Source organism: Bos grunniens, chromosome 23, assembly GCF_055505025.1.
Source record: "Bos grunniens cultivar Pamir isolate PY7600 chromosome 23, Bosgru_T2T1.0, whole genome shotgun sequence".
Classification (NCBI taxonomy): domain Eukaryota; kingdom Metazoa; phylum Chordata; class Mammalia; order Artiodactyla; family Bovidae; genus Bos; species Bos grunniens.
The window spans coordinates 22,296,780-22,440,958 of NC_141187.1; the positions used below are offsets into that span (position 1 = coordinate 22,296,780).

Consider the following 144,179-nt stretch of genomic DNA (forward strand, 5'->3'; position numbering starts at 1 on the left):
ATTTCAACATAAAATTTTTCATTCAAACACACTGATATTTTTAGCAATATTTTAGTAAATATCCAATTTTTAGCAAGGAGTCTAAATGGTGAGAAAAATCTTATGGTGATATTCTCTTATATTGAGGTGAGTTTTCTCCTTTCAAAATTGTGTTTGCATTTTTTGGCTTGTTTGATTTTTCAATATCCAAATTGTTTTTGAGTAGAGACCAAAGCAGACTTACGTCATGCTAAAATTTCAAACTATACTTAACTGAGTAATGATGTGTATGTGTATACAATTAATATATTAATATATTATATTAATATTATGTACATTTTTTCATTTTATCAGATGGAAAATACATCTGAGTTTTGAGAGAATCTGGTAGAGAGTATTAATTTTGATTTTAGAATATTAATTTGTCTAATAATTAGACACTTATCAAGTCTTGGAGAGACCAATGGTTAGTGGCAGAGAGTGTGGATGGAGCCAGAACTCCTGTGTTTGTACCCTGGCTCCACCACATACTATCTACTATGACCTTCAGCCAATTAGTAAAATTCTGTCTCAGTGTTCTGATCGATAACAAAATTCATATATTGATATGATGGGTTATTGTGAGGATCAGGTAAATCTATACCTGTAAATGTTATTATTGAGACATATCAAGTGTTGGATACATATTAGTTACTATTAAATCTCTACTGTCAGTTTTCCTGACTGCTTGAACATACAATCTTGCCTGCAGAAGTGTCTCATATACATAGTTTAGTTCAGTTCAGTTCAGTTCAGTTGCTTAGTCGTGTCCGACTCTTTGCGACCCCATGAACCACAGCATGCCAGGCCTGCCTGTCCATCACCAACTCCTGGAGTTTACCCAAACTCATGTCCATTGAGTCGGTGATGCCATCCAACCATCTCATCCTCTGTCATCCCCTTTTACTCCCACCGTCAATCTTTCCCAGCATCAGGGTCTTTTCAAATGAGTTAGCTCTTTGCACCAGGTGGCCAAAATATTGGAGCTTAAGCTTCAATATCAGTCCTTCCAAAGAACACCCAGGACTGATTTCCCTTAGGATGGACTGGTTGGATCTCCTTGCAGTCCAAGGGACTCTCAAGAGTCTTCTCCAACACCACAGTTCAAAAGCATCAATTCTTGTGAGCTCAGCTTTCTTTATAGTCCAACTCTCACATCCATACATGACTACTGGAGAAACCATAGCCTTGACTAGACATATACATACAGGATTTTAAAATAATTAAATTTCAAGGAGCTTGGTTGCCTACATATACTCTCATGCACCAATCCCCAGCATTCTTTACTGTCCTATAGTAGTCTATTCCACCCATCTGTGTAAACATAGGAGGAGGAAATGGCAATACACTGCAGTATTCTTGCCTGGGAAACCCCACAGACAGCCTGGTGGGCTACAGTCTATAGGGTCACAAAGAATTGCACACAACTCAGTGACTGAACAATAACTATGGTGTAAATACATCAGTATTAGCAAGTTGTCCCCTGAGGAATTTAGGTTCAGAACCTTTTGATAAAGAGGTATATGTATCTGTTAACTGTCTTCACAGGCTTTAAATGAGATGCTTTCTATGTTTGTCATCATCAAGTCACTGGATCTGTTTTGACTAGTAGAGATGAATTGTGTTTTCTGTCAATCTGGTCTAATGAAACTTGAACCCAGAGCATGTCAAAGACTGATATTTTTTTAACTGTAAGCTCAACGATCTTCACTCGCATGTGTGCATGCGCACACACACACATACACATACACACACACACACACACACGAGACAGACAAACAGATAGGAATCTATATGGGAAGTATGAAAAGGAAGCACAAAATAAAATGGTAAATGTAAACTTCCAAATACATAAAATTATATTAAAAGAACTCAAGGGACTAAGTCCTTCAGCTGAAAGACAAAAATCATTAAACAGGAAAAATCTCCACAACCAACTATATGCAACTTACAAGACACATACAGAAAATCTAAGAAAACAGAAGGTTGATACTTAAATAATGGAAAAATACAAATTTTCAAAGTATAAATAAAATATTCTGATGAAGCTATATTAATACAAGAAAACAGACTTTAAAGTGAAAGTTTTTAGATATAGAAAGTTAGTTTGCATTGATAAAGCATTTAGTTTACATTGATAAAGTATTTAGTTTACCAAGAAGAGATAATAATACATATCTGTATGTATGTTATAACACAGGTTGTGAAACTATAAAGAAAAGGAAAGAGCTGATTATCTTAAAAGTCAGGATAATGATTACAGAATCGCAGGGCAGATGACATGATTAGAAGGAGGCTTCTGGAATGATGGTAATGTTCCCTGTTTTAATCTGAGCAGTATTCAAACATGTGTTAACATATAACTACTAGTGAAAATAGTATACATTCAGGTTGCATTCCTTTTTGCACATATGGAAATTGTTCAGTTATTGAATTAAGATAAGCAGGCCACATAATAGTATGTATAAAAGTCATCTCATTTTGTTTAATACATTGACATATTTATCTATCTCTAGGCTACCCACTCCAGTATTCTTGAGCTTCTCTTGTGGCTCATTTGGTAAAGAATCCACCTAAAATACTGGAGACTTGGGTTCAAAAGATCCCCTGGAGAAGGAAAAGGCTACCCACTCCTTTTTGCACATATGGAAATTTTCAGATACTGACTTAGGATAAATAGGCTGCATAATAGTGTATATAAAAGTCATCTCATTTCATTTTATACACTGATGTATTTATCTATGTCCGGATATAGTTAAAAGATATACATGAAATTTTTATCAACAATTATCTCTGGATGACAGTTTTAGACTTTCTTTGCCTTTCTGTATTTTCCTAAAAATGTATTGTTTTTGTAATAATGGAAACAAACCAATTAAAAAAAACCTTTCTACCCAGGAATAGGGAAAACAGGGTTTCTAGCAATAAGAGAGGTTGGTATAGGATGTGTATCAACCTCAAAACTGGAAAATGAACAGCTTTGTGGAAAGTGAGACACAGATAGGCCATGGGACAGAAATACTTGGAAAGCAGCAGTGCTGAAAAGGACTTCGGAGTGAGTGTGGACAGCAAATTAGGTAGAAGCTTGCAGTAAAATGTGCCAAGAATGAGTGCCGATGCTATTTTAAGCTGCAAAAGCACAGGCCCCATGGCACAAAACAAGGACACGGAGCCTCTTTTTATATATATTTTGGAAAATCTGACTGTAAGGCAACAATTTTATATCAAACTACTTTTAGCTTAAACTAGGTACAAGGAAGAAAAATAGCCACCATGACCTAAAAATGACTATGGTGATACAGAATTCTCCAACAAGTTCATTTGTTATTCTTGCTTTGTAGAGGGCATAACCTCTGTTAATGACAGCCTGAAATTTTACCAAGGGTGATGGTAAAAACATGTATGTTTAATTTATTTCTGCAGAATCTTTCTCAAAAGAGATATATCATAATAGCCATAAAAGAAACAAAAACATAGGAAGCTTACACGCCCTCAAGACTGCAGCTCACTGGAGAAAGCAAAGTATAGGAATTATAAAGTAGGAGAAAGGAGTCCTCACACAAGACTCACCTTTAAAAGGAGATACAGTGCCCAGTGTCCAAGGGATATTGGGAACTTGAGAGGTCCAAAATGGCAGGCAGAACATGATGGGAGGTATCCAGATGTCAGCTGGAAATCAAACTCAGGTAGGCAAGGCAGACTGCTTCTTAGGTAGGTCTACTGATGGCCAGGAGTTAGAATGGTAGAGAGTAATCGTCAGTGCCCTTAAAGAAGGTTGCTTGGCAAGAATTAAGCAGAGAATTAAGGCCGGCAGATGGACTTGAGTGCAGGATATCAGATCCAACAAGGTACTGGGATGCTGTATATCTTGCAAGGGACTAAAAGGCTTGGCAGGACATGTAGAAATCTCTCTGATGGTATAAATAAGAAGGCCTCAATTGAAAGACTACTTACAGAGATACTGGCAAGGTCAGTGGAAAAAGCAAAAACAAAAACAAAGTATGTTGAGCTAACAAGAGACTATCAAGGTCAGGAAGCTGTTACCACTTTTAAATCTAAAGGAATAAAGGAAGGAAACAGTATTTCCAGGGTCCCGTAAGAGCTACAGATACAGAGGAATGGCTGTCTGTCAAAGACTGCAGCTGTTGCCAGAGAAACAGTGCCAATGCAGACAGGGAGGGAGCTGGGAAGAAAGACCTTGACCTCTTTCTCCTTCTGTCCTACTGTCTCCTGGTGATGCCTCTTATTGGCCAAGCCAGAGAATAACAGAGCCTAGATGACACAGTTCATAGGAATCAGCCTTCCAGAACAGAGACCCGGGAAGAGAAGGGCAGAGAAGAAAATCCGTTGATGATGATGATAAGTGCAAACAAAATTATAGGCACAAGTCTTTTCAAAGAATCCAAGGTGAAGACCAGTTAGGCATAGTGGACCAGTATGGCAGAGCAGTCCAAAGATAGCTTACAAATACTTCCTGTATTGTGCTGCTGTGCTGTGCTCAGACATGTCTGACTTTTTGTGACCCCCAAGGACTGTAGCCCACCAGACTCCTTTTTTCACGGGATTCTCCAGGCAAGAATACTGGAGCGGGTTTCCATTTCTTCCTCCAGGGGATCTTCCTAACCCAGGGATTGAATCTGCATCTCTTGTGTCCCCCGCACTGGCAGACAGATTCTCTACCCGTGCGCCACTTGCAAAGTCCTTTGTCTTGTGCTGGACCCACTATTAGTTGCTAAGGATAAAAAGCAGTAAATTGATTCTTTCTAATGAAAGCTGTGCAACCTAACATGAAGGCGATGATAGGCATGTAAACAAGGATAAGCAAAAAAGGAAATCAGTTATTTGGAGGTTTGGAAATCATTAAAAATTCCCATAGAGCGAGAGATACTTAAGCTACGAAAATCAGAACAAAGCAGAGAAAGAAGAGAATCTCTAGGAAAAGGAACTCAGGAGACAAGAAGCAGCCTTGTATATGTGGGCATACAGCAGTTTTGTCTTGGTCTGAGCAAAGAATGTGAAGGAAATTGGAATTAGAAGCTGCAAAAAGATGAAGCCCATGGGTCTCGTTTGGCAGACAAGTCCCCCTTGGCCAGACTCCTATAGACACACAGCAGTGCTAAGCTGAGTGAGTAGATGGGGTGTTGGTAACCATGTTTGGAGAGGTTGGGGAAATACAGGGACTCACCTAACCTGCTACTCCTTTACAGTTCTCATCTTTCAGGGTAAGGTGAAGAAGAATGAACAGAATGGGCAAAGGGATAAACAGACTGAAATAAACAGCACAACTGAAAAGAAATAGTAAAAATAAAATTAAAAAAATATACAAAAATAAATAAATAAAACCAAAAAGAAAGTTCACAGGGGGAACAGAAAGGAGGAGCTTCAAACACTTGGAAATCATAGAAAGATGGTCCTTCTCCGAGGATTAAACTCATTTCATCAATAATCAAAGGAGAAAGAATGTCTCCTACTCCCAACAGAACCACTATTTACTTACTTCATTTACTATCATAGTCAGCAATATTGAGTCATCTTAGAGAGAAAGCTTATCAATGGTGGTGGCCAACATAGAATGGTAAGGTCTAGCAATGTGAGTTCTGTATACACAGAACTTCCCAGGGGAGAATGACATTGAATCCGGGAGGGACAGGTGGGCATTTTGGCAGTATTCCTTGTGGGGAACAAGAAAATTCATTAGACATCACTGAGTTTAAATTTATGCTCATCATATAGCCTTCTGAGCAATAGTTGGTCTTTTTAATACATTTTGAGAAAGGGAAGCCTTGCCAGTGTAAATCACTTTTTGAAAAGGTTATCAGAGCAGAGATTCTGGCTAACATATTACCCTTGTCAGCTTAGTTAATGGGATTCTTTCCCTGAGAATCTAGTTTTGCCACTGTGTTTTTATAATGCAGTGTCTTGACCCATAAGACAGCCATTCTAACCCTAGAATACAGTAAAATTGCAATTAATTCTATCTTTTGGAGTCTCGTGGCAGTCTTACTCAGTTCTGGCAACCATACAACCTCAATGCCTCCACCCTTGTAGATTTTCTGCATCTTAAAAATAGCTTGACTCATCTGCAAGAGAGAAAGGTAAGGTGTTCAGTTTTTCTTAGAGGTTTCTTAGAGGTTAAAAAAAAAAAAAAAACAACTTAGAGGTTAAGTTTTTCTAGAGGTTTCCACCTCTAGAAACACTTCAGCAAAAAGACTACAAGCTGTCTGTGGATACAACAGGTGATCAAAGTACAGCCACCCAGACTATAAAATATACTTAATTCATCTCAAGTTTAGTTTCTACCTTCCCTTTTATTATGAAGGAGGCACTATAGGAAGGTAAAGGATGGGCAGTTGTCAAACTATTTTTTAATTCATAAGAATTTTCCCTCAAACTAAATCTCTATGGAGAGTTGAAATGTAGAAATATCAGAGTAAAGTGTACATTTGGAAGCAGGAAGAAGTAGCCAGGAGTTGTGCCGGCTTCTTTCCCAGGTCCATTGCAACATCAGCACGTCCTGGGGAGCCCCTGGCGCTGAGTTTGAGAACTGCAAATAGAGTCAAGGAAGCAGATAGGGAAAATCAAATAATAAAAGTTCTCATCTTGGCTCCACACCAGGTTTGAGAATAGGTCTCACGACTTTATTTCCTCATTTAATGGAAACAACTGCCCCACTTTCCTCTGGGCCAATAAGGAAGCCATTTTCATGATCACGTGGTCAGAGGGATACTTTGAAGGTGCATTCACACCTGCTCAGTCCCTCAGTCATGTCTGACCTTATGACTTATGGACTGTAGCCTGCCAAGATCCTCTGTCCATTCCATGAGATTTTCCAGGCAAGAATACTAGAGTGGATTGTTATTTCCTTCTCCAGGTGATCTTCCCAAGCCAAGGATCGGACCTGTGTCACCTGCATTAGCAGATGGATTCTTTACGGCTGAGCTACCAGGGAAGCCCAAGTGGTACTTTAGGAGGCAGGAAATGGGAGGTTGGGCTGAAAAGAGGATTCTTTACAGATTCTTTACCACTGCACCATACGGGATGCAGCAAACAAAAGAGAAAACATTTAGACTATATACTCATGTTTGGAAATACAGTCTCCTCACCACACAATCATTTCACAGGCTTTGTTTAAAAGCCATGGTTCTAAAATTTTCCAAAGAACATGTACAATTTCAAACAGCTTTTCATCTATTTCTAAAAAATCATCTTTATCTCTGTTGTGAGCTAGTGAAATTACAAGTCATTTCTTCAATAAATAACTATTGAGCACTTCTTAGTTACAAAACTAACCAATAGTTATTTATTGAAGAAATGACTTGTAGGAAGAAAGCTGAGCGCCAAAAAATTGATGCTTTTGAACTGTGGTGTTGGAGAAGACTCTTGAGAGTCCCTTGGACTGCAAGGAGATTCAACCAGTCCATTCTAAAGGAGGTCAGTCCTGGGTGTTCATTGGAAGGACTGATGCTAAAGCTGAAACTCCAATACTGTGGCCACCTCATGTGAAGAGCTGACTCACTGGAAAAGACTCTGATGCTGGGAGGGATTGGGGGCAGGAGGAGAAGGAGACGACAGAGGATGAGATGGCTGGATGGCATCACCGACTTGATGGACATGAGTCTGAGTAATCTCCGGGAGTTGGTGATGGACAGGGAGGCCTGGTGTGCTGCAATTCATGGGGTGGCAAAGAGTCGGACACGACTGAGTGACTGAACTGAACTGAAGGGCACATAGTGATATCCATAATCCAAGGCTTGAATGATAGTTTTTTTGTCTTGATCTGGATGAAGGCATCACTCTCTCATTACAGAGGAAACCAACCACGATGACGCACAGATACTTGATGCATACATAAATCACTATGTTCCAGAAAGACAAATGAAAATCAGTGTACTAGGATTCCTCAATTCTCAGAAACCTAAGGCTGGCCTCTAGGATCTTCACATCAATGCAAGATTTATCTCATTTTTCTCCACTAATTTTCCTTTCTGTTCAATATTGGAGTATGAAAAGTGCTGATGTGAAAATGAACTGAATCTCGGAAGCAAGCCTCCAGTTTGTAAATGATTTTTATCTGGATGAGACTTTGTTTTTCCTCAGAAAAGCAATGGCATGGGCTTAGCTCATTTTCACCCTTCACGTTTCAAGGGTTTGAATTGCAGTGTTTACCTTGAGGCAGCACTGCAGAAAATCCCAATCTCATTGGCAACTGCAGCTCTCCTGCATCAGGAAAATATTTTTTCTTTGAACATTCTGATATGACAGTCAACTCCAATCAATGAGGATAGTTAAAGTTGCTTGTGATAGATGTGTATTTGAGAAAGGCTTAGATGTCCTGACTAGAGAAGTGGTATGAGTTGACAGAGGAAGAGTTCTACCATATCCTGGATAAACTGATGCTCTTTCCTTTTCCTGTCTGCTTAAATATTGAAGCCTGATTCATTATCTGACTTAAGAAGTAAAAAGATAAGGGCACAACATATTAGAAAGCATGAGGCTTATTTACAAACTTTTCCATTTAAAAAAACTAAACTAGCATGTTTGCTACCCTTGAGATAAACACAATCACCAAAATGGGACCATATTCTCTTTACTATGGGTAAAATTGTTACATAACAGTATTCTTCCTCATCCCTAAACTCCAGCTACCACTGGAAGAAGCTCATTAGCAGTAAAAAGTGCAATAGATGGAGGCGGATTCCAAAGAACATAAGAATCTTAAGGAGTCGGGATGTAATTATTAGCAATGTTGGACAGTGCTATACAATACAAAGTACATATTCAATGCTATCTCAAATGCTTGGCATAAAATCCAGCTTTCTACTTGTTATGCCAAGATCTGTTCCCTTCCCACCTCCTTCAAAATATCTACAAATACCAGGTATTTGGATAACATCTTAACTTATTAAAAACTTTTGTCCCAGGAGGTCCATTTACAGCTACAGAAAGAACAGAGATCAATATAAAGAAATGAAAACTAAGGAAATAACAACAAAAAAAATAGGGGCATTAAGATAAACCACCAAAGTTAAGGTTTCTCTTGCAAAAGCCACCAATAAGTGAGCATTTGTAAAAGGCATCTATGGGCACTTTGAGTGGACACTTGAAAAGATGCCAAAGAGATCCACTTTCAACCCCCAACAAGCCAAAAATCTAGATGAGAATACATATAGCCTAAATATCAAATGAATGATTCATTGATTAAAGAGTAAAGGTGGAAAAGACGTCAAGCACCAATGGGTCCAACTCCCTCATCTCATGAAAGAGAAAACATGGCCCCAGAAGGAGTCACCTGAACTGAGAGACACTTGACTGGACCCCAGGTCTTTTGACTCCAAGCTTCTAAACATAGAAACAGTTTCACATCATTGGCCAACCTTTTCCCAAAAGGGATGATTATTTATCACCAAGAGCAGGATGGCTGCAACAGACATGGCTAAAAAGGAGCTCCAATGAGAGAGCTTCTAGCAATGCGGTTATTGTGGGAAGGCCTTTGATGAGTTTAATGATCCTGAGTAAATTAGGTCCTGGGGCAAAATCAGCTTATTGAGAAACACTTCAAAAACCATAATACAATTGTTAAAAAAAACTTTAGCCAACCATCAAACCTTAGAGTGCTCATTATGTATTAAACATTGTACTGGTTCAAATTGAGGAAAATAAAAGTGCCCAAGAAGTAACGCATTATGTCCCTGGCAATACCTTCTGCTTCCCATATTCAGATCTTATCTCCAGAAGAATCAAGAACAGCTACCTGTACTTTTGATGAGTTTTCCCAATTGCCTCCTCATTAATAAATCCTTACCTATCACCATGTAGGCTTAAGACATTAGTCCAAAGAAGTATTTAGACAGTGTTTTCTCCAAAAATTTTGACTGTGACCCAAATTAGGAAATACATTTTATATAATATCTAGTATACATAGGTATACTAAACTATAGCAGAAATATGATGCAATAATACACTATTATGTGCACCATCTTTTGATCTTTCCCATACCTTTCTACTCTCTTTTTTCTCATAAGTTAAATATAAATGTGGATCATGATATGTTATATTAGTTTAATGACTCTAATAGATCAGGACTTCTCAGGTGGCACAGTGGTAAACAATCTGCCTGCCAGTGCAAGAGCTGCAGGAGATGGGGGTTCAATCCCTGGGTTGGGAAGAGCCCCTGGAGGAGGAAATGGCAGCCCACGAAAGTACTCTTGCCTAGAAAATTCCATGTACAGACAGCCTAATGGGCTACAGTCCATGGAGTCACAAAGAGTCCAATAGGACTGAGCGACTGAGCATGCTCGCAATAGATCATAACCCATTTGAGAAATGCTAAGAGATCATCCATTCATTAATTCCCCATATATTTACTGAGGGCCTACCCAAGACCAGCACTATTTGAAGTATTTGGAAAACAGGAGTGAAGGGAACAAATGGAAATTTACATCCTTTGGGAGCTTACATTCTATTGCAGGGAGAACAAGTTAAAATATAAAATATACTGTATGTTAGATAATGATGAACTTTAAGGAGAAAATTGAAGCAGAAGGGGAGATAGGAAGCACTGTAGAGGCACTTGTGGTTTTGAATAGCACGGCCAGGAAAGTTCCCACTAGAAAGTGACATTTGTATAAAGACCTGCAGGAGGTAAGGAAAAATCTAAGGAAGAGCCTTCCACGGGTAGAGGAGAGAGAGACAGGCTGGACCTGAGGTCAGACGGGTAGCAGATGCTGGATTTGTTGAGCCTTGGAGATCCCGGAATACCCAAGTCTGTTAAGTTTGGACCTTTGAATATCTAATGTCTTTAATCTAACATTTGTCTTCCAATCCCAAATGATCAAATCATAGCCATTTTCATTAAGTAATCATCTCATCTCAAAAACTTTGTAGCAAGCAGCTCTAGAATCCACCTCTCTCTCACTCACATCATGACTGTGCGGCGACTGCATTTTCCAAAGATGGCCACACCTGTAGCTCCCACGCCACACTCTCTTCTGCAATGTAACTTTGCCACTCTCTCAATTCTCTGCCACTGTCTCAATGAGTGGAGTTCCAGTGCCCTCCTCTGGGATCTGGACTAGTACTCAGGCAGTAGAATAGGACTGGTATGATGCTATGTGACTCCTATGTCTAGGCCAGCCCTAGGACTTTTGTCTCAGTCTCGTGCAATACTTTTACTTGGAGCCCTGAACTACCATATAAGAAGTCTGACTACCCTGGGAACACCTTGCTGGAGAGGTCACATTTGGATGCTATGTTCAACAATCCCAACCGAGATTCTCCTTCAGAATTCCCGGACTTGTTACCAGCCCTGTGAGCAAAGAAGCCGTATTGAAAACTGTTGTTCTAGCCTCAGCTATTCCAGATCTCAAATACTCAAATTACTTTCAGCTAAGGCTCTAGATATTTTAGAGGTGGGAGGAGCTCATCTCATTGAGCCGTTTCCAAATTACTGACCCACTGACTCCATGAGCGTAATATAATGGTGGTTGTTTTATACTGCCCAGTTTTATGGTGTTCACATGTGTTCATGCTAAGTTGCTTCAGTCATGTCTGGACTCATTGTGACCCTATGGGCTATAGCCTGCCAGGCTCCTCTGTCCATGGGGATTCTCCAGGCAAGAATACTGGGGTGGGTAGCCATGCCCTCCTCCAGGGTATCTTCCCAACCCAGGGATCAAACCTGTCTCTTATGTCTCCTCATTGGCAGGCAGGTTCTTTACCTCTAGTGTCACCTGGGAAGTCCCTTTGTGGTGTTTACTATATAGCAATAGATAACCAGAACAGACTCCAACCTAAGGTAGTTCTCTGACCCCACAAAGAATCATACTAATTTCATGCTACCAGTGTTTTGCCATGATGCTGAGGCAGAGTAAATCCTCATTACCTTTATTGTTTGGCTTGGTTTATGTGGAAGAGACATTTGATGCTCATAAAATAATCTATTTGCTCTCCTACATTTTCTCTCCTCCCTTGCAGTCAGCTCATGGCCATATGACTAGTTCTGGACCAACAGAATGTGATGAGAAGTAATCAAATCACTTCAGTGACATGGTAGTTCTAAATAGGTGTGATTTCTCTAATTATTCTCTCTTGTGTATTCTCTCTCGTGCTGGAGCACAAACTCTGAGAAGTGAAGATGTTGACTTCCTTGAATCTCTGTTGGAAAAGAGTTCCCAAAGAGAGCTTCTTGACCCCCACCAAACTGTGATATGAGCAAGAAATTGATCTTTGTTCTGTCAAGCTAAGTGGATTCAACACATTTTTTGTTATTGCAACATGGTCTAGCTGACCTAACTATTACAATTTTCATGATCTGTCATTATAGTCATTCTTTTGCATACACTATAAACTCTCTGTTTTTGTTTTTTTTTTTTTTCTGGGAGTTTCTATCCCATTAAATTCAACTCAATGCCTACTCAACTCCTCTCAAAAGCAGCTATATATGGTTGGAGGAGGGTACCGACTCAGCAACCTCTCTGATTTCTTTTTTTTAATTCATGCACAGTAATTTCAAGGGGGCCCTTGTGCTTCCTAGCTTGTTCCCCTAAATTTTCTTCTTTAATTCATTCTCCAGTTTTCTGAGGTGACACTTCAAAATGCCTTTACTTTCCTCACATTAATGCCTCCTTCCCCAAATTTATTCTCAGCTGATGACTTGCTTCCTCTTTTACTGACAAAGTTGAAGCCACAGAAGAGAATTTCCACCCCCGCATGTACCAACCTGTCTGGATCTGTCCATATATTTTACCTTCCCTTTTCTTAACTGTAGATGAGCCGTCTACAGTTAAGCTAACTACAGTTAAGTTAACTACAGATGAGCCTACAGTATAGGCTCTTATATAAAGTCAACAACTCTAGTTGTGCTCTGAATCTCATCCTATCTCTTCTGCTCAATGACTTGCTTCTGCAATCTCTTCTTCTCTCTGCTTTACTATAAAGCTGTTTCTACTGCAGGTCAACAGCACACAATCATTATTTCCCTTTAGGGAAAAATCCCTTGGAAGAATTAGCTTTACTCACTGTCTTCACTTTCTTTCTTCCCAGCTCTGCTGAATCTCTTTAAATTACACTGAGCTCTCCTCTAAAGCAACTCTTGTCGAAGTCACCGATGACCTTTAAGTTCCTAAATCAAATGACCGGTTCTCACTAGACACAATTTCATAACAGCTATTGGAACAGTTGATCTCTTGCTCCTTCATGAAACATCTTCTTGACTTGGCCGCTAGGAGTCTATTCTCTCTTGATTCTGTTTGTATCTCACTTGATCTGATCCTCACTAAAAAGTCTGATCCTTTTTAGTGTTCTTTTCTGAATCATCTTCATTTGCCCAATCTGCAAGCATTGGAAGACTCCCGGGCTTGATTCTTATACTTCTTTTATTTTTCATTAATATTTATCCTTCCAGTTGATCTTATCAGATTCAATGGCTTTTGTTATTAGCTATTTCATGATGAATCCAAAATTTTTATTTTCAGCTCCAGCTGAATAGATTTTACTTCTGAACCTGATCTGTATATTGTCTTATATAGGCAACTCCACATTTTCCTACTTGGATACTTAATAGGCATCTAACTTAGCAGATAGAAAGCTAAACTCTTGTATTGTCCCCCACAATGTATTCCTCCCACGATCCCCCAATGACAGGAAATGACAGCCGCTTTCACTTAGTTATTCAGTCCTCAAAGCTTGGGGTCATCTGTGACTCCTCTTTCTCTTACATACCATATCCAGTCCTTCAGCAAGTCCTGTCAATTCTATTTGCCAGTTTCTATCCTGAGTCTAATCCCTTTTTACCACTGTCACTGCTCCCAGGCTATTTCAAGCCACCATTATCGCCCATGAAGACTTAGCAATAACCTCTTACCTATGTATGAGGTATAACCCATAACCATTCTTGCTCCACTGAGACTCATTTCCATAAAGTGTAAGTCAGATCACACTCTCATCTCAAAATGCTTCAGATAGCTTAGCATCTTAAGTATTAAGTTCTCAGTGCCCTATATGACATAGCTCTATGCAACCTGGCATAAAACTCAGACAGGTACCCACTCTGCTCCAGCCACATGCCCTTTCATGCTTTTCCTTAACTTCACCAAGGAAGGTCTATTTCAAAGCCTTTGCATGGATAGTTTTCTTTGTTAGAGACATTCTTTTCTCAGTATATGGCTCCTACTTCATTTTATTTAGCTTTCTGTTTCAATTTCACTTGTTTAAAAAGGCTTTTCTCTGCCCACCTATGCTCTTTATCCCTTATCCTGTTTTATGACTATACTTTATGTTACTTATCGATAATATAGCAGTATATATTTGTTTATTGCCCCACATCTTTCCTTAGCAGCCCTAGAATGTAGGATCCATTTAGGTGACAACTTGATCAGATCTGTTCAATACCTTTTACTCTAGGACATGATAGGTGCTCAACAAATATTTGAATAAATTAATAGCTAAATGAATATGGAGCTCGGTTTTGGATAATGAATGAGAAAGTCTTCTATCTGAAAACCCTGGGTTCACCTGAAAAAAAAAAATCACAAGTCATCTGCACATGTCCAGTAGAATCAAACTGACTAAAGTTAAGACTCCTGGCATATAAAACAAACTCAGGATGGACAGCAAAAATAATAGTGAACCAAGGCTCTTAATGTCTCTGGCAGCGATCCACAGAAGATCAGCAAGAGATACAGCAGGAGCCAGCTTGGCGTCTGTGTGTGATATTAGCCCATATTTCTCCTTCCAGAAAGAGGAAACCCATCCACATAAAGCAAATGAGGTGAAAAAAAAGCTGACAATGAGTTATAAATTAAATTAGTGGCATTCTCATTGGTTTATGCTTGTGCAGAGAAAGGACATTAGGCTGGAGCCAAAAGGGGTCATTTTAGGCATTTTTAAAGAAATTAATTCTGGATTTCTCTCTCTGAAATCTTTTCTAGAAAGAATACACATGCCTATTTTTAACTTCTTTCTAAGCCTATATCTTAAATGTACAACTTGACAAACATACCTGTACTTACAGGGCACACGTGTGTGCTAAGCCGCTTCAGTTGAGTCTGACTCTTTACAGCCCAATGGACTGTAGCCCCCCCAGGCTCTACTGCCCATGGGATTCTCCAGGCAAGAATACTGGAGTGGGCTGCCATGCCTTCCTCAAGGGGATCTTTCCCACCCAGGGATGGAACCTGCATCTCTTATGTCTCCTGCATTGGCAGGCAGGTTCTTTATCACTAGCACCACCTGGGAAGCCCTACTAATACGGACACCAGGGCAAAATATGAAAATTGGTACAGGCTTAAAAAATACAGGATTCAGAAGTATTGTATACACGCTTCTGAAATGACACTGGGGACATTAAGTGGATGGATAGTCAGGAAAAAGGACACGAAGATGAAGTATAAAAGGAAGACAGGCAGTCAAAAATAAAATGGTTGAAGAGTAGAACACCTCAGTGACATACTCAGCTTTAGGGATAAGTTCTAATGAGGATGAATGGCTTGAATCCTGGAGCATAAAGGAGAGAATATTCCCTACCTTAAAGAAATCCATGAAGGAACACAGAAATAGAGGCTTATAAAAAGAGTTGGGCCTCTTTCCCTTATATTCAACTGACATTGCACTGTGCAGTTTTGACACCATGTCAACTAATTCATCAAAGGACTACTTTTAAACAATGCTATGTGTACCACCAGGAGGTATATATCTGCCAGACTCAGCTTATGGATGCTTGACATTACACACATCTCACCACGGTCACCGAGATGTGCTTTGTGGATCTGAGGCTCTGCATGCGAGGCTGTGATTTTTCTATTCTAAAGTTCCCCGTCCATCTCTCTCTCTCTCTTTCACACACACACACACACATGCATGTCAACAAAGCAGAATGGAGATAAGAAGTCTGGGGATAATACATACCTTCAAGGTTTTTGCAAAAGAATGACAAAATTCTAACTTCAATTGAGAAATGAAATGAATAATATTATAAGATCTTCAACATTTATGACTGAACAGTCCAAATCCTTCATTTCATAGATGAAGAACTGGGACAAAGGGACTATACATAACTTGCCTAACAAAACATACAAAGTTAGTGGAAAAGCTGGGATGGAAAGCCAGATGTCTGAGCTCTGTGGCATGTCCTTTTCATTTCACTAGATCTCCATCTTGGTATCTTTACTATTAATATTAGAATCATTTTACAAGCAAAACAAAGCACAACAAAACCAACACTCCCTTGATGGAGTAAATATCTTCAATGATAAGTATATGTTTACAGGTCTATTGGTGCCATGTTTTCAGAAGATAGCAGAAAATTTCCTTTAAGAATATTTTAAGAACTTGAACTGTAGAAATACTGAAGAGTAACCATTCACTGGGCTTCTGGAGTCTGTACAAATCCAGTCCAGGACTGATTTGTGGTTATAAAGATGACTGAGAGAGAAGAAAATATGAAAGGTGTGGGTTTTAGGTTTTGAACATTTTCCTCACTGTGGCTTTCAGTGTTCTTTAGTCTTTCTTTAAGGAATGAAAACGTCACTCTGATTTTGTATCTGAGCGGAGGATACAACTCAGCACCACCAAAGACAATTTTTCTCTATATTTGTATAAACTATGTAATTGCATACTTTATAGAATTTTCCTAATAAGTCTTTCCACTACCTAATTATATTGCTACCAGTTTTAGAAAAAGCCTTCTCAGCTCTAAGGTGTCTAATTTGTCCATCTTGAATGATCCATGTTTCATCGGTGAATCACGCTGCGTGATTTATAAGAATCCTGTATTTAGTTAAAACACTGAGCTCCCAAACATAACAAGTATAAATGGTTCTAATCTAGACCTATCCTTGTCACTAGTGGAAAAAAATTCATATATTCCTTCAGGAAATAGAGAAATTCTTTTTGTTAACAAGATGAACATGCATTTAAAGATGATACACAGAATGCAAGAAAGACTTTCAATTTCTTGAAGCCAGGGACTGTTTCCTATTCATCACTGAATACACTGCACTTAACACCCCTTGTTAAGAACTAACACAATAAATCTTACTGAGTGTCTACTCTGTACTAATACCTTTAGGATATTCTATTATGTTCAGAAAACAATTCTTTGACTTATTTTTTATCCTCATTACTTTATTCAATCATTAGCCTCATTTTTAAACTGATAATCAAAGCTTTATTATTATTATAATTATCATTGTTATTATTATTTAGTTTTAAGTAGGAATTCTATTGTACCATGGTGGTCAAATTGGTACTGACTTTTTGTTTATCCTTTTCTTTCTTTTTTTTTTTTTTTTACCCTTTTCTTATATAAGAGGAAACTGAGAAGGGGATGAGCTAACACGACCACAGTGAAGATGTGTTTCTAGATAAATCCACTTTGCAGGGCTGTTTTCAAAAATGTTTGCTTCAGTCAACATGAAAAGAGTCCAGATCACCTTGAAGACTTTAACCACATGCCTATATCTTTGTTACTTAATAGTGAAACTATAATTTATGGCTGATATTAAGCCAGGGAGTGCAAAGCAATTATTTTATAGCTGAAAACTCTCCTGTGAATATCAGTTCACCATCTAGAGACCATTTTCACAGCTTATCCTTTGCTTTATGTAGGGAATTGTATCACAAGGGACAGAACTCTTCAGCAGTACCACAATATCACCATTATCATCTCTATTCTGATAAGCTCCATCAATCTTGTTAATGAAACGTCACTCACTTTTCTTCCCAGACTTGATATTCTCTGCAAGAAACACACACACACACACATTCCACTTTCTACACTGTTAATGTTGTCTGGGGAAAACACATAAGAAGGAATAAACTTGACTGAAGATACTCATGAATTGTTTTCACCGAGATATCAAAAAATTAGAGGACTTCCCACCAAGTGGGCTTCCCAAATGGTGCAAGTGGTAAATAATCTGCCTGCCAAAGCAGGAGACTTAAGAGACATGGGTTTGATCCCTGGATTGGGAAGATCCCCTAGAGGAGGGCATGTCAACACACTCCAGTATTCTGGCCTGGAGAATCCCATGGGCAATCCCGGACTCCCGGCAGGCTACAGGCCATAGCATCATAAAGGGTCAGACACAGCTGAAGCAACTTAGCATAACACACACATCTTTAAGTGGTTGCAGGAAAATTTTAAGTAGAGGTGGGCAAATGGAGTATATTTTTGCAAAAGATTTGAAATGAATTAATAGACAAAACTTCATGAAGAAGTTCTTTGAGATTAGAACTTTTCAGTGGCTCTCAGAATTTTCATCCCATGATATCCACTCTTGACCACCATTAATCTGAGGATTCAAGACAAGTATGAACCATAAAGTTTTTTGTGAAGCAGATTTTGGATCTCTTTAAATTTGTACCCCATGATCTTCATCCTATGATCTTTGAGGAAGTTGAGTAGAGAATTCCAGTAGTGTGTACTTAAAAAAAACAAACACTGAACAGCATGAAAGTCCCTGGTATAAATGGGAAGATGGCTTGGTCAGCCTACAGATGACTGAAAAAGGACTAAGGGAAAACAGACACCACCCTGAGTAAAATTTCACATCATCACACAGATACACCGATGCAAAATTAAAACAGATTTCCACCTGAGAATTCAAGAAATGTTCTGCCTTGCCCCACACCGGTAAGAAGCCGATTACCGCAAGGATGGATAGTTACCCATGGCGAAGAACGGGATTCCCAGCAGGGTGGAATTATACTTTCCGTCGGTGATGAAGAAGATTCCAGCTGCAGTAATGATGGAGATGCACACGGTGAGCACCCCCAGGAGGCCCAGGAAGGGCTTGCCACGCAAACAGTCCTTCATGGAGCTGGAGAGGGTGGCTGTGGTCAGGATCAGCATGAGGCTCACTAAGACCTTGCTCCTGGCCAGGATGCTGGACTTATGAAAGTCTCTCCAGAGGCTAAAGGATGCTAATGAGTAGAGCTGGAGGTCCTGGTGCTCCTCCTGGAGCTTCCGCATAAGTTTACAGAACTCATTCTCCCACTTCTCCCCTATGAGGTCTTGAGTGGCAGAGCCATAGGTCTGGAGGTAGTAGGTGATTTGAATGGCTCTGGCTGACTTGACCCGCTGGTCCTTGCTGTTTGGCACTTCCACTACCCCGCCCAGCTGGTGTCCAATAAAACTGTTCCTCCCATCCTTGAAAACAGAAAAAGGGGAGACTGAAGTTACTAGGGGGATGCAAATTCCAGAGAACAGATTCTTACTCTAAGTGAAGGGGCACAAAAGGCAGAAGTAGGCTCTAGCAGTTGAGGAACTGATGTGGGTGGAGTAGCATGTGATGAGTTTATATTCAACCTTTTGGAGCTCCATGAGATACCATGCAAGATGACTGGGATTAGAAAGGATGCAAAGAGTATCATGAAGTTATACAAGACTTGCTGCATGCATAGGAAAATGTACATACAGATTATGTTGATCTCATCCATAACCTCATTCTTACCATTTCCTTTTGGACTAATCAATAGTAACTCCTTTATGCATGATCAAGTTTAAGTATTCAGTTTTGGCCAAAAGTGAAGCATGGCATGAAGTTAACAATCTTTAAAAAATTACAATAATAATGTATTTTTAAAATATATGCTAAACTTTCTAAGGCTAACACACATACCTACATTAATACACACACCTACATTAACACACACACATACACTAACACACCCAAGCATTACAAACATCCCTCCTTGTTTATATTTTGGGAGTACAGCTGTGTATTGCAGAACAAGTAGAAAAAAATACTGCTTTTTAACAAATAATTTAATAGTATTGAAATGTTTACTAAATATAATGTGAGCACTTGTTCACTCATTAAAACCTAATCCACCAGTTGTAGGTTGACCAGAAAACACAGTGGACAGACCTTCCAAATGAGATGGATAAGACTTCAGGTGGGGTTGTCAAAAGTCATTTCAATTTCAGGATTTCACATGAAGTAGAGTGGACAAAATCAAAAGAGTGAAGTGAAAGTCACTCAGTTGTGTCCGACCTATACAGTCCATGGAATTCTTTAGGCCAGAATACTGGAGTGAGTAGCCTTTCCTTTCTCCAGGGCATCTTCCCAACCCAAGGATTAAACCCAGGTCTCCCACATTGCAGGTAGATTCTTTACTAGCTGAGACACAAGGGAAGCCCACCAGGATATTCAAAAGGTGGACACTGAGTTGCTTAACCAGATTCACAGCAGTTAATTCTCAACCAGTGTGCTGTACATTCAGAAAGAAATCCCAGACAGCCATCATCAAATCTTAATTAATTTTGCCACAACTGTCATGTACTTTAATGGCTGTGGTTGTTAGATGGAATATCGAACCCAGTGGCAGGTTGCAGGATGGATTCTGGTTCTGAAAATGTACATCAGGTCCTGGAGGAGACAGGTACAAAGGTGAATTTATGTCGTGAATAGATTGTGCACTTGCTACATCAGGCAAGACATTTATCTTGTGAAGATATAAAGGTGGAGAGTCAGAACAGGGAACAGAAAGGTAGTAGATAAGGGCCACAAATCCAACTCTGGTTACCACTACTATTTTCACAGGGTGCTGTGTACTCAAGGGACGTTATTGTGGACTTGCTAGATTAGATACTTATATCTGAAGTATTTGTTTTTATACCAAAGCCGCCCTAGAACTTGAGAATGTGTTGAAACACAAAAATCTTGAGAAATTTACAGAAAGTACAAATATTATGCAGGTCAAGAAGCAACAGTTAGAACCTGACATGGAACAATGGACTGGTTCAAAACTGGGAAAAAGCACATCAAGCCTGTATATTGTCACCCTGCTTATTTATCTTATATGCAGAGTACATCATGCAAAATGCTGGGCTGGATGGAATCAAGATTGCTGAGAGAAATATCAATAACCTCAGATATGCAGATGACACCACCCTAATAGCAGAAAGTGAAGAGGAACTAAAGAGCCTCTTGATGAAGGTGAAAGAGGAGAGTGAAAAAATTAGCTTAAAACTCAACATTCAAAAAACTAAGATCATGGCATTCGGTCCCATCACTTCAAGGGAAATAGATGGAGAAACAATGGAAACAGTGACAGACTTTATTTAAGTGGGCTCCAAAATTACTGTGGATGGTGGCTGTAGCCACGAAATTAAAAGACACTTGCTCCTTGGAAGAAAAGCCATGACAAACCTAGACAGCATATTAAAAAGCAGAGACATCACTTTGCCAACAGTCAAAGCTATAGTTTTTCCAGTAGCCATATAATGATGTGAGAGTTGGACCATAAAGAAGGCTGAATGCCAGAGAATTGATACCTTTGAACTGTGGTCCTGGATAAGACTCTTGAGATTCCCTTGGACTGCAAAGAGATCAAATCAATCAATTCTAAAGGAAATCAACCCTGAATATTCATTAGAAGGACTGATGCTGAAGTTCCAATATTTTGGCCATGTGATACGAAGAGCCAATTCATTGGAAAAGACCCTGATGATGGGAAAGACTGAGGGCAGGAGGAGAAGACAGCAACAGAAGATGAGATGGTTGGATGACATCATGGACTCCATGGACATGAATTTGGGCAAACTCCAGGAGACAGTGAAGGATGGGGAAGCCTGGTGTGCTGCAGTCCATGGGGCTGCAAAGAGTTGGACACAACTGAGACAAAACAACAATAACAAATTTTATTAGTAAGGATCATCAAGAATTACAAGAAAAATTTAATAGTCACTCCATATACCCATTTCCTCCCAACATGTTAAATAAGAACAGTCTATGTCTGTCTCTATTTCTGCTTTGCAAATAAGATCACCTATACCATTTTTCTAGATTCCACATATATATACTAATATACAATATTTGTTTTTCTTAGTCTGACTTACTTCACCCTAATATATGGATACCAAGGGGGATGGGTATAGAAGGAATTGAGAGATTTGGATTGACATATATACACTATTGATAGTATATATAAAATAGATAACTAGTGAAAGAACACTGTATAGCACAGGGAACTTTACTTAAAGAACAGCAGTCACCTGAATGGGAAGGAAGTTCAAAATGAAGTGGATATATGTATATGTATATGTATGGCTGATTCATTTTGCTGTACAGTAGAAACTAACACAACATTGTAAAGCAACTACACTCCAATAAAAATTAATAAAAAACAATTTTTCTATTTAACTAAACCTAACTCTAAATGCAGAGAAGGCAATGGCACCCCACTCCAGTACTCTTGCCAGGAAAACCCCATGGATGGAGGAGCCTGGTAGACTGCGGTCCATGGGGTCGCTAAAAGTCGGACACGACTGAGCAATTTCACTCTCACTTCTCACTTTCATGCATTGGAGAAGGAAATGGCAACCTACTCCAGTGTTCTTGCCTGGAGAACCCCAGGGACAGGGGAGCCTGGTGGGCTGCCGTCTCTGGGGTTGCACAGAGTCGGACACGACTGAAGTGACTTAGCAGCAGCAGCAGCAACTCTAAATGCGTGCTGCAATTCATGGGGTCGTAAAGAGTCAGACACGACTGAGCGACTAAACTGAACTGAACTCTAAATGAACAATATATTTCTAAATAAGAGTTGTGAGAATATTTCCCCTTCATTTGGCATTATTTCCCACTCTCTATGGCATCTCTGCAATTTCCCCATCTTTTTTCGTTTAAAAAGCCAAACTGAAATTCTGGCTGTAGGTTCCCAATGCTCTGTCTTTAGTAAACTCTCTGGAGTCCCCCAGTGAGCTGCAGGCAGAAAGGTGGGAAATTCTGCCCTAGCACTGACAGGTTTTCAAGGATGGCTTTTGTTCTTTTAGTACAGGTCAATTTGCTCCTCTTTTGGGCTTATTTTTGCTTTAAGCTTGGTATATGTTTTAGCTCCGCCCTTGTCTCCACTTCTTTGAAATCCCATCTGCGATGTTGACTTGTGCTTCAAATTATTTGAAAAAAAAAAAAGTATTTTAAAGGCTTTATTTATTCACTTAAGAAAGTGCAGTTCTGTCTTTACTCATTTCTGTCATCAAAAAGATTTCTGAGGGATTGTTAGCAGCAGAACAAAGATTTATGTCTCCCTCAGGCCTTGTTTGGAGATTATTCTGGATCAAAGAGGGTGCTGATAATGTGTCTGGGCAAAAGTCGAAATTTTGAAGAAGGCAAAATACAGATTTTTAAATAGCTGGTCTATACTGGGTTTGGCTAGCTGTTCACTGCTTCTTTTAAAATTGTCTAATATCCATTTTTTACAAAAATGACTTCATAAAAGATATGCTTTCATCTTATTATATGTAAATGAATGTAACAAATTGAATGCATTTCTCTCTTTTAACCGGCTCTACTTCACACACTAGGATAAAATAAACAGTCTTTGCACATCCTTGAATCGAAAGCTCTATTGACTGAACATCTTGTACAAACCATTGGCCCAATCAAATCTACTCAATACAGTCCAGAAATACACTTCTGCACATTATTTGTAAGAGATAATTCTACTCTTTTGTGGTAGAAGAGTCAATTCATTTCCCAACACATGAGTGCTTCTATGTAGGAGAAACAAAGAATGAATACAATAATTATCCTCTGGGCAGAACTTCCCTGAGTTTGTAAGGAGTTAGGTTGGATTCATGGACCTGGGCTGTAGTGTGCATCTCCTAATAACTGGATAAGAAATCCTTAGCTGGTTCATTTCCCCTTCTAAGTTTCAGTTTTCTCTTCTATAAAAAGAGTGATATAAGTAAAAATGTTTACATAATACTGAAGAAGTTTTTCAGCTCTATCATGAATTGAACCAATATCATTAAGTGAAAGTGAAAGTAGTGAGCATTAGTCGCTCAGTCGTGTCTGACTCTTTGCGACCCCATAGACAGTAGCTTGCCAGGCTCCTCTGTCCATGGAAATTTCCAGGCTAGAATACTGGGGTGGGTTGCCATGTCCTTCTCCAGGGGATCTTTCTGACCCAAAAATAGAACCTGGGTCTCCTGAATTGCAGGCAGATTCTTTATTTAGGTCTTTAACCCGCATCCTTGGGTCCACTTCTGCTCTCTCTCAAAGTATACTTTACATGGAAGCCAGAGCCTGCTTGGACAGTTCTAAATAAGCTCACATCATTTATGCACCTAAAACCTTCTACTGGCTTTCACTTGCACTAGGAATAAAATAAGAGCCCCTTGCTAGGTCTGCTAGGCACTGCATGGCTTGCTGCTGGCCAAGCCCTCAGGCCTCTTCTCCTGAACTCCACTCCAGCTATCCTGGTCTTTCTTTCTACTCTGAAACACACCAAGTTAATTTTCACCTCATGGCCTGTGCACTACCCACCCCTCTGCCGGGTGCTTCTGTTCTATGGCCGAGGCTTCTTCCTCACAGAGGGCTTAGCTTCAAAGGGACCCTTTGAACCACGTAATCTAAACTAGACCCCTTCTTCCCAGCACTTAGTCCTGTTAGCTTGGCCCAAAAGTTCATTCAGATTTTTCCATAGGATGTAAATGTTTTGTTTTCTCCCTACTATTTCTACCTGAAATCATCTTATTTAATGATTTAGTTGCTCCTCTTCCATTTCCTTCATTAGAATGTGTGCTTGTTGAGAGCTGGCACCATCCTGTTCGCTGGTAATCTCCCTGAGCCTAGAACAAAGCCTGATATATAATAAACACTCCGTAATATTTGACTCAGTGATTCATGCTGAGTGTATTTAACTAATCACAAATTATTTTTTAGAGCCTGCTTCCCTAAGAACAGGGAAAGTAAAAGATAGTATAAGTGTCTGAGATTAGTAGGCAGTCAGATGTAGAGAGGTATAGTATATATAGAGGTTAGAAGTTGGTAGAGAAGAAAACAAACTTTATCCTTTTTTCAATCTCTTTTATCTAGTGTGACCTTAGTCCAAAATATGTTTCCTCTTATATTTTTCACTGCACAAGCAAGCATGTGCCATAAGCTAGTGAACAGACAGGGGACTTGGGGAGTACCTGGAAAAGGCATTTATGTACATCATGGGGCTGGATCATGGATCATGCACGTCATGGAACAGCAAATGATGTTTAAGGAACCGAGGTAAGTGATGGGATTTGAGACTAGACAAGAAAGCAGGCCCTCTTCTGTAAGGACCGTGAAAGCTTTATTAAAGGAGTTGGACTTACTGTCTTGTAATAGGAAACTACCGGTGAATTCTAAGCAGGGGATGACATGATTTACTTTCTGGAGTGCTCTCTCACTGTACTGTGGGAAATGATTTAGGGAGTTGGGGTGACTCTAAACGTAGGAGGTCAGTTAGGAACTCCCTGCAGTATTTCAGTTTCTCGATGCAGCATGAAAAACAAAATGTCTCTGGTAGGTGAATAGTTCCAAAGTGAATCAATAGAATTACAGGTCACGACGCTGTCTCACAGCCAGGAAGCTCATCACATGACCACATTAACTCTCCAGGAGCAGTAATGCCAGGAAAAAAAAATCTTCCATTCTTCGGGTCTTATTTTGTTTATGGCTACCACTTTGTAGCTTTTAAAATTACTCCCACCCAATCCACACCTCTGCAGTAGGAAATGAAATCAAACTCTTTAGAGACAAGATCAAAGAATAAATTCTCAAAGAAATACAAGAGGAAAGAGATGTTAATGTTTTAAACTGTTGTGCAGAGAAACAAATTATTCAATGATGCTTTGAAATTATAGGGGACTAAGTTTCATATCTGCTCAGAATATGTGTTAGGTTGATATTAAGATATTTTCTGTACAACATAATTTGGCAGCATAGCTCCTGTCTAGAACAATTGTACTTTTGATCTCATAGATTTTCAATACAGTAGACACTGAAAGGATACTGGAAATTTTTAGATGGTCAGTAGTCTTTAATTGCTGAAAAGAAAAACGACTATGTACGGTACAGATAGTGTACCATATAGTGACGTTTCTAAAAGAATGATACATTTTGTTGTTCTTGTTGTTTGTTTAAATAAGATTTTTTTCTTATATTTATTTCTTAACATATCTCTGTTTTATTCTCAATACTGATTACACACACAAAGTAGGATTAAACAAAATCTTCAGTTATCTTGAATTTCTTCTCTAGAGCCTTATGTTTAGTAGAAACAAGCAAATAATGACAAAGCAAGTTCCCACAAGGTACTTGGACTTTTTTTTTCTAAAGCCATTTTCAGAAGGAAGACTTTAAAGTGTTAAAATGCCCTAATAAAGAATAAATTAAACTTCTTATGTGACCTTGCTAAGCTTGACATTACTAAGTGGTGTAAATTTTTAATTTTTTTTCAAAGAAGAAGGTTAAAAAAAGTAAGGTTTTGGTGTTGAAATAAAACAAGAGCTTTAGCCAATGAGAATGTAAAGTAAGTTTAACAAAACATTCTAGCTTATTAATTTTTAACACAGGTGGCAGACTCAGTTTCCAGATGCAAGCACTTTATTTGCATTCTCCTAGGTAACTCTCCGGCCTCTCTCAGAGGAAGTGCTATTCTGGAGTAGCCTCAGGTCACCCCTGGGACACAGGGACCTAGCAAGAGGAAGAAAAGTAGGGTGACACAGCTAAGAGGCTGAGCCAGTCATCTGATTCTTATTTTTAACGCCAACGCTCATGTTCTTAACACACCTGCACATATGTTTGAATGATCTGTGAATATACCTGAATGAAAGGAAATACAAGGTGGCAGTTCGATACACAGATTCAAGAGGCCACTGTTGGACTTAGAGCTCCAAGGTCATCACCATCAAGCTGTGGAAGTCTCCTGAGCACGTCAGCTTTATTACTGGCTAAAATAAGATTTATAAGGGCTTCTCTCATAGCTCAGTTGGTAAAGAATCCGCCTGCAATGCAGGAGATCCCGGTTCCATTCCTGGGTCGGGAAGATCCGCTGGAGAAGGGATAGGCTATGCACTCCAGTATTCTTCAGCTTCCCTTGTGGCTCAGCTGGTAAAGAATCCACCTGAAATGCAGGAGACCTGGGTTCGATCCTTGGGTTGGGAAGATCCCCTGGAGAAGGGAAAGGCTACCCACTCCCGTATTCTGGCCTGGAGAATTCCATGGACTGTATAGTCCATGGGGTCGCAGAGTCAGACACGACTGAGCGACTTTCATTATCAAGATTTATAAGGTATTGTGAGGATCAGGTGTGTTAATATACATAAAACACTTAGAGTAGTGGTCAAAGGAGCCTGGTGGACTGCAGTCCATGGGGTCGCTGAGGGTCGGACACGACTGAGCGACTTCACTTTCACTTTTCACTTTCATGCATTGGATAAGGAAACGGCAACCAACTCCAGTGTTTTTGCCTGGAGAATCCCAGGGATGGGGGAGCCTGGTGGGCTGCCATCTATGGGGTCGCACAGAGTCGGACAGGACTGAAGCGACTTAGCAGCAGCAGCAGCAGCAGCAGCAGCAGTGGTCAGAAAATGTTGGAAATTGTTAACATGGCATCAATTAAATATTTGAGTGGGGCTGTTTATTTAGCCATCTAGCATTATTTCACATTTCCCAGTAAATGTCTGTGATGTGATAGAAAGAATACAGGGTCCAGGGTCCAGACAGGTTGTGAATTCCAAGTCTGGTGCTCTATAGGAGGGTGACAGAGGACAAAATGCTTGCCTTGTCTGAATGCCAACTATTCATCTCCAAAATAAAAGATTTGACTTATATTATCTCTAAAGATTTCACTAGCTCTGTATTTAATGATTCATCTGTGGTCGAGTTATCAGACACTACAAAGCAGGCTAGAGAAATCTGCCCTAAGGAAAAAAATAAATAAGAAGAAAGGAGAAACGCAAGATGACCCATGTTCATTTCCATAGAAACAAGAAGCGTTTTATCTTCTCTTAAATCTGAACCAAGTAGTTTTTTCTCCTCTTTGAGGAATTTCCAGAGAGAATTTTTCTCAAATGGTAAAAAATCAAGACTTTGCCCCATTTTACCTAGATGGAAATCATCTCTAAGTAGCTCAGATGAATTCATTTATTTCTTAGATAGTAAAATTCATGTTTTCTTCAGATCTCTATTTCATGAGTATCCTCCCCACTTAATCACATAGTAAAATAAATACATTTAATTTCTCCTCAACTCAAATGAAATCTTTGCACAAACGTGTAAGTAACATGTGGAAGTAGAGTTAATATCTACATTAAGTGTGAAGCATGTAACAATGACTTTTTTATTTCTCTTTAAGTCATTAGTGACCCTATCCCCTACATTTCCTTTAAAATGACTCATTTAAATTTCATTTTACATTAGTCTTTCACAAAGTGAAATGACCACTCAGGGCAAGTATCCACTATTCAAAGAGATTTAGTGCTGACACTGGTCTACATAAAAGAAGCTGGCTGTAATTCACGCCAGTGTTAGAGGAATGCAGAAAGCTCCCTTCCAGAGAAGGATTGAAAGTCTGCTGTGATAGGCTTTCTTTGGGGCTAAGACTAGTTTCGGAGAAGGCAATGGCACCCCACTCCAGTACTCTTGCCTGGAAAATCCCATGGATGGAGGAGCCTGGTAGGCTGCAGTCCATGGGGTCGCTGGGGGTCGGACACGACTGAGCGACTTCACTTTCCTTTTTCACTTTCATGCATTGGAGAAGGAAATGGCAACCCACTCCAGTGTTTTTGCCTGGAGAATCCCAGGGATGGGGGAGCCTGGTGGGCTGCCGTCTATGGGGTCGCACAGAGTCGGACACGAATGAAGTGACTTAGCAGCAGCAGCAGCAGCAGCAAGACTCTAGTTTACAATCATGTGCTATGTAAGAAGTCTTCCCGGGTGGCTCAGTGGTAAAGGATCTGCCTGCAATGCAGGAGCCGAAGGAGACATAGGTTCAATCCCTGGGTCAGGAAGACTCCCTGGAGGAGGGCATGGCAACCCATTCCAGTATTCTTTCCTGGAAAATCCCCATGGACAGAGGAGCCTGGTGGATAATAGTCCACAGGATCACAAAGAGTCTAACACGACTAAAGCAACTTAGCACACATGCATGCACGCTTTGTAAGGAGTGTGATGTTAGCGCCTGTGAGTGGAACAGTAGATCAGACTAACAAACTACTGAGGCAAACCTCAGTGTAGAGCCCAGGACATTCTCCCATAAAGGGGAAAGTTAGGGAAGATCAAAGGTGTAGGTACTCCAGGCAGTGGCGTGGTAAACTTATGGGGTACCAAGGACATGACAGAGGTGGAAACAGGTAAGAAGGGAAGTCATTCTTTCATTCCAGAAATATTCAGTGAGGACCGGCTCTATGAGAGCCAGCTATTGAGGACAGAATCGTGAACAGATACAATTTTTATCCTCAAACAGCTTGTGGTTTTGCGGTGCAGTGGGAGATGGAGGAAGATAAGTAAGCAGGCAGGCATTTTATATATTATGATACTAGTTAACACAAGGTGTTAAGGTACCACTAGATGGAATCACTAGCCTATCGAGGACTAAGAAGATGTCCAAAGAAAGTGGCCTCTTAGCTGAGACCTGAAACACGATAACAGTTCCCCAAGTGAAGATGGGGGATTTGGTTGGTGGACATGGGGAGGTGTGGTCTTCTAGGCAGAGGGACCAGCACGTGCAAAGGCCTAGAGACAAGCGTAAGACACTGCATTACTGGCACTTTGGTAATGACTGGGATATACAGTGGGGGGCAAGAAAGGGTGATGCAGAGATGTGTGCAGGTAGTGAGGATGGAGAGTTGCTGATTCGAAAGTTCTCTTTAAGTGCAATGTGAAAAATGAACTTCATGCATGGCCTTAAGGAAGGAGATGGACACTAGAGAAGGTCCATGGGATCATTTTTTTGTTTTTTGCCTTCCTCACAGCTCTATCAAATCCAAGACTTATATAACTGATTAAATGAGCATCAAAAAAAGACTTTTCAGATTTTATGGCATGCACATTGTCTGAAAGTAAATTTTCCCCACACCCAGGTCCTTTTCCCAAAGAACAACTCATTTTGGAGTGCTGAAGGATTCTTGGAGGAAAGCTTACTTTCTAGAGGTGAAGGGGTTGCTGAAAGGGATCTACTTATTTTAATGATTTCCATAAATCTAATGAATTAAAACAAGACATGTTTTGAGTGCTTAGGAAGGCGTGTGTAGAAAGCAAAACAAGGACAAATAAATGGAATATGAAGTCTCTTCCTTGGAAGAGTTTATATTGTTGTTATGAAAACAAAGCCCATTAGATGGTAACAAAATAAAACTGCATACAGCACTAGAACTCAGGAGACATCCATTGAAGAATCAAGGTAACTGCTGAGGGCTGCAAAATGATACACATAGAGCATGAACTCAACCATGTAAAACTAGATATGCACATATCAATATTCAAAGGAAACTATCAAAATTTTAACATTGGCTCTTATCTGGTATAAAATTATAGGTCATGTCTACCTCCTTGGCTAATTATGCTATTTTATATTATCCTTTTAAAAAACCTATTGACTCACCCACAAAAAGAATAAAAATAAGCATGTGAAGGGAACTGAATAAAGGGTAGATGGGAGTGAGAGGGAGAAACTAAGATTTCAAATTTCACTCTAACAGGGAGTGGGAGAGGAGGAAGGCCAAGAATCAAGAGTTCTTTAGTCCCAGATTCAAGCTCGAAACTTGAATTCAAGCTCCAGGCTTCTAAGGAAACAAATTATGGTGGTTCATTCATTCTCATGAAGGACTGTGGTTCTGGCCACTGAGACGGAAGGAATGATGGTATTTGACTGAGAGTAACAGCAGATTCCTGGCTTCTAAGGGTGGAGTACAGCACTAACATTCACTTAACTCTCAAGGTGATCTGACCTTGCCCTTGGCTAAAGGATGTTTTTAGAGAAAAGACCATGAGGACCTTGGTAGTTCAATATAGTTTTCCTCGTATTGAACTTGAATTCAGAAATGGTCCTTATGAGGTTCTCTTTAATTTTTGTCTTTGTATCTTTCCTTCCCATGCGTTTTTCTTTAATCTGAAAACGAAGCCAAATCATTTGACTAATCAAATTAAAAATTTTTTTGAGGATTTGATATACATAAAACATAAAGCTAAGCAAAAGCTGATTTCTTTTTCTTAAATTATCCAGATAATTCTAATGATTATCAGATTGATTAAAACTTCCAGGAGACAGGCCATTTAATTTAGGTAGTTTGAAAACAATGCTGCCAGTTATGTGCCCCATTTTTCTAATTTCTATTTTTCTTTGCTTTCCAAGATTGTATAAAATTTTCATTGAAAAGCCTTCTTCCAATAATTAATATGCATTTTTTCATTGTTGTTTATCACTCCAATTAGATTTCCAAATTCAGTGAAGATAGGAAATGAAGGTAGGACCTTTTTCCAGCTAAAGGAAATTAATTTGAGGCACATATCTCAACGAAATGTAGAGAAATTGACCTACTAAAAAAGAAGAAACCGGTGGTGCAGCCTTTATTTGCAACTGTGGGTGAGGTTACCCGTGTCTTAATCCTTTAATAAAATGAAGGTGCATCTTTGTTTCTCTACTGAAGATGAATCAGATTTTTTTTTTAAGTATTATGTTTTAGTAGGAGGATAATTGTTTTCCAGTGTGTGTTAGTTTCTGCTGTACAACAACATGAATCAGCTGTAGGTATGCATATATTCCCTTCCTCTTGAGCCTCCCTTCCCTCCCCGCCATCCGACCCCTCTAGGTCATCACAGAGCTGTGTTGTACAGCAGCTTCCCACTAGCTATCCATTTTATATATGGTAGTATACATATTAGAGAAGTAAATGGCAACCCACTCCACTATTCCTGCCTGGGGAGTCCCAAGGACAGAGGAGACGGGCAGGCTAAAGTCTATGGGGTCGAAAAGGAGTTGGACATGACTTAGCAACTAGACAACTAGACCTGTATACAGGTCACTGCTACTCTCAATTCCTCCCTCCCTCTCTTTCCCACACTGCATCCACAAGTCCATTCTCTACATCTGCATCTCTATTCCTGCCCTGCAAATAGGTTCATCAGCACCATTTTTCTAGATTCCCTATATATGCGTTAATATACGATATTTGTTTTTCTCTTTTTGACTTATCCTGAAGATGAATCAGACCTTAATACAGCATCTCATGGTCTTGTATCAACATCCTCCATCCTCTTCCTTGACCCCACCTCCTTTCTCCCTACCCCTCCTGTCTCTCTTTCTCCAGCATGCTCTCTATTTTTTCATTCTTGGTTCCTTCCGCTCTGACCTTTCCCCTTCCTTTTCCTCCTCTTCCCCCTCCCATCTCTGTCCTTCCTTTATTTGAAAGACAAGTACCACAAAGCCACAGCGAGGGGTAATTACTGAACTATGTCAGTAAAATGCCAGATAAAGAATACAACGCTTGCTTAAGTCCATTCTATCTTCCCTAAATTACCTTTTCTTTTTAATCTCTGAAAAGACAGACATGCTTTGGAAGTATTGTGCGTGATATACATTCTAATGAGATCCATGCAATTGCTCTTTACCACTACCAACCTATTCAGTCTCAAAGATATTAAAATAATTGAAAGCCTTTTGATAAACCCAAGAAAGTAGGTATTCTCCTAGCTCACAGCTCAATGAGGGAGCTAAATATTACTTCTAGGAGATGGCTGCCATGACTCACTTTGCAACTATGTTAGCATTTTCCAAGTTGATGGGACATATTTTAGTCAAATATATGGGCTAATTTAGCTCTATATTCCTGGATGTTTAACAGAGGAGCCTCTGGCTGTCTTGGGAGGTACACTTTTAAAAATTAATTAAAACTTTTGGGATTTGCCTGGACTGTCCAGTGGTTAAGTCTCCATTCTTCCAATCCAGGAGGTGAGGGTTTGATCCCTGGTCGGGAAATAAGATCCCACACGCTGTGTGGCATAGCCACAAGATAAAAATAACAAATAATAAAAATAAATAAAAATAAAAATTAATTAAACTTTGAAAGCACTTGAATGAAAAATTAACCCAAAAGTAAAGTGCATGCTTTTTTTGCTCTATAACTTAACTTCCAGGAAAAGATTATCCAAAAATCTTTAAAGATTTATAAAATAAATTTCTGCTTTAATTTTTCTGGTGGTTTGTTGCCTTTCTGGTTGTTTCTGTTTAAGGCTAATATTAAAGTTTGTTGGTATTTCATTTATAAATGCTTCTCTGATGTAGGAAAAAAGTGATTCATAAAGTTGAGTGTGTTAAGCAAGGGAATAAGTCAGAAGCACTTAAGTTATGTCTAATGACTGCAGACTTTAGTTTTAGTAAGGCAGATAAAACTTAGTAATTTATTATTTAAACAAGGAGGGGCTTCCCTGGTGGCTCAGATAGTAAAATGTCTGCTTGCAATGCTGGAGATCTGGGTTCGATTCCTGGGTCAGGAAGATCCCCTGGAGAAGGAAATGGCAATCCACTCCAGCACTCTTGCCTGGAAAATCCCATGGACAGAGGAGCCTGATAGGCTACAGTCCATGGGGTTGCAAAGAGTTGGACACAACTGAGCGACTTCACTTATTTAAACAAGATCAATTCATGGAACACTTACAGGTGTGTGTTTTTAGTCCTATGCCTATGTGAGGCTTTTTAATTAATAATATTCACAAACTAGAGTCCTTAATTTGATTGCACATCCCTTATGGCCTGGATCACATGGTAACCTGAGTAAGTTAGGTGGTAGAAAGTTATGATGGGTAAATAACAATGTGTAATGCTAGAAGGTATGACAATTGATTTACTTAGATTTTTAGGCAACAGGGAAAAATATGAAGACTAGTCTCATGGTAATGAAAGTAATCATCACTGTAAATTTACTATTCAAAATTGGCCAATTTTAAGTGGGTCAACCAACACTCCAGCCTTTGGGAGCTTGATTGCCTTCACTACATAAACATGATCGCTGCTTCTATGCTATGCTATGCTAAGTCACTTCAGTCGTGTCCGACTCTGTGCAACCCCATAGACGGCAGCCCACCAGGCTCCCCGGTCCCTGGGATTCTCTAGGCAAGAACACTGGAGTGGGTTGCCATTTCCTTCTCCAATGCATGAAAGTGAAAAGTGAAAGTGAAGTCGCTCAGGCGTGGCCGACTCTTCTCGACCCCATGGACTGCAGCCCACCAGGCTCCTCCATCCATGGGATTTTCCATAAATATCCCTCTTCATTGCGTCAGTTCTTGTGTCACCTAGCCCTATTTCATGGAGTCTGGAGACAGGGCTTCTAATCAAAATTGCAGTCCTCTTTTAGGTTGGTTTCAATTTGCTTCTGGATTTTTCAAAACAGGGCCAAATTTCAGCAGCCCAATTTCTCATAATCTGACAATCAACATTTTTTTTTCTTTAATAAATCACTACCTTCCTTTTCAAACTATAAAACTTTGGCAGAGAGAATTTCTTCCAAAGCTTAGTAGAAAATGGACTTAGTAGAAAAAGAACAGGTTCCCTCCTGTTCTTCAGAGGAAAGACTTACAGCACATACTATAGGTCATGGCTGCCTGGTTGCCATGACGGTGATGGTGAAGCAAAAACCACTTCAGCATCAAGGGCCACAGGGCTGGAAAGAGCAGCTTGACTTTAAAGTTTAAAAACTTGGGTTTGAGTGCTGATTTAGCCACTTACAACCTCTGTGACTTTTAGAAAGTTACTTAGGTTCTTTGAGTCTCTTTCTTCAGTTATGAAATAGGACTGCCTAGCTCATAAGCTTTATTATGAGAAATGTTTTATGATATTGAAAGAGGGATGGCACCCTATGTTATTTCTGCAAGGGCTCTATCAACAGTTGTTATCTAATTACAAAATGATGGTTGAGAGATTCTGTGATTTTAAAATGAATTAAAAACAGACCATGACCCTTGATACCAAGGACATTCCATCCACCCCCAGCCTACACTACAAATACAGGAAGTTTCCAGGGTTCCCTAAGTAGGGTATATTTAGCTAAAAGGAGCAACAAAAAGATCCTGTCCTGGTGTTCCAATCCTGGGTGTCTACTCGCCATATGTCTGAGAGCTTGCTCCAAGTTCAGAAGACAAAATGTACCTAGTATTTTTGGGGCAAATCTAGAGGAGTTGGCTCAAATTTTCTTTTTTTTAATATATGCCAAATGATCACCTGGACATAGGATTTTTCTAATCCAGAAAACAATCTATTGTCAAAGCAAACTTTCGGGGCAACTGAGCTTGTGAAGTTTACGCTCCTTCGCTGTGGGGCTCCCAGCACTCACCGGGTTCAGACACTGAGTCCGGCCCAGGCATCGCACTGCCATGTGCTTTTATTTTAGGCAGCAAACAGGTGGACTTCAGGATGTGACACACTCCACGGTGAAAAGAGGGCCTGCTGCAGCTCTGTGGCTTTCTTTGCAGCCAAGACTACGATGGAAATAAGAGTCAAACTCCAGATTCCACAATACAGACGGCCCCCACTGCCAGTCCCTGTAACTAAAAGCATCCGGTGAAATCATGCAGGAGCCTCACATAACTTCCCTATTTTACCACCTGTCTTTACATTTCACATATAAAATGGCAGCAGACAAAAGACAGATGAAGTGACCCTACACTCACATGGCTTCATTTTGTGTTTTCTGACGTGCTATCTGAGCACCCTACTGGATTATTCCAAGGGATATAATTTCATCCAAATATTTGATGAAACTTTGATTTTAATGTATTTGTTTCAGTACCAGTTCTAATGCTTGCTATAGATATTCAGTGTTCTCTCCAATATTCTATCACCTGTCACAGGCATCACTGATGTTCTAAGGACGCCAAGAACAGTGTCTAATGCAGTGTCAATAAAAATTCCATGTTATTCATCTTCCCCATTGATCACAGATATCTTCATTCAAATGAGTCCATTACATCTAAGTAAAGAGAAGGAAAAAAATTGCCTACTGAGAAGTGCAAATACAAAAAGCAGACACAGACATGGCTTTCAACTAAGCACATTCGACAAAGAACTAGCCTTTTTTTTTAAGTATCTGCTACAAATGAAGCTGTTTTACAGACACAAAAATATAAAAGGCTGGTTCATTCTCCTTAAGACTATTCACAGTCATTTTCCTTTACTGCAACAGACATTAATTCCCTGTAATTTTTCAAGTGGTGAGAGAATTCACGGTGAATATTTCAGGCCTCCTTATAAAAAAGGTGAGAGGCTCTCTTTTTTACAGAGCTTATGTAAAGAAGTCTAACATCTTTCATTTACATGGAAGTACTTTGTGGAAGCAGAGTTAACTTGGAAAGTGGGTGTCTGACTTGGCTGAAAAGATCAGGGCTACTTGAAGCCACTGCAATCAGTTACAGAAGCAGGTATTTAGGGGAGACTTTTCAAACACACATTGTTGTCAATGCGCTATTAAAAACACTGGTCATAACACACACACGAAAACAACACTCCTGAGAACTGGGGCTGGCAGCTGTCTGCACCACATTGGAGCTCTTTACAAGGAAATCTTGAGTGAGGTTCTAAAGCAATAAAATGGCACTCAGGGCTAAGCTACCCAGTTTGGAATAATAAAGGACCCCTGCCTGGAAGGACAATGAGGGTCACTAACCCTCCAATAGCAGCTTGAGCAATGATGTTTGTTACTGCTCACCTAGGATGGAAAAGGATGATCCCACCCCAAGACAGACATCAAAAGGGGCTTGAAAGTGAAAGTGAAAGTTGCTCAGTCATGTCCGACTCTTTGCAACCCCATGGACTATACAATCCATGGAATTCTCCAGGTCAGAATACTGGAGTGGATGGCCTTTCCCTTTTGTAGGGGATCTTCCCAACCCAGGGATCGAACCCAGGTCTCCCGCCCTATGGGCAGACTCTTTACCATCTGAGTCACTGGGAAGAAATGCCATTGAAAAATCTTTAAAACTAGAAGTGACCTGGTGAGATGTATATGTTGGAAGTTCCCTCTGGTAGCAATTTGAGAGATGATCTGAAATGCCTGTGCATATTTATTTATGTTGGTATGTGTGTGTCAGGATTTTATTTTTCCAATTTGGATTCCTTCTATTTCTTTTTCTTGTTTTTTAAAAATTTTTTTTTTTTTTTTAATTGGAGGATAGTTGCTTTACAATGCTGTGTTAGTTTGTGCTGTACAGCAAAGTGAATCAGCGGTACATATACATATATTCCCTCTTTTTTGGATTCCCTTCCCATTTAGGTCACCACAGAGCACTGAACAGAGTTCCCTGTGCTACACAGTAGGTTCTTGTTAGTCATGAAAATAAAAACAAAAATAAACAAGTGGGACCTAATTAAACTGATGTCAGGATTTTAGGAAAATATTGACAGGGCAGCAGTAGATGAGCAAATTCCAGTAGAAATCCAGGTGAGCGAGAATGAATCCCTGAATGGACCAGATGGCAACAGAGAGGAGAGCTAATAAAGGGGTATTTAAGAAGCACATGAATAGAACTTGGTGCCTGACTGAAGGTGAGAAATGGAAGCGGGGAGAGGGAGGTGGTGATTCCACAGTGGTGGCTTAGCAACCCTGTAGACAACAGTGGTCCTACCCTCGCTGAAGATCACGTTTAGGTGGGATGAGGGGAATGGGGTTTGAGCTTTATTAGGCACCTGAAAAAACATCAAGGTGGAGATTTTAGAAATGCGTAAAGTTATGGGTAGAGTGTTTAAGACAGGCTAGAGATGAACACTTGGAAAATTATTGTGCAGCTAACAGACTGCAGGAAGACAAGGAAGATGGTGAGTCCACAGGAATGAGAAAAATAAGGTCAGGAAATTTCATTAAGAGGCACAACTATGCAGAAAACTGGCAACATTTCTTGTAGAGTCTATATTGATGAAACATGTCACAATCCCTGATGGGAAAATATGTATTAAACAAAGAAGGAATTATAATGGCTGGCAACCCATTTGCTGACATTTATGTATCCCAGAATAAATTTTTATAGGATGTACGCTTAAAGTACACTCAAATATTTCAATTCATTGAAATGAAAGTGGTACAGATCCAAAAAATAGTCTTCAGTTGGAATACTTTTTTAGTGCTTTCATAGGAGATTCCCACCAGTCAACTGAGGTTGCATCCTGTTCAATCTTTTGAGATGAAGGATTTGCCTTTTAATGAGAACTTCGCATTCATTATTACAATGTACCCTCTGTCCTTGACTTGGTTATTCTCCACAAAAGCAGGAACTGCTTTGGACCATATGCTTAGCATATAGCAATGACAGATTCAGAAAGTTTTTAAAAAGCAGAGTTAAAAGAAAATAAGTATGAAAAATACCACCCTCCCCTCTGCTGTACACAATACAAAGAAAATTCTTAGAGGTGACCTCATGAATTTCCAGTTTCACAGTCAGGCATCTGTGAAGACTGAACAGGTCAGAAATAGACTCAAGTTAGGTTAGATCATTGAATATGCTAAGAGTTATTTGTAAAAGAGTTTTGATCACTCAGGGCCACATGAGTCAGCATGAAAATAGCAGTGTGTGAGTATGCAAAGGGGAGAGGGGTCCAAAATTCTAATTTAATTTGCCATAGCAACACCTTCAAGAGAGAGACATTAGTTTAAATAGTAAGGAAATAACAAAAATGAGCTCCTATTTATGAAGCAATAGCATATTTACAATAAGAATAACTTTAGCAACTTGCTACATGTGCTGCTTATAACTAAATAATAAAATGGACAAATTTTCAAGTTGAATCAATATGACCAGTAAGGCCACAATATTTCTTAGGAAACCTCAGAACTGTCTGAGCTAACATCTGTAAGAAAACTTTTCTTTATCCGTGGTAAATAAAAAGTTAGAACTGATATAAAACATTTTAAGAAATTTAAATTGGAAGAAAGCGCTTTCCTCTGAAGTCTTATGATATGTTCTGGGCTGCTCCTGTGGCATTTACAATCATTATATGGTATTTTCATTATGTTAGTTCTTCCCCTTTTTAAACTGGAAGTTTCCTAGAGGCAGAATACATCTTATGTTTTGTGTAATTGCCTACAACAGAGTAACTCCTCAAAAATCTGTTACTCAACCAAGAGTGATGTGTGCTTTATCAGCTAAAAGCTCTTCTTTGTGAATTGTGTGGAGACTTGTAACACTAGATCACAACAGAGGAGAAGGACAGGACGTTACAGTTGCAGGCAGAAGGATGGGGTCCAGGTGAGTCTTGGCTTTCTCTTTATGTCAGAATGGTTGCTGGGCTGGTACCAAGAAGGTTTCCGCCTTCTCGCAAATATCTTTCCCATTAATATCCAAGCCTTGCCTTCACCTATTCCCTGGGTGCCAAATCCTAACCACCAGGTGCTATAGGTGTGTGTTATAGAACAAAGGGGGTGGAGGCAACATTTCCCAGAAGATCAACCTTAAGAATGTTAATTCCCAAGGGAAATGGTTACCTTGGATACTGCTGCTTTCTCAGGTCAGCCCAGAGTACCAGTCTGTTACCTCGGAAGGCACAGAGCAAGGGCCTGAAAGAAGGACCAATTCAATAAATAGGCTTTAAAGAATCAAACAGGCAGCACTTCTTGAGGACTTGTGGGCCCTGAAGGACACCGTAGGAAACCCTGGGCTACCAGATCCTGGAGAAGAAAAGGCAACTTGAGCATATTGTACCCTTTTAACAAAAATTCACTGTGGGATTTTTTTTGTGTGACTGATGCAATAGTCCTTTTTATTTTACTAAAAATGAAAACAAAAACAAAGAAAGCCCGCAGGTGCATACAACCTAAAATGGTCGGTTTTAAGCAGACAGGTTTAGATCAGAATGATGGCACATTTGGATAAGGAGAGCTAAGGGAAGTCGTGATTAGGTGACTGGGTATGGTTGCCAGGGTAGACCCTGAGAGGTGAGGTTTCTGGCCAAAGGTCTCACTAAAAGGGACTAGAATTAAGAATTATAGATAAAGATTAGAAGTTAATTGTACTGCATTCTCTAAGTTTCTTTCGAAAAACAGTAAAGATTGCCCGATGACCTTTTGGGTTACATGTAGAACAAAGCCGAGGGTGGCACAGTATTCAGAACCATTTATGACTTCAGAGAATTTTGTATTATTCATATTTGAATAGAGGCTTGAAATTTTAAAGCATCCTGGGCTTCCCTGGTGGTTCAGATGGTAAAGAATCTGCCTGCAATTCAGGTGATCCAGTTTCAATCCCTGGGTTGGGAAGATCGCCTGGAGAAGAGAATGGCTACCCACTCCAGTATTCTCGCCTGGAAAATTCCATGGACAGAGGAGCCTGGCAGGATATAGTCCAACGGGGTCACAGAGCCAGAAAGGACAGAAAGACTAACACAAAAGGTGTAACAGGCAGAGTGCTGGGGTGGGAGAAAGGGTGTCTTCAGACCTGTTTTCTGTTCATTTGCTGCTTTCTCTCGTCTAAGTCTTGGCATCCTGCGCACTTTTCCAAATCTGTCGGCAAGTCTATCTCTCAAGACCTGATTACTGCAGGCACCCTCTCTTATCAGAATAAACTCCCTTTGCAATCAATGAACATTTTGCTTTTCACTCGTTCATCTTCTCACTCCCCAAACAATGAGAAGAATATAAAATGTTCTGAAGAACTGAGCAATAATAAAATGCTGGTTAAAGCCATCTGGGCAGTGAGCTACCTTATCAGGGACAGTGAAGTACCTTCCAGAATAGTTGCTGTGCACATTTTACACTTACCACCCCTACCCAAAGAAGACTTATTTCTCAAAGAATGGGACCCTTGCATCATTATACACTACTGTCCTACATACCATGTATCAAAGGCAAAATGTAACTGCTTTTTTCTTACTTTTCTTCTTTAAATCTTTTTTTTTTTTTTTGGTTATTCTCTTTGTGCTAGATAATGACCTCTTCATTTTGCAGAGAAATATGTGATATTAAAATATGCTTTTTCCTAATACATATAATATTCCATTGAAACACTTAGAAGATGGCAATGCATGAACCCACACTGAGACTTTATAATAACAAAGTATGAAGATGGGTCTCTGTGAATTAGGAAAATCAATCTTTCACAAGATTCTAGTATTTCACTTGAGTACCGTGATTTTCTAAATGTGTTTCCCTGGACCAGGGAGCATCAGCATCACCTGGGAACTTGATAGAAATACAAATTCTATAAAATTCTATTTCTATGAATCAAAACCTTAGGAGTATGGCCCAGTTTTATGTTTTGTTTTGTTTTTTAATTTTTATAGCAGGATATTTGATTTACAATGTTTTGTTAGTTCCTGCTGTACAGCAAAATGAATTGGTTATACATATACACATATCCACCTTGTTTTAAGGTTCTTTTCCCATTTAGGTCTTTTTCTGAGTCATGTTTACTTTAATAAGCCCCTGCATGCATGGATGCTCAGTTGCTTCAGCTGTGTCTGCCTCTTTGCAACACCATGGACCATAGCCTGCCAGGTCCCTCTGCCCATGGAATTCTCCAGGCAAGAATATTGGAATGGGTAGCCATTCCCTTCTCCAGGGGATCTTCCCATTAGCATGATGGGTGATGATGAGTCAAATTTCATATCAGAAACATGGTGAGAAGTTTAGGTTTTTTGCGGGGAGGGGCTCTTAAGAACTTAAGAATGTATGTATTAGCAGAGAGATGGTTTAAAGAAGGCAACAAGACAAAAAAAATTAAAGAGAAAGTTTATGCTAGTAAGACAGATTGAGGCTTCTGGGCAGCCAGGAGAAAAAGTGAAAACACTAAAGTGAGGAGGTAGGAAAGTACTTAATGATGGTGTGTTATACTGAAGAAACACATAGTATACAAACTCTAGAAACAAAGGTCCTTTCATCATACTGGAAGTATACACAGATCTGTGTCTTTTTTTCTTTCTTCTTTTTAAAAAATCTCATTCTGACCAAGTATGCTTAATCAGGCATACACTGTGAATTTCAGAAAGAATTTCAAAGGTTTAAGGAAAAGCTGACATAATCTATGTCATGCAGCTCCAAAACAGAAAAAGAAAGCTCAGAAATTGGAAAAGTCTTTAAAATACCACTTAGACGGTGTTAATAGAAGAAAATGCACTGAGGAAGGAAAAGGGAAGAAACCTACAGAGAATGAGATGGCACACAATGTTCTCCAATGACGTTCCCTTTTAAAAGGAGAAGTCCAAATCATGAAAAGGAGGAAGCAATTTAAAAGAACATCATGGATCTATAAGAATAATTTTCCGAAGGCTAAATTTAAAATAAGCAACCAAAATGCTAAAAGTAAGAAAAGAGCTTTTTTTCGTTTGTCGCTGTCAGTGTTTGACTTGTTTTGTTTTTCTTTGGACGGAGCAGTTCAGAGAATAAATAGGCCCACGGCTTTGCGCTCCTAATGTATCTCTTGGTGGTTAACAAAGAAGAAAAGAAACTGAACGCTAAAACTACGACTTGGTTTTTGTCTTCTGTTTCTATGAGAATGAAGGAGTGGGAAGAATATGGGGAAAAAGGAATTTAAGCTAAGGAATGGGTAGAAGATGCTGAAAACATTGCTGAACAGTGCTTTTAAAGGATCTGTCTCCTGACCTGGGTTAATTACCACCCACTGTTCCAAGAGAACAGGAGCGGTCAACAGTGATGTTGAGGCAATCATGGGGAACGATGTGGGATCAGGAGCCTGGGGATGAGCAAATGTAATCTGGGTTTAAAAAAGGAAAGACATTTCTCACCTGCTTCTATAAGGATTGATGTTGATTTGAAACCTAATATTCCAGGTAGTAGTGGGTAAACAATTTTAAGATAAGAGATAGGGTTAATGAAATGTTGGTTTGAGTTTTGCTTTTAAAGCAAAAACAATCACAGACAGATACGTGAAGAATTACAGAGGACCTTGTGCACTGGTCTCTACCAAGGCAGCATTTGAAAACATCTCTTCTGGACAGTGACCAGATTCTCACTTACTCTGCTGGTTGTCATGTAAACGTGAACGTTAGTGACAGGACCACTTTGGAGAACTCTCAGCATCATCAAGCCAAACTGGAGATTCAGAGACTCCAGGACTCTGGGATTCCTCTCTCAGCTAGGTAGCCTGGATCAGCTTTGCACGTAGGTACTGTGGTCATGCATGATGTGAGAGTTGGACTGTGAAGAAGGCTGAGCGCCGAAGAATTGATGCTTTTGAACTGCAGTGTTGGAGAAGACTCTTGAGAGTCCCTTGGACTGCAAAGAGATCCAACCAGTCCATTCTGAAGGAGATCAGCCCTGGGATTACTTTGGAAGGAATGATGCTAAAGTTGAAACTCCAGTACTTTGGCCACCTCATGCGAAGAGTTGACTCATTGGAAAAGACTCTGATGCTGGGAGGGATTGGGGGCAGGAGGAAAAGGGGACGACAGAGGATGAGATGGCTGGATGGCATCACTGACTCGATGGATGTGAGTCTGGGTGAACTCTGGGAGTTGGTGCTGGACAGGGAGGCCTGGAGTGCTGCGATTCATGGGGTTGCAAAGAGTCGGACACAACTGAGCAACTGAACTGAACTGAACTGAACTAGGAGATCTGTACACAAGTGTTCATGTTGGTATTGTCCGTAACAGCTCCAAAGAGCAAACAACACAAATGTTCATCAACATTAGAATAACTTGTGAAATCAGTGGTCAATGAAATACTACAACAGCAATGAAAATAAACCAATGAGAGCTAAACAAATCAACATGGATAACTGATACAAATACAAGCTTGAATAAAATTAGCAAGGGCTTCCCTGGTGCCTCAGTGGTAAAGAACCCATCTGCCAAAGCAGGAGATGTAGGTTTGATCCCTGGGTCAGGAACATCCCCTAGAGAAGGAAATGGCAAACTACTCCAGTATTCTTGCCTGGGAAATCCCATGGACAGGGAGACTGGTGGGCTACAGTCCATGGGATTGCAAAATGTCAGACATAACTATACAAAAACAACAGAATTAGCAAGAACACATGCCGTAGAATTCCATTTATATAATGCTCAAAAAAGATGAAACATAATTATTATTTAAGCATGTATACTTAAATGAAAAAACTGTAAAAGAAAACAAGGAAAGAAGTAATCACAAAAACCATACTTTTAGTGTGGCATCACCATCGAGTCGGTGATGCCATCCAATCTCTGTCATCCCCTTCTCCTCCTGCTTTCAATCTTTCCCAGCATCAGGGTCTTTTCTAGTAAGTATTCATCCTAACTTTTTCTCTGTAACCCACGGAGTGGAAAGACTAGCCACCATGGTCCAGATGCGATTTCCTCCCTCCCTCAGGGCACATATACTGTGAATAAGTCAGGTTTTGTCTCAGGGTGATCAAAAAGAAAGGAAAAACTATCAAGTGTGACTTGCATTCTAGTTTTCATAAGTGATTATAATGATTAGTTGTAAATTTCAGGGTCAATAGGATCATTGTGAATGAAGTGGCATTAGTGGTAAAGAATCCGCCTGCCAGTGCAAGAGACTTAAGAGATGCGGGTTTGATCCCTGGGTCGGGAAGATCCCCCGGAGAAGGAAATGGCAACCCCTACAGTATTCTTGTCTGGAAAATCCCCATGGACAGAGGAGGCTGGCAGGCTACAGGCCATGGGGTTGCAAAGAGTCAAACACGACTGAAGCGACTTAGCATGCATGCAGGATGGTTCTAAATTATGAACGATGAGTGTTCTATAGCATGGAGACTTTACAACATGGAAAACAGTGGGTGTAGAGTAAGGAAGAAAAATAAGTAAAACCTATCTATCAAGTTTGTACTGCATGCTGGATACATTGGTAGGTGCTTTCTTATGCTTTAATTCTCTCTACAAGTCATTAAATGAGTATTATTCTTCTTCACATTTTATAGGGTGAAGTCATGTGGCTTATCCATAGCAGCACATCTCATGATAGGTGGAGTAAAAATGAAAATCACTTAATTTGCAAGGCAGTGTCCTTTTTTGGCCCATCATACTGCCTCCCTGTAGCTTCTAGAAAGGAGCAAAATCTCATTCTAGTAAAGCATAAATGAGAGAACCATGCACATTGGGCTTCCCTGATGGCTTAGATGATAAAGAATCTGCCCACAATGCAGGAGACCTGGCTTTGATCCTTGGGTCAGGAAGATACTCTGGAGAAGGGAATGACAACCCACTCCAGTATTCTTGCCTGGAGAATCCCATTGACAGAGGAGCCTGGTAGGCTACAGTCTATAGGGTCGCAAGGAGTCGGACACAACTGAGTGACTAATACTTTGACTTCACCATGCACATTAGGTTATTCAGAAACATCTAAGAAATTGTTATCTTTGATATATATTAAAAACTCCTGGTGATGACTGTGGCAGGTATTCATTCTGATTCTCAAGTTTTAACTAAAATCCAGAAATAAACTCATTAGATATAAACTATCAGTTTTTTTTTTTTTTAATTTCAGTGAGATGAGCTTTGTTTAAAAACTGTTTCCAAGGTAACTTAGCAATGACAAGTTCAATTTAGTGAGTAAACTAATTTATATCACAGAGAGGAGAGAAAGCTGTTCTTTAACCAGTTGAAAATTTCACTGGATTCTCAATTTTCATAATAAAGTATCAACCCTGATACCACTTCCTCTGGTTTCTAAAAGCATTCACCCTTCCATACTTAGGAATATAGGCCATCAGCTCTGAAGTTCCCTATCAAAGCATGCAATTTGGAACACTTTGAAATTCAACTCTTACCAAATGTTTAGTAACACTTGACTGCCTACATGTTGCCCACCAACCCTGCTGAACTTGCTAAAATCTCTCCTTGGTATCAATTAGAATTTGAGGGCTCTGCACACCTAGCTGTAGCAGAGTTTCCATCATTAAAATGTTTCAATGCTACGCTTTCCATTTTTAACACAGGTTACTGATGGCAACAGCTACATAGAATTTCCCTCTGTGCTTGCCCAAATGTCACTGGGATTATTGTCCAGGATATCAGTTCTTTAAGATTCAGTGATGGGAAAACTGACAGAATTATAGTCTTCCTGTTGAGAGGGTCATACCGTTTTTAGCTGTATCCGGAAGCATCTAGAAAACCATCCAAATTTGAAGTTGAAACTCAGTAACCATTTGGCCACAATTGCTAGCAGATGTGTAGTAACATTTTCATTTTTGTCTTTCTTCAGTTTTCATTATCTTTTTAAAAGTCACCTGAAATTATTTGTGAATATTTATGTAACTAGTAAAAGGTTTCAAAATGTTTAGATTGCTGGAAGAAAGGGCAACACACTATAAAATTCCTTTTGATTGGTACAGTTTAAGACACGCACAGAAACATATTGACAAATTGATTAGAATCTTGGTGCTCAAGGTCATAGCTATTGGAACAAAACAGACAGTCTCTTAAAGTTTACAACCTGTGTGGATATTAACCCATGGTATGTCAGGTATAAGCACTTTCTTTTCTTCTCATTGATTAACTCCAAGAAAAGAGGGGGGAAAAGTCACTCTTTAATGTTTTTGCTTCCTATCATCACCCATATTGAGCAATTTTTAACTCGAATATAGGTCCACAAACAGGTGCTTCCCATAAGGGAGTAAGAATGGCTCCTATCAGGCAATGTGCAAAAAGGCCAACATTTAAGCCTGAAGTCAGAAGTCCTGTATGTGAGTTCATTCTTTCTTGGCTATGTGACCTTGGAGAAATCACTTCCTTCCAGGAACCTTAGTTATTTGGTCTTTAAATGAGGATGCTAATGCAATACACTTCAGTACAATAGAAATACAAACTCCAACCTATGTCCAGGCCAGAGGAGCCCCTGTTCCTTATAAAACAAGTTCTTCACAGAGGCGGAAAAGTGTGGTAGAAATATGAGCTTAGTATTCTGGACAGAGAGATGGAAACTGATGAAAACAGCTGCTCCTTCCAACCAAGTCACTGACCCAACCTTGTTTTTTCCTGGATGCCATTGGCTGGAAGCACTTTCGGGCAACTTCCACAGGCTGCTGCAGTGCAGTTTCTTCCTTCTTATTTTCTGCCCTGCAGCTCTATTCTGCAGTTTCTAGGTCTTGCCTTAGTCAAAGCACTTAGGCAGATACCTGATGCTGTGGAAACTTAATAAATACTACATCAATCAATAAAAGGATTAATCAGAAACAACTTCCAACAAAATCCAGCACTACAAAGAGTTGCCTGTATTTTCTCGTTTGCTTAATTTTAACCCAAGGAATAGTAGCCAAAAAGAAAGACTGCCAAATTGCTGCCTACTCTGATTTCTGATGAATATCTGTAGTCTTAGGTCTTAGCTAATGTATCAAACAAATTTGTAGAGTTTCTACTGTGTCCCAAACAGAGGAACAACATTAGTGACTAAGTTGAAAATGTGAGGGAACAAATATTAGAATTCAGACAAATTAGTTCCAAACACATGTACATTTTTAAAAAGGGCTGGAGGTGCAAGCAAACCCACATTTTAAAAATTACTCATCACCAGGGAGGCACAAACATTAGATAAATATGCACAAGCACTATTTATCTTTAAATTTTCTTTCATTTCAATAAGTTCAGTTCAGTTCAGTCGCTCAGTCGTGTCCGACTCTTTGCGACCCCATGAATTGCAGCACGCCAGGTCTCCCTGTCCATCACCAGCTCCCGGAGTTCACTCACTCACGTCCATCGAGTCAGTGATGCCATCCAGCCATCTCATCCTCTGTCGTCCCCTTTTCCTCCTGCCCCCAATCCCTCCCAGCATCATAGTCTTTTCCAATGAGTCAACTCTCCGCATGAGGTGGCCAAAGTACTGGAGTTTCAGCTTCAGCATCATTCCCTCCAAAGAAATCCCAGGGCTGATCTCCTTCAGAATGGACTGGTTGGATCTCCTTGCAGTCCGAGGGACTCTCAAGAGTCTTCTCCAACATCACAGTTCAAAAGCATCCATTCTTCTCAGCCTTCTTCACAGTCCAACTCTCACATCCATACATGACTACAGGAAAAACCACAGCCTTGACTAGACGAAATTTGCATGTTAATCCCAAACCTTCCCAGAGTGTTTTTTCCACAATTACAATTTCCTGATCCAAAGTCTTCTTTTAGTATCTATAACAGTATTGCAGTCCACAGAGTCACAAAGAGTCAGACATGACTTAGTGACTAAACAACAACAACATTAAAAATGTCCAGAAGCCAATCTGAGGCATACACCTCATAGGATGCATCCCCTATCAAAGGATTTAATTATTCTTTTCATGCTAAGAGGCAGCATTTTCTGTTGCCCCAAATTAAAAGACTCTGACTTGAAATGTCTAGATTTTATTTTCTCACTTTTTCATCTGAGTCTCAAAGTTCTGCCTCAAGCTCATTTGTACTTTCTGTATACTTCTTCAGTTTTAGTTTAAGCCACTGGAGTGATAACTTATATCACAGTTATATAAGTGAATATTTTTTAATACGTGAGTTTGCTGGCACCTCCAGTCGTACAGCAACTTATATTTGCTATAAAGCATGCTTTATATATGGCATGGCATGGATATAATCTTAAACTCAAAATGTTATCACACCTTAAATTCAAAGGAGTCCAATGCTTGCTATTCTCCCTTTGTATGTCTCTAAGAAATGCCACCAAAAATAGTTGCCAAGCTCATAACAATATTCAAAAATTAAAAATGTGCTTCCAGATGCCAAGTATTTGTAAAGTAAGGCTGTCTGCCTCTTTGAGAGTATGAGGCTTATCAGATGCACTGTAACAGCCACAGGAAACTGTTGTGGATATAAGGATGAGATGCTATTTAACTTGCAGGCAGAAACAGAGAGTGTTCAGGCTTAGACCCCAATCTAAAATCTAAAGCAGAATTGTCTTCAACGAGGATCCCCTTGTGGCTCAAGCAGTACAGAATTTGCCTGCAATGCGGGAAACCCTGGTTCAATCTCTGGGTTAGGAAAATCCCCTGGAGAAGGAAATGGCCATCCACTCCAGTATTCTTGTCTAGAGAATTACACGGACAGAGGAGCCTGGTGGGCTACAGTCCATGGGGATGCAAAGAGTTGGACACCACTGAGCGACTACACTTTCACTTTCACGTGAGAATTAGAATGGCAAAAACTCAGGGATCTGCCGGGAAGGAGAGAAAAAAAGGAATAAAATGGGAAACCTCATTCTTCCCCATTGAAACTTTAGGCAGGGTCCAGCATAAGTCTTATTTTATCAGGCCTTTTTCAAGGGGAGCTTAATGCTCTTTCATGTATTTTCATTAATATTTTAATTTTTGCACTTGCCTCATGAGACATTTTCATGAAGGGAACAATTTTGAACATGCAAAGGGGAAATATGACATTTTATTTTCCCTGCTTGCAGAAAGGTTTAATATACCATGAAGATATTCTCGTCACTGGAACTAGATTCTTCTCAGCCATCCTTTAAGTGTCCACTAATTCTCTTTAAACTGAACGCAAGTTTATAATACAGACCTGCAGTACATTTGTCTAATTTTCTTTTTTTTTTTTCATTTGTCTAATTTTCTTTGAGACTCCTAGTCTAAGTGCAGTTCTAGACACTGCATTCTGCACACTGGAAGAAAACAAATTTGTAAACCAGATTTGAGGTGGGGGCCTCTGATACTCAGCTCAAGAAGATATTATTAATCATTTTGAAAAAATAGCTTAAAAAGTCTAAACTAGGAATTGGCAAACTACAGCCCACCAACCAAATCCAGACCTTGCCAGTTTCTGTAAGTAAAGTTTAACTGGTACAAAGTCATCCTCGTTTCTTTATGCATTTTCTGGAATTTTACAGAAAAGCTTGCTGACACCTGGAACAAACTTTAGAGCATGCAAAACAGATATCTGTATGTTTCAGTTTTATTTATCCCCATGGTTCATTGTGCTTAGAATCTCTTTTTTGCTGAAATGAGTGACATGTATTTTGAAAATGAAGGCACAGATAAATGTTTAGGTTTAAATTAACAAATACTTTTGACACGCATTCCAAATGACACCGTCCTCAAAATCTTGTCAAACAGCATCTTACAAACTGAAACGCCATTGGGCTTTTATGCAACAGCACCATAAGATTTGGAGGCTGCAATGTTAAACAACATTTGCAAACAGAATTTATATGTTGATATTTCCATATCAAACCTTCAAAAGACTATGCAATTCCACACATTACAGAATCTGTTCCATTCCTTATTAAAAATATAACTGCTGCTTCTTTCTCTGACCTTTTACCACAGCCCTTCCATCTCTGCCAGGATGGTTTATTACACGTTGTCAACCCTGCGTGTCATTCCTGCATCCATCACAGGAGAAGAGGAAGATCCTAGAGATTCCACCCCTCTGGCTTCAGTCAGCACCGCACCCAAATCATCCAGGGAAGACAGCTACACATCGTATTTCTAAAAATACATTTTGGGGGGTGATAAATTTTACTAACAATCTCTAGAATATTTTATTATGGTTTAATTCTATTTTCTTTAACTCAGCAGAGATGAGGAACAGAATAATTCCTTGAACTCACTTAAAAATGTTTGTATTGTCATATTTCTAAAATTGCAGGGTTTGATTATTCCACCAGTACCTCCACTTTCTTGGTGGTTTAGCAGTAAAGAATCGCTTACAATGCAGGATACCTGGGTTCACTCCCTTGGTCAGGAAGGTCCCTTGGAGAAGGAAATGGCAACTCACTCCAGTATTCCTGCCTAGAGAAGCCCATGGACAGAGGAGCTTGGCAGGCTACAGTGTATGGAATTATAAGAGTCAGACACGACTTAGTGACTAACCCACACCTCCACTCAGAAAGGATGGTTCATTTTCATTCTTCTTGTACCTGAGACGCCAAGAGACCCTTGGTGTCCCTCCTCTAGAGACGTCTCCAGTATAGCTGTTTTGCATTTTAAAAATGTGTTGCTTCAATTTAGAGCATAAACACTGACATTTACTCATTGCTTATTTTGCTATAGATACTGAAAAGTGTTTATTTCAGTCCTTCCAGTGACTATAGGATCATTCCTATCATTACCCCATTTTGAACTGAAGAAGCCAAGGTTTAGAAAGAGAATGTCTTTAGTTCAATTGTTGTTGTCAATATCACACTGCTAGTAAATGTGGCACAAAATCAGGATGGAATCCTAGATTTGTCTGATTCCACAGACACGGCTTTTGTCCACTAAGTTCTGCAACCTGGAGGACAGGGTTTGTGTTTTTAAGTCCTCTTGCTTTTCCAGGGTCCAGCACAAACTCTGATACTGAAGAGAATCTCATTCAAATGTACACTGAATGAAAGGAGAGCTAAACCAACTCTAAACAAAGTGTGAAATGTTTACATAAAAATCTTCGCTGTATCTCTAGCAGTGGTCATGTCTTGGTTTAGCTGTGACCAAGCAAGCCTGGCTACTTCACAATTTGTTTGAATGTCAGGAAGTGGCTCAGACAGTAAAGAATCTGCCTGCAATGCAGGAGACCTAGGTTCAATCCCTGGGTTGGGAAGATCCCCTGGAGAAGGCAATGGCAACCCACTCCACTATTCTTGCCTGGAGAACTCCATGGACAGAGGAGCCTGGAGGGCTACAGTCCACGGGGTCCCGAAGAGTCACACACAGCTGAACAACTAACACTTTCTTCAGGTCTGAACCAGACATTCAGAGAAAACAAAAAATTAGAGAGTAAATACACTTATAAATTAAACAGTACAAGGGAACAAATAAAGACAAGTTACTTGGGAGGACAAAATCAGAAAATAAAACTTGCCATCTCTTGAACTAGTTTAATTTTCAAACGTCTCATTATTAAGGCCTTTTCATAACCATTCTTTTGGGTCATTAATTAATTGATAAAGGGTGGCAGAGGATGAGATGGTTAGATAACATCACCAACTCAATGGACATGAGTTTGAGCAAACTCCGGGAGATAGTGAAGGACAGGGAAGTCTGGTGTGCTGCAGTCCATGGGGTCACAAAGAGTTGGACACAACTTAGCAATTGAACAACAAAACCCATGTTAAAATCTGTTTCTCTCACTCCTTCCTATTGGAGTTGTTCCTTACAGAAATAAAAGAATTCAAGATGCAAGTAGTTCTGTTGGGAAAGCCCATTCCTACAAAGTGTTTTGAGTGAACAATCTAATCTCCTTTGAATGGAGATTTTAAAGTGTCAGTTTTATTCCCAGTACCATGATTTCAATTTCAATTAATCAAATATACATTTAATTTATAGGTTTATAAATTATATGTATAGGCTTATTCTTTCATATCGTTTAATATTAGTCATAAACTAGCATTTCAACTGTGTTAACTCTATTATATTTAGGGATCCTTAAACTTCTTCAGCAACTTCTATTTTCCTTCCACTGTATGCTTCCAAGTTTACTGATATTATATTAGAACAGCTTTTTCAATTGTGCCTTCTTAAAAGTCTTTATTTAAATATGCAATATAACATCTGACTTATGATACAAGTTGTCAATTTTCAAATGCAATAAAATACACATAAAATGAGGTTTCCCCCAGAAAATATCTTTGAAACATAATAAAACAAAGGCTTATTTGAAATAAATGCTCCTTTCTAGGGTATATGAAAGCAAGCTGAGTTATTGAGAAGCTAGAGGAGCTCAGGTTACACTCTTAACTTCTGAAGAGAACATCATGAAGGAAAAAAGTAGATGTTCCTATATGTCCCCTGGCATCACGGCCATAAACTTAACATTTGAGATGTCCTGGATTCAAACTGTCAGAGCCTGAATACTGGGTTGGTTGGCCCAGGGCCCAATCACCAGGATAATTTTTTTCCTCTCTGCTTCTTATACAACGAAGAAAGACTTTAATAAATGAACCCAAAATGCGATTGTATTTGCTAGAACTCTCTCTTGCTTTAATGACTACAATGACTTTTTCAAAAGAACATAGCTGCTACGAATCACACCTGGCCAATTTCCAGTTGGGAAATTCAATTTTTTGTCTAGCTATGTACTCTGTGAAATGCCCCTGGATAAAGAACTAAATGATCAGTATAAATCTGTGTTGCCTTGATAATCACAACAGTTGGAGGCAAACTTCCTCTATTACCTTTGTCTAATGTACTCTTAGACCCTAACCAACGGAAAAAATGGAAGTTTGGTAGTTTTGATATTTTTATCACGTGGGATCAACCACACAAGCATCCTGGATTAAAATGAAGGTTTCTGTATTTTCTATTGTTGTTTAGTAGCTAAGTTGTGTCTGACTCTTTTGCAACCCTATGGACTGTTTGTAGTCCATCAGGCTCCTCTGTCCATGGGATTCTCCCGGCAAGAATACTGGAATGGGTTGCCATTTCCTTCTCCAGGAGATCTTTCCGAACCAGGGGATGAACTCAGCTCTCCTGCATTACAGGTGGATTCTTTACCACTGAAACATCAGGGAAGCCCTTCTGCAATCCTGGGGCATGATAAATTCTCATTTGCGTCCCACAGTCAAGAATCTTGGTTGAATTGAGCACACAGGTGCAGTAACACCTGGAGACCCTGTCATATATGAAGAAGAACCTTGTCTCATTAAGACGTTAAAAACAGCATTGTGGTTAGAATGTTACTTCTTTCAGGGCACATAAATAAAAGTTCTAAGGTTACTAGTTAGCTGAAAAGCATTAATGAACTGTTCTGGAACACTATTTGAGGAGCTGTGCATTTTGGAAGATTTAACACAGCTTCAAAGAAATAATATGAAAATCCCAGAATGAGCTCAGGTACTAGGGGCAATTTTGACTGAAATAAATAGCCAACTGTGAGAATAGAACCATTAATGAGAAATAGTTATCATTAGGCAATTGTTCAAAAGTCACCTATTTTCTAGCAAGTGCTTCCCCATTCCATTATTAGTTTCTGATTTCTGGGGAAAATATATTTTAGAAAGGTCAAAGTATTTCACTGGAAAAATGAACTATATGTGTGAATGACACAGGCATGACAACGTATAAAATGTGGAAAGGCTGATTTTGCTTAACGGAGCCTCATAAAATTCTCCCAGGGAAACCTATCTTCCCCATGTTACCAAAATGGGGAAAAATCAAGTTAGCAAATCGCATCCTCTCTCCGGCTTCCCCTAAAGCCGTGGAGGATGGCTTCTGTGATTTAGGAGGCCTTTTCCCTCCTTGGTGCCAAGGACTAGCTTTTGCAATATTACCTTGAGGATTTAGCATCTCACCACGGCTGTTTCTGACTCTCCAAAAATGAGGAAGATGAATTATTTAACATCCAGGAAGCACCAGCTGTGTTTGCTCCTAAATGCTGAGCTTCTCCCACCAATGGAATTTACAATTGAAATAGGTTTCTAATCTAAAATGGACTACAATTTTGACAAGCGAACAAGCCTGAAGAGCTTCTCCTCCTCTGAGAGGAGATATTGGCGAGCACGTCTTCGTGGATTTCACTAGGCATCCTAGACATTCTCTGGAGATGAAAGCCTGACGCCCTGCCAAGTGGGCTGAGCACCCCTGACATGCAAGGCACATGCTCCCAGGCTACTGAAGAAGAGGATTTACAACATGCAATATGAGGGCTTCAGGTTAAATAAAGACTATTTTCCTGATGGTCTGTGTTACAGAAGGTGGGAAGAATTCTAAGAGGACTCTTTCCTTCCATGTTCAAAGAATTAGAGTACTGGTTCTCAGTGGGGAGCAATTTTGCACCCTTTGGGTGCTTACTATCTGGAGACACTGTTTTTGTTTGTCGCAACTTGGGAGAGAAAGCCAATACTACCACAGTCTACAGAATAAAGAGCAGGGATGCCCCTAAACACCATATGATACACAGAAAATGAAAAAAGGGTTAGTGGCTCTGTCGTGTTCAACTCTTTGCAACCCCATGGCCTGAAGACCGCTAGGCTCCTCTATCCATGGGATTTCCCAGGCAAGAATACTGCAGTGGGTTGCCTTTTCCTTCTCCAGGGGATCTTCCCGACTCATGGATCAAACCCAAGTCTCCTGCATTGCAGGCAGATTTTTTTTTTAACATCTGGGTCACCAGAGAAGCCTATGATGTACAGAACTGCCGCACAACTAAGAATCATCACACTCAATGTCAAGAGTACCTAGAAATCTTACACAGTTTTTCAGTTCTCATAAATTTGGGATACTCAGGGAGTCCTATAATTCACTGTTTCAAAAGGGCTTTCTATAAGTCTAATTAGTGTACCAGGGCCAGTTTGAGGAAAGAAAATAATTCTCATTTGTTTAATGCAAAAAAAAAAAAAAAAAAATGCTGACTTACCACCCAGTGGGCACACTCTACAGACTTGCTCTTCTTTTGTCTCAAGTGTTATCCCTATACTTCTTCAGCTGTCTCTAACTTTTGCTTTTGGAACTAGCTCAAATCCTACTTTATCCTTAAAGCTTAGGAAAAGATAAAGGTGATCACTCTTCCGAATTCCTTTCTATAGCAAGCAGTGTCTGCATTCTCATGGGCACTTACTGCCTTATATTCAATGTATACATGTGACATGTTAATGAAGTTGTAAATTTCCTGCTAGTAGGGACAGAAGACTGCTTCAGAAACACAGTCAACTCTGACTTTGCGCATAGTAAGAACTCTATCAATGTTTATTTGTCATGTCTTCAAATATTATGGGTACCCTCAGCATAGTGGTTACTAAATAAAATTTAGAAGAACTTTAGCCGCCAGTTTCCTCCAGTCTAAATTTGGGACAGGAAGAGGTCATTTAAAAATTACATCAAATATGTTTCTACTTACAATGGTTCCTATTCCACAAAACTGGGATGTGGGCTTTGATTTCTGGTCTTTTAAAACACTGGGAATCAGCATGACTTATTAGAAAAAGAAGAACTATTTAGGGTCAATTTAAGTTGTTAATAGAAAAAGGAATAATGAATCGCCATAATAAAGAGAGAGAGTTTTATAACAGAAAAATGTCATGATATTAGGTTTATTAGGACTTTAGAGAGCTATTCCAAGAAAGTGACAGAAATTCGATCAATTAAGTGAGGTGCACATAAATTGAACTTAATAAAACTGCCTAAATTGCTTTGGAAAAGAAATGCTATGGGGAATATACTTTTATTAGTTTTGGGTGAGGATGAATTGTGAGTCCTTTTCCACTTTTAATCTTGAGTTTCCCATGAAAACTTTCAGGAATAACGTTAGAAATATTATGTGCAGCCAAACTAGAGATTGAGAGACCTATATGATCAGTGGTCAACCGTGTGGTCAGTGGTTATAGGAGTAAGAGTGGCTGGCACTGCAACAAGGATGCAGGCTTCTTGTCGTCTGAATAAATTTTGACAAGTTACTTAACCATCTGTGCCTCAGTTTCTTCCTTGTGAAGAGATAAAAAATAATATAAGGTAGCACCTCACTCGACTGCTGGTGAGAACCAAATGAATTCCTGCCTGTTATCTGGAAAGGTAGCAGCTCCACATAACAGAGTCCTGGCTCTTTCACATTGTATGTTAGAACTGCTCCCATGGACCTTCATCACGAACGCCATGGTCCATCCTTGGCTCCAAAAAACTCAAAGAAAGAGAGTTGCCAACTTTCAGTCGTACTATGTGTGAATTCAACAAACAACAACAAAATCTCAGAGAAGTAGTAATTACTAAGATAAGTAGAGCAAAATAAGTGTGGCTTTAGGACAGTTAGACAATTACGTCTCGATTTTCTATCCATAAAGATTGAATTCACTGGGTGATTTTTTAATGCTCCACTTCACTTTGTTAGTACAAAAAATCTTATGAAAAAAGAAGGCACATTTTCATTTTATGTTTCTCAACACAGAGACTTCAAGTCCTAGAATTTGAATATAAACATTAACTCTCCGAAGCATACATCTAACATCCTTTCGATCAGCAAAGACGTGAGATACATTTTGTTGATTTTATTTACCCATCCTGTTCCAGAGAGATTTAACTCATTTGTTTAGTGGAAACAAAATTGCTGATTTACCATCCAAGCAGGCATTAAGTCAGAGATGTTTATTAAATCAGACATTATCCCTCCGGCCCCAAAGTAAGAATTAACCTATTCTTTGCCCTTATTAAAAATGCTCAATGTTTTATCAGTGGTTTTACGATTTTGTTAAGGTAACTGTGGGATTATTTAGCCAGCAAAATGATGCATCTATGTAAGTACAAGGCGTCTTTAATAAATCGTGAAACAACCTTCTTGTACTTGCATAGATCCTTTATTTTTGCTGGTTAAATAATCGCACAATTACCTTACCAGTTACTATCACTTGGGAAGAAAGACCTGAGGATAGGAGGACTTGGGGGGATCATGGAAAGTTCCAGTATCCCACAATCTTCTGGCCAGATCTTGTGGATGGTGAACAACCCTCATGTTTTTCATTTTGATATTTCTTGGTCTGTACCCATAAAAATTTTCTGCTTTGTATTCACTTTTTAAGTCTACCGCATTATTGGGATTTTATGCTGACTTCATAACCTTCAGAGTAACCGATCACAGCAAAACATTTCCCTGCTGACAGAAAGCAGCTCTCCCCTGACCTTAGTTTTAATGAATACATTTCAAAAAATAAAACATTTATTACCAATTGAAATAAGCATTCCTGAAAGACCTCTCCCACCAGGAAAGAGTATTTGTTTTTATTATAGAGCCCTGGAGGATTCTGAATCTAATGCAACACCAGTTCTGGACTTTTCTGTGCTCTGAATCATTTTGAACTAACCTTTAAGATTCAAGTTACCATGCTCTACTGCTACTTTCCCACTTGGCCCTCTTCCTCACTAGTCTGTAGGTTTCTAGGAAAGAGGGTCTGTAACTTTTCTCTATAACTCCAACACCTAGCCCAGTGTCTGAAACAGTATAAGCATAGCATACATTTCTATTGAGAAAAGCTATTCACTGGGGTAAGACAAATACGGAGAGATTGTTTGGATCAGGAAAGATAATTTGTATATCTTTTGAACACAACATTGGTGTTCAAAACTCAGGATACATCAATTTCCCAAAACTTAAAAGTTTGCTAAAAACAAAAAGGCTGTGTAGTAGCAAATGAGGTCTATGCATAACAGAGTATTCAGTTAAACAGAAGTCCAAGAGAAAGTACTGGTCATTTCCAAGGTCATAGGATGATTAAAAAATGATAGCAAAGACCAGTTTTCTTTTTTACTGAAGGAAGAACAAATAGAAATACCTGTTTTAAATAGATATGAGGAGTAATTTTCTTCTGAAGAGATAGTGAGTAGTTTATTGAAGCAATTTATATATAACAGGGCTTTCTGAAACATGTAGGTTAGATAACCTTCCCAGATATCTTTCAATGAAGCCTTGTAAAAATATGTGCACACAAAACAAGGATTAGGTCAAACTCCCTTAAGGCATGTCACAGTAACTATTTGTGAAAAAGTAAGAAAAAGTAAAAAAATACTTTATTCTAGAACAGTAAATAAAAGAAAGGTCAATTCCTTATTTTATTATATATGTTTCTGCAAAATATAAGTATGGATTCAACTCTGTAAAATACTTTTACAGATATTAAGATAAAATATTTAATAAATGAATAAAATAAAATATTTAATAGAAAGTGACCATGGGACACCAAATGTTTGGCTTTCCTTTTGCAATGTATAATTTCCAGTTACTGGTGGCCAGTGTTGCATACCCACATCATTCATATTGATGTAGAAAACATCCTTTCACCTCACTGTACCAGGTGATTTATAATTGCCATTTAAAAATAATAAGAGAGGGAGTATAAGATTTGTGAACCCACTGGGATGCCAATGGAAAGCTTTCTACTGACCCAGGAAGGGCACTTAGATTTTTATGGCTCCTCTGTAGTTTGAACTACTTTAAATATTCATTGCACTTTAATGAACATACTTTTTCTGTAATTAGACATCGTGTTAATATTGTTTTATATGAATGGACTTGCCACACTGATCTGGGGGCGCCAAGATCCGTTTATGAAGGAGTTAGAAGTCTCAGGCTTGCTAAAACTAGAGTTAGCCTTCCCAGAACTCATTCATCTAGAAAAGGATAATAGTATTTTCACAGATGAAAAGATAGAAGGTGTGGGATTTGGTTGAAGATTAAGTAAATTTCAACTAAGTTAAGACTGGGAGTATTTTGAAATTCTTTAATATGATACTCTCCAAGCTTGAGCATGCTCAGTCACTTCAGTTGTGTCTATTTGCCACCCCATGGACTGGAGCCTGCTGGGTCCCTCAGTCCATGGGATTCTCCAAGCAAGAGTACTGGAGTTGGTTGCCGGGCCCTCCTCTAGAGGATCTTCCTGACCCAGGGATCAAACCTGCATCTCTGATCTCCTACATGTAGTTTCTTTACTACTAGCGCCACCTGGGAAGCTCTTTAAAGCTTAATATGGCACAATTAAAAAGCCAAATAGTTAATTCACTTGATCCTTCATTTATTCAATACATATTTCTTTATTTCCTGCTGCTGCTGCTAAGTCACTTCAGTCGTGTCTGACTCTGTGCGACCCCATAGACGGCAGCCCACCAGGCTCCCCTGTCCCTGAGATTCTCCAGGCAAGAACACTGCAGTGGGTTGCCATTTCCTTCTCCAACGCATCAAAGTGAAAAGTGAAAGTGAAGTTGCTCAGTCGTGTCTGACTCCTAGCGACCCCATGGACTGCAGCCTACGAGGCTCCTCCATCCATGGGATTTTCCAGGCAAGAGGACTGGAGTGGGTGCCATTACCTTCCTACTACATGCTTATTACAAAAATAGGCTAACAATGAATAGTATTAATTAACTGGTTACAAAGTAGCAAACACTGTCTCAGGATATGAAGGAATTTAGGTCATCCTAATGGGCTACAGTCCATGGGGACACAAATAGTCCGATACGACTGAGTGACTAAAACACACACACACACAATGGAAATCAAGGAGCTAATAACAGCTTCGTAAGAATTGAAAGCCTATACTTGAAATAGACTTATTTGAGCTATCAAGATTCATTTCCTTTGGCTCTATCACCATAATAATAAATATTTACAGGTTTTCTTATTAATCTCCTGGAAGAAGTATATTAAGAAAGGATGCCTTCTAAAGTGTCAAGGGATATATTTTCCCAATGATTGGCAATCCTGGACATCTTTGGAGCAGAGCAAAATGATTAAGACATCATATTTCTGGCCAATCAATACCGGATTAGGGAATTACAAGACAGAATGAAGTTGTTTACTTTAGCTACAGAGCTCTTGTGGAGGCAGCTTACGTGCCAAGGAAATGGTACTGTGATTGATTGTGTCAAGGCAAATGCTCTCTTTTTTGAGACCCAGATTAAGACTTGAAGTGGAGGGTCAAAGGAAGCGGTATCATTCCCTTATCTTTTCATCCTATGAATCTGTAAAGGAGGTGAGTAGGACAGGGGGATCTTTTTCTGGTCTAAGGTCTCTCAGTGTTTCTCAACCTGGTTATCCACTAGAATCATACAAAGAGCTTAAGAAAACACCAATTCTCAGGCCCCTTCTCCAGAGATTCTGATGCAGTTGGTCTGAGGAAGGGACCCAGACATCATTTAATAGGAAAGTTCCTGAAATGTTCCTTTTGAGAATCATTGAGCTATACCAAATGAAAAGCACTAAAAATCACTTTGTAATAGGACAAGCCACATGGTACTCTTATGAGCTTACTCTTGGCTGTGGTCCTTAACAAAGCAATTTACAGCATTTTGTAGTTGGTCTATAAATAAATCAGGTCCTTCTAATTTCTATCCAAGGTTTTCCTTGGGACACCTGCTCCCCTGGAACTTGTTGACCTAAATTTGTATCGTGCTTGCATAAGTGCATATACTTATGAAAGCTACATTTTAAATCACATAAGAAAATGTTCTTTTTCTCCAGCTTCTGTTGACAAGCCAGAATATTTTGCTTTCTTCCTTTTGTCTGCTAAGGAATGTGGAAATCCAAAAACAGTCCTAGTCTACTCTCAAGATAACAGTAAATGAACAATTAAGTAAATTATGCTACAATCACTTGCCAGGTTTTTGAGCTACAAAAAAATATTATGTAAATTTTTATGGAAAAATTTAACAGTCTCAAGAAAGACATGAACTCTGTATAGCATCTATGTACTTCACAGTCAAAGACTGGAAATCAATTGTTTATAAAATTGGTCAATAGGATTGTGAGTGAGTTTTCACTTGGTGTTTTTATGATGTTGATTTAGATTAAAAAGTTACAATTTATTAAGAAATCACTAAGTGTCTGAAAATTTCAAAATATGGAGAGTAGATACTAAAAACACTTTTAGTGTCATGTAAAAAATATTAATAATACTTTTTTACATAGAAAAACTGGGACAAAAACACTAAATAACACATCTAAGGTCATACAGTAATAAATGATAGAATTAGATTCACACATAGATCTATTTCCTTTTTACTACCCTCTTCATCATTATTTAATAATTTCAAAGGGGGGGCTCAATCAATTAGAGCCTCCCCCATCTCAATCCATTAAAAACTATGACCCATCTCAATTTAAAAAAAAAATTGCTGTTTTAAGCTAAATGGGTCACACTGTCAACGCTTATAACTTTAACATCATCAATAACTTAAGGATGCAGAGCTGAGGGCAAAAAGGGAAGTAAAAATCTTATGTCAATTTAGTTACCAACTACCAAAATATTTTTTCTGTCAAGAAGATGAGTAGGATAACATCAGTTTATAAACAACATTTTGAGATAAATTAACTAAAAATGTAAGTGAACATTGTTTAGCAAGAGACATGCTGATGTGATTAGTTGATAAAAGATGTCTTAAGTTTCATAGCCTAGAAAGGATCTAAGTCCTTAAAAATAATCCCCAAGGGCACAATGGTTGAAAAGAATGTAATGATAATAAAGTCAAGCAGCGAGTACCAGTTTTGTGTGCTATTCCCTTAGAGAGGCATGCTTGATCTACAAAGAGGGGTCATTAAGCTAGTGCAGCCACTGAGCTCCTCACGCCCCCCAGGGAGCCAAGCAGGGTGTTTGTCTCCAGGGGCACTTACTGGGGCCCCACTGACCCTAACCTCACGCTCCGTTGTTCAGGCTCTGCCTTGCCCACCCAGGAGTCTGTTCTAGAGAAATCATCCCCCAAACTGCATTGTGCAAGAAGACCTGGAACCTGGGAAGGGAGAAATGACATGCTAGACTTTTTGTCCCTTTCTTTTACAATATTGCTTCTGATTTATGTTTTGGCCTTTTGGTCAGGAGGCATATGGGGTCTTAGTTTCCCGACCAGGGTGTCGAACCGGAGCCTCTGCATCACCAGGAAAATCCTTCCCATTTCTTTCTAAGCAAGAAATGTGAAATGAAAAAAAAAAGAATATATGGACATATATACATATATATACATATGTATATGGAGAAGGAAATGGCAATCCACTCCAATATTCTTGCCTGGAAAATCCCATGGATGGAGGAGCCTGGTAGGCTACAGTCCATGGGGTCACAAAGAGTCGGACACGACTGACAGACTTCACTTTCACTATACATATGTAATTATATAAGTTTACCAAAAAAAATGTTGATTAAAATATACAACAGAATGGTGATTTCTTGCTTTATAAATAAAAGATGACTTGCAGATAAATTACAAACAGAAAGTTTATCAGTGCAGGGATGGGGGACTCATTACCTATTTTTAAATTGTTTTTGAGAGTAATTTTAGCAGTTTTGTTCAAATGATCCTTTTTTAAAGACTTATTTTTCTGAGTGGAACATATGTCACAAGAGAGGATAACAACAGCCCAATAAAAACATATCTGGTTATTAAAACAAGCTTGATAATCTTAAAAGAAAAATAAGAAGGGTTCTAAGTAGCCCATGTGCTTAGTGCTGGTGCACAGACGTTTAAGAGCATGCTTCATCTTTGATTTTAATGCCACATTTCATACACAGAAAGGGTAACCGATCCTGTCTAGGGGTTTAGCTTTGGCTTGCTAATATTCTCACTGAACAAATTTTCACTAACCTGCTGCATCATCTATTTTCTTTCTTCCTCCCTCCCTTCCTTTCTGACATAGGACTTCTGCTCTTCACTTTTTTAACCAATTCCCTTAGTTTTAAGAAATCAGTTTCACTCTTTACCATCACATGAATAGAAACGATAAAATCTCTTTACATTTTATGACCTTCAGTATTTCTGCTTAGGAAGTGTGAAAGTGTTAGTGTCTCAGTCACATCTGACTCTTGGCGACCCCGTGGACCGTGGTCTGCCAGGCTCCTCTGTCTGGACCGTGGTCTGCCAGGCTCCTCTGTCCACGGGATTCTCCAAGCAAGAAAACTGGAGTGAGTAGCCATTCCCTTCTCCAGGGGATCTTCCTGATCCAGGAATCGAACCTGGGTCTCAAGCATCGCAGGAAGATTCTTTACCATCTAAGCCACTAAGAAAGTTGAATTTCTGCTTATGATACTCTCAGTCCTACATTTAGCATGGGTAGCTAAATAAATATCCCTCTCTCCAATCGAATGATTCTCAAAATTGAGTAATTGAGGGACCCTTTTAAAAAAGAAGCAAACAAAAGTCTTCTGAAACTATTCTGTGGACCGAAATTATTTTATGTATCATAAATTAATGTTTTCAATATAGATATGGTTCTGGCAAATGTGGGCAGTTTTCTTTTTTAAATTTTTAAAAATTGAGATGGAAGTGACATATCACACTGTATTAGTTTTAAGTATACAATATAATGATTTGATATGTTTGAATATTGCATTAGTTAACATCCCTCTTTTAGTAACCTTCAAATATACAATACAGCATTGTTAACTATAGTCACTGTACTGCACACTGTATCCCCAAGACTTATTTATCTTATAACGTAGTTTCTTTAATTATAGTTCCATTTATGTATAAATATTTTCATCTTCTCATAGATAAAATATAAAACAAAAGACGTCTTCTAAATGGAATATTTATTTAGTGCAGTTTTGAATGGGTTTCTTTCATTTATCCATTCAGTTTTCATTTCACTAGCAAATGAAGACTTGGAACTATTAAAATGACCAGTGTAAGTTATGTTTCCTCAGGACAGAATACACATATGAAGTCATATGAAAAGGAACTTAAATTTCATCTGCTTGCATCCCTACTTGAATAAGACAGAAACTCTGGCCCCTGAAAACTTTGACCCATTCTGGGAGTCTTTAGAATATCTTTGTGCTGTGCTAAGTCGCTTCAGTCGTGTCCAGTTCTGTGCCACCCCATGGACTGTAGCCTATCGGGTCTCTCTGCCCATAGGATTCTCTAGGCAAGAATACTGGAGAGGATTGCAATGCCCTTCTCCACGGGATCTTCCCAACTCAGGCACCGAGCCTTCGTCTCTTACACCTCCAGCACGGGCAGGCAGATTCTTTACCACTAGCACCACCTGGGAAGCCCCTAATATCTTTATTATTTCCCAAATTGGCTTTCACGCTCTGCTCTCTGGCCCCCTGGCTGATGGTGACTCCTGTGCATTACAACCGGGGCTAGTCCCCTGGCATTCTGAAGTCTGTGCGTGGGTCTTCAGATGTGACTCTGTGAGTTCCCACTGTGCTACGCTGCCAGATAAAATACAGGACGCCTAGTTAAATCTGAATTTCAGATAAGTGAAGAATGCAATATTTAGAACATACTTATACTAAAAACGTAAATTTTTGTTTATCCCAAATTCAAATTTAACTGGACGTTCTGTATTTTTATTTGCTAAATCTGGTAACCCTTCCAGGTGCTCAAGCTGCCTCCCTGCAGGCTCTCCTGAGCTGAAGTCACACGTGTACCATGTACAAGTGGAGAAAGACTCTCCCTATTCTTGTGGCCCCTTGTTTCCTAAGCCCCAAACAATCTTGCTTGTGGCTCATGCATCTCAGGACTACTCAGAGAGGCAATTCTCAATGACGTTACCAGTAGCTATCTCTCTTTAAGGTTTAGGCACAGCCATAGAAGGCAATGGCACCCCACTCCAGCACTTCTGCCTGAAAAATCCCATGGACGGAGGAGCCTGGTAGGCTGCAGTCCATGGGGTCACTAGAGTCAGACACGACTGAGCGACTTCACGTTCACTTTTCACTTTCCACTTTCATGCATTGGAGATGGAAATGGCAACCCACTCCAGTGTTCTTGCCTGGAGAATCCCAGGGACGGGGAGCCTTGCTGGGCTGCCGTCTATGGGGTCGCACAGAGTCGGACACGACTGAAGTGACTTAGCAGTAGCAGCAGTATAGAAGGGGAAGGGGATGACAGAGGATGAGATGGTTGGATAACTCGATGGACATGAGTTTGAGCAAGATTCAATAGACAGGGCGGCCTGGCGTGCTGCAGTCCATGGGGTCGTAAAGAGTCGGATATGAATGAGCAACTGAACTGAACTGATAGAAGGGAAGGCTGGCTGGGATGGGCTTTTTTTCCTGTTTGCTTTCAACTTCCCCACATACCAGCTGGCTCCACGTAGGCAAATCAATGTATGTAGTGAAAGCTACCAGCTCTACATCAGGCACATACAGTTTAACAAAGACTTCTTAGAAGTCTACAATACAAGTTAGAGTGTGATTAAGGAAATTGCCATCAAAGTACCTCTTAAAGTGTATAAAAGTGGGTTCTACCTTTGGAGGCACTTTGGAGAAGTTCCATGGAAAAAGCAACTTTTAAGAGATGTGAATTTGACAGTGTGAAAGAAATTCCAAGCAAAAGGAACATTATGAATGAAGGTAAGAAAACAGGAAAATTCAGGGTGGGTTTTCTTTGGTTTGGTTGCTGCATAAGATGTACTGCAACCTGAAACTTCAAGTAAAGTTAGAGGCCTGGCTAAGCAAAGTTCTCAATGGCTATGGTCAGGAGTTTGCCATTTCTTCTCTAGGCAATGAGAAACTTTTGCAGGATTTGGTTAGAGGAAAATATATCAAGAGATGTATAACCCTATTACACAGGTTAGGTTCCAGGTGAGAGAAATCATGTGATAGAGACTAGATTATTACCTAGATAAAACAGATACAAGGTAATGAAAACCCAAGGGAGAGACAGTGAGAAAGAAAAGGAAAATAAATTTGAAAAGGAGAACTTAGTCTTCAACCTTGCTAATCCATTATAATCAACAGAGGAGATTTAAAAAATTTCAGTGTCCATGTCACCTCTTTACTGAGAACCTCTGGAGATGAGATCCACATATCAGCATCATTAAAGCTCCCCTCATGATGCCTACATTCAGCCAAGACTGAACATCTCTTCTGCACAAGAGAAGTTCTCATATTTCAGCAGGAATCAGAAGCACCTAGAGGGCTTGTGGGACCCAATCCTCAGTTTCAGCAGATCTGGTCCAAGAATGCACATTTCTAACAAGCTTTCAGGTGATCAGGATACTACTGATCTAAGGGCCATCTTGGCCTAGAATGAATCAGCTCCTACTGTTCATGTCTCTGCTGGGTGGGAGTCTAGGGAAGGGAAGAGTTAATCATAGTGACTGAGCCCGAGTAAACGACAGAATAGAGATGCCATTCAAGGAGTTATAGACGTGGAAGAGAACTGATGTTTGGCTTGAATGAGAATATTGAGAACACACCAGGAAAAAGACTGTTCCGTGGGAATAATTATAACTGTGGAAGTAGCAAGGGGAGTCAGCCAGTAAGAAGCAAAGAGACATCAGAGATGTAAGAGGAGAACTGAATGTCACAGAAACCCAGAGGGGATAAAGGGGTCAAGGCTAGCTGTGCTGAAAGTGACAAGAATATACAACTTCTGAGATATTTCCAGACCCAGTGGACACTGAAACCAAGGTCTCAGTTTCCTTATTTGTTCATTACTGTCCTTAGCAAAGACATGTCACATTCAGAATGAAGGCAGCTCAAGTTCTTTGGAGCAAAAATCAGAGGAATCTATGCCTGTCATACTCTACTTACTAAGGAAATAGCAATGACTATAATAGGATAGAAACAACTTCAGTTTTGAGGACTGAAACAAAAAAATATTCATCTAATCAAGAGATCACTATAGAGAATGGACTGGTGCTTGTCAAGGGGGAGGGAAGTGGGAGAAGGTTGGAATGGGAGTTTGGGATTAGCACATGCAAAATGCTATATACAGAATGGATAAACAAGGTTCTATTGTATAGCATGGGAAACTATATTTAATATCCTGTAATAGAGCATAATGGAAAAAAATATGAAAGAGAATATATATATTATTACTGAGTCACTTTGCTGTACAGTAGCAAATAACACATTGCAATTCATCTATACTTCAATAAAAGATAAATTAAAAAAAAGAGTTCACAAGAAAAATCAATTAACCAATTCTGAATAAGGGCAGAATATCAGTGCTCGAAGAGCTAAGCTGAGAGTGTTTGTTAAGAATTTGCAACAAATAAGGTACTGTTCTAAGTGCTTTATACTCTTCTTGCTCAGTGTGGTCCAAGGACCAGAGGCCTCAGCTTGCTAGAAATGTAGAATTTCACTCCATCCCAGACTTATTAAATCAGAATCCACATTTTTGTCAAGATCTCCAGATGACAATCAGAATTTGAGAAGCCCTTCTTTAATTAGCCAACTGAATGATAAGAAGTCGGGGTTATGATGATAGAACTGAGTTACAGAGAAGTTAAAACATCTGAACAAAGTCATAGAGCTAATGGGACAGAGTAAAGATGTAAACTGGACTATCAAGCTTCACAGATCTTGATCTAAACTGTGTGACAGCAACTCTTAAGAAATTCTCAACACAGCCCTTAGCACCTCCACCATGACAGCGTTTTACTTCCACCCACAGTGGCTTTCATTCAATGTACCTAAGGTACTAGATGCTTCACCATCTAACCTCGACATCAGCTCACAGTTCCTTGCTCAAGAAAGTTGAGCAAGAGCCCACGACTTGGTATCCTCCTTTCACTGTTGGTGTGTGTCCTTAGTCCTTGGTGACCCCGTGGACTGTAGCCCGCCAAGCTCCTCTGTCCATGAAATTTTCCCTCTCACAGCACCAGGCAATTTTCCTCTGTGATAATCTGTAATGATACATTTATCTGATTTTTGTCTTTTGTATTAGACTCAAGCTCCTGGAGGGTCATGCATCACATCTCTTTTTGTTCTTTACTCAAGTCTCCAGCACCCAACACAGGGCGTGGCACAGAGCAGACACAATCTGTTACATTAGTTGAATGGCTTTATTTAAATTTTTTTTACTGAAGGATAACTGCTTTACAGAATTTTGGTGTTTTCTGTCAAACCGCAGTATGAATCAGCCATAGGTATACCTATAGTTGAATGGCTTTGAGTCTAAGGTGCACCTCACCTACTTTAGCATGATCCACGGTGACAATCAGAACTGAACATTCTCTTCCTCCACATAGGCGGAGGTGAGGTGAGAGAACAGACCTGAATGTTCAAAGGGCAGAGAGAACTTTGAGGCTGATTATGATCCACAGTGACAATGTACCGAGTGCTCAATGTCCAGGCAAGCCTCCATCTACCCTGAACACCTGGAACTGCTTTAAGACCCTCCTGAAGCTGTAAGAACCCTTTAAACAGGTTTCTGTTTTCCAGAAGCCGAGTCATCCTCTGCCTTTAGCCTTTGAGACAGCAGAGGGAAGTAAGCGTGGCCCAGATGAAGCCTCTTCTTGTAGAAGGGGATTTCTGAAGGGAAAACATCGGCTGTTCCAACGCAAAGCCTGTAACTAAACAGACTCATTCATTTTAAGTGCTGCTCATCAGGTACCTTTCAGAGGCCCTGAATTTCCCTGAATTACAGAGAATGAGCCTTGATTTCAATGAATGGCTTTGCCATAATAATCCTGTCTGAGAAAGGCATGGATTGCAAAGCCACTTCAAAAATCTACTCCACTCTAATTTTGTGTTTCACTTTCCCCAAATACCCTTGTGCCTATGTATAGTTCCTATACCTTGTGTTCCCATATAATATTAACATGATTAGGCTAACGAGGGCTTAATGCTGCTACTGTTGTAAACTAATCGCAAAGAGGCTTGAGAAAATCGCTGCTGATTTTTTTTCTTAAAGATACGGTTAGATTTAATTTCAACGTTTTTGGAAAATATTGACCGACAGTAATAGGCTTTAAGCTCAACCAGGTGACGGGCCCAACCACAGAGGATAAGGGTGAGCCTTTCTGTGTGGACTAGCTGCTTGATAATTCTCTGGGCATTTCTCTAATGTCTTTATCACATGTCTACATAAGATGGTGCAGGCTCAATTACTCAATTTTCTTAGGGTGTGTTTGGTCTAAGTCAACACACGTGACTTCAAACTCAACCTGTGAATAGGGAACACTAATGTGAACCTTGCATCTGAGACTTGAGTTTCCCAAAGTCTCAGGGGCCTGTGAGTCACTTGGGGAGCTGGTTAAAACACAGGTTTTGGTCAGTAGGTCTGTGGTAAGACCTGGGATATTTCCATTCCCAGTGAGTTTCCCCAGGGATGCTGATACCACTGGTCAATACAGAACACTTTGAGGAAAAAGGTTTTAGAAACAAAAAGAAATTAATTCTGTAGCTTACAATACAGCTTGGCACGCTTTTAAATAAGAAGCATTGCCATAATGTTTCTGGGTGCCAGGGCTGTGATAGCTGTCTCCCTGTCCCCCAGCAGCCTAGCAGAAACAATCCAGAGATAGGAGTCGCTTCTGTGACCTCTCCATGCGGAAGGGGCTTGACCTGTTTGTTGAACTAAGTTAGGGAAGAAACAGGCCTGCTGTTTAATCTAGAGCTGTGTCATAAAAATCCAGAATCTTGGAATTTCCAAATGTCTCCTTTAAAAATGCTGATATTGAGCATGTGAAGAAATGTCTGGATGTATCTGGAATAGGTATGCACATCTGCTGATCAATCAACTCTAAAACTGAGATAAAACCAATGTGTTCCAATCATGTCCAACAGACATTTCTCCAGGCAAGAATACTGGAGTGGGTAGCCATTCCCTTCCCCAGGGGATCTTCCCAACTCAGGGATAGAACCCCAGTCTCCTGCATTGCAGGTGGATACTTTACCATCTGAGCCACCAGGGAAGCCCTATCATGCTGTGAGGGCTAATGGGTTAAAATGAAAATATTCTCCTAACACAATATATTCTGAAAAGCACAACACCATAGCTTGTTTCAGTTATAATAGCATTAAAGTAGAAAAAGATTCAGGACAAAGCTATTAAATTTAAGTATTGCTTAAAGCAATACTTAAGAGCAGTGACAGCAAAGGAATGTTTGTTTTTTCTTTGTTTAGGGGGCAGACATGGCTCTAGGCCCTCCTACACTTCCATCTTGCTCCGTGTGTCCACTCCAAGCCCTTGGTGGTTCTGAACCACTGGATCAGCTCAGCTGAGGGTAAGAAAATTAGAAGGGAGAAAGTCATTTCTCTGCTCTCTAAAAAATTCTACCTTAATGCTTGTATTCCAAAACTATGGAAAGAAGCATGAATAAGTACTTATGAAATTTACCTAATGTAGTTTAAAGTAGGTCTTTGTTGAAGCCAACCAGAATCTGTGTCCCAATACCAGGCAAGATTTTTGCCCACCTGGTTGCTCAGAAAAGTTTAATGCCTGAACTGATCCTGATACAGTGGCTTGGAAATATATGTACAACTATTTAGTTAGGAAACTATGATTATTGCTTAACAGCATTGTTCAAATCTAACTAATCAAGACATCTACTTCACTCCAGAGAAGAAATATTCTAGAAAAATCTCCAGATCTACTGCGATGATATTTATCTATGGCATGGTGGAATGTCACAGAGAAATCCCAGAGCTTGAGGCACAGATTGGTGACGAGACTTGTCCAATGTCACATAACTGGTCTTTACAGAACTAGGGTCAGAACTCAGGTCTCCTGAATATGTCTCAATTTAGTCTGCATTGTATTATCCCATCATATCTCATCAATTCTATTTCCTGATGCCAATTTTAAACAGAAGGACTCAAGCCTGCCTGGCACATAAGACCCTGGCTTGGAACTCGGTCACCTAACAGGCTTTCCACTCTCAGTGGATCATTAGTTTGTTCTGAGTTGATGTGAAATAATATGAAAGGTGAAATCACATGTTGGTAAGGAATCTGTTAAATTGTTTGTGGCAAATCCATGTACAATATGGATGGTAGACAGATACTACCTGCTCAGTCGTGTCCGACTATTTGCGATCCCATGGACTGTAGCCCGCCAGGCTCCTCTGTCCATGGACTTGTCCAGGTAAGAATCCTGAGTGCGTTGCCATTTCCTCCTTCAGGGGATCTTCCAGACCTGGGGATCAAACCCTGCATCTTTTGCATTGGCAGGTAGATTCTTTACCACTGCAGCACCTGGGTCAACATCGGAGTTTACCCAGACTGGAAGTATTACTCCTTTGTGGGTTAGTGAGGGAAGAGAAGCTTCACTGCACCTTCATCTGGGCTGGTCTCTCCAGTAAGCAAGGGGACTGGTATGAGAGAGCAGTGGTCACAGTGTGGATTTGAGATGGCTTGGGAGTTATAACCCTAGTTCTTCCTTAGTACAAGGGGTTGCTATCTCAGAGAAAGATGCAGGATATGCAAGGACCCAATACAGTATTCATAGTTAAAAATATCAACTTCAGTGTCAGACAGACCTGGATTTAAAGCCCAGCTCCAACATGCACTAACATGGGGTCCTCTTAAAATTTACTTAATCTCCTGGTCTTTAGGTTTAGGTTCCCAACTCATAAAATGGGAATTAAAATATTCTTCCTGATTCATAAGCTTGCAAAAATGACATGCTGTGTATGAAATACCATGTCAGTTAAGACACAAACTATGTACTCAATAAGGTAGTGATTTTTTTTTTTTTCATTATTAAGAGAGAGAATTAGGAATGCAAACTTAAATCTAAGAGAAGATCCTGACATAGCTAGTTTTTAAGGTTTTAGAATGAATTAGGGAAAGGAGTCTATGGAATAACTTTTCTTGGAAATCTTTAAAAGTAATGCTTGTTTTTTACTTTTCATGTTGGCTTTAACTGCCCTTCCATTAAGATTGGCATTGCACTAAATAATTAATGGCAACAACAGCTTCCAAATTAGGAAGATGTACTCAAAATGTGCCCAGAGAAACACTCTTTTAAGAAGCAGGAAAATCTATCTTTGTTCCTCTTCTTAAATGTGGTACCTTGGAAAATATATACTTCACTTAAACATCTGTTCAGAGGTATGTATTAATGGAATTTAATGGGGAGGACAGGCTACAGGGGATTGTTTCACTTCTTTCTTACCATTTGTCATGGACCACATTTCTCTGCTTCTTCATTACTTGGCCTTTTTCAGTGGCAAAATTAAAGAAACAGGGACATATGGAAGTTGGTACTTTCTTAGAACTAGCCAGATGGAAAAGTGAGGTCATCATGGCCTACCTAAGAAGTAAGGAAATATTACCTGTAACCACCTGAGCCCCTGGAATTATAATGACAATATGTTTTGGAGTCCAGAGCAGTCCTTGCTTAAGGATTTTGAGTGCCTGTCTCATTTTAATCAGGAGACTGGTTCCAACACTATGTGTTTAATTTCAAAATTCAGCCTGGCTACACTATATCAATTTATACAATATGTATGCTTAAATAAGTGGGAAAAAATGGCCCCTGAATTAGTAGGGTCAAAAAATTTATAGAAATCTGGAGCGTGTAGAGAATATCTTTAAAGTAAAAGCACATCATAGAAGTTTGAAGGTTGATAATAGCTTTGTGATGTTACAGTATAAATGAACACATTAGTCAATGGACTAATCAATGATGTAAATATTGCCTGCATAGAACTGTACAGGTTGGGTTTGGGGGATGTGAATAGTACAGAAGGAATGTAAGACTTGAGCTTTGTGCCCGCTCAGGGATATAATAACATAAAGAATATAAAGACAGGCACAACAGTAGAGTTGGTATTATATAGGTGTAGGGATTTCTGATCATGGCTCCTTTCCCACACAGCATTTGAAAGTATATATGTTTCTTCTGTGGTATTCTAAGCTGACTGCTCCTTTTTTCATATCATCTTTATCTGAGCCTCTCTTTAGAATTCCATAGCAGCAACTTTCTGTGTTCCTGCCTGTCTGGATCACCTTGTCAAGATAATCATGTTTATCAGAAGTTCTAAACCTTTTTGTGCTCAGAACTACTTGGGTGTCTTAATAATATTTGGAAGATGTCCTTCCAATTGTCATAACCTAAGCTTTCTGACCTCTGCCAAAAAGCTTTCTGTCCTAAGCTTTCTGTCAATCAGTGTTTATACATCTTCAGACTATCCCCAGGCTCTGACCTACTGATCCTTCTATGTCAGGAGATTGCCAGTTCCTATCCACACCATCCTGCCCCTGCTATTTATTTTGAATTTTCCCTCAACTATTGATTCTCTGTCCACCAATGGCATTATCCAGCACTGAAATTTTCCATACTGGCCAGAGTTGGGAAGATTGGTGACCCAAGTGTAGCAGATGAAAGCAACATTAATTAAAGGGCCAAAAACTGTGAATATAAAATTTCTCTCAAATATCATACAACAGAAGTTCTCAAAGTTTACTATGGGTCAGCATCCTAGGGACATTCTTTGAGCATCACTGTTATGTATGAATTAAAATCATTTCCATATCACATATAAACAAAACAAAAGGCCATCTCACTTCGCTCTGTGTGAGGGAGTTCTTCACCTGAAAGTCCCTGGAGACTCTGATAGGATTCTAGGTGTCCCTGGAATTCCACCAGTTGTACTTCATATTACATTAGCATGTGTGATATTCCATCTGGATGCTTCAGAGAACCCACTGCTCTCAGAAAGTGAAAGTGTTAGTCGCTTAGTCGTGTCCAACTCTTTGGGACCCCATGGTATGTCCAAGGAATTCTCCAGGCAATACTACTGGAGTTAGCTGTCATTCTCTTTTCCAGGGGATCTTTCCAACTTGGGGATTGAACCTGGCTCTCCTGCACTGCAGGCAGATTCTTTACTATCTGAGCTACCAGGGAAGCCCACTCCTCTCAGAAGACATTTACCCCAAAATACCTTAAGGACCCCACTGACTGCATGCAGAAAGAGTCAAGCCAATGCACTGGAGGACACATTGATATTATTGATAGAATGTAGCAGAAAAAGGGCTTTGTATATCAGATAGCCAGTGTATAATTCTCCTGTTCTTATGGTTAGCAGAATAATTCCACTAATACTACGTGGCCCTTTGTAATCAATTACTCCATTCTTTTATGATTATCCACTGATTCCTATCAAGATGTAGATGAACCAACCAATCAGCCAGAAAGTTTAGATGGAGAACCTCTGGACCCAAAGATTAGAGTCCCTGCTTACAGATAATCAAGGGAAGGACCTTGGCATCGACAATTAAGACCCCTGAGGGTAAGAACTTTGCTTTTCTTGCTGCAGACTTGTCCCATGTGCCTAGAAGAGCATCCAGTAAATCATAGGAGTACAGTCAGTCATTATTAAAGAGGTGAATTAGAGGCCTTAGGAGTTTGTATCACACATATCATAATGATATTGCTGGATAAATAAAATGCCCATGGTGGCTGATTGGACAGAGCCCTTACACCTGGAGAGTACTGCTGACTAAACTAAATAAGGGGCTCAATTAAGCCTGCATATTAATAAACTGCAAACTTGCTTCAATAGGGAAAACAAATTGAAATTTAAATATGTCACAATTTCAAATCTTTCTTTACACCTGATGTTTGACATAGAAAAGAACTCAGATAAAGACAGTAGGTGAAGATCACCTCTTCACTGCGTCCTTCTCTTGAACGAGCAATAATGTTGATGGAAAGGGTCTGGGAAATGAAAAGCATGCAACCCGACCACATCTATTCATCATGCTCCCTTCAATAAGTGTGAGGCAGGCAAGCCCTTACCTAGATTTCAAGCTAATGAATCATCTGTCTAGTCTCACTAAACTCCAAGGGACTGCTCCTGTGAACAGGGGGCTGAAACCTTGTCAGCCTCTGGATCCATAAACAAGGGAAATATGTTAAAAGGACGCAGGTTATGGGATTTTCTGAGGAATCCCTAGTTTCCAAGTGCATTAATTTCTCCTTCGATTCAGGAAAAAGAGCCCTTTACCTCAAAAATCCTGAGAAATTAATTTTTCTAAATTGTGTACAGATGCTGATTGTATCAAATAAATTAATAGAAATATTAGCAATTTGCTATATCTGGCCACCCATTCATTGAAACTGGGATGACTTCTATCCCATGATTTCCCTAGAAGCACACACACATCCTCATACACATTAGAAGAAAGAAAATTCCTTCTTCTTGGGAAACACCTGCCTTGGGAATTCTTGACTGTGCAGCCTCTGAGCTGCTCAGGGCTGAGCATACAAATGGTGCAGTGACTTTTTTGGAAGTCACATTTGTCCCTGAAACTTCAGTCACCTGGAGACTGCATGCCTCATTGCCTGCAGCAGCTTAGTCCTGACAGTGTGGAATGAGTTTAGAAATCTCATTTGAGCAACAAAATCTGAATTGAGAGTTTAAACAGTACTGTCTATTTAATGCCACAATTATCATTCATGGCAACTTTTGCTGACTGTGGAATTTTTTCTTTTGCTATTGGGCTATTATAATAATCTTGCTTTGGTTTGGATTTAGTGTCTGTGTGTGTGGCGGGGAGGAAATAACAGGACTCAGTTAACTACTACATCAGTAAGCTGCACATCTCCATTTTCACACAGAGAAAATTCCTGCTTCTTTCCCTGTGCAAACACACACACACATAATTCCTGGAATCCTTAGCCATTCATACCCACTGCTTCCAGACACACACTCGCAGGGCAGCCAAGCACAAACTCCCTACATGTCAAAATCAAGCAAGGCTGAAGATGTAAAGGGGTGGATATGGCACCAGGTGGGATGTGTAATCAGTAATAAGAAATACATCGAGCCCCAGAATGAAAAGAAATCCCCCAAATTGTTCAGGATTCCCCCTCCCCCTTCCATTCACTGATTTATTAACCCTGAACAAAGATGTAATTGCAGGGTCTCAGAAACAACTTTTTTTTTTTTTTTTTGTCCATTTTTTTTCTCATTTTTGGCATTTGTTTGGCTTTGAATTGCTTAATATCTAGTCATGCCATTTATTGCCTGTTTTCTTCACTCGTTGCCCATCGTTCCCCACCACCCCGCCAAAATGAGAGAAGCATCAGCTTCTGAGTCTTAAGGATGAGACCTCTGCATTTTCTTTGCTTGTTTAGGGCAAGAAATGAAGTGCTGCCTCTTTAATTGGCAGAAGCATGCAGGAGGAGCATACCTTTAATTTAGTGTTGGGATACCTCACTTGCACCCTGGCTGTTGTCTTATTGGAGACGGCAGCCTGCCTGAGATCCTCTAGCACTGAAATAATATCATCCAGTACGCATTTCTTATCCTGATTTCTCAACACACACAGATGGGAAAAAGTATAATTATAGCCCTTGTAGTTCACCTTCATTTCCAGCACGGCTCGATGGGTCTGCAGGATCCCCTCAGCCTGGAGCAAAATATTGTCCCCGGGTGGGGAGAGGAGGATCACCCTGCCATACCTCCCGGGGGTGTGTAAGTCCGAATAGAGCTGGCTTTTGGACTGGTCCAGGGGGAAAAGGCTGCTGGCCAGGCTGCGCTCGATCTTGGCCAGGCTGTGGCTGGGAGCGACCAGGCGCTCCAGGTCGCCCTCGGGCTGGAAGCGGTTGAGCGCGCTGAGGCCGAAGGTGATGGTCAGGACTGCGGGCACGGTGAGGAAAAAGACCGGGTGCCGGCTCACGCACAAGCCCAGCCTGTGGCAGAACGACTGGAGCCCTCTGCGAAGCACCTGCCGCAGCATCCTCCACCAAATCCAGCTCGCAGGCGCTCCCGGCCGTCTTAAAAAGCACATGTGACATGTGTAAGCGCCGGGCTACCCCGCTTCTCTCCACGCCCCCCCGCCCCGTCTTACCCGCTCCGGGTCGGCCCCCCGCCCCACAGCCGCCGCCGCCTCCCCGCCCCCTCCGCGCTCCCCGCGCCCCCCCCCCCCCCCTTCCTCCGCCCGGTCTTTCCCCGGCCCCACCTCCATGCGCTCCTACTACTCTTTCAAACACTGCAGCAAGTTGCAGCAAGGCGGGCAGATAGAGACCGCGCGCGCGGGGGTGGCCGGCGGGCGCTGCAAGGGCCCCCGGGCCCACCCCTCCCCGCCCGCCCCGGCCGCCTCCCGCGCCCCCTTCTCACCGCATGAGCAGCGATCCCGCGGTCTAGCCCTTCATCTCGGTGCTGCAGTCCCCCGGTCTCCCTCTCTGGAGCTGGTTCCGTGCGGAGCGTCCCACAGATGTGAATTTCCTCTTCGTCCCGGTGGGGTTCGGCGCCTAACTGGAACCATGTGGCTCGGTGTTGTAAGAAGCAGACATGTGCCCCACGAAGGGGGGGTGGGGGGCGGGAGGAGGGAGAAGAGGAGGGCGGGAGCGCGGGATGGAGGGGGGTGGGCAGCTAAGCTTTTCCTTTTTTTAAGAGGCTAACAGTTATTTTTAGAGTTTTGTTTTCCCTCTTCCTCCTTCCCCTCCGGAGTGAATGGAAGAGGAGATGGGGAAGGCGCCGCCGGCCCATTGGAGCTGTGGCGATGGGAGCCTCAGAAGCGGGGTGCGGGGGGTGTGTGGAAGGAGGGACTCGAGGGCTTCCGGAGGAGGCAGCCTTTTCGCCCCTCCAGTTTCCCTGGGCTCTCGAATTCGGCTTGTCGGACCAAGAAAAGGAGCTGAGAGAATGATGCTGCATTTTTAACACACCACACAGCTTGCAAGGGATTTCCTTCCACGCTATCTTTCCCCGGGCTGCAGAGACCCCATCTATTGGCGGTGCGTTGGGGCTCTAGGGATCCTTCCTTGCTCTGGTGATTGGAGAGGAGGCATTTGCCAATAGCAGTCGCCTTTGGTTTTGGGTGTGTGTGTGTGTGTGTTTGTGTGTGTGTGTGTTGGGAAGTGAAGATCCGCAGGCAATATGTGGTTTCTCATAAAATATTGCATTCACTTCCGTACTTTTGAAGTTTAGGACCAAAAGTTCCTAAAATTGGTTTTAGTCTTTTTCTCCCATTTCGCCTTCTGCCCCTCATCCTTGAGGACTGAGAACCTATCTGATTTTTCTCCTCGGAGGGAAATTCCAGAAACAAAAGTTTTGGGACGCCTAGCGCCTAGTCTTTGTTTGAAGAAAGAAGGTGAGCTAGGTAGAAGGGATACACATTGGAGTCAGTTAATGTATAAAACCGGAGAAGGCAATGGCACCCCACTCCAGTACTCTTGCCTGGGAAATCCCATGGACAGAGGAGCCTGGTAGGCTGCAGTCCATGGGGTCGCTAAGAGTCAGACAGGACTGAGCGAGTTCACTTTCACTTTTCACTTATTTCATGCATTAGAGAAGGAAATGGCAACCCACTCCAGTGTTCTTGCCTGGAGAATCCCAGGGACGGGGGAGCCTGGTGGGCTGCCGTCTATGGTATCACACAGAGTCGGACATGACTGAAGCGACTTGGCGGCAGAAGCCTGTATAAAACAGTCACCTTCCCCATAGGGAAAAGAAAACCCCCAGGTCCTCCCTTAATATATACCCTCCACAGTGTGAAGGTGAAGAACCTTTACCTGCAAATCAGATCAATTTCAAAACCTTTAATAAATGTGTATATGTTGTTTACTATCTATTGGGACTTTCACAAATTCATGTTCTAGAAAGAATAGGAAGAAATTTTGAGGGCAGGTTCTAAAGTTTGATGGTGAACTGGAGATCTGCTCTCCATAGTTTCTATTCTTTTTGCATTGACCTAATAGAGATGATTCCACTCACACTCTCTTAATCACATCCTTCACAGGATACTTAGAGATGCACCCATCAAAGCATACAAACTAGCCAAAGGATTTATCCACCTAATTGATGCCTTTATTTTGGTTAATGAATCTGTTCTTCAGTTGAGAGACCAAGGAGACAGGAGAGAGCTCAGAAACAGGGTCACTGCTAAAGATGGTGTTGCTCATAAGAGTAAAGAAAAATCTTAGCCCTTAAAAATGGAAAGTGTTCTCAGTGACCATTCAGCTTGAATTCCTACCCAGGACAGAAATACTTTCTGTAGTATTCTCAATGGTTCTCTATCCAGCCCAGGCTGCAAAACTCTCACAACTAAAAACTCACTAATTTTTCTAGGAACCATTCTGTTGTTAGACATTTTTCTTAAGTTCAGCTAAACTCACTGTTCTTGCAACATTCATGGACTAGTACTCCCTCTTTTTCACTCAAAGAGTCCCCTGTGCGACCAACAGTCACTTTATGTAATGTATTCCATTAGTACCACATGACGGAGAATTGTTTTTGGCTATACAACAAAGAGGAAATGTATCTGTCGTCCATTTTCTACACCCTCTTCATTATATTAAGTATATTTGGCTGTATCACCTATGTGAAATTTTCTAAGAAATAGTCTTGTTGCAAAATATAGAATAGATTTCAGGAATGGAATTTTACTTGGGGTCAAGTAAGTTACCTACTTTATGTTATGGATAAAGGCATTTTGTAGATAAAGAACTATAGAGTGAAGTGACTTTAAGGCTACACTTAGAGTTATTTGCAGAGCTGATACCAGTGACTGGTCTTGGTCTCCTGTTTCTGGGCCCAATGCATTTTCCCTGGCAGCTCTGGATTGGGCCCATTCCTCTCTCTCTCTCACAATGAACAAATATGTCAGAATTGTTTCCTATCTTCTTACTCTGTCCATTTTCCATACCTCCTTCCTCAGTAAATTCAGTAGGATTAAAGAAGAATAGTTCAGTTCAGTTGCTCAGTTGTGTCCCACTCTTTGCGACCCCATGAATCACAGCACGCCAGGCCTCCCTGTCCATCACCAACTCCTGGAGTTTACTCAGACTCATGTCCATCTAGTCAGTGATGCCATCCAGCCATCTCATCCTCTGTCATTCCCTTCTCCTCCTGCCCCCAATCCCTCCCAGTATCAGGGTCTTTTCCAGTGAGTCAGTTCTTCGCATGAGGTGGCCAAAACATTGGAGTTTCCGCTTCAGCATCAGTCCTTCCAATGAACACCCAGGACTGATCTCCTTTAGAATGGACTGGTTGGATCTCCTTGCAGTCCAGGGGACTCTCAAGAGTCTTCTCCAACACCACACTTCAAAAGCATCAATTCTTCAGCACTCAGCCTTCTTCACAGTCCAACTCTCACATCCATATGTGACCACTGGAAAAACCACAGCCTTGACTAGACGAACCTTTGTTGGCAAAGTAATGTCTCTGCTTTTGAATATGCTATCTAGGTTGGTCATAACTTTCCTTCCAAGGATTAAGTGTCTTTTAATTTCATGGCTACAGTCACCATTTGCAGTGATTTTGGAGCCCCCAAAAATAAAGTCTGCCACTGTTTCCACTGTTTCCCCATCTATTTCCCATGAAGTGATGGGACCAGATGCCATGATCTTATTTTTATGAATGTTGAGCTTTAAGCCAACTTTTTCACTCTCCTCTTTCACTTTCCTCAAAAGGCTCTTTAGTTCCTCTTCCCTTTCTGCCATAAGGGTGGTGTCATCTGCATATCTGAGGTTATTGATATTTCCCCCGGCAATCTTGATTCCAGCTTGTGCTTCTTCCAGCCCAGTGTTTCTCATGATATGCTCTGCATATAAGTTAAATAAGCAGGGTGACAATGTACAGCCTTGACGTACTCCTTTTCCTATTTGGAACCAGTCTGTTGTTCCATGTCCAGTTCGAACTGTTGCTTCCTGACCTGCATAAGGGCTTCCCTAATGGCTCAGCAGGTAAAGAATCTGCCTGCAATGCAGGAGACACAGGAGATGTCTTCCTTGGGTCAGGAAGAGCCCCTGAAGGAGGGAATGGCAACCTACTCCAGTATTCTTGCTTGGAGAATCCTATGGACAGAGAAGCCTGGCAGGCTACAGTCCATAGTATCTCAAAGAGTTGGACATGACTGAGCGACTAAGCACATGCACACAGAAGAATAAAGATAGTCAGTAGATAATTGACTAAATAATTTTGGATACATCCTTAAGATGAACTACCTTGATATGAATACAAATTATGTTGTAAGATTATAATGACATGAAAACATGTAATGACATAAAGTTTAAGTGAACAAGTATGTACAGGATGAAATGACTTTGAAAAATGAAGATAGACCCATTTTAAAAAAAGGTTAAATCAGCATTAAAATGTCTGTCTATTGCAAGATGATAGGATTAAGATTTTTTTTTGAAAAAATAACTTCTAAATTTTAGAACTGTTTTAAGTTATGGAAGAGTTGTGAAGACAGGGCACACAGCGCTCTTACATTTCACATTCAGTTCCCCGCTATCAATTTCTCATGTTAGTATGGTACTTGCATGACACTTCATGAACCAATATTGATACATTATTTTTAACTCAATTCCATACTTTATTCAGATTGTCTTCATTTTTACTAACATCCATTTTTTTGGTCCAGGATCCCATTCAGGACATCACATTGCATTTGGTTGTCCTATTGCCTTAGGATTTTCTTGGCTGTGATAGTTCTCAAACTTTCCTCCTTTTTTGGTGACCTTGATAGATTTCAGGAGTACTCGTCACATACTTTGTAAAATGTCCCTCACCTGGGAATTGTCTGATTTTTTTTTCCGTGTTTAGACAGGAGTAAGGAGTTTTGTTGAAGAAGAATACAGAGGTATTCTTTACCTCTTTCATTACAGCTGCTTTCATTACAGCTTATGGAGGGTACATTCTATCAATGTGACTTGTCACTGAGGATGTGAACCTTGAATACCCTACCTGAAGTAGTGCTTGTTAGATTTTTCCACTTTAAAGTTACTCTTCTTCCATTTGCCTTTCCACACTGTCTTCTTTGGAAGGAAGTCAATATATACAACCTACACTTAAGGAGTGGGAGTTATGGTCTACCTCCTTGCTCCTTGAGATTGGAGTCTCCCTAAGTTATTTGGAATTTTTCTACATGGAATACTTGTCAATTCTACTATGTTCATTTAGTCCATATTTTGTATCAATACAGACTCATGGATACTTCTAGAGAGTTCTTTTATATTTTGGGCTATAATTTTGATATTACTTTGTTACCCAAATTGTTCCAGTTTTGGTTATAGGGAGCTCCTTTGACATATCCCATTATTGTGGGATACCTTTTTTAAAAGTATTCCTTATTTTCTGGCACTATAAGATACCCCAGACTCGTCTTCTATCTTTCCTGCCCCAGTTCTAAAATCATCCATTTTTCCAAGGAGCCATGCTTCGTTTTATTGTACGGTGGTCATAGAAACAAAGATCTGGGCACCTTATGTGCTGCTTGCTCTTGGGATGTTATTGCTTCTAAGCCCTCTCAGCTGACAGAGAAAGGAAATACATGGGTCTTTACTAATCCCTGTATATGTGTATATATAGAGTTCTTTATGTAACTCTCTGTATCTATGTTAAGCTAAATATGAGTTTATATTTATGTCTCCAGCTATAATCTATTGCCAGATGGATAACTGTAGCCTCTTCCCCTTGCTTACCTGTAACTTCCCCCTCCAACAATGAGACACTGGCTCTGTGGGAAAATTTGAAATCACATTGCTATAATGAAAGCATACTAACTCATAATTAGAAAAAAAATATTTAAGAGAAAGAAGAAAAGTATGGTTTCTTAATTTCAGTTTTACAAAAAGTTAATGCCGAATATCATATTAGAAAGATAAATTATATGCCAAAATTAAAGGAGATGTTAGCAATATTCTAGATCAACCTACAGGTTAATTTGCACTAAACCATTCAGTACACAGAAGAACTGTACAAAAAAGATCTTCACGACCCAGATAATCACGATGGTGTGATCACTCACCTAGAGCCAGACATCCTGGAATGTGAAGTCAAGTGGGCCTTAGAAAGCATCACTACGAACAAAGCTAGTGGAGGTGACGGAATTGCAGTTGAGCTATTCCAAATCCTGAAAGATGATGCTGTGAAAGTGCTGCACTCAATATGCCAGCAAATTTGGAAAACTCAGCAGTGGCCACAGGACTGGAAAAGGTCAGTTTTCATTCCAATCCCAAAGAAAGGCAATGCCAAAGCATGCTCAAACTACTGCACAATTGCACTCATCTCACATGCTAGTAAAGTAATGCTCAAAATTCTCCAAGCCAGGCTTCAGCAATATGTGAACTGTGAACTTCCTGATGTTCAAGCTGGTTTTAGAAAAGGCTGAGGAACCAGAGATCAAATTGCCAACATCTACGGGATCATAGAAAAAGCAAGAGAGTTCCAGAAAAACATCTATTTCTGCTTTATAGACTATGCCAAAGCCTTTGACTGTGTGGGTCACAATAAACTGTGGAAAATTCTGAAAGAGATGGGAATACCAGACCACCTGATCTGCCTCTTGAGAAATTTGTATGCAGGTCAGGAAGCAACAGTTAGAACTGGACATGGAACAACAGAGTGGTTCCAAATAGGAAAAGGAGTATGTCAAGGCTGTATATAGTCACCCTGCTTATTTAACTTATATGCAGAGTACATCATGAGAAATGCTGGGCTGGAAGAAGCACAAACTGGAATGAAGATTGCCGGGAGAAATACCAATAACCTCAGATATGCAGATGACACCACCCTTATGGCAGAAAGTGAAGAGGAACTCAAAAGCCTCTTGATGAAAGTGAAAGTGGAGAGTGAAACAGTTGGCTTAAAGCTCAACATTCAGAAAACGAAGATCATGGCATCCGGTCCCACCACTTCATGGGAAATAGATGGGGAAACAGTGGAAACGGTGTCAGACTTTATTTTTCTGGGCTCCAAAATCACTGCAGATGGTGACTGCAGCCATGAAATTAAAAGATGCTTACTCCTTGGAAGGAAAGTTATGACCAACCTAGATAGCATATTCAAAAGCAGAGACATTACTTTGCCAACAAAGGTTCGTCTAGTCAAGGCTGTGGTTTTTCCAGTGGTCATGTGAGATGGATGTGAGAGTTGGACTGTGAAGAAGGCTGAGTGCTGAAGAATTGATGCTTTTGAAGTGTGGTGTTGGAGAAGACTCTTGAGAGTCCCTTGGACTGCAAGGAGATCCAACCAGTCCATTCTGAAGGAGATCAGCCCTGGGATTGCTTTGGAAGGAATGATGCTAAAGCTGAAACTCCAGTACTTTGGCCACCTCATGCGAAGAGTTGACTCATTGGAAAAGCCTCTGATGCTGGGAGGGATTGGGGGCAGGAGGAGAAGGGGATGACAGAGGATGAGATGGCTGGATGGCATCACTGACTCAATGGACGTGAGTCTGAGTGAACTCCGGGAGTTGGTGATGGACAGGGAGGCCTGGAGTGCTGCGATTCATGGGGTTGCAAAGAGTCGGACATGACTGAGCGACTGATCTGATCTGATCTGATCTGATTCAGTGGATACCGGTTGTGTGATAATTCTAGTGAATCTGATGTAAAATAAAGCTTAGTATAAAGGTGAAATTAGTGCACGTAGGGACCAGTAAGTAATAGCACAATAATCTATACTGTTTAGTTGATACAGGATTTGTCTTTTCTGATATATCTTGGTCAAGGTGAAATTTCAAGACTTGGAACCAAGTCAGATTTTATCCACTTGTCCTTTTGTAGGTTAGGATACCAGAAGGAGGTGAACTTGGACACAGAATGGTTGAGTTCTAGGTCAGCTCTACAAGTTACTTCATGGATATTTTGGACAGGACACTAAATCTCTGAGCCTCAGGTTGTCCTTATTTATAAACCTAGGTTATATTAACCTACTTGTTCACTTCAGTCATATCACTGTTCACCGAAACTGTGTACCTCTGCTGAATTAATTAATACTGTAATAAGAGCAATTGTAGCAAATAAAACAGTAAAACTCAGCAGTGTAAAACACTAAAAGTTTATATCTTGTTCAAGATTAACAGTCTATTTTGGATATTCCTGCTGAGCAGATCAGGTAGAAGACAGAGGCCTGTTTCCATGGGGCACTCATCTGCCTTTAACTCATGGCTCCCGAGGTCATTCCTAATGCCATTTTCTAGCTAGCCAGCTGGATGGGGGAGAGAGCCTGGAAGCGCACATCTGGAAGGTTTATGGCTCAGTCTGGAGAGATGCATATATCACCTCGTCTTATATGCCTCCGATTAGTCACAAAAGAAGATGAATGATGCCGGTCAGCTGTGTATCTAGGGAGAAGAGATGGGTATGACGATCATGGTGCCAACTCTCTCATCCCTTTCCTGGACTCTCTTTCCTGTTTACCCTAAACCCCTGTTGTGTGTTCAAGGTGAACATCTGGCACCCTTTGCCATTTCACAGAGGACTCATTGCTCTGCACTGCCAGCAATGTTGGCTTTGGGGCTTGAAGGAAATACTCAAAATTGATCTCCTTCTGTAATGGCTTTAAGGAACTTTCCTCAGCTTTCCCACCCTTTGGTAAGGCTGGTTGTATCCAGAAAAAGCATGTCTGAGAGGGAAATTTTAGAGGCAGTTTTGGTCTTTTTTCATGTTGGATGTTTCCATTCGCAACTAGTTTAAGAAATAAGAACATTCCTTATACACAACAAGATGTCCAGAGGAATGGCAGTTATAGAACTGGTTAATCTGGGTTCTAGGGTGTCACTAGGAATCCAAGTCCTTTTTTCTCATTCTGCTTTGCACTGTGCATCCATCATGCTTAGTTGTTCAGTCACCTCCCACTCTTTTGCAACCCCACGGACTGTGGCCTGTCAGGCTCGTCTGGGATTTTTCAGGCAAGAGTACTGGAGTGGGCCTCCATTTCCTTCTCCAGGAGGTCTTCCTGACTCAGGGATTGAACCCGTGTCTCCTGTGTCTCCTGCAGTGCAGGTGGATTTTTACCCATTGAGCCATTGGGGAAGCTCATTCTGCTTTACCCATCCCTAGAGCATGGGCTCCAAGCTCCTGCTGACTATGGGCCATGCATCCACGCAAAACAAGATCCCAAAGAAAAGGAAGCCGCCTCTTTCTCTTAATCTCTTCTAAGAGTGAAGAACTCTTTCCCAGAAGACCATTATCTAAATCAGTCACTGGTGAGAGGAATAATAACACAGTAATGGACTTAGACCAATCTGGACTCACACTGTGGCTGGAAAAGGGGTGAGCCGCCTCTCTGAGCACTTCCTCAAATGGAAGTTTATGTGGGGTTCACTTTGTTAGTTTTGTGTTGTTGTTTTATTTTAAGCAAAGGTTTTTGTTTGTTTGTTTGTTTTTAGGAAGAAGTATGGCAACCCACTCCAGTACTCTTGCCTGGACAATCTGTGGATGGAGAAGCCTGGTAGGCTGCAGTCCATGGGGTCGCTGAGAGTTGGACGCGACTGAGCGACTTCACTTTCACTTTTCACTTTCATGCATTGGAGAAGGAAATGGCAACCCACTCCAGTGTTCTTGCCTGGAGAATCCCAGGGACGGGGGAGCCTGGTGGGCTGCCGTCTATGCGGTCACACAGAGTCGGACACAACTGAAGTGACTTAGCAGCAGCAGCAGCAGCAGCATGGTGTGATGGCGGGGATGTTTGAATGTGGGTATCTGACACTAACTTTGGTGCTGAGTTTTTCTGTGTGGAGGAAATTATTTTGGGGGGACCACATTTTCTAAATGGAAATTAGAGCTCTAATCTAACAAAGGGATTGTTTTTCTGGTTTGAAATGTATTTATGCTAAAATACTATGTATACAATGAATATTTGGTATCTTAAAATTGCCTTCGTTTAAATAGGATACAGACAGATGTTACTCTCCTAGAAAATTCACTGTCTCTGATCACCATATTTGTATAGGATGAAACTGACTGACCCAGGTGTCTATGCAAACATCTTGCCTTAGTAAAAAGTATAAGGAGTTTGGACAGGATTTGCATTAATTGATAACCCAAATATTATCACATATGATTGTGCATCAGATGTGGCAGTATTCCATCTCCCTGCTATGTTGTTACACCCTGTATGCTTAAAACAATCTCTTTAACAAGTGGTGCTGGGAAATCTGGTCAACCACTTGTAAAAGAATGAAACTGGACCACTTTCTAACACCATACACAAAAATAAACTCAAAATGGATTAAAGATCTAAACGTAAGACCAGAAACTATAAAACTCCTAGAGGAGAACATAGGCAAAACACTCTCTGACATACATCACAGCAGGATCCTCTATGACCCACCTCCCAGAATATTGGAAATAAAAGCAAAAATAAACAAATGGGACCTAATTAACCTTAAAAGCTTCTGCACATCAAAGGAAACTATTAGCAAGGTGAAAAGACAGCCTTCAGAATGGGAGAAAATAATAACAAATGAAGCAACCGACAAACAACTAATCTCAAAAATATACAAGCAACTCCTACAGCTCAACTCCAGAAAAATAAATGACCCAATCAAAAAATGGGCCAAAGAACTAAATAGACATTTCTCCAAAGAAGACATACAGATGGCTAACAAACACATGAAAAGATGCTCAACATCACTCATTATCAGAGAAATGCAAATCAAAACCACTATGAGGTACCATTTCACACCAGTCAGAATGGCTGCGATCCAAAAGTCTACAAGCAATAAATGCTGGAGAGGGTGTGGAGACAAGGGAACCCTCTTACACTGTTGGTGGGAATGCAAACTAGTACAGCCACTATGGAGAACAGTGTGGAGATTCCTTAAAAAACTGCAAATAGAACTGCCTTATGATCCAGCAACCTCACTGCTGGGCATACACACTGAGGAAACCAGAAGGGAAAGAGACACGTGTACCCCAATGTTCATCGCAGCACTGTTTATAATAGCCAAGACATGGAAGCAACCTAGATGCCCATCAGCAGATGAATGGATAAGAAAGCTGTGGTACATATACACAATGGAGTATTACTCAGCCATTAAAAAGAATACATTTGAATCAGTTCTAATGAGGTGGATGAAACTGGAGCCTATTATACAGAGTGAAGTAAGCCAGAAGGAAAAACATAAATACAGTATACTAACGCATATATATGGAATTTAGAAAGATGGTAACAATAACCCGGTGTACGAGACAGCAAAAGAGACACTGATGTATAGAACAGTCTTATGGACTCTGTGGGAGAGGGAGAGGGTGGGAAGATTTGGGAGAATGGCAATGAAACATGTAAAATATCATGTAGGAAACGAGTTGCCAGTCCAGGTTCGATGCATGATGCTGGATGCTTGGGGCTGGTGCACTGGGACGGCCCAGAGGGATGGTATGGGGAGGGAGGAGGGAGGAGGGTTCGGGATGGGGAACGCATGTATACCTGTGGCGGATTCATTTTGATATTTGGCAAAACTAATACAATTATGTAAAGTTTAAAAATAAAATAAAATTGGAAGAATAAAAAAAAAAAATAAAGGAAAAAAAAAAAAAACTTAAATATAAACTGTTCTCAATCTAACAGTAAAATATCCACACTACACATTCAAAAAAGGAACAGAAGGCTGTAGACATCCACGTTCTACCATTTATAAATAAATCATCAAGACTATTTTTGCCATAACTATTATTTTCTTATGGTGGAACATGATTAAAGTTCTGGAGAAGACTTCATGCAGCAAGGTTCTGCTTTTGTCTTAGTCATTAGTTAGTTTCTTCTCCTGCTTAACCGCTATTATCACCTTGGTCAAATCACTAAATGTCCATATGCATACAATTTATATTTGTAAATTAAGTTTTATAATTGAGCTAAAGTGACGTTAATTTCACTCCAGGTTTGACATCTCCATCCTTTTGGAACTTGACTTCATGGCGTTCATTTTCTAAGTTTGCTGCTGCTGCTGCTAAGTCACTTCAGTCCTGTCCGACTCTGCGCCACCCCATAGACAGCAGCCCACCAGGCTCCCCCGTCTCTGGGATTCTCCAGGCAAGAACACTAGAGTGGGTTCTAGGTTTGCTACATCTCAACAATTGTAACCTCTGATTTCCAAGTCTCAGTTTACCTTTCGTGGTTACTATTTGGGCCTCCCTGGTGGCTCAGATGGTAAAGAATCTGCCTGCAATGCAAGAGATCTGGGTTTGATCCCCAGGTCAGGAAGATCCCGTGAAGAGGGAAATGACTACCCAGTCCAGTATTCTTGTCTAGAGAATTCCTTACTATTTATACAATATCAAATACAGAATCTCTGAGGGTGGGGAGAGACCCAGCATTCAAGGAGACCACAAGCTTTGCCATGGGTCTAGAAAAAGATAGATGGAGGCTGGAAAAATACTTAGAATACTTTGGCCACAGGGGAGTAGCTGGACTGAAGATTAAAAACTGCCTGCCAAAATACAGTTAGTGCAGAGTCTTATTGGATCAATGCACAAAGATGACATGCTGCTTTGTACACAGTCAATTTTCAGCCATTTAAATACACATTTTCTAACTTAGGTAGATGTAGACCACACTTTTTTTTTTTAAAGCATTTTAAAATTTTATTTTGCTTTTTCTAAAAAAATCCAAATATAGTACACTTTTGCCCTACAAAGATTGAAGAATTTCCTACACATTTTCCCTTCCCTCCTTATTTCCTCTCTTTTACCCTCTCTCCCTTCCTCTCAATATGAGTTCTGTTTGCTCAAATATTCCTGCCAAGGCCTTCTACAAATTGTTCTAAAAAATATCTCTTTCTTCCAGATGAACTCAGGAGGCTGTTACTTACATGTTATTTGAAAAGTTATACATTTTCTGAAAGACTTGAGTTTAAATTTGAAATGGGTTGTTGGTTTCCAAAGTGTGAAAGTGTTAGTTGCTCAGTCCGTGTCTGACTGTTTTCATCACCTTGGACTGTAGCCAGCAAGACTCCTCTGTCCATGGAATTCTCGAAGCAAGAATACTGGAGTGGGGATCTTCCTGACTCAGGATTGAACCTGGGTCTCCCACATTGCAGGCAGACTTTTTTGCCCTCTGAGTCACCAGGGAAGCCCTGAACTGGCCTTTTATTGGTGTTACTGCCCCAGGGAGAAACCTGTTCTTAAAGGACCAGCGGTTATTAATTACTGTGCTCATTACTTTCAGGTCTGACTTGAAAATCACTCCTATTCCCTGATAAGGCAGTTCTCCCATCAGATCTTGGCAAACTTATTTTGTGAAGCCATTTGCTGAGTGGAAGTGGGCATCCTATTTGCCAGGGAAGAGATATTCTACTAGGGAAGCAGTAGGATGTTGCCCCTTGATAGAGCTCCACCTTTACTATTGCAATGTAAATATTGCATCAAATAGCAACTCTGATGCCACTGTAAAGAAAACAGAGGGATGGTACGGGCAGGGAGGTGGGAGGGGGGTTCAGGATGGGGAACATGTGTACACCCGTGGCAGATTCATGTTGAGGTATGGCAAAACCAATACAATATTGTAAAGTAATTAGCCTCCAATTAAAATAAATAAATTTATATTAAAAAAAAAACAGCAGATGACAGCAACACTTCCTGTCTCTGGTTAACAGCAGCCTTTGTTCAGTAGGTGCAGGAGAAAGAGACTCCCTTCCTTTGCAGAAAGGGTGTGGTGCAGTGGGAATGGTTTAACCCAGTAGAAAGGAGGATTTTTACCACTGACATGGTTTAGACTGACAATATATGGGGATAATAAAAAAAAGACAAGGCTTTAATAAGTCCTATTATTTCTTTCAGTTTTGTACAACCAGTGCTATTACTGCCTACACTTAGGTGGAGGGCTTCCACCACTCTGCCCTCTTCCCGTACCTGGTAAATCACTGCTCCCTGGAATTGCAACTGTGATTTCTGAGCAAGTCCCTACTTTGCATATTCAATGCAGCATATTTCTGAAAATATTGGGGTGGCACATTTGGGATCATAATATGAAAGACTGAGCTGCAGTATTCATATGATTACAACCCCCGTCCCTTGGATGATTCCCCATCTCGCCACCTCCCACAGTGGTGTGGAGATTGTAGGGAGAGACACAAAAGAGCCTCACTCCTGGTGCATCAGGACCTGCATATGACTTAATTTCAAATAGAGTTTTCATGCTGGGGAAAACAGATTTCTTCAGAAAAAAATATAGGTTAAATGGCATTAGACATCAGATAAACTCAAACTATTTATAAGTGTGCTTGACATTAAAAAATTTGGTCTTCAGCCTGTCAAACAAAGTGAGGAATTCCTCTGTGACCTTTGGGAAAGATTCAGCCTTTTAGCTAGGTAAAGCCATGTCAACAAAATGAATTTATATTCAAATGGGAAAATAACAGTTTCCTATGACCGTTTACCTGTTCTACGTAAACAACCATGCATGTCCATGAAACATGTAGACTAAACATCGGGAGATTTAGTTATCTTGTTGACATAGGCAAAATCAATAGATGTTTATAGAAACTGTGATGAAACCTTTTTCTGCAAGCCCTCATCTTTGGCAAAGTACCCCTCCTTTGCTGTGCCGTCTGTCTTCTATTATACTGAAATAATCAATATCGTCTGCCTACCTATGTTGCAGTCTTCATAAGGGCAGTGGCTGATACCCACTGATCTTGCACCCTCAGTTTTTAGCAGGATGCTTGCATATAATAACCATGTAGTAGCATAATAGCTACTTAACTCATCCCAGAAAGGCTCTTCTAATCAATGAAAGGCACTAAGGTAGGTAGGACAGGTATACAGACAATATTTGATCCAGAGATTTGGTCCTCGTGGCTGATGACATAGGTGTGTACTCCTGTTTTTCTTGTGTCCGTTGTCCATTTGCCTTTTATTCCCAAGTATCTCTTTTTGACCCTACTAACTGCCCTGTCACTAGGCTCAGCTCTCCTCATTTTATCAGATTGTCTGAGTCTTGGAGCTTTTACCTTTCTTTTTCTCAGTGTTGTGCTTTTCTGATAACTGTTTCTGTTTTTGGTGATTTTCAGAATCTAAACAACATTCGTTATAGCTGGAGTGTAAATTCAATGGCAGCAGTTGGCAAGAGATGAAGCTGAAGGAACGGTCAGGTGTAAGAACATAAAGAAGCTGAAAACTAGGTTTGTGCACTGACTGAAGAGTTAATGAATAGCAAAAATGTGCAAAACTTCCTCTGCAAACTGCACAGGATGGCTACTGTCACCCAGAGCTTACATTGTAAGGGGAGCAAAAAGGGTTGGAGCTTCTTCCTTAGAGCCACACGGGGGCTACTGAAGTGTTATGGAAAAAGATTGGGTTTTAGAGCACAACTCTGCTGCAGTGTATACTGTGAGCTGGATGGCGCAAGAGTGAAGAGGAAGCCAAAGCAGCTGTTTGAGCCAATGACAAGGGCGTGCTAGACTAAGGTAATAGGCACAGAGATATCAAGGAATGAAATGATTTGAGGGTCCCTTGCAAGCGAAAATAGATACAATTTGCTGCTGGATTAAATGTGGATGTGTACACTGGAAAAAGAGAGTATACCCCATCAATGCACCTGCAAAGATAAGCATAAAAGCAATGGCAGTAATGTTGAGTCCTGCCCCAGGCCACAGGTGTGGGGTCTCATACCAAGGTCACAGAAGCAGATCCCAGAACCAAGGATACTTCCAAAATCGAGCCCCTTTGTAATAGTTGCCAAAAGCCCCTGAACATCACTAACAGGCTTCCTGACTCCAAATTGGGCCAAGATGCCCACTTCATGAAACACTCAAAGCTCCCCAATCACCTAACGCCAACCTTCCAGTGGGAATTTTCTTTGTCTCAAGGCTATAAAAATTGGCTATTAACTCATGAAAACTGTCGACTCTCCCTGGCCTGTCAGGAGTTGTCAGCCCACTGCGCTCACAGTGCCCACTTTATCTCTGCTCTTTCTTCTTAATAAACTCACTCCCTTCTGCAATACCCTGTGTCTGGAAAATCTCTTTCAAACCGTGGTCAGACTGCCCCAACAACTCTTCCCTTGCAGTTTTACAGGTGATGGCAGTACATGTAATGGGTGTCTGGCCTCTGGGTAGACACATCTGGTTCAAATCCCTCAGACCTCTTTTCTTCCTTCTTCTAGTGATATTACTTTGGCCAAGATATTTAATAACTACTCTTAAGTTTTTGCCTTTTCATCTGTAACAGTGGGATAATACAAGTTCATACCTCAGGTGCTAGTGTTCAGATAAAGTGAAATACTGAATGTAAATATGCAAATACATTAATAGAAGGATTCAGGTTTGTATAGAGTTATATGAGAATTACTAGATGTGCTTCTTGCCTTCAAGTACTTAAGGTGAAAGGAACTACATAATTGGAAGTAAAACAGATAAATTCATTTGTATTTATTTAAAAGTTGTATCTAAGTGCCTATATAGAGATAGGTTTAGATGTTATTTATAAGATTGCAGATACTTGAAAGGATGTAGTTTAAGGGGAGACATTTACCTTAATAGGCATAGAGCCTTGGCTATGTTGAATGTTTAATGAATGCTAAATATTTTGCTAGTTACTTTATATTCATTATTTAATTAATTGCTAAAGAATCCTGTGACCTATATATCACTTACTCACTGTTACAGATATTAGAACTGAGGTTCGTAGGCTTAAGGATTATTAAAATTTGAAATCGGTTTCCCCTACTTTAAAGCATGTGCTTATTCTGATATTCAGGCTGAGTAGAATTTCCTGTGTTATTAGTATACCGTGGATTTTTCCTTGTTTAGAAAAATTGCCTATCTATTGACCTTTTCTTGCTTTTCCTCCTCATGTATTCAAGGGAATTATTCCACCGCCTGCGTCAAATTTCCCGCTGGGGAAAAAAAGACCTTTGCTTAATTATTTCCCTTATTTTGGTGGAAAAGAAGGGCTTTCTACAACACAGCAGAATTCGGGACACTTCTCTTCAGGAAATGAGTGTAGAGAGAACAGGCTGGACCAAAAAGAAAATGTGACCTACAAAAGATTGTTTTCAAGTCCCGTGAGATTTCATTCAATTTATCTTTCTTTCACTTAAGCTCTGGCCGGTTTGGTCAAAAGGAGCAAATTTAGTAATGAGCTCTACTTCCAATTCTTCAGTCATTTCTGTTTTGTGGAGTATAATGATTTCTTGAGGAAAGGACAGCCTCCATGCCACGTTTCTTAAAGGAAGAAACCACAAACACACACGCAGACACACACACACACACACACACACACACACATGCATGCACAATTCCTATTTTTACACTGTTATCAAGGTAAAATCAAATAGTACACAGACCTTATAATGAAAAGCAAGGCTCTCTTCTCTAAAAATCCCCACTTTCAGTCTCACTCCTGAGAAACAACTCATTATTTTTTATCCTTTTCTTCTGAAAGATTTCTCCACATCTCTAAACAATAGTCATAGAGTTCTATTTCAGGATTAATCATTTTAGACTTTTTTCTATTGCTTTTTAAAATGTTCTCACAAAATTAAGTCAATTATTTTTATAAAAATAACTTAATTATGGTTATGTCTTTAAATATTATAAATAGGCATAATTAAAAACGTTAAAATTCATATAGTCAATGATGATAAAAATAACATCATTTATTACAAAATAATTTTAGTACCAAATAGCTTTACCCTACTTAACCATTCTCTTATTGGTACATACTTAACTGCAAATTTTGGCCTCTATAAATGATGCTAATAAAATCTGTTGCTAAATTTGAACACACACATCCATAATTTCCTAGGAAAAATTCCTAGTGATATAGTTCCTAGTGCAGTTTTCTGTTTGTTTTTGTCTTCTTGGTTTTAGTTATTGAAACACATTGTTAAACATCCTTCCAGAAAGTCTGGGCTGACTTATTTTTCCACTAGAAGAGGATCAAAAAACTTTCTGTAAAGAATCAGATAGTAAATATTTTAGGTTTATAGGCCAAAGGAAAAATTGAAGATATAAGAAGGTATTTATATAACAAGAGAGAACCACATTCCCATACATTTTTATTTAACAAAATGCAAAGTATAACAATAATAAGGAGAATAAGAATAAAGGACAATATTTTTGTAACACAGATCTGCTAATAAAAAGAATAGATTCTTTTTGGGAAATAGCATTTTGCTTAGTTATATATGTTAGGCAGAATAATGACCCTACAGATATGTTCACATCCTGGTCCTTAAATCCTCTCTATATATTAATATGTTATATATCAAAAGGGAAGTTGCAGATACAATTGAGACTATGGATATTAAAATAGATTAGTCTAGATTATTCATGGTGGGTAGGTTTAGTTGAATCAAATGAGCTTTTAAAAGCAGAGAGAATACCAATACTTGGAATTTCAAAACCAAGAGATGCAGTGGAAGAAGTTGTAGAGATTAGAAACATGAGAAGGACTTGCCCCGTTGGTGGAGGGGCCATATGGAAGGCATGAGAAAGATCATGGTGGGTATCTAGGAGCAGGGATTGGCCCCTTGACAACAATCAGCAAAGAAATGAGGGCCTCAGTTCTCCAATCATAAGGAACTGAATTCATGCAATATCCTAAATCAGCTTAGAAGTGAAATCATTCCCAGCACATGAAGAAAAGAATATAGTTTTGCAGACACCATGATTTTGGCTTTTTGAGACTTTGAGCAGAGCCATCATTCTGAGCTGCCACTCAGACTCTGATTTACAAAACTGAGATAATAACTGAGTATTGCTTTAAGCCACTAAGTTGTGGTCATTTGTTAGAGCAGTGACTGAAAACACATGACAAAATTTGGGCTTTCACATTTTGTTTACTGTATCATCAAAACTCATTGGGAATGTCCATCTGTCAGTGTTGATCTGAAATGAGATTTTGTATATTTCATCAGTGAAATGTCTTTTTACACAAGCAGGTACTCCCAAATGCTGTTAACAATCCACAAATATATGTGTTTTAATTGAACATATTCATCTCTTGGGAGGAATTTATAGACTGATAGGTGCTCTTCTTAATGTTTGCCTTTTAACATGTCATTACCTTGCAGACTGACCATGCCCAAAGAAGCTTAGATGGAAGCTCCTCAGCTGAACCATTAAATTGATTTCAAAATATGGAAAATTTCCTTGCATATTCATTAAGGGCAAATACTACTGTGATTATAATTTTAGCTCAAAACTCTAAGTTAGCCCACTACCAATTCATCTAAGAATGGAGATCTAGCTTGTTGTTTTAACTTTTGACAGCGTAAGACTTATTTAAAAAAGTTTGATGTTACTAGTGATTCAGCAACATCAGTTGTTGTGTAAATGACCATACTGAAGTATGCATTTTACATATAAGTACTATTTTGCTTTTCTTCATGTTCATTAAGAAACATTATCAAGTTAGCAGCAAAGCTAATTTCAGAGCTGCTCAGGATTTGATAACAGTGGTTAAGAGAACTTCTCATTCAGAAAAATCGGTCTTGAGTTCAAAATCATCCAACTGACAATGATTAAGTCCACAAGAGTGAATGAAGTTCACTGTTGACACCACTGGTTCAGTGATAGCAGAGAGATTCAAATATTCAATATTCCAAGTATGTGTTGATGAATAATGCAGGGAATAACCTTAAGCTTTAAACACTTGAATTCATCAAAAGGTCTGTGAATTAATTAAAAAAAAAAAAAAAAAAAAGCCCTTTTCTGCTCCACATGTTTTTACCATCATCAGTGGTAACACATTTTAGCAGATTCCACTTGAGGTTGTACTGAATTAGTTTTCTTCAACTTCCTTGAAAATATTCTCACCTAACTATGTTCCATCCAGCTTGGTCCCAGAAAGTAATTCTTCAATTACTTCTCTGATAAGTGACAGCTGATTAGTAGTATGTAGGAGACAGGAAGAATAAAAGAAAAGCAGGCCCTGGCAAGGGCTGCAAAAGAAATTTATAATTATTGATAAACTGGATGCTATAAGGCATGAGACTCTTGGAACAAGTCCAGAGGGAACAGTTCATAATCTTGAAAACAGGATATGATCCTGGGGTTGGAAAACTGACCCCAGAATGTTTCTCAACTGGCGTCTCAGAGTCACATGTTTTACGTATCTGGTGGAAAATCTATAGATGAGAATATTAGTCCCACAGCTTTCTTATCCATTCATCTGCTGATGGACATCTAGGTTGCTTCCATGTCCTGGCTATTATAAACAGTGCTGCAATGAACATTGGGGTACACGTGTCTCTTTCCCTTCTGGTTTCCTCAGTGTGTATGCCCAGCAGTGGGATTGCTGGGTCATAAGGCAGTTCTACTTCCAGTTTTTTAAGGAATCTCCACACTGTTCTCCATAGTGGCTGTACTAGTCTGCATTCCCACCAACAGTGTAAGAGGGTTCCCTATTCTCCACACCCTCTCCAACATTTATTATTTGTAGACTTTTGGATCGCAGCCATTCTGACTGGTGTGAAATGGTACCTCATAGTGGTCTTGATTTGCATTTCTCTGATAATGAGTGATGTTGAGCATCTTTTCATGTGTTTGTTAGCCATCTGTATGTCTTCTTTGGAGAAATGTCTATTTAGTTCTTTGGCCCATTTTTTGATTGGGTCATTTATTTTTCTGGAGTTGAGCTGTAGGAGTTGCTTGTATATTTTTGAGATTAGTTGTTTGTCAGTTGCTTCATTTGCTATTATTTTCTCCCATTCTGAAGGCTGTCTTTTCACCTTGCTGATAGTTTCCTTTGATGTGCAGAAGCTTTTAAGGTTAATTAGGTCCCATTTGTTTATTTTTGCTTTTATTTCCGATATTCTGGGAGGTGGGTCATAGAGGATCCTGCTGTGATGTATGTCAGAGAGTGTTTTGCCTATGTTCTCCTCTAGGAGTTTTATAGTTTCTGGTCTTATGTTTAGATCTTTAATCCATTTTGAGTTTATTTTTGTGTATGGTGTTAGAAAGTGTTCTAGTTTCATTCTTTTACAAGTGGTTGACCAGTTTTCCCAGCACCACTTGTTAAAGAGATTGTCTTTAATCCATTGTATATTCTTGCCTCCTTTTTCAAGGATAAGGTGTCCATATGTGCATGGATTTATCTCTGAGCTTTCTATTTTTTTCCATTGATCTATATTTCTGTCTTTGTGCCAGTACCATACTGTCTTGATAACTGTGGCTTTGTAGTAGAGCCTGAAGTCAGGTAGGTTGATTCCTCCAGTTCCATTCTTCTTTCTCAAGATCGCTTTGGCTATTCGAGGTTTTTTGTATTTCCATACAAATTGTGAAATTATTTGTTCTAGCTCTGTGAAGAATACTGTTGGTAGCTTGATAGGGATTGCATTGAATCTATAAATTGCTTTGGGTAGTATACTCATGTTCACTATATTGATTCTTCCAATCCATGAACATGGTATATTTCTCCATCTATTAGTGTCCTCTTTGATTTCTTTCACCAGTGTTTTATAGTTTTCTATATATAGGTCTTTAGTTTCTTTAGGTAGATATATTCCTAAGTATTTTATTCTTTCCGTTGCAATGGTGAATGGAATTGTTTCCTTAATTTCTCTTTCTGTTTTCTCATTATTAGTGTATAGGAATGCAAGGGATTTCTGTGTGTTGATTTTATATCCTGCAACTTTACTATAGTCATTGATTATTTCTAGTAATTTTCTGGTGGAATCTTTAGGGTTTTCTATGTAGAGGATCATGTCATCTGCAAATAGTGAGAGTTTTACTTCTTCTTTTCCAATTTGGATTCCTTTTATTTCTTTTTCTGCTCTGATTGCTGTGGCCAAAACTTCCAAAACTATGTTGAATAGTAATGGTGAAAGTGGGCACCCTTGTCTTGTTCCTGACTTTAGAGGAAATGCTTTCAATTTTTCACCATTGAGGATAATGTTTGCTGTGGGTTTGTCATATATAGCTTTTATTATGTTGAGGTATGTTCCTTCTATTCCTGCTTTCTGGAGAGTTTTTATCATAAATGGATGTTGAATTTTGTCAAAGGCTTTCTCTGCATCTATTGAGATAATCATATGGTTTTTATTTTTCAATTTGTTAATGTGGTGTATTACATTGATTGATTTGCGGATATTGAAGAATCCTTGCATCCCTGGGATAAAGCCCACTTAGTCATGCCAGGACATGGAAGCAACCTAGATGTCCATCAGCAGATAAATGGATAAGAAAGCTGTGGTACATATACACAATGGAGTATTACTCAGCCATTAAAAAGAATTCATTTGAATCAGTTCTAATGAGGTAGATGAAACTGGAGCCTATTATACAGAGTGAAGTAAGCCAGAAGGAAAAGCACCAATACAGTATACTAATGCATATATATGGAATTTAGAAAGATGATAACAATAACCCTGTGTACGAGACAGCAAAAGAGACACTGATGTATGGAACAGTCTTATGGACTCTGTGGGAGAGGGAGAGGGTGGGAAGATTTGGGAGAATGGCATTGAAACATGTAAAATATCATGTATGAAACGAGATGCCAGTCCAGGTTCAATGCACGATACTGGATGCTTGGGGCTAGTGCACTGGGATGACCCAGAGGGATGGTATGGGGAGGGAGGAGGGAGGAGGGTTCAGGATGGGGAGCACATGTATACCTGTGATGAATTCATTTTGATATTTGGCAAAACTAATACAATTATGTAAAGTTTAAAAATTAAAAAAAAAAAAAGAATATTAGTCCTAGTTACTGATTTGTTATTGATTACTGTTTCCTAATTACTCAATAGTTAATGATTATTTTGTTCTTTGGCCCTGAAGGCCACATGAGTTATAGTTTAACTCCCCACATATTCTTTCATTCACAGCTAAAAGTATAATAAAGCTGGCTTGGATTCAGTTTCGCCACCTTCACCTTGGAGCAGTGTTGGTCCCCTGACCCTCGCTTTTCTCTAAATTCTTGCGTCTCGTTTCTCATTCTCTCGCCGTATTGCGCGTTCGAAAACCCTGCTTGTCGAGCTGGTTTTGACAGAAGTAGTAATATTTTTTGACATTAAGTGCCAAGGAGTGCCACTCAAGACCATTTGCCTTGTTTATAATTGACTATTGATGTCACTCTGTTTTCAACGCCTTGACAAACTGTTCTTGCTAAAAATTTGATAGTCTTACTTTCTCTCATTACATTTCTTCAATTGCTAAGTCAATTTACCAATTGCTAATTGGTAAATTCATTTCTTGCTTGGCTAATGAGTGAGCTGCTGAGGAATTTCATTGTACCCTCATTTTTAATTTTTGTGAATAAATTCTACTGTGATTATTCTACTTAAATTTTTCTACTTCCCCTGGTTGTTGTTTTTCCATGAGTAGGAGATGTGATGAGTGCATAGTCTGAAAAGATCAACATTTATTAAGTATCATTGCTTAATAAAGAAATATTTTGTCATTTAATTTGATAATGAAATAATCTATAGTCTACTGTACCATTAGATTGCAATATTCAAATTCCACTTTGTTCTTATTTTGACATGATATGTCATGGTAATAAATGCTGTGGTATAGTGATATTCGTGGCATCAGAAATGCCATAGAATTAGAACTGTCACTGTGATTTTGTAGTGAACGAAGCAATGATGCAAAGCAAAGAGAGTATAACATATGGTCTGTGTCACGACTACTCAACTCCAGTGTTGGAGCAAGGCAACGGGCATAGGCAATGTGTAAACAAATGGGTATGTTTGAATTCTCACAAAACATTTATTATGGATGCTAACATTTGAACTTTATATAGTTTTCACATGCCACAAATAATTATTTTTCTTTTGATTTTGCTTCAGTGATTTAAAAAGGAAAAGCCTGTTTAAAGCTCAAAGCTCATAATCCATACAAAAAGAGAAGTTGAGATTTGGCCTTTGGGCTGCAGTTTGCAGACCCGTGTACCAGAAGAATATCCTTTAATAAAAGATCAAAAATTTCAAGCAGGCATGTGTGTTTGTGTGTGTTAGTCACTTAGTCGTGTCCGACTCTTTGCGACACCATGGATTATAGCTCACCAGGCTCCTCTGTCCATGGGATTCTCCAGGCAAGACTACTAGAGTGGGTTGCCATTTACTTCTCCAAATAAACTTAAACCACTAAATATTCACCACTTTTTTTTTTTTTTTTTTTAAATAGGCTTCAGTGCAAAAGTAGTTGGGAAAAATGGTGAGTATGGAGGTTGAAGGAGAAGGACATTGACTTATGTCTCAGGGCAATCTCTGCTTATAGATGAACTAATAAACTAAGAATTCAGGTCACTATGAGGAGATGGCAGTAGATGAACATAAATGAAAAGTGACATTTGGATTTTTTTTCCCTTTAAATTTTCGAATTTCAGTTGGGTGGGGGAATGCATCAGCTCAAGAAAGTGAAAATGCCTGCAGAGGAAAATATCACATATACAGGAGGAAATAAACATTCCCACCACAACTCTCTACAATTAATAGTTTTGTTTTGTTTTTGCACAAATGATCAAATTTGTACTAGATTTTGTAATCCCTGTTGTTTTCTAAAAATGCAAATAAGAAATCATTTATATCAATATTCTTGTTAATCTAAAGGAGGTAATGAGAAGAATCCCTTTATCTTAATATTCTAAGCTTCTGTAAAGGGCTCTTTGTATCAAAGTAAACATTACGCAGAGATGGAGCAGCCTGGTATTTAAAACATTGAAATGGAAGACATGGAGGCTGCTCCAACTTCACTCCTGTCACCTACCCATTGCCCAGCTACCCCTCCTTAGGCCTGGTTTTATCTGTGTAGTGATATAACATGACATTTGTTTCAGAACAGGGCTAGGCTGAACCTAGATAAATTGTGAAATGGGGTTTGGTGTTTGTCCCTTGTGACAACCCTCAATGCTTGCTTCTTCTGGCCTCTTTGATGCTTTCAGAAGTCCCAGTACCAGGGTCTCATACTTAGTACTAGTTTTCAGGCCCTATGACAGGTTCTCAAACTAGTACCTTTTGGTGATACAATAACAAGTTTGATAAACCAAGTTGTGCTATCGTAATACTTCTTATTGATAAATGCTGAATACTCCTTGGAAGGACTGATACTGAAGTTGAAGCTCCAGTACTTTGGCCACCTAATGCAAACAGCTGACTCATTGGAAAATACCCTAATGCTGGGAAAGATTGAAAGCAGAAGGAGAAGGGGGGCAACAGGATAAGATGGTTAAATGGCATCACTGATTCAAAGGACATGAACTTGGGCAAACTGGGAGATGGTGAGGAATGGAGAGGCCTGGTGTGCTACAATCCATGGGGTCACAGAGAGTTGGACATGACTCGGCGACTGAATAGCAACAATATTAATAAATCAATTATAATGCTAATGATCTCAATCATAATAATAAACATTCATGGCACCCTTACTAAGAGCCAGGACCTTTGCATGCACTGTTTTATTTAATTCTCACAAAATTGCTGAGTTGATGGTATTCATTGTTATAGGGTTCTAGATGAATTAATTGAGGCTCCCAGAGAATAAATGACTTTCTTAAGTTCTCATAACTGCTAGATAGCAGACCCTAGATTCAATCCAGATGTTTTTTTGTTCCAAAGCCTGTATATAGATTCTAAAGAGAAAGCTGATGAGGTAAATGAAAACATTAAACTATCTAAAAAAAATTAATCTGCTATTGTGTGAAATGTTATTTCCCTCAGCTCTCAATTATTAAAGAGAGGCAGCCAAGACAAGGGTCAATTATAATGTATATGTATCTCTATTTTCAATGTATAATGTATCAATTATAATGTATATGCCTCTCTATTTTCAGTGAAACTATTATGTGGTAGCCTCTTGGTAAGTTAAATGTCAGATGAAGTGGGCAGTATACAGAATATATTAATGTAAGAACAACTCAGATAAAATGTAAATGTTATTTTATGCTATTGCAATAAATTGGGAGTATAACCACTAATTATATTTATTTCAAAACCAAAATAATTTTTTGAGTGGACGTGTTAGGTTACAACACTGTTAATAAGAAACTCAGGGTCATAGATTCTTTGTCCTTTCTTGTGGAATTTTTATAAGAAAGCATCCGTCTTTTGGTTGATCTGATAAAATGCAAATAATATTCCATATTTTTTAGAAGTCTCCATTGATAGCATTTTGGTGTGCCCTGTTTGGAAGACTGGGCCTCACCTCTCCGGTCAGCTGATTGATTTACCCCACGTAGTTTAGCTGCTCCAAAGTCGATTTTATTTTAGAAAACTTATTTTATGAAAACTCCAAGTTCTAAAATGGGTAAGTTTCCAATACCTCTTGTCTCCATAAAAAAGTAGTTGACTTTTTAGCCTCTGTTTAAATCATTATCAATTGATTGGGTTAAAGATGACTATGGAAGACATTTTTTTTTTAAAGCAGTGCTTGAAATGACTACTCATAAGTCTGGGTGGTTGTGTAAATGTGAGTTGTTGAAGTGGTCTTATTATTTCAAAGCTGTGAGCAAAAAAACTCTAGAAAATTCTAACATCATTTAAGAATATCAGTAAGTGTTTGGAGGACTAAAGAGCTCTGTGGTTTTAATGCGGTGGAAATGTACATATTTCACAAAGTCTAAGGGACCTGTATTGTTTCTCAGCATGCAGGCTTTGCCCAAATTTCTAAGTTAAAGAAACACGGGTAACCATCACTCTGATGAAAGCTTGCCCATGTTGAAAACAAAGGGATACTGACGCCATAATGGGGTGAGGTCAATAGTAACAGGGCTAGATAAGGTGGACATTCCTAGAAGGTTGACAGCAATTAAATGATAATGACAGCAGAACAATTTACAATGTACATATTCTAGGATAGACAGGGTTTTAAGGATGCTCTAAATATTATTTATTTAATACTTTACATAACAGTGGACTCTAAGACTATGGAAAGTTATGGTCACTAAATCAGTGGTGAATTGGGTATACAAAGTTTATTAGTCTGTCTCCATAAAACCAAGAATCACAATTAGCTATACCTATGTAGAACTTACTGTTTTAACAGATTCTGACTGATAGTAAAATATTAACACATTTTAGAATGTAGTCAACCATACAGTCATTGTAAAGACCACCAATAATCATACTCATATGAGATGAGAAATCTTTTGAGAATGAATATTGAGATTACTGGTTTAATTTTGTCACTCATTGTCATAACCCCATTGTTGAACTGTACTCTTGAGTAAAATTTTGGAAGTTTTTTTCCTTAAATTTCCTTAATCAGCTCTTTTATATAGAGTATATATATCATTCAGCAGGTTGAGAAAAATCTTTTCATTGGGTAGTATTCAATACATTTATCAACTGCATTACAACTTTTTGTTCCCAGTGTTATAAATTGGAATTTTATCTCATGGGTGTCCCTTCCTCTGCCTCCTGTGTTGCTTATTTTTCTTATTGTTCACATCCTGCACCACTACATGATTACTTTACCTCTCTTTTCATTTCTATTTGTTCTTTTTCTTTAATACTCTCCATCTACCTTCTTGTATGGAAGTTTGTTTTGGTTGAAGAGTCAATTTGATGTATCATTTAATGTTTCATCACCATTTTACTATAGCTTATCAGAGCTGTTTTATAGATTTCAATTCATTTCAATAATTCTTGGTATATTAAACTTTGATTTAGTTAATAAATACTTAGAACCTACATTGTTATTATAAGAAAATTAATGTCTTTCTAAAGTAGGTCTTTTAATGTTAGTTACAGTTCCAGACCTAATTATGAACAATATTAAATAAATACACATTCAGAAATGCACACAATTTTTTATAAATCATCACTACTTAACTACTTACCTGCTATCTTTTGTGTCAATATTGATAAATTAACAAGAGTTGTTTTACATGATCATTGGGTATTTGGCTGGAGAGAAAGTCATTCCCAGGGAAGCTTATGAAAACATTGCTTCTCCTTAGAAAACTGCGGCTATCAGCTGGGCACTTTACAGGCTGCTTAGCTTACATTGTCTCTAATCCTCACAGCAGCCCTGCCGAGCAGATATTTTCACTGCCATTTTGCAGCAGGCTCATAGAGGTCATCCTGCTAATGATTATCAGTGCTAGGATTTGAACTGAAACAGCCTGATTTGAAAACATACATTGTTTTTCCACAGTAGGCTGCAAACAAATCTCAGGAGAAAAAAATAATTATTCCATGAGAACATCAGGCTGCTAACGGCTGCAGATCTCTATCCTTTGCCATCTAGCCATGCATAGCACTGGCCACTCAATACTGCAGACAATACGTCAAAATACAGAATGAGCATTGGTAGCTACCTTAGTAGCCATAAATGTTCAAATAATAAAACAAGTCATGTGTAATATTCATCAACTATTGCACTTCCGTCTTGACTTTGCTTCATTCTTGAAAGAAGTAAAGTTCAATAGTGCTCAGTCATCTTTTAAAAGAGCGTGCTCCCTAGTACTTTAATTCTTCACAGCTTTCAATTCACACCAAAAATTTCACTGCACACTTATTATATAAACAAATGTCTAGCAAAGCATGTTTTTCTATTAAAACTTCCTTAAAAATTATACTATAAGCTATTTCTGATAGAGCCTGTATTCTGAAAGTTTACCATCTCTTGGTTTGATGGTATCCAGCATCAAGGTATATATGGGCAAAATCACCATAATTTAGATAACTGAGGGCTTCCCTAGTGGCTCAGTGGTTAAGAATCCACCTGCCAACGCAAGAGACCTGGGTTCAATCCCTGGCTCGGGAAGATCACCTGGAGAAGGAAATGGCAACCCACTCCAGTATTCTTACCTGGGACATCCCCATGGACAGAGGAGTCTGGCGGGCCACAGTCCATGGGGTGGCAAAGAGTTGGACATGACTTAGCGACTGAACAACAACAACAAAGGATAATTGAGGTGAAGGAAAATACAGAAAAACAAAATCTTTATATTTTAGCACATTTTAGTTAGCCTTTTTTATTGTTGAAATATAGATGACCTGCAATATTACATCAGTTTCATAGTGATTCAGCGTTTGCCTACACATTTAGTCTAGTGGCCATCTGTCCCCACACAAAATAATTAAAGTATTATTGACTATATTCCTTATGCTGTATATTATATTCCTGTGGCTTATTTATTTTGTAATTGGAAGTTTCTACCTGTTAATCTACTTTACCTATTTCATCTAAACCCTCACCACACTCCCCTCTGGTAAACACCTGTTAGATCTCTGAATCTATAAGTCCGTTTTCATCCTGTTTTTTTGCTTGGTTTGGTTTTTACATTCCACATATATGTGAGATCATAAGCATTTGCCTTTCATCTACATTGTTTCACTTAATATGATATCCTTTAGATCATCTGTGTTGCAGCCAATGACAAGATTTTGTTCTTTTTATGGCTGAGTAGTATTCCACTGAATATAGATACAACATCTTTATCCATTCATCTGTCAGTGAACAGTGGGGTTGCTTCTGCATCTTGGCTATTATAAATAATGCTGCTATAAACATTAGAGTATATGTATCTTTTTGAATTACTATTTTTATTTTCTTTGAGTAAATATCCAGAAGTGAAATTGCTGGATCATATGTTAGTTCTGTTTGTAACTTGTTGAGGAAGGTCCATCTGTCCTCTGTAGTGCGGCACCAATTTACATCCCACCAACAGTGGGATATTTGCCGGTGACAGTGTCATTCAGGTAGAAAGAGCTCCCCCAGATGGCTACCACCAGCATCTCAGTCCTCAGGAGGAGTCTCAGTTGTGTCCTGCCTCCCTGGGAAGCTTTCCAAGATCAGCAAGTGGGTCTGACCCAGGCGCCTTTCAAACTACTTCCTCTGTACTTAGACTTGGAGCATAGGCATTTTCTACATGGTTTTTGAGAGCATGGGCTTTCCTGGTGGCTCAGAGGTTAAAGTGTCTGCCTGGAATGCAGGGGACCTGGGTTCGATCCCTGGGTCAGGAAGATCCCCTGGAGAAGGAAATGGCAACCCACTCCAGTACTCTTGCCTGGAGAATCCCATGGAGGGAGGAGCCTGGTAGGCTACAGTCCGTGGGGTCGCAAAGAGTCGAACACGACTGAGCGACTTCACTTTCACTTTGAGAGCATATTCTGTTTCCTGTAGCCCTGCAGCTTTCCTAAACCTAAGCCCCACTGGTTTTCAAAGCCAGATATTCTAAGGACTCATCCTCTTGATTTAGGACACAGGGAAGACTGATTCAGGGCTTGGACCTCTTTTTCCTTGGGGAGAACTTCTGTGGTTTGAAATCTCTTTCATTTAACTATCACTGATCTGGGCTTGGGGTTCTGACTATACCAGGTCTCCACCCCTCCAACCCATTTTGTTCAGGGTGCTTCTTTATATCTTTAGTTGTAGAAATCTTTTCTGCTAGTCTTCAAGTTGTTCTTATAGACAGTTGCTCTGTTCAGTTCAGTTCAGTCACTCAGTCATGTCCTACTCTTTGCGACCCCATTGACTGCAGCACTCCAGACCTCCCTGTCCATCACCAGCTCCTAGATTTACTCAAACTCATGTCCATTGAGTTGGTGATGCCAGCCAAACATCTCATCCTCTGTCGTCCCTTTCTCCTCCCACCTTCAATCTTTCCCAGCATCAGGGGCTTTTCTAATGAGTCAGTTCTCGCATCAGATGGCCAAAGTATTGGAGTTTCAGTTGCTCTGTAAGTAGTTTTAATTTTGGTGTGCCCTGGGGAGAAGGTGAGCACAAGGCCTTCCTACGCTGCCAGCTTGGGGAAGACCTCTACTCACTTTAAATTTTTAAAAATGTTTGTGACTTTTACTCTCCTTTACCAAAAACAAAAGCACAACTTCTTTTTCATTGCTCAACATCTGGTGATGGTGGTAATAAAAATGAAATTATATAAGACATGGTGCATATAATAGGGGGTTTCCCAGTTGGCTCTAGTGGTAAATAACCTGCCTTCCCAAGAATACTGGAGCATATTGGCCAATACTGGTTGCCATACCCTTCTAGAGCATTATATTTTCTGCTGCCCTAGCTGTCAACCTCTCTGAGTACCTGATGCTGCCAGAAGCCCTGCAACCCAAGCAGCTGTATTAGCTTTCTCCACATCTGGCCCTCACAGGGCAAACCCAAGCCCTACAAGGCAGCCTCAGAAGCTAAACCCCTGCGAACGACCCACATGCAGAGGTGGAAATGAGGCCACAATTGAAACCCAGGTGCAGTGTGGCTAAGGAAGAAAACCCAAAACCCTCTCACCAGCTGTACAAGCTACAGATTAAATCCACATGATCAACTATGCAGACTCTGTGTCTATAGAATATATAAAAGTCCATTGAGAGCTCCCACAAAGGAAAATGCACTAGCTCTGATAGCTCTGGACATTGGAGGCAACAACACACAGGAATAGGACCAGATTAGAATCTGAGCTGCCCCACACAGCAGGTCCAGAGATCAGCACAGTGTTGGAGGACATCCTAGGGAGGTAATTTGGGCTGTGACTTCCAAGGGAAAGGACTCTGACAGCAGTGACTCAAGAAAAACACTTATTATTCTTATTTTTTGACTTATTCTGTAGATTCTTTTGGATTTTTTTCCCCTCCTTCTGTTGTAGTTGTCAATTTCACTGGCAATAAGAAATCCAATTAAGCTTTTGAGCTTTTTTTTTCCCCTCAGTCACAGTTTTTATTGTTGTCATAAACCTCTGCCTCTATATTGGGCTTTTGCAGTTCTCTGGAGTTTTCCTCTTTTTTTTTTCTTTTCTCTTTTTTTATTTTTAAACCTATTATTATTTTTTCTACATTTGTTCCTTTGTTTGCTTTTCCCACTGTTCTTTTCCCCTTGCAGTTAATCTTTAACATACATAAATCTTCTTTATCTACCACTATCTAATTCTGCATATCTATTCCTTCTTTTTTTTCTTTGTCTGGTGTCCTTTCAACATTATTGTTAGTTTTCTTCACATTACTTTATTCCCCAATTGACACCTTACTTTAGTTTTGTTTTCCAGCTTGTGCTTTAATTAGTTTTGTTCTGGTAGATACAATTCTTGGTTTCCTTTGTTTGCTGGGTCAATCTATTGTACTTTATTTTTGTTGGACTGTTTTGATTTTGCTTATGGGTGTATATATATGTGTGTGTATATTCAGTCACACTTTCTCCTGTTGTTACAAACCTCTGCCTCTACATTGGGCTTTTGCAGTTCTGTGGAGTTTCCCTTTTTTTCATTTTTTCTCTTTTTTATAAATTTTTAATTTTTAAACCTATTATATTTTTTCTACATTTATTTTTTATTTGCCTTTCCTACTGTTCTTTTCCCCTTGCAGTTAATCTTTAATGTATATAAATCTTCTTCATCTACCTCTATTTAATTTTACATAGCTATTCTTTCTTTCCTTTCCTCTCAACATATGTGTTGGTTTTGTTTTCATTGCTTTATTCCTCCACTTAGCACCTTGCTTTAGCTTTGTTTTCTAGTTTGTGCTTAAGTTAGTTTTGTTCTTAACTGGTAAATATAATTTTTGATTTGCTTTGTTTGCTGGGTTAATCTACTGTACTTTATTTTTGATGGACTGTTTTCACTTTGCTCATGGGTGTATATGTATATGTGTATATTCCATTATTTTAATTATTATTTGCCTGATTTTGTAACTACCATTTGTCTGGGGTTCATCTTTGGTTTCTTGTTTTTGGATATTCGTTTTAATCTCACCTAATGCCATAACAAACCACTTGTGGAATCTTCATTCCTGACCAGAGACCAAGCCCTGAGCCTTCGGAGTGGGAGCACTGACTCCAAGACCCTAGATTGCCAGAGAACTAACCCTAGGGAGTACCAAATAGTAAGAACTCACACAAAGGAAACCACTTGAATAGAAGACCCAGCATCATCCAACCACAAGTAGCACCCTGTGCAGGACACCTCATCCAAACAACAAACAAAGCAAAAATACAAACCCAATCATCAGCAGACTGGATTACAACCTCACTCAGCCTTGCCCATCAGAAGGAAAACAAACAAACAAAAAAAGCAAAAACTCAGCACAAATCTCACCCTATATGAAGTTCACACAAACCACTGGATGAACCTTAGGAGGGCAGAAACCAAAAGGAAGAAAGAATTCAAATGTCTTCAAGGAAAGAATTCAACTTTCCTTGAAGCCTGGGAAAAGGATATCTCAAACACAATAACTTTGTAAAAAAGTAATGAAAAGGCAGAGAAATACTGCAGAAATGAAGGACCAAACTAGAAACACAGAAGTCCAAATAAATGAAGAAGGAATAGGCAAACTATCTGAAAAATAATTCAGAATAATGATAGTAAACATGACCAAAAACCTTGAAAACAAAATGGAGAAAATGGAAAAATCAATTAACAAAGACCTAGAAGAGTTAAAGAATAAACATGCGGAGACAAACAACACAATCATTGAAATTAAAAATACTCTAGAAGGAATCAATAGCAGAATATCTGAAGCAGAAGAATGAATCAGTGAGCTGGAAGATAAAATGGTGGAAATGACTTCTGAAGAGCAGAATAAAGCAAAAAGAATGAAAAGAGCTGAGGACAGTCTCAGAGACCTCTGGGACCATATCAAATGCACCAACATTCAAATTATAGGGGTTTCAGAAGAAGAGAAAAAGAAAGGGTATGAGATAATGTTTGAAGAGATTATAGTGAAAAATTTCCCCAACATGAAAAAGGAAATAGTCAATCAAATCCAGGAGCCACAAAGAGTCCCTCACAGGATAAACCCAAGGAGAAATATGCCAAGACACATACTAACCAAACTAACAAAAACTAAACACATAGAAAGAATATTAAAAGCAGCAAGGGAGAAGCAACAATAACATACAGGGGAAACCCCATATGTTTAACAGCTGATCTTTCAGCAGAAACTCTGCAGGCCAGAAGGGAATGGCAAGATACATTTAAAGTAAAGAAAGGGAAAAGTCTGCAACCAAGATTACTGTACACGGCAAAGATCTCATTCAGAATTGATGGAGAAATACAAAGCTTTTCAGACAAGCAAAACTTAAGAGAAATTCGGTATCACCAATCAGCTTTACAACAAATGTTAAACGGACTTACATAGTCAAGAAATACAAGAGAAGAAAAAAGATCTACAAAATCAACCCCAAACAATTAAGAAAATGGCAATAGGAACATATATATCAATAATTACTTTAAATGTAAATGGATTGAATCCTCCAACCAAATGACACAGACTGGTTGAATGGATACAAAAAACAAGACCCATATATATGTTGTCTACAAGAAACCCACTTCAGACCTCAAGACACATACAGACTGAAAATGAGAGGATGGAAAAATATATTCCTTGCAAATGGGAAGCAAAAGAAAGCTGGAGTAGAAATCCTCATATCAGACAAAAATAAACCTTAAAATAAAGAAGATTACAAGAGATAAGGAAGGACACTACATAATGATCAAGGGATCAATCCAAGAGGAAGACATAACAATTGTAAATATCTATGCACCCAACATAGAAGCACCTCAATACATAAGACAAACACTAACAGACATAAATGGAGAAATTGACAGTAACACAATAATAGTAGGAAACTTTAACACCCCACTCACACCAATGGACAGATCATCAAAACAGAAAATTAATAAGGAAACACAAGTCTTAAATGATAGATTAGATGAGATGGATCTCATTGATATCTTCAGGACATTCCATCCAAATGCAGAAGAATACACCTTCTCAAGTGCACATAGAACATTCTCCAGGGTAGACCACATCTTGGGTCATGAACCAAACCTCAGTAAATTTAAGAAAATTGAAATCATGTCAAACATCTTCTCAGACCACAATGCTATGAGTCTAGATATCAGTTACAAGAAAAAAGTGTAAGAAACACAAATACATGGAGATGAAACAACACATTTCTAAATAACCATCAGGTTACTGAAGAAATCAAAAGGGAAATCAAAAAAATTCTAGAAGCAAATGACAATGAAAACAGGACAACTCAAAACCTATGGGATGCAGCAAAAGCAGTTCTAAGGGGGAAGTTTATAGCAATACAATCCTACCTCAAGAAACAAGGAAAACATAGAATAAACAACCTAACTTTACACTGAAAACAACTGGAAAAAGAAGGACAAACCCCCGCCCCCACCCCCAAAATAAGTAGAAAGGAAGAAACCATAAAGGTCTGAGCAGAAATAATGAAAAAGAAATGAAAGAACAATAATAAAGATTAATAAAACTAAAAGCTGGTTCTTTGAGAAGATAAACAAAATTGACAAACCTTTAGCCAGACTCATCAAGAAAAAAAGAGTGAAGAATCAAATAAACAAAATTAGAAATTAAAAAGGAGAGGTTACAACAGACAAGGCAGAAATACAAAGGATTATAAGAGATTATTATGAACAACTATATGGTAACAAAATAGATAACCTGGAAGAGATGGACAGATTCTTAGGAAAGTTCAATCTTCCAAGACTGAACCAGGAAGAAATAGAAATTATGAACAACCTAATTACAAGCACTGAAATTGAAGCTGTGATCAAGAATCTCCCAAAAAACAAAAGCCCAGGACTCAATGGCTTCACAGGAGAATTCTATCAAACAGTTAGAGAAGAGCTAATGCCTATCCTTCTAAAACTCTTTCAAAAAACTTCAGAGGAAGGAACACTTCCAAACTCATTCTATGAGGTCACCATCACCCTAAGACAAAAACCAGACAAAGACAACACAAAAATAGAAAACTACAGGCCAATATCACTGATGAACATAGATGCAAAAATCCTCAACAAAATTTTAGCGAACAGAATTCAGCAACACATCAAAAAGGTCATACACCATGATCTAGTTGGGTTTATTCTAGGGATACAAGGATTCTTCAATATATGCAAATCAAAGTGTGATACACTATGTTAACAAATTGAAATAAAAATAAAAACCATATGATCATCTCAATAGATGCAGAAAAAGCCTTTGACAAAATTCAGCACCCATTTATAATTAAAACTTAAAAAAATGGACATAGAAGGAACCTACCTCAACATAGTACAGGCCATATATGATAAGCCTACAGTAAACATTACTCTCAATGGCGAAAAACTGAAAGCATTCCCCCTAAGATCAGGAACAAGACAAGGGTGTCCACTTTCACAGTTATTCAACATAGTTCTGGAAATCCTAGCTACAGCAATCAGAGAAGAAAAAGAAATAAAAGGAATCCAGATCAGAAAAGAAGTAAAGCTCTCACTGTTTGCATATGACATGATACTGTACATAGAAAACCCTAAAGACAGTATCAGAAAATTACTAGAGCTAATCAGTGAAATTAGCAAAGTTGCAGGATACAAAATAAATACACAGAAATCACTTGTATTTCTATATACTAACAATGAAAAATAAGAAAGAGAAATTAGAGAGTCAATACCATTCACCATTGCAACAAAAAGAATTAAATATGTAGGAGAATTAAATATGGAATTAAATATCTATTTTGTCTCTAAGGAGACAAAAGAACTATACACAGAAAATTATAAGATACTAATGAAAGAAATCAAAGACAACATAAACAGATGGAGAGATATTCCATGTTCCTTGGTAGGAAGAATCAATATTGTGAAAATGATTATACTACCTAATGCAATCTACAGATTTAATACGATTCCTATCAAATTAACAAAGGCATTTTTCACAGAACTAGAACAAAAAACTTTCACAATTTATATGGAAACACAAAAGACCCTGAATAGTCAAAGCAGTCTTGAGAAAGTAGAATGGAGCTGGAGAAATCAACCTTTCTGATTTCAGATTATACTACAAAGCTACAGTCATCAAGACAGTATGGTACTGGCACAAAAACAAAATATAGACCAATAGAACAAGACAGAAAGCCCAGAGATAAACCCATGCACCTATGGGTACCTTCTTTTTGACAAAGGAGGCAAGAATATACAATGGGGCAAAGACAGCCTCTTCAATAAATGGTGCTAGGAAAACTGGACAGCTACATGTAAAAGAATGAAATTAGAACACTTCTTAACACCACACAGAAAGATAATCTTAAAATGGGTGAAAGACCTAAATGTAAGACCAGAAACTATGAAACTGTTAGAGGAAAACATAGGCAGAACACCCGATGACATAAATCAAAGCAAGATCCTCTACGATCCACCTCCTAGAGTAATAAAAATAAAAACAAAAGTAAACAAGTGCGACCTGATAAAACTTAACAGCTTTTGCACAGCAAAGGAAACTACAAGCAAGATGAAAAGACAGTCCTCAGAATGGAAGAAAATGAAAGCAAATGAAACAACTGACAAAGGATTAATTTCCAAAATATACAAGCAGCTTATACAACTCAATACCAGGAGAAAAAACAACCCAATCAAAAGGTGGGAAAAATACCTAAACAGACATTTCTCCAAAGAAGACATACAGATGGCTAACAAACACATGAAAATATGCTTTACATCACTCATAATTAGAGAAATGCAAATTAAAACTACAATGAGATATCACCTCACACCTGTCAGAATGGCCCTCATCAAAAAGTCTACAAACAATAAATGCTGGACAGAGTGTGGAGTAAAGGGAATGCTCTTGCACTGTTGGTGGGAATGGAAACTGATATAGCCACTATGGAAGATGGTATGGAGATTCCTTAAAAAACTAGGAATAAAACCACCATATGGCCTGGCAACCCAACTCCTAGGCATACCCTGAGGAAACCAAAATTGAAGAAGACACATGTATCCCAAAGTTGGAGCACACTGTTTTCAATAGCTAGAACATGGAAGCAACCTAGATGACCACTGACAGATGAATGGATAAAGAAGTTGTAGTGCATATACACAATGGAATATTAGTCAGCCATAAAGAGGAACACATCTGAGTCAGTTTAATGATGTGGTTGAACCTAGAACCTATTATATACAGTGAAGTCAGTCAGAAAGAGAAAGATAAATATTGTATTCTAACGCATATATACAGAATCTAAAAAAGTGGTACGAAGAACTTATTTACAGTGGAGAAACAGACAGAGAGAATAGACTTATGGACATGGGGAGAGGGGAGGAGACGGTGAGATGTATGGAAAGAGTGACAAGGAAACTTACATTACCATATGTAAAATAGATAGGCAATGGAATTTGCTGTATGGCTCAGGAAACTCAACAGGGGCTCTGTATCAACCTAGATCAGTGGGATGGGGAGAAAAATGGGAGGGAATTTCAAAAGGGAGTGCCAGGCAGGAGATGGTAAGAGATATGGTTCGATCCCTAGGTTGGGAAGATGCCCTGGAGGAGGGCATGACAACCTACTCCAAATTCCTGCCTGGGGAATCCCCATGGACAGAGGAGCCTGCAGGCTACAGTCCAGAGGGTCTCAAAGAATCGGACACGACTGAAGTGACTTAGCACACACACAGATTATGGAGAAGTGAAAGTGAAGTGAAGTCGCTCAGTCGTGTCCGACTCTTTGCGACCTGTGAACTGTAGCCCACAAAGCTCCTCTGTCCATGGGATTCTCCAGGCAAGAATACTGGAGTGGGTTGCCATTTCCTTCTCCAGATTATGGAGAAGTGCTGCTTAAAATATGGATCTCATGCAGTAAACCAAGCATTTCCTGGAGCTTGTTAGATGTGTATATCTCCACCACAGACCTACTGAATCAGAATGTATGAACTGCTGATGGTCATCTACTATGGACAACATTGATTTTCTGTTTTTGATGGTTTTAATTCTAACCCTGCCACTGGATATTTATGGAAAATGAAACCTAGAGAGTAATTAAAATAGTAATCCACCAATGGGCTAAGTCTATGGACAATGGTTCCCTGAAATTTGGTTTCAGTCAAGCCCTCCAGGGGATTCTGATGCATGATCAAGTTTGAGGAGCACTGTTGTAGATCTCTGCTATTCAACATGAGGTCCTCAGGTTAGAAGCATCAGCATCACCTGTGTGCAGAATCTTTGTCTAGATTCAGCTCATTGTAATTATATTTTATTAGATGCACATACTAAATGTTATTATTAGTGCACATACTAAATGAAGTTGTAAATAAGATCTCACTGGACAACTGGCTTCAATATATTTCTATCTTCTGTCCTAAAACTGTGGATGTTCCACTATTATGAACAAAAATGAATCTCTGTTTTTGATGGTTTTAATTCTAACCTTGCCATTTCATATTGCTGGAAAATGAAACCTAGAAAATAACTTAAACAGTAATCCACCAATGGACTAAGTCTATTGACTATGGTTCGTTTATTATTCCTAAATGGTGAAGTGGAGTTTCTACCAGCACTTTTAGATTGGTGTACAATTTTTTCTCCACTGCCCTTGCCAAGGGGTAGATTATTTTCTTCATTCAACCTTTTGTGTTAACTCATTGAAAGCTTTTGTCAACATGCAGTTAGGTGATCTGTTATGCTCTCAAATGGTATTGAGACTAGAATTAATTTTTAAGATATTAAGCCGTGGTGAAATAAGCATTGGTTATGAGTCACAGCATGCTATTCAGTCCTGGTATAAATATGCATTAATTGTGATTTTTTGATAGTTCATTGACTACCCTGAAGCTCAATTTATTGACAAGAGAAATATGGGGAAAATTGAATTAATGATTTTATGCTGTCTTGAATTCCAACTCAGTGATTCAGTAATCACTTGTTATTTTAGATAATCAAAACAGGGTCATAAAAGAGGTTTTGCAGAAGGAATCAGGCAAAGAAAGGTTCAGCACAAAGTGGAAGTTTTTGGAGATACACTACACAAGCAGGCATACAGACATCAATTCTTCTTCCCTGGCATGTGAATGAGTGTTAGCAGGCTATCAATGCGTGATCTTTTCATGGACCCTTTTCTGTAAACTTAATGTTTGAATGTACATGTTATCACTTCCATGTTTGAATTTCAGGAATATTTGTGCTCTCTACTCATCATAATTTCTGGATCTATTAGAGGAATTCTTGTTCTTTTTTGTCCCTTTCTGAGTCTGTGTTGGGCATAGGCAGTGCTGGGAACTCTCACGGCAGCTATCCCCAAACACAACAGACTTCCCTGGCATGCTTCATTTAATAAAAATAGTTTGGGGCACTAGCATAAAACCTTTCATCCTTGAGTCTTAAATTATTTCACAAACATTAATTCTTGAAGAATTCCTGCAAGGCGGATATTATAGAGTCACAGATTCATGGAGACTTGAAGATAAAAAGAACTTCAGAGATCATCCACTTCAAGTTACTTCATTTATCACATGAAAAAGATTGAAATCCTCAAAGGGGAAGTGACTTGCCCAAGGAGTTCTCTCTCTCTTTTTTTTTTTTCCTGGTGACTTTATTTTTTAATTTTTAAAATTTTTTTATTTTATTTTATTTTTAAACTTTACATAATTCTATCAGTTTTGCCAAATATCAAAATGAATCCACCACAGGTATACATGTGCTCCCCATCCTGAACCCTCCTCCCTCCTCCCTCCCCATACCATCCCTCTGGGTCGTCCCAGTGCACTAGCCCCAAGCATCTAGTATCGTGCATCGAACCTGGACTGGCATCTCGTTTCATACATGATATTTTACATGTTTCAATGCCATTCTCCCAAATCTTCCCACCCTCTCTCTCTCCCACAGAGTCCATAAGACTGTTCTATACATCAGTGTCTCTTTTGCTGTCTTGTACACAGGGTTATTGTTACCATCTTTCTAAATTCCATATGTGTGCGTTAGTATACTGTATTGGTGTTTTTCCTTCTGGCTTACTTCACTCTGTATAATAGGCTCCAGTTTCATCCACCTCATTAGAACTGATTCAAATGTATTCTTTTTAATGGCTGAGTAATACTCCATTGTGTATATGTACCACAGCTTTCTTATCCATTCATCTGCTGATGGACATCTAGGTTGCTTCCATGTCTTGGCTATTATAAACAGTGCTGTGATGAACATTGGGGTACACGTGTCTCTTTCCCTTCTGGTTTCCTCAGTGTGTATGCCCAGCAGTGAGGTTGCTGGATCATAAGGCAGTTCTATTTGCAGTTTTTTAAGGAATCTCCACACTGTTCTCCATAGTGGCTGTACTAGTTTGCATTCCCACCAACAGTGTAAGAGGGTTCCCTTTTCTCCACACCCTCTCCAGCATTTATTATTTGTAGACTTTTTGATTGCAGCCATTCTGACTGGTGTGAAATGGTACCTCATAGTGGTTTTGATTTGCATTTCTCTGATAATGAGTGATGTTGAGCATCTTTTCATGTGTTTGTTAGCCATCTGTATGTCTTCTTTGGAGAAATGTCTATTTAGTTCTTTGGCTCATTTTTTGATTGGGTCTTTTATTTTTCTGGAGTTGAGCTGTAGGAGTTGCTTGTATATTTTTGAGATTAGTTGTTTGTCAGTTGCTTCATTTGCTATTATTTTCTCCCATTCTGAAGGCTGTCTTTTCACCTGCTTAGAGTTTCCTTTGTTGTGCAGAAGCTTTTAAGGTTAATTAGGTCCCATTTGTTTATTTTTGCTTTTATTTCCAATATTCTGGGAGGTGGGTCATAGAGGATCCTGCTGTGATGTATGTCAGAGAGTGTTTTGCCTATGCTCTCCTCTAGGAGTTTTATAGTTTCTGGTCTTACATTGAGATCTTTAATCCATTTTGAGTTTATTTTTGTGTATGGTGTTAGAAACTGTTGTAGTTTCATTCTTTTACAAGTGGTTGACCAGATTTCCCAGCACCACTTGTTAAAGAGATTGTCTTTAATCCATTGTATATTCTTGCCTCCTTTGTCAAAGATAAGGTGTCCATATGTGCGTGGATTTATCTCTGGGCTTTCTATTTTTTTCCATTGATCTATATTTCTGTCTTTGTGCCAGTACCATACTGTCTTGATAACTGTGGCTTTGTAGTAGAGCCTGAAGTCAGGTAGGTTGATTCCTCCAGTTCTATTCTTCTTTCTCAAGATCGTTTTGGCTATTCGAGGTTTTTTGTATTTCCATACAAATTGTGAAATTATTTGTTCTAGCTCTGTGAAGAATACTGTTGGTAGCTTGATAGGGATTGCATTGAATCTATAAATTGCTTTGGGTAGTATACTCATTTTCACTATATTCTCTTTTTAAGAAAGTAAATGCAAGACAGGTGAATAACTCCAAGCTATAGAATGAACTTTTAATTATCAAAAAATTTAGCTTTAAATTTCATTTACTAGTCTTCGGAGAAAGTTTATTCTATCTTTTTAAAGGCAAACTTAGGGGGTAAAGAAATGGGCAGACATGGGTTAATTGAATTGTGTGTCAATAATGAGTGATAATTTAAAGTAGCATACCAGTGAGCAGAAGAAACAATGTTATTTCTACTCACTTAATTTTAAGATGTGGGATGAGAGAAATTGCTAGAAATGAATCCCTCTTGATTATACCTGACAACCTCTCCTCCCATCTTTAATCCTAGATAGATCTAATCACTTCTTACCATTCTGTCACTCCCTTTTCCCACCTCCATGTATTAATCATCCATCACTTTAAAGGAAGAAGGAGTTTGGGAGGAGAAGAAAGAAATTGGCCCCAAAGAGACCTACTGGTCCATAAGGTTGTTAATGAGATCATCATAGAAACTTTGTGCTTCTGTTCAGACAAGGTAGATAGGCACAAAGCCACTGAAATAGTAATATCTATCCTTAGGTGCAGCCATTTTCAGGGATTCAAACCTGCCATTTGAGACTTCACATGCAGCAGAAGGATATCTTATACATACTTAAGCCTACCACAAAGTTATTGGTACTAAATGCATAAGACTGGTACAAATGAAGTGGTATGGGAGCACATGGAAAACATATGATTTCAAAATGGGTGGATTTGTGAAGACTGGGGGCAAGAATTCAAAGTGAGTCTAGAAAAACTAATTGGCAAAAAATGAGGTCGACAGGGAGAGGGCACTCCAGATAAAAATGAATATATTTTACCAGAAGCATCATGTTCTTTGCTTCCCTAAAAGAGAGCAATGGAAGAAAGTCCTAGGGGGATAAATGACACACATTATGTTGAAGCCAAGGGACTAATTTGTGAAAAAAAAATAACACAAGAAAATGAACATATGAATCATGACTATTGACAATGAGAAGATTCCCCTTGAGGGAACGTACTTGGAGCATTTTGGAACTTACTGTTGGGTTGATGAATAAAAAGAAAAAAAAAGTGGAAATAGGGTTACATTACAGAGAAAATGAAGAAATATGAGATTGATTATAAGACAAGGAAGACCACAAAGTCCTCACTTAATGCTGTGTAATACAATCAGCTAAGAACAGTGTTGACGGAACATTGGAAGACATATGGATTTGACCAAAGTAATAACTTTACCTTTCTAAATTCTTAGGGCTAGCTTTTCAAAGTCTTCTTTTTCAAGAGACACAACTAAATCTAGAAATATTTATCTCAAAAGACAAACAATGGAAGATCTGTGATTGATGGCCTAAGAAAATGAGAAAGAGTTAAGGTAATACGGTAAACGTTACTAGATGATGATATTTTAAATGGTAATATATTAAGATACATACGGTATCTTCTCCTTGAAATTATAGCAAGTTAGAGCAGCTAGTAGCTTTAGGAGGTATTATTAATATTCATAACAGTATAGATGAGTCTCAAAAAATTTATATTGAGTGAAAGAAACCAAATCTCCACTCCCCTATGCCCCGCCTCAAAAAAAAAAGAACCCATAGTGTATGATTCCATTTATATAAAACACTAGAAAAAACAAACTATAGGAACAGAAAACAAACCAAAGTTTGCTTAGGGATTGGGCAAGGGAAGGGTAGATTATAAAAGGGCATAAAGAAACCTTTGGGTATTACAGATATATTTACTATCTTGATTCATAGTTTTGTACTGATAGAAATATACATGTGTCAAAAAATCAAATTGTACAGTTTACTTATTTGTATTTTTTGTATGTCAATTATATTAATTTAAACATGAGGGAATCACTAAAGTTTCAAAATATGAAGATATATAATCAATGTAAAACTAGCATAAATATATATTGCATTACACAAGTAAAAATAGGTGGATACATTAAAATAATCAGTTCAAAAATAATTCATGATTAAATATTTGACTTTGGATAATTTAAGAGTTATATAAATAAAAATTAATATAAGATTGCAACTACAAATGCCCATAATTTTATTTTCTGTTAAAACAATTCTTACAATGGAAATCTAGATTAATTTATAGCAACTAGTTGAGTTGTAATAATACTTCTTTGTTATTTAATTTAAAGGTTTAATATTAGTGTGCTACCATAGATCAAAGACTGTTTTCTTAGAAAAATATTGACTAAATTTAGCTTTCTCTTGGGAAATAAAAACTTGCAAAATTTAAATATGCCTGTGAAATGCAAGCACAGTTTACAAAGTAATGGTTATTAATAGCTTTTAATCAAGAATGTCTTATTAATGTAGAGCAAAATAATTAATAGATTCTTTTCAAATGTGTGCAATAGAGAACTTGGTATCAGTGCATGCTGCATGCCAATTTGCTTCGACTGTGTTTGACTCTTTGCAACCCTATGGACTATAGCCTGCCAGGCTCCTCTGTCCCTGGGATTCTCCAGGCAAGAATACTGGAATGGGTTGCCATGCCCTCCAGTTTGATCTTCCCGACACAGGGATCGAATCCACATCTCTTATTAGTCTCCTGCATTAGTAGGCAGGTTCTTTACCACAAACACCACCTGGGAAGCCCTTGGTATCAAGAGTATAGTGCTATTTCAATTCAGATTTTCATGTTGGGAAGATCTGAATTTAGCATAAACCACAAGAGTTTCTTGCTAAGTAACTTTAAGCAAGTTATTTGGCCTCTCTAATGCTTAATATTTTCACTGTCAAATGGGGATAATGCTGCTGCTGCTGCTGCTAAGTTGCTTTAGTTGTGTACGACTCTGTGTGACCCCATGGACGACAGCCCACCAGGCTTCCCCATCCCTGGGATTCTCCAGGCAAGAACACTGGAGTGGGTTGCCATTTCCTTCCCCAATGCATGAAAGTGAAAAGTGAAAATGAAGTCGCTCAGTCGTGTCCGACTCTTCGCTACCCCATGGACTGCAGTCTACCAGGCTCCTCCATCCATGGGGATAATACCAATACTCAAATCACAGGGTTTTTGCAGTACTTAGATGAAAGTGATTCCAAAATATATAGTTTGATACACAACAAAATTCAAAACAGATTAGATAATTGCTTTTGTTTCTGTCTTTGTCTGGACTTGCTTGGGCTGAAAGACCAACATGAAACCAATTATCCTTTTCACACTAAGTGCATGTGTCACCCTCTAATGAATGGAGAAAGGACCACATTGAAAACTAAGAAATGTGGTTCCTACCTCAGGTCTGATATTAATGTATAACATAATATCTCTGACTCAGCATTTTTTTAAATGTTAGAAAATGCTATTCACTAGTGTTTCTATTTTACTAAATTTTTTTGAAGTGCAGTTAATTTACAATGTGTTAATTTTTGTTATATAGCACAATGATTTAGTTATATATATATATATACACATATATACACACAAATATTTATATATATATATTCTTTTCATATTCTTTTCCATTATGGTTTATCCCAGGATATTGAATACTGTTCCCTGTGCTATACAATAAGACCTTGTTGTTCACCCTGACTCTTAGCTTTTTTAACCTATAGTATTAGAGAGCTGGATTATCCACTGGATTTCAAAAATGCATATGGGGCATCCTAGAAACTTGGAGAATTCCTAAGTTGAAAGCACAGTGAGTGGGAAAAAAAGGGGAGATAAAAGAGATGGGGCTCAACTATATCTTTGCTTTAAACAGGACATCCTAGAGAATTAATGTATAGTTTTGAATCACTTACAAGGATTTTGTTTAAACAGAAATCCCATAGCTTTATAAGTTTGAAAAGCACTGAATTTCATAATTTTTAAGGTATCATTTCCCTGATAGCTCAGTTGGTAAAGAATCTGCCTGCAATGAAGGATACCCCAGTTCGATTCCTGGGCCAAGAAGATCCTCTGGAGAAAGGATAGGCTACCCACTCCAATATTCTTGCCTGGAGAATCCCATGGACAGAGGAGCCTGGTGGGCTACAGCCCACAGGGTCACAAAGAATCGGACACAACTGAAGCGACTTAGCACACATGCATCCACTCCAGTGTTCTTGGGCTTCCCTTGTGGCTCAGCTGGTAAAGAATCCACCTGCAATGCGGGACACCTGGGTTTGATCCCTGGGTTGGGAAGATCTCCTGGAGAACGGAAAGGCTACCCACTCCAGTATTCTGGCCTGGAGAATTCCATAGACTATATAGTTCATGGTGTTGCAAAAAGTTGGACACGACTGAGAGAATTTCACTTTCAACGTATTGTTAGCTCTATAGTTTTGCCACTGTGTTTGACTGTTAGGAGATTTGACTCCAAAGCCTTTCTTTAATACAATTATGCTAAAGGTTGAAATAGTTGTATTTTCTTGTTAGGGAAGAGAAATTCATACAATATGTGACAAATATAATGATTAACAGTTTTATGTCTTTATAAAAACCTTTTAAAAGAGGCATTATTATCCCATTCAAAAGCCAAGGACAATGAGACTCAGGAAGTTTAAATCATACCATGAATAAATGATAGATTTGGAATGTAACTCACATCTAGCCAACTCCAAATATAATTTGCATGCTTTTATGATTAACGAACCACTAATAAAAAGGACAATAACAGAGGAAGAAATATCCCAGGGTGGCAACCAACCTGCTTCTATAAGGTCCATACTGGATCTCTGGATTGTTGAATTCAAGCTTTCACTGAACACTCTGTGTCAAGCAACTTAGAGTGTATAAGGTTAAGTAGGGCAGAGCCCATATATTCTAAAGGTTTATAACCTAGCCAGGAATGATAAAAACAACCTTTAGCAGGAAGCTGTTGTACATGTATGTAGTATAGGCTAGGTTTCCTGGGGGAAAGAAAAATCAAAAAGATCATCAATATAGAAACTCAGTCCACTTGCAAATAGTAACAGTTCGGCTTTCTAAATATGTATGAAAAACAGTGAGTCTGGCCAAGTGTTTCAGCAGGGAGAAGGCGCAGGTGTCTTTTAACATCAACTTCAGAAGGATAAGGCAGTCACAAGCAAAGAAGTTATGTTAGTGATTTAGGTCCTTCGTTGGTAACTGAGCTTCTGGACAAAATCTGTCACACTGGAGCAGCCAGGTCCTACAGCCTCGTAAGCATGGACTGTATCCTTTTAAAGCTGCAAGCCACAATCACCCAAACTGCCATTCTCAGAAATTAGGAAAAGTCCAGGAGTAAGCAACACTGAGGACATTTTCAACTATCATTAAGGCCATTACAATTCCTGCCAATGTAGGAGACGCAGGAGACCACTGTTCTATCTCTGGGTTGGGAAGACCCCCTGGAGTAGGAAATGGCAACTGGCTTCAGTATTCTTGCCTGGGAAATCTCATAGATAGAGGAGCCTGGCAGGCTACAGTCCAGGGGGTAGCCAAGAGAGACTGACTGACTCGAATTCCTGAGCGACTGAGCACTTGCAATTACTCTGCAACAATTCTGCAAGAACGGAAATTCTGAATGCAAGGTACAAAATAGCAAACATAGGAGTTACTTTAGCTTCAGAGGAAAAAAATGAAATGAGTGTTAACTTAAAAGGATAGGGGGAATTCTATGATTATGAAACTGATGTTTCCTTTGACCAAATTACACCTAGGTTTTATACTATCTATGGATGTGAGAGTTGGACTGTGAAGAAGGCTGAGCACCGAAGAATTGATGCTTTTGAACCGTGGTGTTGGAGAAGACTGTTGAAAGTCCCTTGGACTGCAAGGAGGTCCAACCAGTCCATTCTGAAGGAGATCAGCCCTGGGATTTCTTTGGAAGGAATGATGCTAAAGCTGAAACTCCAGTACTTTGGCCACCTCATGTGAAGGGTTGACTCATTGGAAAAGACTCTGATGCTGGGAGGGATTGGGGGCAGGAGGAGAAGGGGACGACAGAGGATGAGATGGCTGGATGGCATCACTGACTCGATGGATGTGAGTCTGGGTGAACTCCGGGAGCTGGTGATGGACAGGGAGGCCTGGCGTGCTGCGATTCATGGGGTCGCAAAGAGTCGGACACGACTGAGCGACTGAACTGAACTGAACTCCACAAGAAGAGTGATCTTTTCAACACAAATTTTTTGGGGTTTGGGGAAACTCTAGAACTGTCTTCATTCAATCTGAGTGGCTATGGGAAAAAGAATGAAATAATGGAATAAGAATTGCCCTCAACTCTAAGGTATATCTGAAGATTGGAAATAAAATTAAGTACTATACTGCAAAAATGAAATCCTTTAAGATGCTCAATAAAGAGCATATTGTATCTTATGTTCTTTTCAAAGGCTTAAGTACCTGGATACAGATTCCTTAAAATGAAAACAAGCTCTGTACCTCTATAGCAATTTGCTTCATATTAAACAGTGTTTCAGCTATTTTCGTCTGGAATTGGTATGACAAAGAAGCTTGTTTATCTTCTTTTTATTTGAGAAGCTGCTTCTTTCCTGGCAGTAATGAGGTTGGCATGGCTGATGCAGACCTGATCCAGATTTCTAACGCAGGCGTGGAGAGGGCTTTCCAAGTGGCAGCATCTCCGCAAAGTGGTCGCCGTTCTGCACAGTTCCGATCCTTAAAGGAGAACCTGTTTCCAGTAATTAATGTGACTAGCACATGGTAAGGGCCTTCAATAGAAGCAGGCCTCTGGACACCTCTGGACTTTCTACTCTCTCAGAATCTAGCATCATAACTATTTGCACTCTCTGCTTCATCGAGGTGACCCAACTCTGGTTACTTCTTTTCTGCTCCATGCCCTCCAACTCCATAGGATAACAGCAAGCCATTTACTCTCAGCCATGTTTTCTACATTATAATTCAAGTAATACACTGACGTATTTACAACAAAGGAAACATAATTATGACATGAGGTTTAGGGCATAGAGTTTCTGAGCCACTTCAGTCACTATCTCCTTGTGCGTCTCATGTAAATCTCTTGGTTTGTCTGAGTTTCATTATCCTTTACAGTAAAATTCAGATCAGCAATCTTCAAGATTCTTTGTACTTCCAAAGACCTAGGATAGCACAGTTTTACAGATATTGATTTTAAAAGATGCTTTAACAGTCATAGAAGAAAATGAATACAAGAGTTCACTCTTCAGAAAGATACATTTTATATGTAGTGAATACCAATATATAGACAAGAATAATACCTATATAACACAAGCTAATTTATCTAATTGGGGTTCTACTGTTCACTGATGTTATGTTTAATGACATTTTCAATCTATGATTTGTGTTAAATCCAGTGGTTGTTAAGTGCTAAAAAAAAACACAGGTGTTTTCAGCTCTGATTTCAATAATGACTTATAGTTAGGGATTAATTTGGGAAATTGTTTGAAATTGCAGAAAAGGCCCAGATCCTATTTTCCTGAGGTAAAGTTGGCTGATAGTTGGTTCAGTTCAGTTCAATCATGTCTGACTCTTTGTGACCCTATGGACTGCAGCACGCCAGGCTTCCCTGTCCATACCAACGCCCAGAGCTGGCTCAAACTCATGTCCATTGAGTCGGTGATGCCATTCAACCATCTTATCCTCTGTCATCCCCTTCTCCTCCTGCCTTCAATCTTTCCCAGCATCAGGTCTTTTTCAATAAGTCAGTTTTTCACATTGGATGACCAAAGTATTGGAGCTTCAACTTTAGCATCAGTCAATAGTTGGTATGTCGCACTATGATTTTTGTCCTTCATCTTGATACATTGTACTGATAGATGAAACAAAGTTATAGTTAAGTAGAATGGCATAGCCATAAACTTCCAGTTTATAAAATGTCTCAAGGATCATCTCATTGAATTTTTACTCTGTACTTGAATCTCTACCAACATGCCCCTATGCATCCATTCCATATTCAGAATGGTTTCCAAGGTGCACTAAGATTCTGACAGAGTGGAAGCTTCAGTGACGTCATCTCCTCTGGAGTTGCATCTGGAATGTTTTCTGCACTCTCCCCTTGTAAGTCTTGTCCTATATTTGCATGCTCTATCCCAAGTCTTATTATGGCTGATGCATGTTGGCTCACCATTTAAATTCAATACGTCACTGCATCTTCTAGGTGTGTTTCTAACCCAATTCTAATAGAAGGGAATATCTGTCTCCTTTAGAACTTTTCTTCTACTAAACATTATTGTGATCATTTTATTTTATTGGTCAATATCACTGGATTATCCAGGGTTTTCAAGAGCATCTTTTTAGTTCTTTTGCCCTATGGATTTATTTCTCTAGACACAGAGCACCTTTTTTACATCCCGGTGGTATCTGATGCATCTCATCTAATTGCTACTGCTTGTACTCTTCAGATTAAGGCACTATTATGGTGTTTCTTAAACTGAGTGTATTTTTTTTATAGAGTAGTATTTTTTTTATTTTGTTGATAGATGAAATGAATAAACGGTTAAACATAATAGATCTTCAGCTTGTTAAAACTTTTCAGGAAGCATCTGGTTAAATCCTCATCTAATCCTTGAATGCTTCCTCCCTGATTTTTCTAAGTCATCTTATATTCCATATTCAGAATATTTGGTCCTATAAAATGTCCATTATTCAAGAAACTGAATATTGACTTTATCATATGACTCACTGATTCTACTTCTAGGTCAATATCCAAAAGAATTGAAAATAGGAACTCAAAAGATATTTGTACAAAAGAATGTTCATTGGAGCATTACTCATAGCAGATAAAAGATGGGGTAAAAATCAAGTGTCCATCAACAGATAAATAAATGTGACATGAATAGAAATATCAATATATACAACGTAATATTATTGAGACATAAAAAAGAAACGTTAGCCAAAAAACGCAATCTCTTGGACTTTTACTTCTAGACTGTGTTGTGAGCAGAGATTTTGAAATAGGCAATCTGATTCAGATCTCAGGATATAGTTTCTCATTGATTGAATATACCGAAGACTATTTGCATGCATATGCAGACAAGGGTTTACAGAAGTAGATTTTCTATTAACAACCTCATTGGAAACATGTCTTATGTAATTTCTGTTAGTGGCCATTTTAATTAAGTTCAGCACTACATGCTGGGTTGATGATTTTCAATGGCAAGGTAAATGTAGACAAAAGTATTATTATTGAGGATAGTGGGCCAGAAAGAGCATGCTGCTGCTGCTAAGTCGTTTCAGTCGTGTCCAACTCTGTGTGACCCCAGAGATGGCAGCCCACCAGGCTCCCCTGTCCCTGGGATTCTCCAGACAAGAACACTGGAGTGGGTTGCCATTTTCTTCTCCAATGCATGAAACTGAAAAGTGAAAGTGAAGTCGCTCAGTCGTGTCCGACCCTCAGCGACCCCACGGACTGAAGCCCTCCAGGCTCCTCCATCCATGGGATTTTCCAGGCAAGAGTTCTGGAGTGGGATGCCATTGCCTTCTCCAGAAAGAGCATAGTTAAATAATTATTGGAACATAGCTTATAAAATCGAAAACAATCTGGAATTTCAATCTTCAGATTATATCAACATGGTTGAGAGGATATGAAAGCATGCTAAAATTTCTGTTGTGTTTAAAATTTGGATATAGATGTTGAGAAAATCCTAGATGAATTAATTAGTTAAATACAAATAAGATAGTAATATTTCTATCGTATATCTGTTCATATGTCACTGAATAATAAATATAGTTTATAAAATATCTAAACTACTAGAAAAAACTAGATTGACCCCAACTGAGTGAAGCTTAATAGAGATGAGATACCTATCTTTGCATAGTAATTCCTTCTCTTGTCCTTTTATTGAGAGAATTACTCTTTCTAGTTATGATATCCAAATCCCAAGCAATTACAATTGGCTTAACAGTAGTCACAAGATCAAAACACAAGTCAGTCAGAATCATTCTTGCATTTTGTCTTACTGAGGAAGAGGTGGAAAGGATTTCCTTGGCATGCTTCATTTAATAAGAATAGTTTTGGGCACTAGCATAAAATCTTTCATCCTTGAGTATTAAATTATTTCACAAACATAAATTCTTGCAGAATCCTACAAGGCAGATATTATAAAGTCACAGAATCATGGAGGCCTGAAGATACAAAAACTTCAGGGATCATCCACTTCAAGTAACTTCATTTTTCACCTGAAAAAAATCGATACCCCTAAAGTTGAAGTGATTTGCCCAAGCAGTTCTCTTTTTTAAAATGTGAATGTAGGACAGTCAGGTGGATAGCTTCAAGCCATACAATACATTTTTAATTACTGTAGGAATTAAACTTTAAATGTCATTTACCAATCTTGGGAAGAAGTTTATTCTATCTTTTTAAAGGCAGATTTGGGGGTAGAGAAGTGGGTAGGGATGGGTTAATAAGATGATGTGCTAATAATGAGTGATGATTTAATGTGGTATACCAGTGAGAAGAAACAATGTTATTTCTGTTCACCTAAGATTCTGAGCTATCAGACTAGGAGCTTGTAGGTGTCACTGTTCAAGTAGGAGAGGAAACCTGAGGGAATGGAGCCCACAAAGAGAGGAAGCTGCTGCTAACAGAAATGTGCGGAGATGACCTGATACTGTCTAAACCCTAGTGTCCTATCAACACTGAGGTCAACTTCCCTTTCATTATTGTTCTGTTTTCCTTGTTTTCTCCTGTACATAAACATAAACACACGTGTATATATTTTTGAACTGCTTATCCGTCACTTGGAATAGAGAATCCTGATCAGAAGTTTAAGAAAACAATCTAGGTAACAAGCTCTCAGAATAAATTATTAACCTAAAATAATTTACTATGTTTAAGCCTCATGATACTGAGATAAGTAAAAATAATAAAATAAATAAAAAGTAAATCAAAAGTAATTTAAATAAACATGAAGAATTAAATTTTCCTATAGGGCAGATATCATTGGATTGGGTAAAAAAATTAAACAGTAAAACCCAGAATAAAAACAAATAGATAAATCAAACAACATTAACTAAATGCTATTTTCAAGAAACACATCCCAAACAAAATGACACAAAGTGTGAAAATGAAGGATGGAAGAAAAAAGTACCAAGCAAAATCTTACTTTAAAACCTCATGTGATGACATTAATGCAACAAAAAGACAGAATATAATGTGAAGATTATTTATTTGGATGAACTGAAAGTGAAAGTATTAGTCACTCAGTCATGTCTGACTCTTTGTGAGCCCATGAACTACAGTTCCTCTGTCCATGAAATTCTCCAGGCAAAAGTACTGGAGAGGCTATTTTGTTATGACACAAGATCCATTTTTCTAAGAACTTTTAAGAATCAGAAGATTTTATTCTTCCAACCTCATCAGTTTAAAATACACAATGCAAATCCAAAGAATTATAAGCACTAGTAGGTAAGGACATAATCAAAGTGGGAGACATTAACACTTCCTCTCAGAACCATCAGATCAAGTGTAACCCTAATGTAAGCAAACATGACTGATGGGGTGCAGTCACACAGGAACTCTGTGATGCCTCTCCTTGTCCTATTGCTTTTGTTCAGTGAGTTATTTTTCCCCTTTACTGAGCTCTGGCCAACTGTGCAGCCTTCTGATTTACCCTAAAGGAATACTTCCTGTTTAATTTGTCAAACAGAGTATCATTTCAGTGATTAAAATGTCCAGTCCTATGTAATCATCAGAAACTCTAATCTTTTTTTAAAATTAAATTTTACTGAAGTATAGTTGATTTATAGTGTTGTCTTAGTTTCAGGTGAACAGCAAAGAGAATCAGCTGGACAAATACATCTATCCCCTCTTTTGGGATTTCCTTCCCATTTAGGTCACCACAGAGCACTGAGTCGAGTTCTCTGAGTTATAGAGTAGGTTCTCATTTGTCATCTATTTTATACGTAGTATCATATATACAAAAACTCTGATCTTGACTTAAGACATCACCTGGAGGCCCCACAGCAGGCAAAAAATTTAAGGAAAGGAGTTTAGTTGGCTTCCTCTCACTTTCTTCCCCTATTTCTTCTACTCCTTCTCCCATTTTGGATAGTTGACGACTATAATTATGGCATGGCGGACAGGAAATTGGGAGAGAGGCCGTGCTGCTTTCTAGGACTTTCTGAACCATGGACATTGTAAGTCCTTTCCCAAGATTTTGGAAGAGCAGTTTCCTTTCAAATTTCAGGCCAAAGCTGAGCACTGAAGAATTGATGCGTTTAAACTGTGGTGTTGGAGAAGACTCTTGAGAGTCCCTTGGACTGCAAGGAGATCCAACCAGTCCATTCTAAAGATCAGTTCTGGGTGTTCTTTGGAAGGAATGATGCTAAAGCTGAAACTCCAGTACTTTGGCCACCTCGTGCGAAGAGTTGACTCATTGGAAAAGACTCTGATGCTGGGAGGGATTGGGGGCAGGAGGAGAAGGGGATGACAGAGGATGAAATGGTTGGATGGCATCACCGACTCAATGGACTTGAGTCTGAGTGAACTCCAGTGATGGACAGGGAGGCCTGGCATGCTGCAATTCATAGGGTCACAAAGAGTCGGACACGACTGAGAGACTGAACTTAACTGAACTGAACTGTGCTCCCATGGAGGTATCCACAGCCAGGATGTTGTGCTTTATTTAATTCTCTTGGTCTTGACTCAAATTCCTGTATACTACTATGTGCATCTAACTACAAAATACACAGACTAAGAGTGTTCACCTGTAGTCCCCTTTCTAGTGATGTGAATGGGAACCAGGGATAGTACATTCCTCCTTCTTTTTTCTTGTGGGAGAGAGAGTGATTGTGACTCAGAGCAGAGTTTAAGCTTCAATAATTTCCTCCAAATTCAGCTCTTGACTCTATACCCTAGATGTATTCCCTTTGACAATTCTGTATTGTCAGAGACATTTGCCACCTCACCTTGTGATGGATTTGCCACTTCACCTTGAGATGTAATTTCTAATTCTCATGAGTTTCAATCCAAATGCCCATTTTCACATCTTTTGATATAAGTGATGATGGAAAGTTTTGGATACCAATTTATTCTCTTGTACTTTCTCCCCCCCAACTGGTTCTCAGAGAAATAGCCTTATATGCATTTAATAGAAAATGAAATAATAAATAGACTAAACCTTTAGTTTGAGATGTTAGAAAACAATTGCAAGTAGTTATAGAGAGAGAAAGAATAAACAAAGATAAATTTGGGATTTATAAAGCAGAAACATTTTAGAATATATATATTAATAAATAGAGTATTAAAAACTCTAGCCAGTCTAATTAACAGGGAAAAAAGAATTCTCTAATAATCCACATTATGAAAAAGAAACAGGATATAATTATAGATACTGAAGAAGTGAAAAAAAGAAGAAAATGCTAGGTGCATATACATGTAAATATACATGAAAATCTTGATGAATCTAGGAAAATACGAGTAACCTAAAGATGACTGAAAACCAGTAAAATACCTTAATAAATAAAAAACAACAAAAAAATTTAATGAAAGTATTTAAAGCATAAGTACTTTAAATGACATCTATTAAGCTTCTGAGTTCAATCAAATTATCCTATAAAGCACTTAAAAGTTGTCTAATAACTCCTGTTATTTGAGTTGTTTCATAGTAAAGAAAAAGATTAAAGTTTTCTTATTCATCAAAAGGCTACTATAACATCAATCTAAAATACAAGACTGTCATAAAAACTTAGTAAATGTCACATAAGGACATAAACAGAATTTAAAATCAGCAAATTAAGTTCTTACTTGTTGGAAGACTAATATAACCAAATATATTTATCCCAGGATTGCAAATGTAATTTGTAATTGAGAGATTATTTTTAGTTTATAACAGAAATGGTATTTCAAATACTTGGGAGGAAAAGCTTGCTATTCAATAAATAGTGTGTTACAATTGGATACCCATGTGGGAAAAACTCCTGGAGAAGGAAATGGCAACCCACTCCAATATTCTTGCCTGAGAAATCTCATGGACAGAGGAGCCTGGTGGGCTATAGTCCATGGGGTCACAAAGAGTCAGACACAACTTAGCAACTAAACAATTGGAAATCTAATGTTATAATTCTACTACTTATCATATACAAAAAGAAACACCATATAAAGTAAATACTTATATATAGAAGTTCAAGGGGTTCTTGGAGGAAAAAAAAGAAAATACTTTTCCCCCTGGGATAGCAAAAGACCTAATATGCTACAAACCCAAAGTTCCAAAAGGAAGATTGATAAATACAACTCAATGGATAGCAATATGTCCCGTAAAATGCCAGAATTTTAAAGTGAAAGACAAGCACCAGATTAGAAGAAAATATTTGTAAAACAAATAAAACTATAAAAGTTTACTAAATTTAGTGTATTTTAAAAATGTCTATTTTTTTAATAGGCGAGCAATCTGATAGAAAATGGCACAGATAATATAATACAAAGTATCAATAGAAATTAGTAATAATTGGTAATAAATATAAAAGCGTATGCTGAATCACATAGGTATTCAGGGGAAAACATTTCAAAACCACAACAATATCCCATATCCTGCGTGGATGATTGGGTGAAAATGCTAAAATAGTGAGATTTTGCAAGGAGTCTGGAGTGACTTACATTCTCATTGGTGAGTGTGTGAAATGATGCAGTTTTCTGGAGAATTATTTGACTGAATCTTACCCACTCCAGTATTCTGGCCTGCAGAATGCCATGGACTGTATCGTCCATGGCGTCAGAAAGAGCTGGACACGACTCAGCAACTTTCACTTTAAGTTAAAAAAATTCCTTCCCTTTGACTCAGCAGTTTCATATCTAGGTGTTTTTTCCACAAGATCACTTACGTGTGTGTTCAAGAAAATGTATTTTGTTTGGGATTGTTGTAAGAGAAAATAGAAAGGAAAAAATGAGTCACCTATAATTTTTGTCATTAAGTTTATGCTATTAATTTATTTACTGAAGCAGTATATGAAAAGTACCCAGAACAATGTCTGGAACAGTACCTGGTACATACATTTTGTATGTACTTATTTGTGTTTATTCACTCAGTCATGTCCGACTCTTTGTAAACCCATGACTGTAGCCCACTAGGCTCCTCTGACCATGCGGATTTTCCAGGCAAAAATATTGGAGTGGGTTGCCATGCCCTCCTCCCTGAGATCTTTTCAACCCAGGGACTGAACCCAGGCCACCCACATTGCAGGCAGATTCTTTACTGTCTGAGCCACCAGGGAATCCCTGTACATACATAGCAGGTCCTCAATGAATATTTTTAGAATTACTCAAATACATGAAATGGTCTTTATTTTGTCTTTGCCCCTCTATATCCATGTTCTGTCCTTCTCTTATCCCTGGGGAGCTGTCTCTGGCTTCCGTTATGCATTGGTTTTCTGTTGGTTTGGATCAACCCAAAGAGGCACCAACAAAATAGGAGAGCAAGCGGGTATTTCTGATATTTCTCCTTCAGTACTTTCCTGCTGTATTGTGCTTTGTAGTGACTATAACCCTCTGCCTACAGCCAGACCTTCCACTGGGTAAATGTAGGCAAGTGCCCCAGGCCCACAGCTCTCACTGGGTTCCAGGACCAAAGCTCATTGCTCCCATCCCTCGCTGATTCCTTTAGTCCTGTCCATGCATGTTTCTTATTAGGACCACAACTGATAAGCTATGTAATACCAATAGCTATTAAGTAGCTATTTAATAGCTATTTTAAATAGTGTAAGAGGGAACTAGATGTACTGACATAAAGACAGTTCTATAATGGATATGTTAGATTTTAGAAAGGCCAAAAAAAGATACCCACAGATGTATCATTTTTGCCATGTTTTGGTGTAAGGCTGTTTCCAACACGTAGATATTTCAAATCCACACTGCAGTTTGATAGTAAGATTTGAATATGTATTAAAAAAAGATTTGAGCTGTTTATAAATACTTGGACAGTTTAATGGTTTATAAAGAGCTTTAAATGTCAAAATATATAGATTACAGCTCATCTTAGACAGCTTAAGCCATTCCAGCAGCAGTACTGGGACATTAATGCAACCCGGCCTGAACACCTACACCTTTGGGCTGTATCACAAATAATAAGGATTCCATGGCAACACCAACTGGCTATTTATAGAACCACAGCCAATCATCATGCACTACAGCACAATGACATCATGCATGTACTCTAATATCTTTGATTATAATGATGCTTTGGTTTATAAATTGATGATCAATGAAGAGACTATAAAGCCTTAGAAAGTTCTTGGGTTTAGGCATTTAAATTCTGTTTGTTCAAAACCAGGTGAAATCTGAAACTGAGGCCCATACATGAGGGGCCTGAAGAGACTGAAGGAAGAGGCAGCCACTCCAGAGTGGTAGTCCCCAGGTTTAATAAACAAGACAAGCCTCCTTAATTAGGAGCTTTGTCTTTGGTAGCACAAGATGAGTAGATCTCCACAATCTCCACCAGGATCTTGAAAATTTATATAGAGGCCTTACCTGGGTTCTGTCATGTACACCATCCAGAAGGTCTCAAGGGCACACGGCTCTCTCCAGTCTGCACCCTTGAAAACGGTTCCCTCTATGGAAAATCAGTGGTGAGAATTTGCATCCCAAGGACAGCAGAGGGAGTGAGGAGCCTCCCATTGCCTAGGGCCAGCTCATAGGGTCAGCCAGTCGTCATGTCCTCTCCATTATCTCCTCCAACAAATGTCTGGAAAAGGATATTGAAACATCAAAATATGAATAACTACCTCTGGGAATGGAATTAAAATTGGTATGATCACAAGGGAAATTGATCTTTTTGTTCTCTAAATCTCTGTATGACTGAAAGACAATTTTACAGGGAACCCATGTTCATTTTCTATCATGTAAGCAATTTTAAATAAAATATGATACAAAGAGTGATAGGGCCTTCTAGAATGGAATTCTGAAAAACTTTTGGTAATTCTGTGGAAGAGAAAAAGAGAAGAGAACAATTTAACTACATACAGAGCTTCCTGAGGTCAGCATTTAAAAGAATAGGTTAAAAAAAAAAGAGGGAGAATTTACATAGATCATTAAGATTACTAAATGGAGAATGTAAATGAACTGCCTCAAATGGAGTGGGCAGATCGGCAGCAAAATGGCCAGGGTAGACTAAAACCCTGACTATATAGAGACATATGAAAAAAGCTTAAGACAATTACATAGCGAGAGAGAGAGAAAGAGAGAGAGAGAATATTTGTTAAGAGCAGACAAGAACATAAACTGAACAAGAGGGGAAACTGTTTAGGGAAGAGGTATTTTTGTTAACATGACAGAAACAACACACACACTCAACTATTAACAAGGAGATGTAAAGAAAGGGTGTCAAGCGGAATTGAAACTCACAAGAGAAAATAAGAGGGGAACATCTAGACCATTTAAATGGTATTCAACAGATACCAAAAGGCTATATTCGAATGTAATAGAAGAATTTACAAATGTGATCAAGAGAATAATTGATAACTTTTCTAACAAAAGTTTAGAGGTAAACCAATTATCTGAATATTTTAAAATCAGAGAAATGGATTCTAAGGACTTATTTGATCTTAAGGAGGGTGTGTGTATGTGTGTGTGGGTGTGTGTGAATTGACCTTTTCTTTCAATTTCTGTCTGATTTGTTGTTTTGTTTTGGGTTTTTTGCTTGTCTGTTTTTGTTTTGTGCAGAGAATCTGTGTTCGTTTGCTAGAGTTTCCATAACAAAACACCACAGACTGGTTGAAACAGCAGAAATTTATTTTCTGACAGTTCCGAAGACTAGAAGTCCGAGGTGTCAGGTGTCAGGTTATTTTCTTCTGAGGAACTTTCTCCTTGACTTGTAGATGGCTTCCTTCTGATGTCCTCACATGGCCTTTCCTCTGCATGTGTTTTGTGTCTTAATTTCCTCTTAAAAGGACACCAGTCATATTGGATTAGGGTCTACTCTACTGATCTCGTTTTACCACTTAAAAGACCCTGTCTCTAAACACAGTTACATTATGTAGTACTGGGCATCAGAGCTTCAACATATGAATTTGGGAATAACATAAATCAGTCTATAACAGATACGTATGACCTTTAACTGATAATTTAACTACTTTGGTATCTGCCTTCTTACTGATATGATTATGCAAACTTTTTAAACAATTAAATGCTAGTTTGCCTTTGTATCTCATAAGATCTTTTAACCATTTAGGTGATCATTAAGCATTTGTTGAGGGAGAATGAATAAATTAACTAAAGGTATAGAGTATAAACGGCTTCCCTGGTGGCTCAGTGGTAAAGAATTTGCCTGCGAATGCACGAAACGCAGGTTTGATTCTTGGGTCAGGAAGATCCCCTGGAAGAAGGAAACAGCAACCCAGTCCAATATTCTTGCCTGGGAAAGCCCATAGCCCGGAAGCCTGGTGGGCTACTCTCCATGGGGTCACAAAAGAGTCAGACACGACAGTAACTTAACAGCAAAAACAACAGAGTGTGACACAATGCTTTCTCATCTCTGGAAGTGCTCTGATTCTAACTGTAAGATCGTGTGTGTACAGTGCTGCTGAAGAGAGAGTTTCTAGAACAGAAAGCTGAAGTTCCTCCTGAGACTACAAAGCGTGAGGAGGGAATCATGACAGGTGCAGGGACAGCTGCAGAGAGACCTTTCATCCAACTCACAGGTTTCTTTCTTCTCCCAACAGGATGATGGCAACTCTTGTTTCATCAGCCCAGTCTCCCCTCAGGAACTCATATCAAGTAGACAGAGACGACCAGCTCAGCAAGGTCTTAGCTCTTACGCACAAGGGGCTCTTATGCACTCTAAGATTAAGGTGAAGAGCCAATCCCTCTTGGAAAGGAGTCTGTTATCACCTTTGAAGCAACTGATTTTCAGAATAATTTTAGAACATTTGCCTGTCCCTTTGTGGGATTTAGCATCCTCTTGAGTTCTGACTGCATATCAGACATCAGACACGTATATTCCATAAACATGGCAGCTCGATGACAATTTTGGACTTGGTAATGGACTTGTCCCACTCTAGCACTTTTTGACAGCCCTTCAGACACTGTAACCAGAGCTTTTCAGAAACATCCTTCTACTTGCCTGCTTGGTCCTATCAAGGGCTGATCTCTTGGTCATCAGTAAATAGAAGTCTTTATGGTCCCAACCATCCCTGGAAGCTGGTTTGACACCATAATATGCAACTCCATCTTGACCCTAATATGGTACTGGGAGCCTCACATCTTTAAATTTCACAGCCCTGGATTATGTGTAAGTTAAGGACTGTTCTAGGGAGCTGAACATAATTTAACAATTTATTTCATATCTTCATTTGCTCAGAAATGCAAACCTATAACTTCTAAATTAATTTTGTGAACTTTTCTTTTTTTCAGATGAGGTCTGTTTGAAGAAGTATTTTTCCAAGTTGTTACAATTAATTCACATTTATGAAATATTCTCATTGCATTTCTTTCCATAAATAGGCAAAGGAGCAAAGTGATCATCATTATCCCAATTTCTCATGACCTTTTCCAAATGCCTTTAAAGATATGTCTCTGTTCTGAGTCTTGATCTGAAATGGGAAACTCCTTTACATTGTCAGTAACAATGGGAACACAAGGGCAAAAATGGCAGTCACAGTCTCTCCCCAGACTTCTAATTAACAAGTGCAAACTTAACCTTTCAAACTTTAAAATCAGTATTTTTCAAACTTTTAAATAATTGCTTTTCCAACTTTAAAATAATAGATAAATGTTGGCAATATTTTGATCTTTCTAATGTGAAATATATCTGAAGTAATTTCTATTAAAAATAGAATTAAATCTGTAAACTTATCTAAACCAATGAATGCAAACTGGCTGACTAATTGAAATAAATTGATCAACATCAAATATTCTATTCAGTTATAAATTATTATTGGTCTTAATAATTAGGGTAATGTACAGAAAGAGCTCACTGCTTAAAAAATACTAATAATTATCACTGTAGCATTTTTTTTTGAACCATGCATCATGTAGGATCTTAGTTTCCTGACCAGGGATCAAACTCATGTCCCCTGTATTGGCACATGGAGTCTTAACCACTGGACCACCAGGAAGGTCCCTGCAGCATATTTTTTAACCTCTCTCCACATGTGGTATCTATAGTTTCTTCATAGATGAAAAGAACAAATTAAAAAATAAAATCAGAGAATAATGATACCGAGGAAGTATTTTGAAGACAAAACCGAATTTTTTTCTTTCTAATTAAAAAAAATTTAAGTGCAGTCATAGTTCTATTTGTATTTTTTTGAGGAACCTCCATTCTGTTTTCCACAGTGGCTGCACTAATTTATATTCCCAAAACAGTGTAAGAGGGTTCCCTTTTCTCCAAATCCTTACCAACATCTATTATATGTTGACATGTTAATGATAACCATGTTTACAAGTATAAGGTGTTATTTCACTTTGATTTTGATTTGCATTTCTCTAATGATTAGCTATGCTGAGCGTTTTTTTCCATGTGCCTATTGGTCATCTGTATATCTTCTCTGGAAGAATATCTATTCAAGCAGACAGGCCTGAATTTTAATCTCAGTTGTTTTACGGACTAGAAGTGTGACCTTGAGTCTAAGCTTTCTCATCTTCTAATTTATTTAATGACATTTACCTTATAGTAGTTGAATGGGATCATGTTTTTTAAAAAGCCCATTATTGTGCTAGTCACATAAAAGCACCTTATAAATGGTACTTATTATTATTATGCAATCCAAACTAAATTCCTATAAATATTGTAATGGATATGGAAAAGACAAAATGTTTTGTGAGTACACTGTATTGTTACCTACACAAAAAGGCAAACTATTAAAGTGAGTGTAGGCTGTTTTTCTCATTCATGTTTTCTCAATAGACACTGCTTTCCTTGTGCCCTCTGTTGTCCTTCAAATATGTTGATGAGTAAGAGTTTATTTTAGCAAAATAACCTTTACTTGAATAAAAGAAAATAAAGGCGATGATCACAAAGAGAAAGTCTGCATATGTATATTGTGAGTAAAAATATCCTTCGAGAAATCCTTTTATTGAACACCCCTGAAGCAAGCCACTGCACACAAATGTTATGTGCGTTGCTGTTGCTCCCTCTCTCCTTCTCTGACTACTGTTGTTAATGGTTAATAGAGATTTTAAATGAAGTAATAGCAGCTCTTGCAGCTGACTTGGTTAAAATAATGTAATCATGCTGAAATTCAGTTTTGTATTAATTTTTATTTGGTTTCTTGAACCACACACACATAGGTAAACAGAGAGTATATATCAGATGACTATGATGACTGATTTTTTTCACTGGGACACTTTTCATAGTTTCTTAGATTCTGCAGATTTTTTAAAGCTTTTTGGTTAGTTCTTTATGTTAAAGGGAAATAAAATATTAATATTCTGACACTTGTTAAAATGAATGGAAGACTATTGTGACAGGTGTACTGTTACAGGGGAGAGAGAACAATCTCAACACTGAACTCATGAAGATAGCTGGGGATTTATACCAAGGGGCAGAGTGAGGGGACCCATGGGTGGAAAACTACCAAGAGGAGATCTGAAGGGTGAGGTGGGGCGGTTCTTGCTAAAGTGACCCAACAGAATTCTTGCTAAAGGTAGGTCTTATGCATTAAATGGAGAATGAAGAACTTGATCAGACACAGAAAGTGGGAGAATTATTGCTAAAACTGGGGATAAGGTTGAGATCTAGAGGATCCTGCCTACAATTTGGTCAAGGAGAGAGTTTTGTCAATAAATGCTCCTGTTTTCAGTCTTTGTCAAATTACTTCAATATCAGAAGATGCTGCTGTTCTGTCCCTTGGTCAGTTGCTTCCTCTATCTCTCTGGTTTCCAACTGTGCTTCTTTGGAAAGGGTGTGTTCCATGTAATTGAAGACCTGCATGAATATACATTTCTCTAGAGGTTGAGTTGCATGCAGGCATGCTAAGTTGAATCAGTTGGTTCTGACTCTTTGCAACTCTATAAATTGTACCCGCCAGGCTCCACTGTCCATGGGATTCACCAGGCAAGAATACTGGAGTGGGTTGCCATTCCCTTCTCCAGGAGATCTTTCTGACCCAGGGATCGAACCTGCGTCTCCTGTGTCTCTTAGCTACACCCAAATGTCTGAGGGCTTCACCTTTCCAAAGCCACCTTAAACCAAGTCAAAGCCTAAGGTATGTTAGACTACTCCTACAGTGTGAACTATAGACTACAGAGCAGTATGAAGGCTGATCAACTTCAGGTTCACTTTTAATCTGAGGATGTAACACTTTTGTGTTTCAGATTATTTGAGGACGTTGTTCTACTAGAATCTCTCCACCAGTGCAGAACCTTTATACATATATAGGCTGTGCTGGGTCTTACTTGTTGCACTAGATCTTTGATCTTCATTACAGAATGTGGATCTTTAGCTGTGGCATGCCAGTTCTTAGTTGTGGCATGTGGGATCTAGTTCCCTAACCAGGGATCCAGTTGCACCCTCTGAATTAGGAGCATGGAGTCTTAGCCACTGGACCACCAGGGAAGTCCCACTGCAGATCCTTTGATTTCTGTCCCTTTGCCTCGGTTGACCACCAAAATGAAAATTCAGACATGATAGTATTTGCAAATGTCCTCAGGGCAAATGCAACTTTCCTACTCATTTATCTCTCCATGATTCCTGACACTTTGACATGGTAATTCCTTGTTACTATATATAATACCTTCCTTTGGTGGCTCAGAGGGTAAACAGTCTGCCTGCAATGTGGGAGACCCAGGTCTGATCCCTGGGTTGGGAAGATATTCTGCAGAAGGAAATGGCAACCCACTGCAATATTCTTGCCTGGAAAACCCCATGGACAGAGAAGCCTGGTGGGCTACAGTCTGTGAAGAGTTAGACACAACTGAATGAGTAACAGCAACAACATATATAATATCTTTGGTGAAGATAATTTTTACATTTTATTTAACAATTTTTGCTCTTTCTCAGAGGGAGATTTGGCCCTGATTTTCTTGAGGTATGAATTAAAATTTTTATCTTGGACATTTACAAAAGCTTCTTTTTGTGATAAAAACATTTTGTCACATTATAACAGATTTTTATTTGACATAACTCATTTATGATTGACAATATGTCTGTGATGTATTATTATTTTTATCCTTATTTACAAATAAGAAAAATAGGGCTTATGAAGATTAATTGGCTTCAGAGCCATTACATAACCTGCCCATTGTTCCAAAGTTAGTAAATCTAGGAACCAGAATTCACACTTCATGACCTGATTCTGTCATTATATAAGAAGAATTTTCAGAAAATTTCTAGTTTTTTAATTAGGTAAGGGTGAAGAAATTCATAGGAGCAGAGAGCGAGAACTGGACCTATGCAGCAACACTTAATCAGTAAGAAGATGCAAAATAAGAACAATGTCAAGAGTAGTTCAATAATGAACTAGATATTTCTTTTGCTTCCTTGAACTGTAGTATTGTTATTCAGTTGTTGAATCCATTTGTGATATTGATTATTGAGCTTCAGGACTGTCAGTGTCCAAGTCATAACCTTAACACAAGTCTGTTCCTACTTCTTGAAAGAAACCTCTGTCCCAGTAAGACAGTCCTCTTGAGTTAAGTGGTACGAGCCTTGCCTTCCTCTTCTGTAGCCAGATGTGATTACTTCATTTACTCTTAGTTCCTAATCTTGACATTTGGCCATGACTTTGATATTTGTTTCCTCTAATGCTTCATATCACCCATCTTGACACTACATGAAAGCTTGATGGTTTCATTATCATCAAATTTTTCCCTTAAATGCTTTGGGCTTCCCAGGCGGTGCTAGTGGTGAAGAATCTGCCTACCAATGCAGGAGACACAGGTTTGATCCATTGGTCAGGAATATACCCTGGAGTAGGAAATGGCATTGCATTCTAGTATGTGTGCCTGGACAATTCCATGGACAGAGTAGCTTGGCAGGCTATAGTCCATAGGGCTGCAAAGAGTCTAATACAACTGAACATCTATATATATATAAAACATATATTAAATACTTTGGACATTTTTTCACCCACGATCATCCAATCTGTTAAATCCATACCACAAGAGGTAAACAATCCAAAAAGCGTTGTCTTAGATTGAGTCCCCTGGATGAGACATGGGGTGATATGCTGAAGGTTTGGAGGGGGTGTGCCCAGGAGATAAGTTTTTAAGGAATTGTGGAAGATGGAACAGGGCAGAGGGAGAACCTATTTACTGAGGAGCTGCAGCAGAGTCCTCAGCCCCTACTGGGAGCTGTGGACTTGGATGACCCATTAGCATTTTCCCAAATTGAGGTTCAGAGGCTTAACTTTTGTACTCCCACATCAGCCAGTCATTGAACATGGCTGGGGTGGGCAAAACCCAGGGTGAGGTGGTTCCAGGCAACCAGCTGGGGGGTTTCCTGTGAGGACACAACTGTGATCCATTAGCTGTGACATGACTGTCTTGGTTCTGGTGATCCTGGTGCAATTTTCAGAGATCCTCTATAGCAATACAAAATCTAGAAGGAAATTAGCTAACATAGAATAGAAAAATGTATGAGAATTATGACATATAAGAAGTCCCAGATATAATTCAGGAATGCATCATTATTATCAGTTGGTATTGTCTGAGTCCTTCATGAGATGCCAACCATGTATAATCCATGGACTTCTTATCTTCATTCACTAACATGTGTGCCCAATGGGGATATAACTCTGCTTCACACTTGAAAGTTACTTGAAATTTCATGTTTTTTTGTGAAACTTTTGTGAATTTTGCATGATTATCTAAAATATTTGTGATTATTTTAATATAAAAGCACTGTTTTAAATAATTTGCCAGTTTAATTACTTAATTTTTCTTCCTCAAATTTTCTAATAAATTTGCTTATGGCTTATGCTGAGGCTTGGAGTAGACACCTAACTCACATACAGAGAAGGTACAGTGAACAACTCTTCTGAGTTTGAGAAGAATGAATAAGGCAAAATTAACAACAATGACAGTAAAAATTGTAGTAGCAGTTGAAATGATAATGGTGCCCAACATCTGTACAATGTGCTGGAATTTTCAAAGTGAAAAAGAGTATAGCATAGGGATTACAGAAATAGATTCCAAGTCTAAAGAGACTGTTAAAATCTCAGCTCAGATATTTACAAGCTGTGGAAGTCTGAGTAAGTTGCTTAACCTCTCTGGGTCTCATTTTTCTCTGTTTTAAAATGTGGATTCTAAGCAACCCAAATCACCTGGTTGCTTTGGAAAAAGAATGAGTTGATGTCTATAAAACATTTCAAATAATGCCCCCACAAAGAACACTCTTTAAAGATTTGGGTGGGATACTAAATGCTTTATAAGTAACACTATTTCAAATCCTGTTTCATAATGTTTAAAAGTGAACACTATTTAAAAGTTGGCTAAATACATATTTCAACAGATCCTCAAAAGCAAGGTGGTAAGACAGGAAATAGTCATAATTTGTGGATGGAAAGAGTGGAGCATACTAGTAGTTGAAGTCCTTACACAAGTTCATACAGCTTATCAGTGGAGTATTTAAGTAAAAGTTCTGTTCATTAAAACTGAATCTCTCTCAGTTTCTTAGAAATCTTGTTTTTGAAATAGGGACTGCAAACCTATTTTGATGAGCCAGGTAGGAAGAAAAGGCTCTACTTTTTAACATTATGGCAACAGAATTTATTTTATCATGCAGTTGTCAAAGCAATACTCTAGACACTGAAAACATTTGGCCTACATAATAAATGGTTTATTCAGTTTAATTAACTTCATGGGAGTAGAAGTCTGAGAGAGAAAAAGAAGCATCCTTCTCTACAAAAGAAACACAGAAATAAAAATGTTTATGTGTATTGTGTATAGGCTCCCCCAAATCCTTTGTGGCTTAGAATAATAGACTCTCTTTTTTAGAA

At 39.0% G+C, this 144,179-nt stretch overlaps 1 protein-coding gene and 1 long non-coding RNA gene across 4 annotated transcripts; one reads left to right on the forward strand and one right to left on the reverse strand.

The window, feature by feature from the left end:
* Positions 1-17,598: 17,598 nt before the first annotated feature.
* Positions 17,599-76,951, reverse strand: LOC147346920 (patched domain-containing protein 4-like). Of its 2 annotated transcripts, XM_086370731.1 has the most exons (3): positions 76,819-76,951; positions 76,064-76,475; positions 17,599-19,165 (listed from the first exon to the last, which is right to left on the reverse strand). In XM_086370731.1, exons 1-3 carry the CDS (start codon positions 76,821-76,823, stop codon positions 18,662-18,664), a joined length of 921 nt encoding a protein of 306 aa, XP_086226857.1. In that variant the 5' UTR covers positions 76,824-76,951; the 3' UTR covers positions 17,599-18,661. The 2 variants fall into 2 exon arrangements, with proteins under 2 accessions (XP_086226857.1, XP_086226856.1); XM_086370730.1 differs by lacking the exon at positions 76,819-76,951 and having other exon boundaries at positions 18,570-19,165; positions 76,064-76,489.
* On the forward strand, positions 76,842-92,373 carry LOC147346921 (uncharacterized). 2 transcript variants are annotated; one of them, XR_015152749.1, is made up of 3 exons: positions 76,842-76,979; positions 85,820-85,881; positions 91,442-92,373. It is a non-coding gene; the product is annotated as an uncharacterized LOC147346921 (long non-coding RNA). The 2 variants fall into 2 exon arrangements; XR_015152748.1 differs by lacking the exon at positions 91,442-92,373 and having other exon boundaries at positions 85,820-87,313.
* Positions 92,374-144,179: the final 51,806 nt, after the last annotated feature.

What these genes read in the sequence shown, in the direction of transcription:
- LOC147346920 (XM_086370730.1), bottom strand. Translation starts at nt 76,489, where the DNA reads ATGTGCTTTTTAAGACGGCCGGGAGCGCCTGCGAGCTGGATTTGGTGG. An exon ending in GAGCCGTGCTGGAAATGAAG is followed by an intron (nt 19,166 to 76,063) that starts GTGAACTACAAG and finishes TCTGTTTTCAAG; the next exon opens with GATGGGAGGAACAGTTTTAT.